This window comes from Archocentrus centrarchus, chromosome 15 (assembly GCF_007364275.1).
Source record: "Archocentrus centrarchus isolate MPI-CPG fArcCen1 chromosome 15, fArcCen1, whole genome shotgun sequence".
NCBI classification, from domain to species: Eukaryota; Metazoa; Chordata; class Actinopteri; order Cichliformes; family Cichlidae; genus Archocentrus; species Archocentrus centrarchus.
Window position 1 is genome coordinate 6,779,242 of NC_044360.1, and position 144,179 is coordinate 6,923,420.

Genomic DNA, 144,179 nt, shown 5'->3' on the forward strand with positions numbered 1-144,179 from the left:
GCTCTGAATAGCTTCCATTCAGAATATTCAGGCCTGTTGTGGAAGACAGAGTTGCTGGTTGATGGCTTTTTCAAAACAGCTCGGAATTAAAAAAAAAAAAAAAAAAAAAAAAAATCATAATTACCTCTAAGGCCCTGTGAAAGGTTTTCAATGACCCAAAGCACAATAACCTTTTATAGAGTCACTGTTCAAGCCAAGGGCAAGATGATTAGATAAAACCTGGCACTTCTGCTAAGCACAGGGTGCTATAATGGGCAGCCTGTTAAAACTACAATTAGGGAAATAAATGGCAGCTAATGAAGCCACAGTGGTACTTGAATACTGAATAATATACACAGAATTTTAAAGGTTAGCCAAGAGGTAATTATGGAGTTAGCAGGGTAGAACAACAATGTCCTCTATTGAATTATGTGCATTAAACAGCAAGAGCTTCTTCCAACCAATTGTGTTATGTAATATTTAGTGAAATACCCCTGAAATTCAGATGTGCAGGACTTATTTGAAGGTTATGTTGCTCCAGTATTGGCTAAATAACCTGGATCATAAATGCCAATGTACTTCCCCCAAGATTTAGATTCTGCTAATGAACTCCAGTTGTTAAATTATACAAGAATGAAAAAGAAACCAAAATCCTAGTAATAGGAGGATAATAACATTTTAATAAGTAATATTTTGCATTAAAGGGTTTTTATTTAGGAATATGCATCTGCTCTGGGACCTCCACTCTTCCACATGGATATGCTCCTCTCATACATTACAGGGCAGGCATCAGTGACAGCAGATGTGCTGCTGAGTGAAGTGAATCACAGCATAAAAAGGCAGAGCTGGGGAAAAGGTGGCCTGCAAGGCTGCATCAACTGCAAGCAGGCTAAAGAAGCTTAAAGAGCCCTATATTAACTGGATGCGTAGAGGGGAATGAGTAGAGAGATCAACTTGTGTGAGCTCATATTGGTTTGGCCTGCTGGGATTATGGCTGAGCTTAACTTTGTGGCCTGTCTGAACTGAACAGTTAAATAAAATCCCTGTCTTGACATGACAGCTAAGTTTCTGTCTTAAGCCAGTGTTTGCTTTTGGATCTGTCAAAGATAGCTTTTTTTTTTTTTTTTTTTTTTTTTCTACAAAACTTTGTGGTCAGTTTACTTTCATCAGAAAGAAGCGACAGTCTGTCACCTTCTGCATATAAAATAAAAATATCAACATATGCTGCATTATCTGGGTAATTTGTTTTTAACTTGATGTGCTTTCATAGCACTTTAATGTAAGTTTATATTTATAGTGACTATTTGACAGCAAACGATGCCAAAATGTGCTCATGCAGTAAACAGCAGGCGAAGTGCTGTCATTTCTGTTATTTCTGTAAACAAACCCAGCACTGTTCCCTCCAGGTCAACTATCTCTCTGTAACTTTATGCACCGCTAACTTAATTAAACAATAAGATGTTCTAGGAGAAATCAGTGTTTGTGCCAAAGCATCATTTTAATGAGGTAAGGCACTCTTTTTTTTTTTTACATATACAGCAGGTTTCCTAATTCCCTCCTGAGACTTGGAGATGGTGGTCCTTAGATGGAGTCTGTCTAAGCTGAGATGATGTGATTCTTTGATCAAGTTGGAGTCTGGGAGCTGGACATCAAATTGTTGCTGAGGTTGCTAAATGAGCGATTGTGCACCAACTCACTGTCAAGTTGAGTTTCACAGGTGCAATTAGTGCTAATAGGATCTGGGCACATTCTCTCTCTCTCACACACACACCTATATAACTGCTTTTACTACCTAACTACTACTAACATAGAAGAACATGAGGTCAAAAGCAAATTCCTGTCTCCCGATTTATTTTTTTTTGGTGTCCATTAAAATGTCTTGAGGGCAAAGGTTAATATTTGGGAATTAAAGTCTTTGTTTTGTAGGGCCTGGTAATGTGAGGAGCAGGGGCGTAGGAATGAGTTTACTATTGGGGGGACACATATCAGAAACCTGACAGATCCACGAATAGTCTGAGCAAAGCATAAAAAAAATGCTATTTGATCTTTAACTGTTATCTTTTTCAAATTTTCTTGGAAAAATAGTGTTGTGTACACCTATATTATTGCATGTATAATTTACATATGTATATGTTTTATAATCGTAAGACTTGGGCAAACTGGTTTGAGCACAGATAATTGTTACCAATTATGTAATTGTTACTGGTGCATGGATAAATGTTACAATGCATAGATAATTGTTACAAATGCACACATAAATGTTACCAGTGCACACACAAATGTTACCAATACATATTTAATTGTTACTAATGCATAGATAATTGTTACCAGTGTGCACATAAATGTTACCAATACATGGATAATTGTTACTAATGCATAAATAATTGTAACCAGTGCACACATAGATGTTACCAACACATAGATAATTGTTACAAATGCACACATAAATGTTACCAATACATAGATGATTGTTACAAATGCACACATAAATGTTACCAATACATAGATGATTGTTACAAATGCACACATAAATGTTGCCAGTGCACACACAAATGTTACCAATACATAGATAATTGTTAGCAATGCATTGATATTTATTACAGTACCAGTGCATTGTTACCAGTGCACAGATAAATGTTACCAGTGCATAAACAAATGTTGCTAGTGCACTAGCATGTTAAAAAAAAGTTTATTACAAATGTATGTGGGCTTGGGGCTAGGCAGCAACATATGCCGCCTATGCCTCGGATGGCTCTGTTCATGGCAACGTTCCGACAGTCCGTTTTACCTCATTCGAAAGAGTTTCTCACTCCTGCCGCTGTCTGCGCCTCCCAAACACTCAGAGCGTTCAGAGGGGGCGGGGGGAGCACAATGACATGACTCTATGTTGCGCCTTCAAAATAAAAGCACGCGAGTTAAAGATTTCAAAATCAAGTATTTTTCTCCTCCGAGGTGTAATATTTGGGTGGGACAAACGTGCCTGTCTCCAATATTGGGGGGGGACAGGTCCCCTCCGTCCCCCCCGGTTCCTACGCCTATGGTGAGAAGATTAATACGTGTAAAGCATTTTGGCTTGTGGCCTTCATCAGAATAGTCTCCTTTGTTTTATGCTATTGCTTCACTTTTGAGTTCTTCAGACTTCTTAGTCTCCTTCAAGCACCTTAGACATCCCTCATATCCCTGTGGTAATGTTTGAATCTGCAGTTAGTCAGCAGAGCGAAACAGCAGGCTCAACTCTGAGAAACAGTAACACATTTTTAATAAGTAATACTGGTCAATAAATCACTGGTTTCTTAATTGAGCCTGACAGGAGTTTTGTTTCAAGTCATTGTTTAGTTTCATTTAATCAGTTTTTACCATTTTCAGAAGATTTTTTTTGTCATCTGTTAACCCACTGAATTAATATTTATTCAAGAGTTAAAAAAAAGGGCACCATGGTTCTGTCTACGCATACTGTAACAGACAACTTAGCAAAGAACCAATTTTTTTTTATTGTATCTTTAGACAGCAGCCCCTCATAAAAACACATCATTTGTTCCCTTTTCTTTAGTGTTAACAGAAATTCCAAAGATAGTCCTTAAGAAATGGGGGGGTGGGGGTGGGGGTGGTCCAGGAAAGATCTGAGAGATCCACCAGGCCTTCATCTATTGTCATCTACTTCATCTCCATCTACTGTTTGCTGAAGATTAATCAGGAATGGTCTCAGTAGAAGGGTGGATGTCAAGAAGTCATTCTTGAGGAAGGGAAATAGGGGGAAAAGGGCTGAGGTAATTATAAATTATATAAGAACTTATGTAAAAAAAAAAAAAATCAGTGGCCATAGATGTTATGGAGTGATGAATTTGGAATTTTTGGTTTAAATTGTCATCAACATGCAAGGGGGAACTGAGTCTCTGCAGACACCTATAAAACACGGCGGAGGCTCTGTCATGATTTGGGGCTTCATTTCAGCCAGTGGTGAATTGGTGGAATTATGTACACAGAAATGTACCATCAGACTTTGATCCATGATGCAATACCATCTGGGAAGTGTCTGATTGGCAGCAGCTTCATTTTTCACCACGGCACTAATCCCAAACACACTGCCAGTGTTTTACTGCAGTAAAAGCATACATGGACTCCACAGAGCCCGGACCTCAACATTATTGAAGCACTGTGGGATCATCTTGAAAGAGAACAGAACAAAAGGCAGCCAACATCCAAAGAACATGGAATGTCCTTCAAGAAACCTGGAGAACGATTCCTGAAGACTACTAACTACTAAGAAATGACAAGAAAGCTGCCTATGAGAGTTCTGGCTGTGTTGAAAAATAAAGGCGGTCATACCAAATATTGACTTTAAAGCTGTTTTTGCCTTATATACTGTATTTCCATGTATGGTGCACATTTTAATAAATCTAGCCTCAAAACTTGGGCGAGCAAACATTATAAATGATGGAGCGCTTTCATGAGATTTCAAAGATCAGAAAAAAAAAAGCATAACACACAGGATGTTTTATTTCTAACAACAAAGAGACAGCCAGAGGATGAGCTTTCCTCCCAAACAGATGGCTCCTCTTCACACACTGCCAACCAGAGAGAAAAAAGATACAGATGAGGGCAAAGTGGAGAGAAAGCCAGGCCAAAGTGTCCAGCATCTAGGCTGACACTTGTGATGAGGATGTTTGTGGTTTTATGTTTTTAACTGTGTGGAAAAGTGAGTGCATATGTGTCACGCTGTTAATGTCTGAAATGTAAACTCAGAACCTGGTTCACAGCTGCCAGAAATGGTGTGCTGGAAACATGCAGCAGTGAAACCTTTTCTGTGCATATATAATTAAGTAGAATATTAAATATTGAGCATAATGAGGAAACCAAGCCAGAACTAAAACAAGTGTCTCTCTATTGGCAGTCCGGTTAGTTCAAGAATGCAGAGTACAACTCTGCACAATGCAAATTCAGGTTTTTTTACTAACTAATCATCCAGAGTGGGAGAGTTTTTCTATTTCTTGCTGATGTACAGCTGCCACCTCTAATATTTGTTCTGGTTTTGCCACATTGATTATTTTAAATAACTCTTTTGCTATTAGGTGCATTTAAAGTGGTTCATATTGGTATCATACTTTAAATAATTATTAGCATTTTAATTCACTCAGAACAGGTGAAATTAATTACATGTACTGTGAGGTCCACAATCTTTAATTGTTGTGCTTCCATACACCACCACATTTCAAATCAACCAATCAAGATTCAATTCAATTTTATTTATATAGCGCCAAATCACAACAGTCGCCTCAAGGCGCTTTATATTGTAAGGTAAAGACCCTATAATAATTACAGTGAAAACCCAACAGTCAAAACGACCCCCTATGAGCAAACACTTGGCGACATTGGGAAGGAAAAACTCCTTTTTAACAAGAAGACACTTCTGGCAGAACCGGGCTCAGGGAGGGGCAGTCAAATGGGGTGGGGTGGCTGTTGCTCAGGAGGTAGAGCAGGTCACCTACTAATCGGAAGGTTAGCAGTTCGATTCCTGGCTGCTCCGGGCTACATGCTTAAGTATCCTCGGGCAAGATACTGAACCCCAAGTTGCGCTCTGATGCAACCGTCGGAGTATGAACGCGTGTGAATGTTAGATAGTAAGCACTTAGCTCCAGAAGGAAGTGCTTGTATGAATGGGTGAATGTAAACATGTTATATAAGTGCTTTGAGTGCTCAGTCAGAGTAGAAAAGTGCTTTATAAGAACTAGTCCATTTATCATCTGCCGCGACAAGTTGGGGCTCAGGGTGAGACAGGACAAAAGACACACTGTGGACGAGAGCCAGAGATTAAGATGTGACTGAAGTGCCGATTTTCTGCTTTAATTCAAGGCGTTTCTTGTTGTCACCATATAAATAGCCTTAGTGTGCTGTTCTGCTCGAATTCCATGTTTTTCCTGGTATGTCCTGGTTTGGATTAGGCTTGGTTTGGTTTTTGTATCTTGTTTGGACAAATGGAAGTAAATGGATGGGTGCATTTAAAGTAGTGTTTGCTCAGAGTTTGTGTGGGTGCAGAATATCAGTCTGCAAGAAGTAATTTACAATAAATACATTTTTAAGGAGTTGTTTTTATTTGTCAGTAGTTTAATATTGCAATTAACTGTACAGGAACTATTGAAACCAACTTACTTTTGAACCTAATATGAAAGAAGTAAAATGGAGCATTGGTTATCAGATGATGGAAGTAATCTGTTAATGAAGAATCAACGTAAACAAGCAAACCGTGAGAAGATCAGCATTAATTATTGAAGAAGGAAAAAAGAGCCTAAACTTGTGTGATGATCACAGTTGGGTTGACTGCACACGATTTTCATATTTTGAAATGGACCACTGCAATCTGAAGTTTGGGCATGGCTGATTTAACAAATGGATCCACCTAAAGCTAAACTCTACAATAATGCATCCAAATTTATTTCTCACAGGTTTTCAGGTGATGTAATATTTAATTCAACGTGTAAATAAGAATCAGCACTGTTAATCAAAGTCGTTCACTCCTGTGACAAATTTGCCATTTATAGAGTGAGATTTGAACTGAATATATAATATTACACTAACACTAGCATTCCCAGGTACTACTCCGTTATCACCTCCAGTGGTGAAAAACAGACTTTTCTCCTTTTAACGCTGCACACACCAGCACACTGATAAGGTCCGACACAACAGATAGGGCCACACAGTTGGTAATCATGTGTTACTCTCACCGTGCAGTGCTGTTTATTCATCCAAGTTGACTCACAGATAGTATCACTGATGCACTGTTGACACTGTCCTGATACAAGTGGAGCCACAGCTGTTTTTTAATGAGGCAAAATAACACGTTCTTCTCACTGCATCCTTTTAGCGCTGACAGCAAAGTGTCTTCACAAATTTTCTACACAGTTTCATACCTCCTGCTGCTTGAGGTGTGTGTGTGTGTGTGTGTGTGTGTGTGTGTGTGTGTGTGTGTGTGTGTGTGTGTGTGTGTGTGTGTGTGTGTGTGTGTGTGTGTGTGTGTGTGTGTGTTTAAAAACAGAGCGATAAGCCAGCTAGCAGGAGGTACATTGAATGAAACAGTGAGACAGATGGAAAACAGAGAAAGCAGGACAGCGACAGAGAGGGTAAACACAACAAGATGCAGAGCATATGGAGAAGCAGGTGGAAAGACATCCCACTTAGCTCTGCTTCCACTCCTCAGTGGTATTTCATGCATTCATTCTTCTTAATGCCTCAATAGTTATCAAATCATTAATTAAACTGCATCAGATCTCCATAGCTCAGTGAGTATTGGAGGCAGAAGATATGAAAAACAACCACCTGCTCCCCACCCACAGAATAATTTCAGAAGTGGGATATGTTGTACCAAAAAGTGGGCAAAACAATTTAGTAGTTTGTGGCCTAAAAATTTTTTTCCCCAAAGTTTCTCTTAATTTACTGAAAGTCACTGAAAGTCTTCAGTTTTACTGTTATCTTGTCATTTGTGTTAGTAACGCAATCTGTGATTTCTGTTAATTTCATTATTCAGTTCAACTCTACAGCATTTGTTGTGCATTAAGTCTTCATGTACAAGTCATATTATTATTATTATGAAAATATATCTAGAAAACAATAAGATTAACTAACCTGCTTCACAAACAGAGAATAATGTTAAATGAGCAAATATAACTTGGGTGTTAGTAAGGGCAGTGAGCTACCCAACAAAACTGCAGCTATTAAGTAGAATGGAAAAAATAATAATGAAAAAGTAATCCAACTGACCTGTCTGCTTTATGTCATGTGCCCCTTGTCCTCAGATACCTTTCCCTCACTGGTCTGAAGTTCTTCTTCCTCTTGGACTTTAATGGCGGTTGCAAATCAACTTACAGGTGCATTACCGCCACCTACTGGACTGGAGTGTGGACAGGTTAATCGCAGGGAAGAAAACAACAAAAACTCTCTACAACAATCCAGTTACAATTATCAATTAGATTCAAAGATATTCAGATAATTGGGTACTTTTTGTGTTGCTGTGAACAAATTTCCCAGTCTAAAATTTAGCTTGCTGTCCTTAAGGCAGTGATTCTCAAATCCAGGCCTCATGGCCCAGCGTCCTGCAGGTTTTAGATGCGTCCCTGAGCCAACACAACTGGTGATGTTTTGAATGCTCTACTGCAGATTTGGAGGGCCTGCGCCTGTTCAAAGCAATACATCCATAATCTAGTCCTACTCTCATAAAAGCTCAATAAATAGCAGAGCTGTTTGCTCCCCATTTACGTCCTGACAGGCATTGCAACACATTATTGATCTTTTTTTTACATTTTTCTCTAACTGTGTTAATATGTTGACACCATGTTAGCTTTTCATCAAACACCCTGTGCAAGTGTGGGCATGAATGGTATTAACCAGTCTCTTCCAACAGTGGGCGTGCTCCCTGGAAACCCCGGGCAGGCACACCTGTCATCCATCTACAATCAAGCTCAGTATTTAAGCTTCTCTACTACTCATTGCTGGTTTGTTATCCTGCTCTAGTGATGGTGTTGTGTTATAATAAGTACTTGCTCAGTCTAAGTAATGTCCCTGTCTTCTTGAAACCCTGAGAACTAGGTTTTGGTTAAATGTCTTCCTGCATGCCTTCCAAATCCACCTGTGCCCCATTAAATTAACCCTTGCTCTACTGATATTAAAGTTCATTAAACTCTCTCTCCTGTGCCTGAATCCATTTAGATTACATGATAAATCAAGTCTCTAAAAAGAGCAGCTTTGGGTTGATGCATGTACTTCTGTGTGATTGCTCAAATTGTCCTAACCAAGCAGACAAAAAGTTTAATTTATGTTTGTATCACAGAAAGTTTGAGTATGCTATAATGTAACAATGGAAACGTATCAACACACAATGCATTTTCATTCCAGTCCTAAATGATAAGGCGGGAGTGCTGATGTTTTATAGCCTTTTATCTCTATTTTAGATTTGAAAATGCTTTCAATATAGATCTAAAGGATGATGAAAGTTCTGCAATATGCACTTGGGGAAAATCCAGTTAATTATTCAGCAGTGAGGACTCAAACCTTAAAGTCAACCAGATTCAGCTGGAGGCCAGTAGAGGACAGACAGGGCAGTGTAGGGGGTTTGCTGATCAGGGGGTCTTGGGCTTTCTTTTTTTTTTTTTTTTTTTTTTAGAAAGCATCTCCACTGTGTCCTTGAGCATGATGGTGAATTTCTTGCAGCAGCCGTGCTGCATCTGCCCCTGACCTTTACACTCCCTGGAGGAGGGCAAATCTAAAGCTAAATTCCCCACAGCGAGAAATCAAAGTACATTATGATTAAAACTATTTTATACAGCTTTTTGCCTTGCACCATTGAATGCGTGACTCCCATTACACTTGACCTCGGTGGCTCACATACCCTCCTGTCATTCATCTTGATGAGCTGTCTGCCTTGAAACAGCATCAGACTGAAGCTAAAATGACAAGCGTCTAGAGAAGCTGAAGAAAGCAGGCAGTGAACACGGACTCTGTAATTTCTTGGTTACACTATATTTGAACACCTCAATCCTGCAGTGAACATGTGCCTGTATAACATGCATGTGCTTGATGGTACCATGTGACTTATTAACCTTTATTACCTTAAAGTAAAGCAGATTCTGGTCAGATTGAAGCTGGTTCACAATTCTTTTAGGATTACATTGTTAAACCTTTTTACAGTATATGGATACAGAAACAGGCTAGCATCACAAATATCCCAAGGGGAGATACAGACACATACTGTTATAGACAATACATTAAATACACTCATTCAGTTTAACAGAGTAGTTGTGATTCTTCACAGTCCAACCACAGTTGGCTTATGCTGGCAATATTTCACTGAGCCAGTTTCTCAACTTCCATTTCATTGTCCGTTAAGGGAGCAATGCACAGGCTGTTCCAACTACTGATAGGTCTGAGATCACGTATGTATGAGGTGGTGATGACAGGTAAACTTCACAGTCCCAGATTTCTCTGGACAAACAAAAGAAACCAAATCACAACAAGCCAGGCAGACCGCACTGCTGGTTTGACAGAAAACTGTAATGTTTGTTTTTAAGATGTAATCACAGCTCTCGGATTGGCTTTGATTGTGCCGAGCAGTGAAAATGACACAGTTTCTGATTCCACAGTCATAAACAGAATACCAAATTGCAGCATGGAGCAGCTGCACTCTAAAAGTGATAAGGCTTTGAAGAACATTTAGAGGAGTTTTTTTTTTCTTCCCCGACCGCAGCGCTGAGGAAATCTCAGAAGCTTCCTTCAGAGGTTTTACTCTAACTGTGATCATAAGAGTTCACATATATTTTAGCTCTGCTCCTTTTGAAAAATTATTGATCACTCATGTTTTGGTATTTAACCTTACCATACCATACCATACCATCTTTATTTATAAAGCACTTTAAAACAACCACAGCTGACACAAAGTGCTGTACATTAAAACACAAATAAATAACAATTTAATAACTCTTTCAGGTTAAAAAAAAAAAAAAAAAAAAAAAAAACCTTGCATCACTGCCGATCATTTTCAAAATCGGTCCGCACTGCACTCGTTCCACATATTTTCCACTTTCTTTCTTTCTTTCTTTTCTTTCTTTCTTTTCTTTCTTTCTTCTTTCTTTCTTTCTTTCTTTCTTTCTTTTCTTTCTTTTCTTTCTTTCTTTTCTTTCTTTTCTTTCTTTCTTTTCTTTCTTTCTTTCTTTCTTTCTTTCTTTTCTTTCTTTCATTTCTTTCTTTCTTTTCTATCTTTCTTTTCTTTCTTTTCTTTCTTTTCTTTCTTTCTTTTCTTTCTTTCTTTCTTTTCTTTTTTCTTGTAATTATATTCTCCAGGTGAGCAATTTTAGAGAGGAAAAAAAGGTTTAAAAAAATCAACAAACATCTTTTATTTATATTACAAAGGCTCGGCAGTAATAAAAATAATTCATAATTTGTACTGGACCTTCAAAGAATCCCAGAAAAAGTACATTTTTTTTTTTTTTTTTTTTTTTAAGAGTGTGCAAGACCTTCTAAAACGAAGGACGACAAAAGGGAAAAATTGTTTTTTTAGAAACTTGGAGGAGATCCAAGCCTCCTTTTCCCATTTCCCTTATCAGTGTGTGCACACAACAAACTGAAATGCAACAAATGACAAATTTACAAAAGAACAGGAATGCATTAGACAGGCTTTTCACTGTGTGTCCCAAAGTGAATACAGTCCGTTCATCTCACTGGGTTTTGTCACCACTTCTTGATAATCATTTAATGGACATGAAGGAGCCAATTTCAGCAGTTTGTTGCTGATTTAACACTTTAATTTCAACCCTGTTTGGAGGTAATTTTCAGTGATTTGATTTTGTCTCTTCCCACGTCTTTCAAGTACATGCTAGCTTTTGGCAGAGACAAAATTTGCTAATAATCCCGCTGCTGAAAACAAGTGGAATGATTTCACAACACAAAACATGCACCCAGTTGTCTGACTTTGCACTGACTTACCATATTTTACATTACTAGACTTACTGTACATTTAACAATAACTCCTACCTGCCTAAACCCAACACTCACCATCACCATATACTTTATCTACCACCCTATACATTAGACCATGAGTAACAACTTGACAATACATGCACACACGCACGCACACGCACACACTATCCATAGAAGCCAAAACTATAACAGGTTGTAAGTTTTTTGTAAGGTTTTTTATTTCAGTGATGTAAAATTTGGCATTTTAACTTGGGAGTCTGTGGTGGTTGACTAGAACCAGTCTCAAGTGGCACCTACAGTAACTTTTGGCTTCATTTTTCAGCTCCAGAGGTGGCCGATTGATATACACATACAGTAGATTCATGCAAGGAGTGCAAATTTAATAGGTCTCTCTTAGGCCTCAATTATGCCTCTGCATACCATGTACAGTTTAGAGGGGATTTCCAGTTGTGCTTGCTGTTGTCACTCTCATGAACAGTGGCAGAAATTGATGCACTGATGGCGCGCACCAGGCTTTGGTGGCATTTTAGCTTTTTCTGCACTGCCAATTGCAACAACTTGAAAGTTGAGACAATCTGGAGCAAACTTTTTAAAAAAGAGGATTTTTCTGAGTGGCAGCACCTACTGTATCAATAAAGAAAGGACTGCTAAAGGGGTTAGGGTGTCACAAACAATATGGTGCTCATGAATTTAGCTTCACTGTGAAGCTCTATGTATAAAATTTCTCTTTAGCTGACAGCTGGTCGCTATTTTTCATCCCATGCTCTGATATATTTTAGAGCTCAGCAGTATCCTTCACTTTCATTCGTGGCCTCAAACATGAGCCTCAAAGTTGAGATTAGCTTCTCGTCACTCCAAGTTGTTGAATTTCACTGACTTTCAATGATCTCTGTTCATCACGTCACTGCTAGTCTCTCCCATGTCACATGTGCACATCCCCACCTCTCACCTGTATCCACCTAGCGTGCCACTAGCACTGTTTATTTTTTTCTTTCTGATTGCCAAGACTTGGTAGAACAATTAAAATAAATAAATAAGAATAATAATAAAATGAAATTCTGTGCTCTGATAGCAAAGGGTTCATCACCAATGTTCTGGACTAAAGTTTGGCTTTGCCAAGACTTGTTATTTTTGAAGCTTAAGGTAAACTCCTAACACCAGAACTCTTTAATAAAACAATCCAACCTGCAAAAACTCTGCAACAACGATTCAGCGTAGAGGTCACAGATGATGACACAGCAGTTAAACAAGTTAGTCTCACTTCAGCAAAAATGAAGCTTTTTTTTTCTTTTTTATTATTATCACTGCAAGCGTCTTTGCCCCCACAGACAAAAGGAAAAGTTTAGTTATCTGATTTATCATCCTCTTCCTCCAAACAGACAGATGGAGACAGAGGTAGAGGCAGGCGGCTAAAATTAATTTTAGCACAGATGAAAAATTGCCCACATGACGACCTTCAGTGCAACAGTGAGCAGTAGCACAACAAAGAGACAATGTGAAATACAAAACTGCCACATAAGTAAAACAACTGAAGAGTTTAAGGTGTGATTAAACAGTAGCAGAACCCAAATTGTGAATTTTCTCTTCAAAGAAAATAAGCTACAGGTGCTTTTCTGCTAATGTATCCTTTACTGTAATATCCACTGGTATTTGGAGTATAACACTGGATAACATGCATTTTAATATTGATACTGGGAAAATAATGCCTACTATATGAATATATAACAGTTATATAACCCACAACCTTTTACAGAACATGAAAATGTCTGAAATATTGTGCTTTTGACATTAAGCAAAACTTGCAGTTTTTATGTGTGTGATTTTTCACAGTCCAGGTCCAAGCTGGACAAAGCAGGCACTGTGGGGTTTTCCAACTGATCAGTCATACCTGCAATTTGTTCCTCCACATTTCTACTAATCAATAAATAATCAATGACAATCAATAAAATCTATGTTATATAGCAGGCAAGGGAGCAGGAAGTGATGCGCTCACACACTGCTTTTGGCCACTAGATAGGGGTTCGAGTCTTGTCTCTAGCAGTGTTAGCAGTGTGTTCTCCTCAGTATAAATGGCAGACAGGCTGCAGATCGGTGAATTTTTATTTACTCCTTTGGACATACACTGCATAAACTCAACACTGTGCACTTTGCTAAAGCTTCCTGATGGGTGCATCCAAACTCCCTACAAAGTCTTTTTCAGACAGTTCACAGGCCAGCGGCGGCTTCCTAGGCCTGGTGTGTGTGTGGCCTGCACGTATTGCAAAGTCACCTGGCACTGCTCCAAGGATCATTCTGACCCACCTCTCTTCCTGCAGCTGAACCAAACACCACACTGCCGCACTGACTTTAGCTTTCTCTTACAATCACATTTTGCTTTTGTTTTCATGTAAATAAAGTATTGTTAGGTTTAGGCACAACTGTTAATTGGCTAAAGGCAGGTAAACAACATAACCTACCTTTAGTTAAAATACAGTATGCTTCATTCTCTGCCTTTTCAAGGTGCCAAGTTTCATCATGTCTAAAGGTGCTAGAGGCAACCTGTCTAGTCATTATCTGTGGCAGGACAGTCTCTGTATTGCATTTTTAATTTTTTTTTTTTTATTTTAATGTAAAAAAAAGGGAAGCAGACATGAAGGTCTGGCTGTCACCACCTTGTATAGTCAGTGCAATGAACAGTTATTCATAACTGTGATAACTGATAACAGAAAATGTATACAGATGAATAATTAGGAAAACTAGTCAGACTTTCACAGTGCAATGATTAAAAACTGGTTCATTATTGTTTCCTCCGTTTTTCTTCTCTTGCATTTCGTCAGCCTCCTCCATTCTTCACTCTTTCCTTCTTACATCCCTCTATAGCAGATTACGTGCCATTGCAGTCTTAGATAAGTAATACCCCATTAGCCTTGTGAACTAGGAACCACTGATGCCCAAAAAAAAAGCTCCATTACTGTCTTGTAACGCCGTTAGGCTCTCCATTAATTTGTCACCTCCATACACTGCTGGTTTACCACAATAAACTGCCAGCAGCAGGCAGTTCAAGCAACCAAGTGATTAAATGTGCACAGATTCAGTGACTGATCAATTTTTTTAGATGAAGATGTATTCATAACACTTCACAAAGATATGTAAATTTTAGAAGATCAAGATGCAGAGTTACCTACTGAGATTGTCATTGGTTGACTGACAAGCAGCTTGAGGTTTGTTTAAGCAGAAGAAGCATTAATATAGGAGGCTGTGGGTGCAGTATGACACAATTATGTTTGCCTTACTGCTTAAGAAGAGCAATTCTTATGTAATGACATGACAGTAGCAAAAATAGATTTTTAATTACAAGCTTTTACTGAGCAAGAATAAATAAATTAGAAATTAGGATTTCTCGTAGAGTTAAATTTTATTGAATATTATTTGCTCAAACATCAAATAACAGCAACCTAACATTATTTAGATTGTATGAAAATATAAAGAGGGATGAAATAAAAGTATATTTGCCAAAAATTAATTAAAATAAAGAGTTTGGATTTTCTGCAATGTTGGTTTTAAAACAAGAACTAACTAAACATAAATATTCATTTCACTCTACACTTCCCCATTACAGAATTACAGTCATGCAAATATCACAAAAAGAAAGCCCCGCTGTACTTTATCTCCCGTAACAGTGAAAATCAGTTTACTCAGATTAACACAGCTCATGTCAGCAGGAGACTGTCTGAGAGGAAATTGGTGTTGGCAGTGACAGACAAAAAGGACGTCAGAGACACAGAGGAAGAGACGACAAAGGGCCGAGAGAGACAGCGAGAGAATCGTTAGCCTGGATATGAATGGTGAGTGGGTAGGAGACCAGAGGTTATCGCTGTCTCTTATAAATTCACCTGTTCCCGATCACAGCATCCTGAGCCAAGATGGAGAAATCTGCCGAGCAGTTTCAGCGAGATTTTTGTCGCCTACATAAATTTAGTGCGGCACTCGCAGAGAAATGAAATGGCAGCCAGATATGTGGGATATTTCCTTTATAGCGCTGCTGTGCCTGTCAGTGGGGGAAGAGAGAATTCAACTTTATGAAGAGATTACGCACAAAACAAACCCATTGCAGGGGTCAGAGGTCATCCGAATGACAGATTCACTGACTGAATGCTATTAACAGCAATCCAGGTCAGACAGAGTGATAAATCCTTAAACCAATTTCACTTTTTGTGGGATTTATTCTGTTTGCAGTGCATGTTTTGCTTTGCTGGAAATTTCCTTTTAGAATGAATAAAGGTAACGATAAAGATGATGCTTATGCTCTCATCAGAGTTACGCATTGAACCAAGGTCTTTACCTATCACCAAACCCTCTGACTCAACTCCGTATCACCTCAGCACCAGTTTTGGCTGTAAGACACTCATCTGACTGAATTATGACAGGTTAAATAAACGGTGAATGTAGCCTTAAAGGATACAGGCATATCTTCCTATCCGTAAGAAATGTGCTGGTTATGAAGTCGTTTGCATGCAACAAACAGTAGATGTGATAAGCCAGATAGCCATATTCTGAATTGATTTAAATTCATCACACTGTCGTAGATGTTGCATGGTTTTGTACGTCCTCGCTGCCCTGGCAGATTTACCCTCCAGCATTTATCCTGTTCTCGAGCTAGTAAAAACCGCACCCCCAAAGCGGTGTTTTCTTCCAGCTGAGCTGCTCCTGTCACTCACTGCAGATGGGTAAGCATTGCTTCGAAATCGTTAAGGCTCTGAGGTGTCTTGGCTCAAAGACTTGCAGCTAATATCACGCTTCACAAACCAGTCAATACCCGGCAGCTCCGTGAAAAAGCCCAGCCTCAACCTAAATGCCCCCAGAACACCAAAGGACATGCTTTCATTCACCCCACTGCTCAGTGAGGTCGGAGCCACCAAGAGCAAATCAGCTGTCATATGTCTGGGAAGTGTAAGGGTAGTCACTCAGACATTAATAAATATGAAAGTCAGTTTTTCGAGTCACAGCTCGCGTGATTAACTGCAGATTTCTGTTTGTTTGATGCCACAAGCTGTTGTTATCCACTTTACTGATTAATGATTACTTTATTTTTTTTAGTGATTGGCTGATTCAAAGTAGAAATGGTGGCGGGCGCGACAGACCCCGCCCGTGCAGACCTTTTGAACGATTTGAACGTTGTCAGTCTCATAAACATGTCACAAACATTGAATCACAGAGATAACTCACAGGTTTAAAAATCTGAAGTAAAATAACTTTCATTTTATGGTCATTTTAATTTTTTCTAAAAAGTTTTATCTCTTATAATGAGAAAATACGTGATTTGTCAGGTGGGTGATAATTGGGAAATTGAGTGATCAAATTGATAGAGAGTCATGTATTTGCATATCTCGATCATATAACAAGATAATGTTACATGTCCATGGAGAACAGTTATTACTGCAGCAAATGAGGAGTCTTTTTTTCAGCTGAGATCTGCCCAAAAATATCCGTTAAATGGAGTTTCATCCACCCATCCTGTTCAGGGTCACTGGAGCTGTCATAGGGCGAGAGGCAGGGTACACCCCATACAGGTCACCAGCCTGTCGCAGGGCCAACAGAGAGACACAGAAAACCATTCACACCTATGGGCAATTTAGAGTGACCAATTACCCAAGTAACTGCATGTCTTTGGCCTGTGGGAGGACACCCACGCAGACATGGGGAGAACATGCAGACTTCACACAGAGAGGCCCGGGCCATAGTGGCGTCGAACCCAGACCTTCTAGATGTCATTGTAGCTGTGAGGCAGCAGTGCTAACCACAATGCCACCATGCTGCCTAAATGGAGTTTACCTTGTTAAATTCAAGTAGCCTGCCAACCCGGAATCTGGCTCGGAGCCAAATGATGTTCAGTTTCACACTAGTTCTTGGCCCTCCACAACTGTGTACCGAATATCAGATGAAGCTGAACAATTTTGAGGGAGATAAGTTTGTTTTATTTTATTTTATTTATTTCGCCCTATGTGGAGTCTGGGGTATATTTGGCTGTTTATGACTATTTTTGATTTTACTTTTATATTTCACCTTAAAAATGGTTTGCCTTGCCAGTGCTAACAAGCACTTTCTGCAAGCGAATATCCCATTTTTACTGCTTCTTCCTGCACCAAATCTACATTACATGTGAGGAAAATATACAGGAAAAGCATAATGTAAATTAGTGATCATAACTGGTTTTGCTTGGTCTATCACTAATACAGTTTAAAAACTGGTACATAGTTTGAAGTTTTGACACAAGTGCTCTCACAGAGGCTGCGTACTGCTGCTATGCCATCTCAAATCAAAAGTGTCATTTGGACATGTTGGCACATCCATTGACTCCATCAGGCCAGAGAAAGGGATTTGCTGTCTATTTTTCTGGATTACTTTCTTTACCTTGACCCAGATATGGCAAAATTTTAATCAGGTGATATAGGGGTCATCTTTTGTTCAAATTTGGTATGAACTGGACAAACATACCAGAAACAATACCCTGTAATATTAATGTAATAAGGACCAGTTAACAAAAAGCCCAGTTTATCCAGTGAGCACACAGAAAAATGATAGAGATTTATAAAAAAGAATTTTGTGTAGCCCGAAGGATGAAAAGTAAACATTACTTGAGAGGTTTTGAACTGTCATTCACCAAGCAGAACTGGGAGAATATCACACACACACGCACGCACACACACAGACACACACACACACACACACACACACACACACACACACACACACACACACACACACACACACACACACACACACACACAGCAGTGACTACACATAGCCACTTTAGAATCATCACTTACTGCAGTTGTGGGTTACCAGAAGTTCAAACTGAAAAAAACTAATAAAAACTGAAATGTGCGTCAAAATTCAACTTAATGTGAAAGAGACAAAAACATCACATCAGTGACAATAACAGGACTAACAGAAACTAACAGGAGGTGAGTTTCAGTTTGCTGCTTCCAGCTGTTTGTAGCAGTCTTCTTTCTGAATTTATTACATTCCTGCAGGATCAGCTGGAGCATCTGTGAAGTAAGAGAGTCGTGCAGATTTATGAGTGTGCCGTTACAGTTATAGTAACATCATTAACTGTTCAGGGTCCATCATACAGACAGAGGAGAGCTTGGGCATGCTCTAACCACAACTGACATTTTTAGTTTTCTAGCATTACAAATAGTTTCTGGCTGTTACAAAGTGACTGTCCTCAGAATGAGTCCCGAGTTCCATCACAGGCGTCGAGACATTTTACCTCACCATCATTAAAGTCATGTATTAACATCAAAAATATTTTTCTGTCATGTCAAGTTTTTTTTTTTTTAATTTTCCGGTCTCACAGCAGGCTGCATGTTTGTAGCAGTTATTACATTACTGTGCACATTCTGACATTAAAGTATTCACCAAAATATGGCCATAAGTAACAATGAGCGCGCATTGTTAATTAGGTAAATTTCACCCAGAAGGCTCTGATGGGTTGTTTATTTGAGGTGATATAGGAATATCCTCCACCTGCTCCACTGTGGTGTCAAAATCATCTTTGACTTGTATTTGGTGCCGTGACAGTCATTAAATTAAACTGCAGTCATGAGTGATTGCTGGTGCATTATTATGTGGAAATTTAGAGTGGCTGATATTTTGGTAGGTTATATGGGGCAATAGCTGAGTCATGCAAGTGAATGTGGGGAAGGGATTGCCTTGAAAAAGTCATAGCCCTGAGGCCCTATTTCCCCTTGTAATACAACCTCTGTTTTCTCCATTTTTTATGTTGACTGAAACCTAAGCTACGGTGCTTGCATTATGCATGTACACAGTTTTCATGGTTGACATTGATTTTTTTTTTTTTTTCCAAAACAAGAGAGACAAGTACAAACTAGTCTCTTTCATCGATGTTTATTAAAATTATTCATGCATTAGCTGTTTGGAGGTCAGCTGAAATAAAATGAAAACAAACATTTCTCATGGTCAGTAATGAAAATAAAAGTTATGTCAATAATGGAAACACAGCAACTTCTGAGAAATTAGCCATAGCAGACAGCTGCAGTTTATGTGGAGGAATTGTGCGCATTTAATTGAAACTAATAATCAACTAAATAAACATGGCTCCTACCAAAGTGGATGTTTCTGCAAGAAAGTGCCCCTGGATGCCAAATAAATTACCCCTCATAAATTAGTCAGTATGTGTTTTCTTCTTCACTGATATTCAAGGTGGCGAAAGACTGAGCATTAGCAACTAACACCGTTCACTTTTCTAACAAGGTAACACCAGATCAGTGAATTTATTTCAGTTTCCTTTAACAACACAGCAAATGAAGGGGAAACAGACAGCAACAGCAGTTTAAATGCCTGCTATTTGATAGCTCTCATTTGACGTGACTCTCTAAAGCATCATGTTTTTACTGTGTTTATGTTTAAACAACAGCACTAAATACTAGTCTCAGCTCAGGAGAACAATCTGACCAGGAGTGGATTCAAATAGAGCAGCTTCATGTTTGTTAAATACTTCAGAAACTAACAAAATCTTTCTCAGTGGAAGTCATAGTTAATATCTCTTCTCAGTCTTTATGATACACAACTTTTTGAAAAGTACAAAAAACACACTGGCTTTTGTCTTTATTTCAGAGGGTACAAATGACTCATGATTCATGGGTATTTATTGGCTCCAGCTCTGGATGACAGTGATGTAAATGTGACAATCAGGTGGACATGCTAATTTGTTTCCCTTTTTTGCCTGGTATGCCATGAGTTTAAGTTGTTGCTGCTGCTGTTGATCATTTTTGTGGCTCTTTGTCATTTCAGCTGGAAATTCCATCTCTGTTCAAGCAGCCTCGTCTTCCCCATCTCTGTCATTGTGTTGAATTAGATAAGAGGCATATTTATAACAAATGTATATATTTTTCAATCACTGTAATTTTGATGTGGTTAAAAGAGGATTCTTACTCCAGGTGTCTGCATACAGATTAAACCAATAACAGTAAATGTGAGTATGTCTGACAAAAGCAAAATATCAGCTGGTTTTAATGAAAAAGGTGTCTGTAACCCAGATTGTGATTGTACCAACAACAGGGTAAACTTTTCAACCCACAGAATATTCCATTTCATCTTTAAATTGGATTCTGAGCAAATTCTTTTGATTTTTATTTTCCACATTTGAAAAACAGCCATGGAGGATTTTCAGTTTTGGCCAAAGCCAAAAGCCCTACATTGACAGCAGGTGTTGTGAATATAAAGTAGAGTGCGAGTGCATCAGTTATTGGTCGGCTTCATTTGGTATGCAAAAAATAAAGATGAGTTAGACAATGTTAGCCCTGGCAGGAGGCTGCAGAGGGGCTCAAGTATAGCTGCAAAGCAGAGTGGCAAAGTCAAGCCAAAACAAGCTCTAATTCACCAAAATAAAACCCACAATGTCAAAGCAACATCAATTATTTTCACTTAGTACAATTCAAAGGAATTTATCAGCTGTTTGAGTTACCACCAGGCAAGAGTGGGACAACCAGGGCAACTAAGGAGTGGCTCCGTAAGGAGCATTTCAAGGTGCTGGAGTGGCCTAGCCAGTCTCCAGACCTGAACCCAATAGAAAAGCCCAGCGACAGCCCCGAAACCTGAAAGATCTGGAGAAGAGCTCTATGGAGCGATGGGCCCTGCTGCAGTATGTGCAAACTTGGTCAAGAACTACAGGCAAACAAAGGTTTCTGTACCAAATATTAAGTTATGTTCTTCTATTGTATGAAATACTTATTTCATGCAATAAAATGCAAACTGATTATTTAAAAAATCATACAGTATGATTTTCTGGATCTTTTTGTTAGATTCTCTCTCACAGTTGAAGTGTACCTACGATAAAAATTATAGACCTCTCCATTCTTTGTAGGTGGAAAACTTGCAAAATCGGCAATGTATCAAATACTTATTTTCCCCACTGTAGGTGGACCATATTTAGACAAACTGTCCTGTCAGTAAAGGGGATTAAATATTTAAAGAGCTTACAGACGGCAATAAAAGAACACATTACAGATCTCTCTTTTAAAGCACATTTCAAACAATGGCTCAAACAAGCTCTGCAAACACTCTTAACTCAGCTTTGTATGATGTGTTGTAATTGTTTTTGTTTGTTTTGTTGTGTACCTTGTTTATTGAGTTTCATCTGCCCGAGGATTACAGATGTAAATGAACAGTTTTGCTACAATCTGACCTGTTTACATTTTGTATTTTTTTTTGTATTGATGTCCATTCACTATTTCTGTTAAATAAATAAAAAATAACACGCATGTCTTTGCATTGTTGGAGGAAGCTGGAGTACCGGGAGAGAACCTGTGCAGGCACAAGGAGAACATCTATACAGAAAGGCTCCCAGCTGTCCGCTGGATTCGAGCCCAGGACCTTCTTGCTGTGCACCACTGCATGTCTGCGCTGCCTGACAAAACATGTAATCATATTTTTAAAAGCCGCTGAAATGATGAGTACACCGGATGGCGTCCACATCAGTATTTACACAGCGAATCTGCCCATGACGCACAGAATTATTTGAAAATGCTGAGTAAATGTTATCCAGGAAAATATTTACAGTCAGCTTGGTCATGAACCTACAGAGCCACTGAGAGTCATCTCATGACTCTTACAAAAACTATGCAGAGTAGAAACTTTTTCACTTTTCAATTCAACCAAATATAAACACAAAAGTCAGAAATGAAGCCACAACAAGCACGCTGCATGTTGATTGTTGCTTGTACACCTCCAGGACAGTGAGACAGTCAGGGAAGATTGCTGCTAACCTCTCCCACCTTGGAAATAAACTTCTTGTGTCACTCCCCTCTGGTAGGAGGCACCCTCACATCACAAGAGCAGTGTTACCCATGTGTTACAATCACACACACTCAGGCTATAAACATTATACACACTGGAATCATTACCGACTACTTCTCACATCATGTTCTCACTCACATTTTGCACATCTCCCTGTTACAGTTCATAATCTTCACATATTTATTAATTTTCATCTAATCATGTGTGAGTAGTTATACATGCATATGCAGTTGTGGTCAGAAGTTCACATACACTCATCATTGGCATGAATGTGATGGTAATTGTGGGCTTTTAATGATTTCTTTAAACTGTTCTTTTTCCAGGATTGTACAGCACGCATCATTAATGACCTTAAAAACAAGAATTGGGTGCACAAGTTTGAATTTATTTTGTTTTTTATCTAATGCACACAGGGTATACATACAGGCTCAGATATATGCATACACCACCACTAATGTTTGGTTTAATGTCCCTAACAAGTTGCACCTCGATCAGAAGATTTTAGCAGCCCCAAATAAGCTTCTGACATAATTCTGGCTGGATGTTTGCCCACTCTTCTTGGCAGAATTGGTAGAGCTCATTTAAATTGGTTGGTTTCCTGGCACAGACCAGCATAGTCCACAAATTTTCATTAGGGTTGAGGTCGTGGCTTTGGGAAAGTCGTTCCAGAAGCTGAATGTTGGCCTGTTTTTGTCACGGACCTAAGTCTGAAGTCTAGTGTTTCTAGTTTAATGGATGTTTGAAAAGTAACTGTTCTCTTCTGTGAGCCCTGGTTTTGGTTTTTGTCCCTTCGTCCATTTAAGTATATTCAATTATGTTTTCAGTTTCTCGTTCTTAGTTTAGTTTAGTTTCTCCCCGTGTGTCTTGATTCTTTATGTTTATGTTGTGTTCCTCCGTGTGTCTTCCTTCCTGTGTCAAGTCTGTGTTTCTGTCGCTATGTTCGATAGTTTCCTGTTCTAATTTATTAGTCTTTGTCCCGGGTGCTTAGTGTTTAGTTTTACTTCCCTGTCTCGTCTGCTCTGATTACGTTCAGCTGTGCTCCCCACCTGCTGCCTGTTCCCTGATTATCTCTCTGTGTATATATTGTCTCTGTCTTCCTTTTGTCTTGTCAGAGTCTAGTTGTCTTTGTGGCAGTGTTTTTGTTCCTGTGTTCTCCGTGCTCCTCGTGTTCCCTAGTTTTCCTCAGTTTTTCTTTAGTTTTCTATCCTGCCTTGTTATTAGTTGTATTATCAGCCACAATAAAAGCTCACCTTTTATCAATTAACAACTGCCTGCTCCTGAGTCCTGCTTTTGGGTCCTCACCTCCACATACTCCACACGGTCTGCTCCCACGTGCAGTTTTATCTATTCCAGAACCAGTTTTGATGTGTGATTGAGGTCACTGTGCTACTGGAACACCCAACTGTGTCCAAGTTTCAATCATCCAGCTGTTGATTTAAAGTGAAGTTGAAGAATTTGGAGATAGTTCTCCTCCTCCATTATTCCATCCACTTTGTGCAATGTACCAGTACCACTGGCAGCAAAACAGCCCCAGAGCATGATGCTACCATCACCATGCTTGACAGTTGGTACAGAGTTCTCAGGTTTGAAAAGCTTCATCCTTACTCTTACTTGGCTCGGCCATGTGGGCAGCTGCAAATTTTGGTTGAGCTTGAAGGTGCCGATTTTGGAGCAGCAGCTTCTTTCTTGGTCGACACCCTCAGAGTCCATGATAATGTAAAACTTGCTTTACTGTGGACAGTGATGTTGGCCTTACAGCAGTTTCCAGTTCATGGCAGGCTTGGGCCTTAGTGGTTCCTAAATTGTTCCTGAACATCTTAACCAACTTTCTCTCATGTGAGGATAACAGTTTGGCTTGGCAAAGTGGTGACACATCTGAATAACCAATGTTAGAATCTGCAACCACAAACCCATATCATGACATTCATGCACATAATAATGAATGTAAACTTTTGACCACACTTGTATATTCTGTTTTTGTACCACTGTTTGCACACCACAAACACAAATTCCTCATTTGTGTAAAGATTTGGCAATAAATGTAAGTCTGATTGTGATTCATCTTTTCACTGACACACAAATACAGAGTGGGTTTCTCCTTCTCACGTTTGGAAACATTTAAAGCTAAAATTACACTTCAATAAGATGCAGGCAGCTTCAGCCCCGTATCTCTAGTTCCTCTGTCACAGTGCTTACTCATTCATATGCAGCCTGCCTCCCTGCTCCTGAAAAGCCTCTCTAACATTCCTGAGTGGCTGCATGGTAAGTCATCATGGCAGATAAAACAAGCACAGTGACGTGATCCGGGAATAGTTATGTTAACTGTGATAATGCCACAAAGACTGCCATATAATCTATTTCTTCATTCAGCAGAAGTGAGATATTTACACAGTATTCACATAAAAGTGTGAAAACCCAATTTGGACAGATAAATTACTTCTCACCTTTTCATTATGTGCTGGTTTCAAATGACTGATGACTGTGGAGCAATGTCAGTCTTTTCAAGTGGACAATAAAAAGTTTTTTTTTTTTTTTAGACAGGCGGTATTTTGTTAGGCCTGCTTTTCTTGTCTTTTTGTTTGAGTACAATGACTCGAGGTGGTGAGAAAAAAAACACCTGAGGTTTTCTATCAAAGTCTGAGATCATTGTCTCTCTGTCTCAGCAATTCCTTGCATTTGAGCTTATTTTTTTTATTGGTGTTTTGCCATATTGCTTCATGGATCTTTAGAAACACAATATTTACATCTGTTTATAATTAGTTAGGGTTTAGATGTGCCCAGAACTCTCATGAAGCATTTTAAAATGAAAATGTTTTTTCTACACTTTTTTTGTATGCCATTTAAAGCCCTTTGAATTCCACAGTGGTGGAAATAAAATAGAACAGAAGAAGTGAATTTTACTCCTAGATTTTGATTTGTACCTTCCTTGTGAGTAGAGGATAAATTGTTCTGGATGCTGGAGGGGTTGGGATTGCTGTACAGACAAAATACTTGCAAAGTGCAACTTCAGCCCAAATTAAAATTACATATTTTTGTGTGCTATGAAGCACACATTGCTGGTGGGGATTTATGCTGTCAAACCAAAGCCAGTACAGTGCTAAAATCTTTAGATGCCCTTACAAGAGGGCTTGAACTGTTCAGAGGTCATTGCTCTCCACTGACTACAGTGGATGTTAAAATACTTGGAAAATAACGCCATATCGTGGTTGAATAGTTTGTAAAATTTTTGTTAAATTGTGTGTTTAGTCGCTCACTGTGTTACTTTAGCGGGTTTGAGGTGACTGAATAACTGTGCAGGGGATCCCGTCCCTGACCACAGGACCTGAACTGCTGCATTACTCGATGACAGACTGTGAGCAGAAGCCTCGAGCCTAATGGGACCTGAGATGACTCTTTCTCAGATGTTGTTGGAATACAATAGCGTAGCCTGCGGTGGGTTTTCCACCAAGGGATTCAAACACACTAGAATTTCTTTAAGTCCTATTAATGACTAAAGTACCTTGCGCTGGTGCTGTGACATAATGAACACTCTCTCTCTCTCTCTCTCTCTCTCCCTCTCTCTCTCTCTCTCTCTCACTCTCTCTCCCTCACTTACTTCTTTCTCCTCACTCTGCAGAGTGCAGCCAAACACAGAGCAGCCTTGCTTCTGGTGCTATCTCTCTGGAGCCAGGTGGATGCTGGTGAGCACGTTGGACGCAGAAGCAAAAAAAATTCATCACGGATCCAGGGAGTGAGAGAGTGTGGAGGGCTGAAGTAAAGAGGAGAGGAGAGGCAGACTGTCTCCCTCCTTCACCGTGCTTTCGTTCAGCATCATTTCACTTCGTCATGGATCTCTGGAGTAAAAGAGTCCTGGGAATTAATGCACATGTCACTCTTATATTATTCAGCTTGTATGGGGCAGCGAAAGCCGGTGAGTAGAATGAGATGTCATCTTAAGTTGTTTTGTTTTTTTTAGTTTGCATTCATACAAGTAGCTGATTTGCTTTGGAGTTGGAGTTTCTGAGCTCAGAGGTATTTTGTATATTGACATGAAGACTAACTTTGCTGTTCTGCACACTTTGTAAAAAAAAAAAAAAAAGAAATCTGTATTTGCAAAAATGCACGCTAATCTTTAGATGATTTTTTTTTTCCTTCTTTTTTTTTTTTTAAAGGAGGCAGTGGGAACCAGTGTAGAAAGCATGGGAGTGGAAAAAGCGAATGAGAAACAATTTCTTCTTGTAAAGCTTTTTAAGAAGTTGCCCTTGAGCAAGGCACCTGCACAAGGGCTGCTGAAGCATGACTCCTGTGAATCAGGTGGAAAAAGAAAAAGATAAAATAAGGTTTTTGTACTTTAATAATTCAGAATGTATTTCTTCTCAGAGGCTTACATGCTGCCGTTAGACATCAAGATGCTCACAGTGTGATACAGAGAAAAAGGCACAAGCAGGAACAGTCTGCCTGTCTCTGAAAACGGACTTAAAATAAAAAAATCAGACTAAGCTTGTTAGATTTCTTTTGTTTTCTTCATCATTTTTGCGCTCATTGTGTTTCTCAAGTTCTTTTGTAGTAACATGTTGCTTTTGATTTATTTCTCTTTTTTGTTTTAAATTCCCTAGCTGTGCTTTTCTTCTAACTTTGAACTTTTTTAAAGGATAATTGGTGATGATTTGGCAAAGATAGAAGATCAACTGCATGCGTGAATCAAAGTAAGCCGCTCTTACAACAAATGAAAGAAATCCCAAAAAATACTTGTGTCACATAATCCCGTTACACCGCTGGGATCCAGATCACACGCTGTTTTGATGGAAAGGCTAACAGAGGGATCACTTTACATCTGAGCCATTTGCATGTGCCACACACTGGCGTATCAGTGACAAAGCTGCTAACACAGTGGAATGAAGTGGGTAAATTTCTCCTGTCATAGAGGTGATGCTGTATTAAACTGTATTTTGAGTCAACATGCCTGTACAAATAAGATTTATTAAGCTTTTTAGAAAACAGCATGGGCTTCATTCAGTGGAGGCAGAGCTGGGCAGGCAGATAAATGTAGATATTACCAGGTCAGGCTCATATTCCTCTAGACAGACAACAGCCGCTGGACACAGAGATGTGGTGATATTATGGGCTTTAAAAGAGTAAAATAAAAGAGATAAAGAGATTTCTTTGCCCTGGAGGAAATGGTTTGGACTCAGCAAAGTGCCTATCACAAACTATAACCAAAAGAAAAGAGAATCCAGCTGTCTCACTCAAATCAATAAGTTGTACTTGCAACCCATTTTGCCCTCTCAGAAAGCAAACATACAGTACATCATCCACTTAATAATCTCCAATGCCCAGACCTCTCTCCACATCTTATTTGACTTTGTGTTAGTGCTGAGCTGGTGCCATAGGCAAGGTCTGACTCAAGCTATTTGTCAGAGTGAACAAAGGAGGTAAAACCATCACAAGAGGGCAGATGCTTCTGTTTCTGCAGCTGGTCACGGTGACCCTGCCATCCACCCACTGCTTCTCCCAAAAATACTGAAGCCGCAATGTTCTTTTGGGAGCAGCAGCAGGTAGATGGCTGGACAAACATTTCTGTGACATGACAATTCAGCCTGTCATGACATGACATAACCAGTCTGTCAGGGGCAGACTGGTCAGACCACACTGGAAGCAATTCGTTGTGACATGGTGAAACGAGATAATGGAAAGTCAATAGTGTTCCACTACGGGCAAAAATCCCTGCTGGCAACACCAAGTGGGCAGGACCCGAGATAAACTCTTCTCAACTACCAATGAGAGCACAGGATAGAGTGACTGAAAAATGACAGGGTAGCATTAGAGGGTTACCCTAGTGACCAACTGTCAGCTTCAGTTTTGCTTATTTATTAACCCAAACGCTAATCACTATAGTTACTATGTCCTACAAAAATGGAGAGGATATTTTGAAAAATGCTGACAGCGGATATAAAAGATATTTAATGGGAATTTAATGAGAATTTAAAGAATTGTCCAGTTTCAACATTTTTAGGGTTTTGGGGCTGTGCACAGTGATGCATAATGATTGTACAATAAGAAACAAAGTTTGTGGTTCTTATGTCGTCTCTCTGGACCAAAGAACCACAAAGAACTTTTTTTTTTTTTCCCCAGTGTGACTCATTCAATTTGTGTTCACAGTCTGTTTGCAATCTGCTCCTGATGAACTAAAACAGCTGCTCAGCTGGTGCCTTTGACTGTACGATCATTCTGCAGATCAGGGAAAGCGCAGTTGCAGTTTTATGGGTGGGATTTGTCCGGGATCACCAAGCTACCTAATGAATTCGTGCTTGTGGAACAGCAACGTAAAGACAGCTGAATAAGAAGATGAAGCTGACATGGCTGATGCCTCCCTAACTGTTAACATCTTATCAGAATCACTCAGAGCCCGCACGCTGACTTGACTGTCCCCTCAGCCCCACCAAAAAAATGACAATACGGGTTGATTTTTGAACACAGATAAAATGACCTCTGGTTTGGATGATTAAAGGCCACTTACTGTAACTAAGTACCTGAAATTGACTTACTTAAACCCAGCTTTTTTTTTTTTTTTTTTTTTTTAAATAAAGGCTGTGTCTCCAAGAGTCATTGTGAAATAATAATAATACCTCCTCTGCCCTTTACATAAGAGCCATAGATTAAATTCACATTCAGCTTTCAATGACTGCTATTTGTGTGTCATTTAAAACAACAGTCAAGAGTGTTTCTTTTAACAGTGAACCTGCCAAGAGTGAATTTGTTACTTTAACAATGATGACAAAGATTAACCAACCTTAAAAATTGCTTTTGTAAAGCCAAACTGTGACCTCCCCCCCAAAAAATCAATTATATGTAACAAAACATAATCAAAACGTTTCTATAGTCTTGATGCATAATGTTATTATTTTAGCTGTGATCCAGCCACAAGTATGCTTTATTTATTTATTTCTCAGTCTTCCATAAAATTAAAAGATTAGGCTCTTTTTCAGCCACAGCATCCCTTTGTGATCCAGCACTTCAAAGACTCAGTTTTCCACTCCTGTGTGAACCTGGCACATCCAGCTGAATGCACAAAACTACTTATCTCCTCCAATTATCTACACAACGTTCTCCCAAATACACATGCTTCCCGACAACAAACATGGGCCGCTAATGATGAGGCAAAGTGCGCGCCCAGACTGCTGTGTCTGTTCACACAAAAAGGTGCAAGAGACATCTCGCTTTCCCTCTCTTTTTGTCTACTTGTCTCTCAAGTCCAACACGAGATCATTATCTCTTCACTCAGCTGATTTTGGACTCCGTGAAATGTGTGTTTCATCCGGAGCCGAATGACAGAAAATACCACTTCTCTCCCAGCCTGTGTCTGTGCGTAGGAGCACGTATGTGCTGATGTGTGAGATGTGTGCATCCTCTGACAAGAGAATGTGTGAACATGATGAAAGCAGAGCAAAGGAATGCTAATAAGAGCTGTGCCTGTGAATGCACACATGATGGCTTAAAAAATGTTTAAATAATGTATAAATCACCAGTCTTTCACACATACTAATCACCAATAAGAGACGTTCCTCAAACCGGGACTCAGGAGCTGCTGAGAAAGAAGCAGGGGGGATGTGTTGTCTTTTCTAAGTTCAGTTTCCCTTTCTTTCCTCAAAGCTTTTGGGAGGCGGGAAACCTTGGGTTATGATGGCTCAGTGATGATGCATACTGAGCCCTATATCTTGGTGTTTGGTTGTCCTACAAGAGACTAAATTATAGATAGAAGTTTGTATGATCTGACTCAGTTGTAACAGCATATATATTTTGGTAAAACACATTATGTTTACTACAATCCCCCCCCCCCCCCCCCCCCAAATTTCTGGTTTTGCAGTCTAGCACCTGCTTGTAGTGACTGCAGCATTGTTTTTTGTTTGTTCTTAATATTGCTGTTTATATTGATGTGTAGGCCCTTTGAGCAGTGGTTGAGGTTATGGAGAAAACACAATAACCCAAAAAAGTTGACAGTGACAGTGAAAAAAATATTGTTAAGGATACTGTGAATGGTTCAGCCTAATAAACATGAACATAATCAAAGGCATGCTTATATAAGACTCACATTAATCTCATGCAAGGATAAATTAAAAAAAAAAGCCAAAATAAACTTAAATATTTAGAGTTCAAACAATCATATGAAAGTGAAATTTTCCATGAAGAACAGAAGTATGTCAGACACCTTTATGTAGCCCAGAGAATTAGTTGCCACACAGGATGTAAAATCTGGGGTTCTTGCAGCACTTTGTCACAAATGACACATTTAATGACACAAACTTGCAATGCACATCTTAAACAGAGGACTGAACATATTTCTTGTTTGCTGCTATTTGTTTGCTGTGGCTAACCAAAAATTTTTGGCTACAGAACCATCCACAAAATATTACAAAGCATGCACATAGAAAAATAAAGTACCACAAAATATGGAAAAATACAGGTGATGGTGAAGGGTTTACAGACACTTAGATTTCACACAGAGTATCCATTTGGATACTCTGGGAACTGCACACATGAGGACGTGGCAATCTCTATCCTGTTCCCAACACTGGTCATTAAGACAACAGCTTCAAACAAATATACTCTCTTATTAAAATATGGACTGATAACTCCTTCAACATATTATTACAAGAGTATTTCAATATTTTACAAACTACTACTATAATTACCTATTACTTTGCACAGCAGTCTCATATCACTGTCCTCCATGCATCTCCATGTTTGGCCAAAAACAAACGCAAACCCAGTGCAAAGCATTAAATAGAGCACCATTCGGTCACTGCAAAAGAGGTTTTGAAAAAAACAACAAAAAAAAAAACAAGTGGCCCTCAAGTGGCCACAAAAGGAAGTGCAGTTTTGTCATATTGGCTTCATTTTTCAGCTCCACAGGTTGTCTCTTGGTCACAAGTAGATTAATGATGCATTCACTGATGGCATTTATGTACTGGCAAGCTATCTTGTAGTGCAATATTCAAATATGAAAAACTGATTTAACAGAGAAGTTTGCAGGGATATGCAGTGCGTTTTATTTAACACATTCTGGAAAATAAAATTCATCCTCTGCTCTCAGGAAGATTACATTTGGCTGAAAGTTGCATGAACTGAGGAAATCAGCACCTGCCACAAGCCAAATTCTGGTAAAATATTAAAGTAGTTAGGGCTGGGCCCTTTCTCTGTAGAGTGTGATGTTCTGCCTGTGCCTGTGTGGGATCTGTCCAGATACCACGACTTCTTCCCACAGTCCACAGACATGTTAGGTTAACTGGTGATGCGAAACTGGCTGTAGGTGTGAACATGAGCGTGAAAGGTTAACTCAAATTCAAAACTATGGATTTTGCCTGTGTTGTAAAATGATTAAGAGATTTAAAATGGGAATTTAATGATATGCCGGATATATGATTTTCCTTCTGGATTTGATATTCCAGGTATTAATGAGATTGGCCATTTGAGACAAAACATCAGATTTTTTTTTTTACTTTTGATTGTTTTGTCATAAACATAAACCTGCAAATCTAATTGAATTAGCAGGTGAGTGTCTTGCTTTTTTTTTTTTAAATTTTTTATGGCCTTCGATTGTGGTGGTAATGAATGATTCATGAGACACCAGTATGTGACAGCAGAGATGAGAAAAGTGAGCGGAACCTAAGGAGAACCCGTTGTCATATTTCTTCTTTAGTGTCATTTATGAAAATGTGTGTTCAGAGAAGGCGGACCATGAATGTGAGCTGATGAAGTCAAGGCTACATTACGGCAGCCATCAGCGCAAACTTGGAGCTGTCAGTCAGGAATCAGGATTTATTAACCCAGAGACAAGTAGTTAAGTGATAAAACTGACAGTGCCGTGCAGTCCATCCATCTGAGTTTGTGACACGCTGATATTTGCTCAAGGCCAGTGCCCCTGAATCTCTGGCTCCCTAAACACACACTCATTCATCACATGGTCTTGTCATCACTTTAGATCATATGTAGGTGGTCCAAGAACCTGTCAAACTCTGCTAAGATCATTGTGTTCGGTCACTGCATTGTAGTGGGGTTTTGGTTCGTTCTAGAAGAAAACTTCAATTTACTGACTGAAGATTTAAACCCTAGTGGTGGAAAACGTCCTTTCTGTAAAGGTTCACTTGAGCAAAGGTGAGAATTCTAACCTGGGGGGGGTCACAAGTTAGTGTACTTCTAGTGATGGTCGTAAGTCTGGATAAATGAGAGGTTTGTGTCAGGAAGGGCTTCCTGTGTCAAATTTATGCCAAATCAAATATGCAGATTTATCACTGGAAATAAGAAAGCAGCTGAAAGTATAGATATTTTTAAACTTTACCTTCACACTGAGAGTAAAACTTTCTTAAAACCGCTGATAATGATGATTCTTAACACAACTGAATGGCTGAATGTGCTCAGATGGCATGGGTGCATGGGTGGGGCAAAAACACTTAAGTTTAGTAGTAGTCCCCATGCTACATTTCACCTTCATGTACAGAATTCAGTCGTCAAATGTGATGCACATTATAGATAGGCTTTGTAAAGGAGTTGGGTTAACCCCAAGTTGCACCCTTACAATATGACCCCAAAACAAAACATTTTCAGCTTATTCTGTGAAAAATACTAGCTCATGTACTGTGTTACTCTTGTTAGCTGACAGACATGTTGTACTTACGTGTATTTCTTCATAAAAAATAGAACGAAGAACTCCTCAGTTACATAAAAGCCTTTCTACTGTACTTCTGGGCCATAATCTATTATTTATAATGTACTCTGTCATAATACTACTGCTTCTTAGTTTTAGTTAATAAACAAGTAGTATTCCTTCTGTGTTTGGTATTTATTCTGCACATACTGTATGTTGTTAACCTGTCATTTATTGCACCTGCCTTGACTGTAATGTATTAACTTCAGGTTGCTTTAATGGCTGAAAGCTATCTCTAACATATATATATTATGTAGATCAGGCACAATGGGGCGTATTCTTAATTCAGAAATAATTTAGCTTTGCCACATGGATGTTTTGTCATCTCCACATTCCTTTAGACTGCAAATCACCATCTGCAACCTACTGCACCCAGAGCTGCCACAAGGCATACCGTAATTAGATCAGACGCATCGTGGCAAATGTGAGAGCGGCTGAAATGCCAAGACTGAATCTGATATTGAACACCTCAAGATAAAGCTGAGTCAAAGCTAAAACTTTGAGATATAAGTGAAATATATATCTGACAAGCAATTTAATGATTCAGTAAATGAGGCTGGAGAAGTAGAGAAAGGTGAGAGTGCACCTGCAGATTACTTTGGAAATTTTCTCAGTTTTCACCTCAACAGCATCCCAGCAGCACAACACAACTGAGAAAACTCTACGTGTAACTGATGTTGCCCCAACTTATGAATAGGCTAAAACTGGTGCATTTTACATAATAATAATTAGCTGGTGACATATAAACATTCACAGTGATTAAAATCTAGACTCATTTGAATTGTTTTCGTCCTTCCCTCTCATGCATACTAATCCCATGTCTAGAAGTAAGCAGAGAATTGTTTGTAATAATCATAAAATCTGTCAGAGGTGCAGGCAGCCACGGCAGCAAATGCGCCTTTCCGCCATGAGATAATGAGTTACAAACATTGCTTTATTAAGAAATATACTGATCATATTTTTGGAGTAATTCAGTAACAGAATTCAGTTCTAGTTAAATGTGGAGAAAGTAAGATTTCCCAACAACATTAAAAAAAAAAATCTGTAAAAATTGATTTTTTCTTTATAACTAAAAGAATTTATAACAATTATTGTGGCACTGACATTGTGTCCTGTCATATTTTTGGGGCTTTGTTGCATAGTAACTTCTGGTTCCCGTGTTTACCTTTTCTGATATATCATTTTTGTTTTTAATTGCCTCTCTGCGTTTGTCTATATGTGCTTATAGTGTCAGTTCCAGTTCTAGTGTCAGTGTGTGTGTGTGTGTGAGTGTGTGTGTCACAGCCTATTTCATTTTGATGATATGGGTACACTCACTGGTGGCTTTATTTGGTACACCTGTTCACCTGTTCAGCTGCACCTGAATGCAAGTCTCTAATTAGCCAATCATATGACCATGTAGACATGATCAAGAAGACCTGCTGAAGTTCAAACCCAGCAGCAAAATGAGTGAAGAATGGTGATTTAAGTGACTTTGAATGTAGCATGGTTGTTGGTGCCAGGCAGGCTGGTCTGAGTATTCCAGACACTGCTGATCTACTGGGACTGTCAGCTAAGAACAGGAAACTGAGGCTACAATTTGCACAGGCTCCCTAAAGTTGATCCATTCAGTTTGCATCATGAACGTGCAGCTGACAAATCTGCAGTAACTGTGTGATGCTCTCTCATCAATATGGACCAAAATCTCTAAGTAATATTTGAATTGAATCTGTGCCACAAAGACTTAATAAAGTGGCTGGTGGGCGTATATTCTGAAGCTTTTCCTTGTGTGTCTTTTGTTGTTTTACTTCCTGCTTTTATCCTGCTCTATGATTGCTTTCTCTATCCTCAATTTCAGCTGTGTTCATATACACTGCTCACCAAATTAAGGGAACGCTTCAGACACTGGATCTTGATGAATGAAACGTTAAAGCTGAAAACCTCTAACGTGCACTGCGTGATTTGCTGAGAACAAATTGACAAGACAAAGGTTGGTGGAAAGCAGATCCTCAACCCTATGAGGACTGGATTCAAAATTCAAATATGAAATTTATAATTGCTCAAGTGTTCTCTTAATTCTTTAAGCAGTAGTTTTGCCCGTGTTTGTATGAATGGTCTCTGCGGAGTTTGCCTAAAGGTTACTAACTAATAAGCCATTCTAGCTTAAAAACACAGCAGGATTTGTGACTTCTGAAGAACATCAAAATGAAGATAGGATAGGATATACTTCATTTATCACAGATTTGGAAAATTCTTCAACATTATGAAGTTTTAAGTGTGTTTAAGTGTGTCTTGTCTCCTGTATCCTGTGTCAGCAGGCCTCTCTAAAAATGTGTTTGTGTGCCATGCTGAACCCCTGCCAACTGTAAAAGCGCTGATCATTAGTTTACCTGTGGACTGATCTACTTGTGAATTAATGCATCAGAAATCAATACAGTAAGACACAAGAAAGAAATGCTGATGAACAGTAGAGCAGTCAGCAGGTGATTTCGCTTTAGTCCTTGCGGCTGTAGCACGAAACCATAATGAGGTATGACCGCAGTGAAATGAGGCAGTTTGTGTAACTGACACATAACGTGGGACTTGTGCACAGAGTCTGTCTTTAAAGTGCAAATGTATAAAGATCAAATGGCTTCAGATGTATGGCAACAGCTTAAGTGATTTCCACACATTAATGCTGTGCAGTGTAAATTTATCTTCTGCTTTTGAATTTGCCTCCCAGTTATTTTCTGAGATGTGAAAGATGTTTTCTAAAAACTTGCAAAAGGACAATAAAAGTGTCCTGCCGTGACAAAAAAAAAATGTCACGTTCATGCATGTATCATTAACTAGTAGCTCCCAGTTATTCTAACAAATAATAGGTTTAATGTGATGAGCTGAATATTTCAAAAATGCTAAACAGGGCTCATCAACAAGCTCTGCCATCAATGCTCTGATGACTTTTTGTTGTTGTTGTTGTTTTTTTTTTTATTATTATGTTTCTTTTTATTTCTACTTCACATAACACGAGCAGTTGGAACTCAAATATTTTGTCCAATGGCACAATGACAGACTTTTCCCCCCACATGGTCAGCAATTAAAATCTGTGACTTTTTGCTCATGTGCCGTATTGTGTAACCGTTCCAGCACGGCAGCACCGGGGGTTTCAGTTTTTTCTCATTGCAGATGGGACGAAAGTTAAACCTGTACAATGGATTTGCAGCAGAGTACTGCTCTTCTGGTAATCAAAGGATTACAATAACCTGCGCATCTCAAATAAAGGTCTGTTTCTCGCTTGAAAGCATTTTAGTAATGTAGACAGCTCTTTTGACACGCTGCCAGAAGCTTATTGAATCTATAAATTTGGTCAAAAATATGCTTCACCAAGCTGCTACTTTTCTCAGTGCCCTTGGCCTAAATTACATGTGAGTGTGGCTGTAGTGACTGTACCTAGGACATGCATCAGTGAACATGAGATTTGCAGCAGCAGCATGAAGGACTCTTATCTGTCTTGTTGCCTAAATATTCCTGCAATGAGCACAGAGATACTTCTATAGCGTTAAAATTCTCCACCATACAAAGGGGTCAGGCCCTCCCACCGGGGGAGAAAGCTACAGTTTCTCCTCAGAGCAGAAGCCTAGTGGATTTTTTTCAATGTGTACCACATTTCTAGAGAGGACATGAACTTGCATTTTTATTTCCTTTTTCCTCCTTTAGTTTTTCTGGGATTTATTTGATCTGTAACCAAGAATTTCCAAACCCTGATATTTGCTTATTAAAGCAAAGAAATTTGTCTGTGAACTTTTTTTTTATCTGTTACTCTAATTACAGTTTAGCAAACAGTTTTTTTTGTTTTTTTTTACTTTTTGCTTTCAAAAGATTTACAACCATAAGCCACTTTATTAGGTACACATAGACAGTACCAGTGTGGACCCCTTTTTCCCTTCAGAACTGTTTTAATTTTTCATGGCATAGTTTCAAGAAGTTAGTCAGAAATATTAGTCAGAGACTTTTGTCCATGTTGAAAGGATGGCATCACACAGTTGCTGCAGATTTGTCAGCTGCACATCCATGATGCAGTCCTCCGGTCCCACCATTTCCCAAAGGTGCTCGATGGGATTGAGATCTGTTGACTGCAGAGACTACAGTATTTGAGTACAGTGAACTCATTGTCATGTTCAAGAAACCAGTTTGAGATGTTTTGGACTTTGTTACATGATGTGTTATCCTGCTGGAAGCAACAATCAGAAGATGGGTACACTGTAAGCTGTGGCATTAAAACAATGCCCAGCTGGTACCAAGGGTCCAAAGTTTTTTTTAATGAAAGAAATCCCCCACGCCATTACAGTAACAGTAGCAGCCTGAACCACTGATTCAAGGCAGGATGAATCCATGTTGGTTACACCAAATAGTGATCCTGCCATCTGAATATAAAATCGAGACTGAGCAGACTAGGCAACATTTTTCCTTTCTTCTGCTGTCCAATTTTGGTGAGCTCGTGCCAATTGTAGCCTCAGTTTCCTATTCTTAGCTGACAGGAGTAGCACCTGATATGGTCTTCTGCTGCTGTAGCCCAGCTGCTTCAAAGTTGTGCATATATGTTGTGCATACCTTGGTTGTAATGAGTGGTTACAGTATGTGAGCTACTTTCTGGCCATTTTCCTCTGACATTTCACCCAGAGTACTGCCTCTGACTGGATATTTTCTCTTTTTCAGACCATTCTCTGTAAACTTTAGAGATGGCTCTGTGGGAAAATCCCAGCAGTTTCTGAAATACTCACACCAGCCCGTCTAGCACCAACAACATTCAAAATCACTTAAATCACCTTTCGTCCCCATTTTGATGCTCTGTTTGAACTTCAGCAGCTGGTCTTGATCATGTCTACATGCCTACATATAATTAGCTGATCAGATATTTGCGTCAACAAGCAGTGATTGTATTTATGGAGACTAACACAGTCTAACACAATACACAGCCTCAAAAACAGCTCTACTTAACATCAGCATCAACAAGATGTTTCATTATTAATTATTTGAAAAAAATATCTATATTGTGTTTGATATGAACAGTGAACTGAGCTACTGACTGTCAGTTTCTGACTTGATATGCTTCAGTTTCAAACAATACCAGAATGCCAGGGGTGTTTATGACAGGCAGGACTGGAAACCTTTGTTTTTTTGTTTTTTTTGTTAGCATTCAGGCTGTGGATATGCTGATCCTCGCAGCTCAGTAGATATTCGATAGGCAAGCTCCATTCTCTAGCCAGAGACGCATGCTGGGAGGAAGGCAGACAGGTCAGAGCAGAAAACACGGATCTGCCCGATGAAATGCAGCTCCAATCTGCTACCTTTCTGCTGGCAAAAACATGAGGCATTGAAGCTGATCTTAAAGTGAAACATCACAGAAGAAGACGCACATAATTACAGAGGATCTCAGCATCTGCTGCATAATTATTACTAGCAGCAATAACATAGAGCTTTTCTTCTGTGTCTGTGCCTGTGCTTGTATTTGTGCTATCGTGAAAAAAAAAAAAAACTCACCCTGGAGACCCCAACCATAGCTGGAAAAACCACAAAGATGGTTTTAACTACTTCATCAGGTATTTGTAAGTCTGTCTCTGTCTGTGGACAGATTTGTCAGTGCAAGTAGTCCCTGAATGTTCAGGAATAAAAACATAAACATGGTAATGGGCAGTGCTGCCAGTGTGATTAAATATTATTAATAATATTATTGATGTTGTAGGGCTGTCTTGGTTGACATGCATCTGCAACACCGCATGGAGATCTGGGGTGGTGCCAGATTGGCAGACCGGGGTGGTGGTCCCCATCTTTAAGAAGGCAGACTGGAGGGTGTGCTTCAACTATCGGAGGATCACACTCCTCAGCTTCCCCGGTAAGGTCTATGCCAGGGTGCTGGAAAGGAGGGTTCATCCTTTAGTCAAACCTCAGATTCAAGAGGAACAGTGCATATTTTTGTCCTGGTCGTGGAACGCTGGACCAGCTTTTCACCCTCTCAAGGATATTCGACTGTGTGTGGGAGTTTGTCCATCCAGTTTACATGTGTTTTGTGGACTTGGAGAAAGCATTCGACTGCATCCCTCAGGGTGTGGGGGGGTGCTGCTGGAGTATGGGGTGTCTGGCCCGTTCTTGTAGGCCATTCGGTCCCTGTACAACCGCAGTGAGAGCTCGGTCCGTATTGCCAGCAAAAAGTTGGAGTCATTTCCTGTGGGTGTTGGACTCTGCCAGGGCTGCCCTTTGTCACCAATTCTGTTGATAATTTTTATGGACAGAATTTCTAGGCGTTGCCAAGTTTCGGAAGGCTTCTGCCTCGGTTTCCTCCAAATCTCATCTCTGCTTTTTGCTGATGGTGCGGTCCTGTTGGCTTTATCAGGTGGTGACCTCCAGCTCACAGTGGAACGGGTTGCAGGTGAGTGTGAAGCAGCCAGCCTCCAAACGGTAGCTGGCCTCCCTCTTAGAGATAGGGTGAGGAGTGCAGTCATTTGGAAAGGGTTAAGAGTAGAGCTGCTGTTCCTCTACATCGAAAGGAGCCAGTTGAGTATCTGACTAGGATGTCTTCTGGCTACCTCTTGGTGAGGTGTTCTCTGCATGTCCTTCCGGGAGGAGGCCCAAGGCAGGGTCTGCCTCGGTGTCCCCCCAGATGAGCTGGAGGAGGTGACTGGTGAGAGGGAGGTCTGGGCTCCTCTGCTTAGGCTGCTGCCCCAGTGACCTGGCCCTGGATAAGCGGAAGAAGATGGATGGATTGAATTAAATATTATTCCAAGAATTTTTTTTCTGCTTTTCCCTCGTTTAGCTCTGTATACCACTGACATCCCATGGTATAATCCATAATTTAGTTTGGAGTGCAACAAGAACTTGTAATCAAGCATGCTTACATTTACATGTAAGCATAAATTTACATCTATTTCAATGACATAGTAAAGTGGATGCTACATGGGGAGACAACCTGATGCCAGGATGCATGAGAGAATGTGTGTTAAGTTCATTTTGCTGGATAAATATTTATTCAACACATGGCTGTGCAGAGTACTGGGAGGGGTTTTCTATTTATACTGCTCTCAAAGTCACAAGAGTTTGAAATGTAAGAGCTGTCAAGACTAATGATTCACAATATCACTATTTAGGCTCAGGCCTGTCAAGCTAACACTCCATTAGTAACCCTAACACCCAGTCCTCTGAGCGCCTACACTGTGTTCCTAAACTACCTTAAAAATATGCCAAGCCTGGCAGCACAAATAAGAAAAAAAACTGTTAGGTGACCTGAAAATAACCAAAAAAGCAAAATGGAGCTAACAGAGTTAGAAAACACCAGAGAATTAAAGTCTTACTGCTTTAAAATAAAACTTGGCATCAGTTGAGTAGCTAGTAAATGTTCAGAGCCAGCATGATAAATTATGTAAAATTGTGTGCTTGCCTGGGCTTCTTCACAGCTAACAGTACAAGTGACTGGACCTGTAGTTCATGGTTTTCCAAATGCTGCACTAAAATTAGTTAACATTCAGTGATTTTTGAGTCAGAAGACATCTACAGGTGTGAATGTAAGTTTTTTTTAAAAGAAAAAGAAAACCCATAAAACATGATAGCCCCTAACACGATCAGAATTTATCAATATATTAAAACAATCAAAATATAATTTGGAAAGATCACAACCTCTACCCATCCACAGCTTTAACTCCATATATCTGTTTACAGGGATTTTATATATCTATAGACTGAAATTGAGATCACATTTTGGATCAGATTATTTATATATATATATTCAGTCCTTTTTGCAGTTTCATATAGCAGCATAACAAATGTTGCAAACACTGTCAAAACAGCTGCTGATTTCAATAGTTAGCAAACTGATCATCTCATAGCAGGTAAAACCAAATGAGAGAGAGAAAAAAATCAGATTCCAGATTTGTCAGTTAATGCAGGGATTGTTATATTACTGGCAATTACAGAATCCAAGGTCACTGGTGCCTGTTGTGTTAGTAATCCCCAGACTAGATGGTGGACACCAGAGATGAAAAGAGCCATCAAGCTGAAGAAGTAGTCCTACAAGCTTGGTTAACATGTGGGGCTCTAGAGGCAGCTGACAGCTAACAATAGGCCAATCAGAGTGAGGCCTTCACAGTAGCTAAAGCAAAAAACTCAGTTCAGTGAGGTCATGGAGCAAGACTTTCAGTCTCAAGGTACTTCGTGCAAACCATCAGGTGACCAAGGAATGGGAAGCAGCTTCCTGTTCACACTGTATACTGTGGGGACAGAGTGCTGCTGTCCTCAACTCAGGATACAGTCAACGGTGGAAAGAATACTTTGAGGATCTCCTCAATCCCACTCAGAGATGTTCTGTAGTGGAAGCAGAGTCTGGGTATGAAGGGGATGACTTACCCATCACTGTGGCTGAGGTCACTGAAGTAGTCAAAAAGCTGTGATGGATGAGATTTGCTCTGAGTTTCTTAAAGCTCTGGATATTGTAGAGCTGTCTTGATTGACATGTCTCTGCAGCATCACATGGAAGTTGAGGACAGTGCCTCTTGGTTGGCAGACCAGGATGGAGGTCCCCATTTTCAAGAAGAGGGACTGGAGGGTGTGCTCAGAGTCAAGGTCTTGAATTTCAACACGCAAAACTTGAAATGAAAAGAATAACTGCCCGCTGTGCATAAAATAAATAAGTACAAGGTCTCAAAGTTGTATTTAAAGTTCTCTTTAAATGGACGTGATAAATTTCAAATATATTTAAAGTCATAGTGACAATATTTAGGAATGGCAGAAATAGTTTTTATTTTAATGTTTCATAGGATTTCCATGAACATAATCACAGTTTTTGGAAGTTGGGTTTAAATATGCTTCTCAAAAAAAGTTCAGGAACACTTTTTATTAGCATCAAATCAGTTAAACATCTGGGATATTGATGTGGAGAAGCCAAGGAGAATGTTATGCTGCCTTTAACATTGTTCAGCATGACCAGTTTGGTGGTTGCTCCATGGAGGGACAGACTTTTACAGGCTAGGCAACGACACCCTGACTGCCGTTAGGTATCAGAATGAAATTCTCGGACCCGCTGTCAGATCCTACGCTGGTGCAGTGGGTCCTGGGTCACAAGCGTATGCAGACATCACGTATGGGGCTATCCAAACTAATGAATACCATTTTGATTTGATGAAATGAAGTTTCAGCAAAACGGACTAGCATCATTTTTTTCACTTAGATTTTTGGGTGTCTTTGAATTCATTTTTTACCTTGCTTTATATGCTCTCTTTTACTTGCTGGGGCTACAAACTGCTTGGTCAGTTTTAGGAAAAGATGATTTAGTTGGAAGTTGCCTATCGGTATCACTACTGCTGTTGCAAAGTGACACCAAAGGACACCTTGTACTTACACTCGGCTTTAACAACACCACAGAAATGAGAATGGACTGGATAAAATCTGCTTATTAATTTATGTCTTCAAATAATTTTAGACTTCCAAAGCCAGAAAAAAGTGTACATTATACTTCTCTCTAAATTAATTTTGAACAATGGCGTTCTGAGAAATCAAAATTTCTCTTTAGCTTTATATCAGATATGTTGTGTTAGATAATGTCCGGAAAAAGCACAATAAAAAGTGGAAGGTTATAAATAGTAACAAGTATCAATGCCCTGATATGCCTAAACATGTATTAGGTTTCAATCCTCTGTTTACACCCTCGTTTTTAAAGCCGAGTCTTTTCCACATACAGTGAAAAAGGATAAAGGAGGTAGCTGTCAGTTTCACCTCCCTAAGCTGATAATTAAAAAGATATACTAGACGAGATGGCACTTTCTTTGCAGTATAAAATTCTTTGTACCATGTTGTTTAAACCAATTAAAATTATGAAAGAGAAAGCAAAGTCAAACTTTCTGTGTAACTTCCACAAACAGGCAGAAATCCAATATCAAAACAGGGAGACCAAATCTGATTAAATCTTGACTAAACAAAGCTTAAGATGCTTCATTTATATAATCTCGCCGAGAGATATCTCTATCCCAGCTCTCTAAGATATTTGGCTCTCAGCCGCAAAGATCATCTAGCAGAAGGAGGATTTAGCTGAAGTCCAATCTTCAAGTCACTTTGGTGGATTACAAAACCTTTTAGTAAGTAAATTACTGTTTATGAGACATGAATGCACAGAAATCTGCACATCTCTTTGCAGCTTATAACTGACAAACTGTTCCCTTGAACTCGTGCTTGCAGTGGTTCACTGAAACAAATGTAAAAACTGAATATATTATTTGTGTTCATGTACTCCCCGGAGCCACTGGTAGAGTTTCTGTTTACATGCATGCTGCTGGGTCTGCAAGTTGAAATAAAGGTTAAGTTTCCTACTGTGTCACATTCAGCATCAATGTTATAGAGTGGATAAGAGTTAGACAGTATGAATAGTCTCACCTGACATCGCTGATCCGCTCCACCGCTGGCCATTGTGTTAAATGAATTTGTTTTGTCAGACAGTGAGAGCACAGAACAGCTTTAAAACCCAGTAATCATGAACATTAGGCTCTGTTATTGTTTTACAGTTTCAACATGCCTATATGTTCTTTTAAATTATATGCTCTTTTTGTCCTGTGATTCTCAGAGGTGTGTCACAGCCCGCTGGTATCCAACTTGCCGCCATCATTCTTCAGAAGCTCCTCACAGTTATCCAGCAGCCATGGACCCGGCTTTGCCAAGCTGAACCGGAGAGAAGGTAGGTGATGTAATTACTGCATTGGCTGAAATGTTTTTTGATCAATAAATCAAACTCCATTAGCTTTCCGCAATGACTCCCCTAAGTGTTGTACTTAGTGCACAAGGTAGGCATTACTTTTCATATTAACACTTAATCAAACAAGACCATGAAACCGTGCGATAATATGAAAGACTCTGCAGGTTTTAGTTACCTCATTCACTGTTTTGTTTCAGCAACCCATGCACAAGTCTCACTATAAAGAGGGAAAATCTAGAAGGAGCTGTAAATGGGAAGCAAGCTAAAGTAAAGTCCAGTGTTTCTCTATAGCACAGGTTCACAGACACTTTATATTAAAGGTAAAGATTCTCCCTGACACCTACAAAGCGAACTCCAATGATCTGAAGTTCCTCTGCGGATAAGCACATGTTGATGCTGGAGAGGAAGAGACCTCTGGAATAACCGGGCTCAAGGTGCAGCAGCCATCTGCCTCTCACAGACTGGGGGGTGATAACACTGAGTGATCACAAAAAAACAAGCCAAATTTAACACAAACTACAGGACAGAGTAGATGACATGCAGCAGTGGCAGATACTGCATGGAGTGTGTAAAAGAAGGCAGGGGTGGATAAGTGCTCATGGAAAGCCTCCCAGGAGTCTGAGTCTACAGCAGCATTATTAAGAGCTGATTCAGTATGGCCTGATCCAGCCCTAACTGTAAGCTTCATCAAAAAGTTTTAAATGTCATTTTAAAAGCAGAGAGGGTGTCTTTCTCCTGAACCCAAACTAGGAACTGGAAGGGTAGCCCAACAGCCAAAGGTTCAAACTTACTTTTGTAAAATATAAGCAACTGTAAATAGACCTGCAGTCTGAGAGTAAAGTGCTCTATTGGATTAATATGGTACTTCAAGAGTTTGTATATGAGGAGTAGGGCTTTATGTTAAATTTGGGATAAACAAAGAGCCATTGAAGAGAAGCTTATATATATATATATATATATATATATATATATATATATATATATATATATATATATATATATATATATATATATATAATGAGATATATATATATATATATATATCTCATTATTTAGCTGGAGTATAGAAGTCCATCAAAAGTCCAAAAAACACCCCCCCCCCCCCCCCCCCCCACACACACACACACACACACCCCCACCCAAGCTGGTGTTTATTTCTTCACAAGAAACTAAATTTTGTGCATGTCCTCTTTTTTTGGAAGTATTTACGGTCTTTCAGTGAAATGTTTCAAATGTGCCCAGTCTGTGCCTTCACTGGTCTAATATAAAGGAATCCTGTGCTTGCAAGACCTGTAAAATAGAAGGTCTGATCCTTTTAAATAGAACCAGCAGACTCATCCAGCCTTCTCCTTTTGGGTCAAAGATGTTGCATATTACTTAACGCTAATAATAATCAAATAAACATTTGAATGTTCCTGACACCTTTTCATATTTCTGTGACTTCCTGCCAGAACCCCACAATGAATAGAGTGGATTTATTTATTTACTTATTCATACTACTCTCTTTTCTAGCTTAAAAAATATGGTTATGTTTGCCAGAATTGAGAACTGGATACAAAATGTAACCAGCTATGGAAATTCTTTCTAATCTACCTAAGTCCCAACATAGAAATTGTCCTTTCTACTTTATCCTCTTCACATGTGCAGATTTTAGTGTAGATGTAGACTTACACATCTCTGTGCTTCTTGAATTCATAATGTCATCTGATAATGTCGTACTTCACCTGTGCATTGAGTGAATTTCCTGAACACATCCTGGTGGTAGCTGTCTGTAGCCCCTTAACTGGCAAGGGCCCGGTGACGGGCCGTTTGTAGTCCCTTTTATATGGCAGGCTAGACCCTCCCATTTTTATTGACACGTCATTCGGCCAATCATGTAACTGGCTGCACCAAATCACCTGACAAAGCTACGTGACGCCCTCTGAGTATTATTGGCTCTGGGAAACCCATTTCTTAACATGATTGGCCGAATGAGGTGTCAGTCAAAATGGGCGGGTCTAGCCTGCCATATAAATGCACTTCATTCGGCCGGCGGACCAGACGCAGCCAGTTAATAGGCTATGAAATGGGTTGTTCAGAGCCAATAATAACCAGAGGGTGTTATGTAGTTTTTGTCAGGTGATTTTTTTGCTGCCAGTTAAGGGGTTAAACCAGATTTATGCTCTTCAGAACCCCAGGATCCCGACATCTCATACTGATACACTGACATGATATTGTTTTAGATTGAGTTAAATTAAAAATGTTCATGACATCATACTTATAATCTCAGAGAGAATGGATGTTACTGCTCAAAGGAAACAGGCACACCATAAAGTTGGTTAAGTACATAAGCCACAATGCTACAATCCTTTAACTATTCCATCTTTTCCTCAGTTATACTCACAAGTATTCACATATAAAATTTAGAAGTGTAATATCAATAAATTATTGCTGCATCATTCTTTTTTTTCCCCCTTCTCATTCTTTTTCACTCTCCCGTGTTTTCCCTGAGCAGATAAAATAAGATGTAGCGGGAAGCTCTCCTTTATTTCTGTTCTGATGTTGCAGCAGCACGTCTCATGGCGCAGCACGCAGCATTAAAGGCAGGACTCAGCTGGAGTCACATCAATTGACACCTTACAATTTGACTGATAGGCAAAAAGAATATTTTGCAAATGCATTAGAAGATGAAGGACAACAGCTCAATGTGCTGATACAGGGCCTCTGGGAAACTTTTTGGTGCAGCCTTTTTGGTTGGTTTACACTCAAGCCAGAAATATAAATCAAAAAGAAGTGATGTCTTTGTCTTTGAGACAACTCAGGATGTGAATGATTTTCAGCACCTAAAAGACAGCAGGAAGTGCAGCCTGCAGGTTGCTGTTTCCTCAGTGTGTTTGATGGCAGAAGCTGTGAGCAAACACGCCCGCTGTGTTTCTTCACTTCTGTCAACCTTTTTCATTTGTTTAGGGATCTGAGTTTGATCTGCATAACAGAAGATCTGTTGCTTCTGAGGGAAGATTAAATACATCTGAACAACATCAGTCACCCCCCCCCCCCTCCTATTTTTTGCACAGCTGCAAAAAAATATCAGCAAAGAGAGAGAACATGGAATAAAACAAGATGGAAACTGAAGCTGAAGATGTGCATCAGATTTTGTGGAAACAAGAAACTAAAAATGCGAAATGACAACACATTTTACTCATACCCTGCCAGCATATTCACAAGGGCTCACCACAGCAGGTAGCTCCACATATTCAGCAGACTTTTACACTGGATACACTTCAATGCAACCCCCAAGAGACCTGTAGCTCCTCCTGGGATCAAACCAGGAATCTTTCACTTCTTAAGCAAATACATAAACCACTACACCCTGGGGCAAATATGGGCCTTAGTCATATCAATTGACATATGTGCATGTCACTGTGCACACAAGGATACAGCCGATTTGTATGCAAGGTGTACAATCTGTATTAAGCACGAGACAATCTAGAGACTGTGCCAGCAAACCTTCTGAGATGAGAGCTTTGACTGTTTCCTGATATGAAATCTTGCAAGCTCTACTGTTTAGTATCAGGGAGGGTTTAGCTTATTAGCACTTGTAATGCTATAATCACTAATCTCTTGTATGAACACCTTGCACCATTAAGGCTACAAAACCCTATTAGTTTTCTGTCCTGCATTTTACGTGAGTAAGAGTCTGATGCTGAATTCCTGTGGATTCCTTAATGGAGCTCATTTTGTTTTGAAAGGCTTAACACAAAATTTAGAAAGAATCCACAACTATTACCAAAATGCTAAATTGATTTAATAATCAGAACCGCTTTTATTTTAAAATCCCAACAAGTCTCCAAAGAAATCAGTGAATAAATTAGCAGCTCTTGTTCGTTTACGTCTCCTCCAGCTGCAGCTAACACTCCCCATACAGTCGTTCTCTAAGGAGGCACTTTATTCAAAGTTAATTTAGCAGCAAAATGAGCAGACTCATATGGAGCAACACACAGATCTGTTTAAGAGAAATGCCAAGCTAATTTAGCCTCCTCCAAGCACTCTGCAGCAGTCCTGTTGCACCGTTAACCAGTGCAATAACCCGTGAACAAGTATTGTTAGGTATGTAAATTTTGCTGGCCTTTTTTTTTTTTTTTTTTTTTTTTTTTATGAAAGCTATATTTAAACAACTGGGGATTATTTGACAAATAAACTGGCGCTACCATCTGTTGGAGTTTAAAATTTCTGACTTCTTTCTATTGGAAATATAATTTTTTGGAAAAGATGAGCTGAAGGAAATATGGCCTCATTTTGCCACAAAAACCCACCGCTACTGGAATAAATATTATAATCACAAAAAATTGTTTTAGCATTTAGAAAATGCCACTGCTTAACCTATTCAGTCTTGTAATTCTGTGCGAATTGCAGGCTAATCAAGAGTACATGAATTAAATGACGGTAAACGTGGGGGTGCATGGAAAACAGAGGTTGATGCTTTCTCATCCAAGAAGAAGAAAAGCATATATTAGCTTATCATAGGTCATAAGCTGTGAACTCAGAAGCAATGAAGTAATACTCGCTGTCGTTTTCATCCAAATAGCACCCCTGTGGAATAATGCTAACAGGCATCATTTTCTGCACCATTATGTCAGTTCCCATCAGGATATCAGTGGGTTTTTTTTTTTTTTCCCTTTCGGACACTGGCAAAATTAAAACTGTCACAAATATTAAACATAACTGCCACAGTCCTGGGTTCTTTAGTTTTTATTGAATTAGGATTCCTATTTAGATTTCATTATTATTTATTTTTTGCATTTATTTCCCTCTTCCATTTTCATTTCCCAAGTAGCACATCCTCGACTCCTCTCCTCGTGTCTTTGTCCCTCGCAACAGAGATACGAGCAGAGCAGGTGAGCAAGAGACACAAAGAGAAAGGAGTAACAAAACAAGACATCCTTCACCAGGAGCTGACGTTTCAAAGTGATGTCAGTTAAATACGACGTACGATGCAGCTGCATCAGAAAGAGTTTCGCTTATTGCCCAATAAGAAAAACTATTTGTGATCTCACATATAACGGGGCTCATGACATTTTTGATATTTAGAGCTACTTTTAACTAAATTCACAATATGGTGCAATGTGACAGGATATCATATATTTTTTCAATCACATACACAGAAACAACGAAGGGCAGTCAAAGCCCAGTTATCTGCTACGTATCATACAGATAAAAACAAGTAGCTCGCAGACTCTACTGCTCCTCATCTTTTGTTTATTCCAACCTTGCGTCACACCGTTTTCTTATGAAATTAAAAACACTTAAAGGATCCTTGATTGTAGCTCCTCACACAGCCTCCTTCCCCCTCTCTCCCCTAATCTTCTATGAGAGACATCCTTCAACACAGCTTGCTGACATTGAATTCTGGGTCACAGGCAGGGGGACAGAGGAGGAACAAGTCACTGAAATGAGAAAAGTCCCTTGTCTGTGGCTCCCTCTGTTTTGTCTGTGTTTGGCTCCTTTGTCCTCCTGGTTTCCACTTCCTTTGGAAGTTGCTCTGGGAGTTGTTCTTCCTTGTGTGTTGCCCGTGCCTCAATTTGGATTCCATGCTGTTTCCACCCATGTCTTATCTTTTCCTCTCCTTTGGGTTTGTCTGTCCTGCCTTAATTGTTTCCACCTGTACCTTGTGTCAACCTGTGTAGGCCTTCTCTGTACATGTAGCCTTGTCTTTTATCATTTGTTTGTTTTTAATGCTCACTTCCTTTTAGACTTTTTACATCATTTGCAGAGCCAGTAATTGGCTTGTGTTAAAAACATGCTCATGTGTCCTGCGTTTGGGTCTTTTCTCCTGCCACCACTCGACACAAACATGGTAATCTGAAGTGCTCACACTGAAAGCTTCAGTAGTTAAACACAGAGGTTGCAACAATATCCAAATGCAGGGAAGTTACCATGCCATTTTTATATAATTTTATTGAGCTGTGATATGCAAGATTTAAACAGATAAGTCCAAATGAAAAATCAATCAGCCGACTGCAGCTCTACTTTTTAATTTTTTTCTTAGGATATAATCAATCACATATCCACAAAAAAACAGTATCTTTTTGGTCCTTAATTAGATCTGTCCTATTTTTAATGGTGTTGCACTTGTACATCTTTCTCGCCCTGGTATAATTTACGCAGTGATGCTGACATGTTTGATGTCTTTTGTCATTTTTCTCACTGTCTGACATTTATTTTCCCCTTTTTCCTCACATAGCAGAATTAATGGGAAAAACAGACATTTCTTAGCTATATGAAGCTGTTTGTGAAGCTGTCAGTACTGTGGTGATCAGTACTGCCTCTGGACATGCTATCCAAGACATCTGAGCTACTTGCTGTAGAGACGGCATTCAATCATCTGTCTCTCTGGACAAGCATAGAGTCCAACTTTGAGGTTGGCTTTAAAATCCTAATGTCTGGTAGCACTGTAATTAAGAATAAAAGTTGGAAATCAAAATGATAATATCTGCTTTTGGGGGGAAATTGATTCTACTAATAACTATCAGATTCTGGCTCTAAAAAAGTTGGCTGTATGAAAGTAATATTACTGGATGTGCAAAGTCATTTAACTTTTTTCCACATGAAATTGGATTTGGGAGCCCTTTAATGTTCTTCTGTGAAACTTCTTGCTCCTTGAGAAGATACAAAGGATTAAGTGAGCAGAGCAGGAGTGATTTTCCTTTCATTTTTCCTTAAGTCTCAAACTCAAACTTTTAATTCTACTTATACCAGTTGACTCAGCTGGCATTAAACACAGACTCAAGAGGTTTTCATCAAACAAAAACAGACACTGCATCCATATATTTCTATTATCTCTGGCTGTCATTACAAAAACTATTGCACTGACAAAAGGCTGATACTGATGGTAGTTACAGTCGTAGCCCCTTAACTGGCAAGGGCCCGGTGACGGGCCGTTTGTAGTCCCTTTTATATGGCAGGCTAGACCCTCCCATTTTTATTGACACGTCATTCGGCCAATCATGTAACTGGCTGCACCAAATCACCTGACAAAGCTACGTGACGCCCTCTGAGTATTATTGGCTCTGGGAAACCCATTTCTTAACATTATTGGCCGAATGAGGTGTCAGTCAAAATGGGCGGGTCTAGCCTGCCATATAAATGCACTTCATTCGGCCCGCGGACCAGACGCAGCCGATTAATAGGCTATGAAATGGGTTTTTCAGAGCCAATAATAACCAGAAGGCGTTATGTAGTTTTTGTCAGGTGATTTTTTTGCTGCCAGTTAAGGGGTTTAATTTAACACTTGCTGCAGGCAAAAATTCAAGATTTGGAAGGTTCATTGTACAATCCACAATTTTCTATAGCATTGTAGCATCATATGCTGTTCATTTATTAGGCTCTACTGCAAAGACTGCCTGCTTACCTCTTACAGTGTCAGATCATAGAAGACTTTAGCATTAGCTGAGGCTCTTATTCTCTCTTATTGGGCAACTGTGGGGCTGACTCAAACTCCCTCCTCAGCTAACAGTTCTGATAAGATGTAGAGTTCATCAGCGGCTAGGTCAGGGAGCTCAGTCCAGCACAGGTCAGAAGAAGACAGGACGGCGGGGGCGTAGAGCATCTGTTTACAAACATCCCGGAGACAATTTGATAAGCAGCAGTCCAAGGCTGCCAGGGAGCCAAATTCCTGATTCTATGACTTGTTTTGGTACAGACTGTACTGATTAAATTGTTGACAGCCTTCAGTCTTACTGGCACCTCTCTGTGGCGAAAAATCCAATTCATCCGAATCTTCTTGGTTCGTTCCTTCGCCGTGCAGAAACAGATACATACATCTCCAAGATCTTACCCCTCAGAATCAGCTCCAGATATACAGAGTCTGAGTTTGAGTCTGTACCCTTCCCGCGTTCCCGTCATAAGCAGCCTTACCAAGGCCAGACAGCTGCCTAGACTTCCTGAATTGCAACGACAAACCAGGTATCTCCCGGTCCAATTCGGAGAAACCCCAGTGTCAATAAGCCAAATGTGTGTGTATTCCATTGACAGTACGGCCAGGCACGTCATCTTCTACACCACACAGGAATCCATAACGAAGCCACCCGGAATGTCAATTGATAAGAGGGAATAGGGTTCTCCTTCCCCCAATCTCCTCATGGTGAAAATTTGATCCAAACAATGGCGTTGAGAGACCAGCTGACCAGATCCATAATTATAAATTCCAGTTCGGAAGTTGTGTGAAGAGAGGCTCTAAAGCAGCAAGCAGCAAAGCAGGGGAAAAAGGAAGGGCTGGGGAGAGAAGAAAAGTGCGACCGTCTCCGCTGAGAGCTGTGTAAATACTTTGCTGCCTATAAATGGAATGAGCTCTAAACAAAACTATAACGCTAGATTCTCTGATTTCGCTGGAACCTTTTAAAAGGTTATATTTATGTTTACATTTATTTCTTAAGGTTACTATTATCCATTGCATGTGTTGTTCTTACTTTAGAATCAGGATTTGAGAATGATAATAATATGATAATCATCATCATTTTAGTCTCCTACTGACTGAATGAGAGATTTGCTTTCAGTCAGCCCCCAAAAAAACTGAACACAAGATGCGCCAACATCAGAATGAACTAAGGCTGATGGAAATTTTTAGTATAATAACACATTAATCTTTGTGAGGACCATTTCCTTTAACCTTCACAAGGTTATTTTGACATGTTTAATAATATTTTTTATAGTTTGCTTATAATTTCAGCCTGGCCTGGGATACAAGACTACCCTGATGCCACACACTTACTTACTGAGTTGCTGAAATCCCAAAAGGCAGTTTTTTTGTTTGTTTGTTTTTATGTTATGTGCAAAATGTATTATCTTGTGCGCACAAGGTAGATGCCTTGTGAGAACAAGTTATCATTTCCTTTTGCACACATCTGCATGCACAAGATAATTTTCTTGGTTTTAATTTGTATTAAATCATTTACTGTAAGATTATATCCGTCTCTACCAATTATATGGTTGTTGTTTTGCATCTGAAGTCATTAAAGATGCATATGAAGTTATAGTAAATTATCTTGTTGGCAAAATAAAACTTGTTTAGCTGCTTTCGCTGCATTGCACGGCGCCTGTAGTTGTTAGAGGTGCTAATTAATTTTCTGTGCCACATAAATAAATTGTGTGCGCAAGATAATAAGTTTTTCCTTCAAGATATTAAGTTGTTCACACAAAATAAAAAAATTAAACATGCATGCACGCTCGCACGCACACACACACACACACACACACACACACTGTGAATGCTGAAGGTGAGGGCAAATGGAAGTCCTTGGGATAAGCTACATAGATTGTTGGGGTTAAGTATTAAAATACAAATGGCTAAGGTCTGGCTAAAAACTTATTCAAGGAGATAAGATACACATATGTTGCTGCAGGGCTGCTGAGTCATCAAATAGAAGATTGTTGAAGGTTTTTTGATTTTTTTTTTTTGAACATTTTGTGCTGTTTATATCTATGTTTACTTTAGATATTGCTTTTTTCATTTACTCTAATGACAGGTTTGTCTTTTTGATATTAATTGCTTTCCCAATTATCCTTAGGGTACAAGAATAATTGTAGGCTACAGCAGCTGTCTGTAGAGGATGGGATCCTCCCATAGCTCTACCACTGTTTTGATAGTGCTGTTGCCAAGGTTGTCGTGGATTCATGGTGACAATCATGTCTATTCGTGTGTGTGTGTGTATATATATATATATATATATATATATATATATATATATATATATATATATATATATATATATATATATATATATATATATATATATAACTAGATGTCTGTGAAGATGGGAAACAATTCCAGTTTTTTTTTTTTTTGCTTCTGTATTTCTCTCATGAATTTTGATCTCTCCAATGGCAAAAAAAAAAAAAATACAGGCTTTAAATGTCACAATTTAGCTCATTAATAAATGGAAAAACATTTTTACATGTACAAAAACAACTACATACACTTTGGAAATTCTGTTATCATATAATGTCAGTTGAATGTGACTCAGGACTGCAAACAGAAAAGCACCTTTTGGTATTCAAATTATTCTGTCAAGGTGAGAGCTGTTTGTTTATCTTTCTGCTTGTTTGTCAGTAAAATTATGCAAGCAAACAAGTTATTTTTTAAGAAACTTAATGAGGCCAGGGCCAAATGGAGAAGCTTATAAAATGTTGCAGATTTTTATTGCTTTCTTTAAAATTTCCCGAGTCAGAGAAGGCATTTGACCTAGAAGGATGAGTTCTTTGATTCGGACTTGTCTTCACCTTATGGGCCTCTGCCATGCACTGAGATAATATAGAGCCAATGAGCTGATCACTGAATTAGTGTATACTTGAAGTGAAATGCCTTAGCTGCAGGTTTTCTTATGCACAGAAAATATCTTAAGCCAGAGATTAAATTCTTTAGACTATTCTAAATTAAACATTAAAGAAAGATGCCGATAAAGCATTAGCATTTCTATTAGAAAGAAAAAAGATTGTCTGGTGAAATTAGTTTAGCAAGGGACAACTAAAATGTGCCTGAATGCTTTTTGTTCCTATTAATGATGAAATAGTATTTAAAGGGCTCAGCAGATTTTTATTTTTTGTATAGCTGAGTGTTTCTCGATATGATATGGTTTAAGTGATTTTATTCTTCTTTGGTTTTCCTGCAGTCTCAGCTTTCTTGAGAAAATTTTAAATCAATTGAAGGTTTGCCCATTCTGCTGTTTTTTGAAGCACCAACAACATTTAGTGAGACATAAAAGTCAGCGGTTAACTTTTGGTTAATAAAGGTATTTTTCTTTCCCACCTCTCTCTGTCTCTGTCTCTCTCTGGTCAGGAGCTGGAGGTTGGTCTCCTCTGAGTTCAGACAGGTATCAGTGGTTGGAAGTCGACCTGGGTGGGCGGACACAAATCACTGCTGTTGCTACGCAAGGCCGCTATGGCAGTTCTGACTGGCAGACGGCCTACTTGCTTATGTTCAGCGACACTGGGCACAACTGGAAACAATATCGACAGGAAGGCAGTATAGAGGTGAGTTTGCTGTAATAAATCAGAAGCAAACCTGAGTCATCAGTGTTGGAGGAAAGTGAGGCTGAAGTGTGGCTAAAGACAACCAGCAGAGACAATGTAGGCTCTCACAGACGGATGGCATAACAACAATATCCTCACATTTTATATTTTGCGAGAGGTTAAAAAAAAACAGGATTGTATTTTGTTTTTATCTAATGTATTTCTTAGAATTTACACTTATGAGGAAATCAGGAGAAAGTGCCCCCCCCCCTCCCCCCATCCATTACCTTCTGCTTATCTGAAGTGGAGTTGCAGTGGCAGCAGGCTATGGCCAGCTGGACACACAAGGCTCTGCAAGATAAGTTAACTAATGTTAAACATCAAAGCAAACAAAAGAAATAATGTGATGTTAGTGGAAGTTACATTATTAAAGTGTCTCTTCCCCACAGCTGAGGCTAGACTCGCAGTATTTAATTATTTAGCATTTAATTTTTATCGGCTCCACTCACCACTTTCTTGCTTTTTTATCCTCTTCCTATTTTTTCTTCTCTTTCTTTATTCACTCCTAGAAGGATAACGCCTCTTCATTTCATCTCGAGGCTTTTTTTTTTTTTTTTTTTTTGCACTTGCAGCTGGGGAGAGTGGAGTCTGGCGCAGCCCCCTTAGGGAGGTCAGGTTTCTCCTACTGTCACCGCAAATGCTGCGCACAGCCACTGCTGTAGTTTCAAGTTTATCAGCCCCCTGGGGCTCCCCACTGGCCTGGGGCCCCAAGCAGTTGCCAGCCTTGCCTGGTGGCAAACGACGCCTCTGGGCAGATATGAGGCATCCTAATTAAATGTCTGAAACACCTCAGCTGGCTTCTCTTGACCTCCGACAAACAGGCACTAGAGAAGTTGCCCTGAAGCAGAAAAAAATAATATCAATATGCTGCCCTGTAGGCCCATCACCCACCGGGACAGTTCAGGAGAAATGTGGGACAACTGGCAGGCAAATGTGGGGACCTGGGATTACTGACACCCTGAGCTGCAGGCGGGTTTTTGGAATGTCGCTTTGAAATAAGTTGCTGATGGAAAACATAAAATATCAATTATTTATGTTATTTTAAAAAATTAATTTTTTAAGCTTTTTTTTTCTGGAAAAAAGAATATATAGATATACCCACCCCATTCTGAGTTGTACACTTTCACATACTTTACAATCGAAATGTATGTTTACCATTCCTTACAGATAAAGTGCCATGCTCTGGTCTCCTGTGTGCATAAATAGGAACGCACTGCCACTGCAGTGCACAGAGCTTACGCCTTATGTCAGAGACAAGGTGCTCAGTGACCTCACCAGATTTAGGAGGAGCTACTCTAAAAATTCCCCTGCAGCATCAATTTAAGCGATGGTACCATCTCCTCATTGGTTGACAAAGATCTGATGTTATTTTGTCTGTTCGACTGGTGGAGTTGAGGGTTGAGTGGTGTCAAAGTTTTATATATGTTGATGTTTCTTTTCAGCATGTTCCATCTCATTAAAAAAAAAAAGATACACCAACTTTTCCAGCTCAGTCAAAAACAGAAACATTTTATATTTCCAGTTTTTCTTCTAAAAGTTTTTTTTTTTAAACTCAAATGCCTAGAAACATCTCGAAGGAAACAGTGCCATGGCTGTGAAATTCAAGCAGCTAAATGAAATTCAGCAATTTATTCTTTCTTTCTTTTTCAAACTTGTGTTATTTTCTCCTGTAACTTCTGGTGTCTTCTTTGGAAAAACTCTGCGAGAGGCTGGCGACCTGTCCAGGGTGTACCCTGCTTCTTGGCTTATGGCAGCTGGGATAGGCACCAAATGTGCAAAACCCAAAGTAATTAGCATCTCATTTTCTGATAATTTTCTCCACACTCTGTGTTAACCACACACAGTGTAATGTAGCCAAATTTACCTTGCAGGAGCTGATTTAGAAAGAAAAGCATTTTCTTTGCTGAATAGCTCTATTTCAAAGATTAGGAGAGTTAAGACTTTCGCAGCAAGAGTAAAACTAATGTCAGCTTAATACTCCTTCTGAGGGAGAATAAAGACTTCACACAGCTTAAAAGCTTGTTGATTTCACACATAGCATAAGTCGGCATAAATCTGTAGCATGTCTCAGAAGTCCTTCCAAAGCTCTGCATATTAGTCAGCCTAGTTTATCACGGCTTTCAGGGTACAGAGTCGACTGCTGAGCAGCTTCATCAGTCACAATTCCTCCAGGGCCTCTTTTTCCTTTAAGCTTAGAGGACAGAGTTTGTGAGTCTGAGTGAAGCGCTCATTCTCTAATTTTCACTCTCATCTTCTCCTCTTTCATGCTTCACGTCAGCTGCAAAGGTATAAAAGAGCAGATGGTGTTGGGAATATACACTCTGCTAATCAAGAAATGCAAGATCCTTAAGTGTTAATAGAAGTAAATTCACTGGATTTGAATAACATCTCCCTATAGGACACTTGAAGACGTAAAATCTATTCATGCAGCGTCAGCTTGAAATGCAAATGTAGGCTTTTGTGCTAAAGAACATTCAGAGACAGTACTGTAAAATAGTAAAGCAGTGCAGTGTTGTTATTTTTTTGTTATTTTGTTGTGTTTTATTTTTTTCTCAGTATGTCATCAGGAATGAGATGTGAAACATTTTTCTGTCAATGTCAGTGGAGCTTCAAAGTTTAAAGTCAGAGAAATGTGTTATGGTCCATTCTCTCTCTTTCCTGGGTGTCCCACGTCTGCTGTGTTCAGCAGGGGTTAAAGTGGGCATCTAATGTGCAGATTAATGCATATTACTGGCAAATTAATTAATTTTTTGTGTGCTGCAGACTGATGGCACAGAGATACTTTCTCAGTAATAAGAAAACAATAACATGCCATAGCCCGCTCACACCTTCAACACATCCCTTCTTTCTTCTCATCCCTGTGATGTGTTCATGGTGCAGATGTAAAGTTTCGGTCACAGAATAAACAGTAACTTTTTTTATTCATTTATTTTTTTCTTAAGAGGGACGTAATTTCAAATGCAGCTATTCAAATAGCTCAACAAATATGACAAACATGTCTGTATGTACAAATTTATAAATGTATCTAGCAAATGCATGGTGAAATTTACAGTGGTGCACTATGTTGGAGTGGTACACGGCTGGCTGTGGTGTTCATGGTCAGTGTTAGGAAGTACATCAGGAGTAGCAGACGTCAATTCATATTTAATGAGATGATGCCCAATAGATTCACTAACTGAATTCTACCTTGGCCCGGGCCTAGCGCGAGGCCCGGGCCAAGGTGGAACTGGACCCAGACATCTAGATGTCATTCTAGCTGTGAGGCAGTGGTGCTAACCACCACACCACTATGCTGCTCTATCTAAACTAATGTAAAATTTTTGTTTAAGGCTTGTATCAGTGTATGTGCCTTAAACCCAAAGAGATTTTGGGACCACTGTTTTCGCAGGAAATAATTTCATACACTCTGGTATTTACCATAAACCTTGACATTAGCAGTTTGGTGTGTGCTGTGCTGTTTTTGGAGACAAATGTAACCATATATGGATGAGAGAGGGCTAAGTTAATGGCTAATACTTTCAAGCTTGGTTAGACTGCACGAACACTTAATAAGACACAAAGGAAATAGTACTTTTACTCACCTAAACAATTCTTTGCACTGTAAGACAAATTATTTGGATTTGTTACTTGCTTTAAAAATGCACAAAAATGCACCAACACCGCAAACATGGTCAAGAAGTTTGAATTTGAGCTGTCGCCACACTCTTGACACCTTCCTGTCACAGCCCAGAGGAGACTGAAAGGCTTGTTTAAATGCTTTGGAGCTGGGCGGATGCCCTCCATGTGAAGGACACTGCTCAATAAGCCATCCTTTAGTTTCTCACATAGAGGAAATTCTGCTATTTAGGTTGAGTTTACAGTATTTGCATATTAATTAAAAATAATGATCAGAATTGATACACAAAGTAAACTTTCAAGTGAAAACACTTTACATAAAAGAGACCAAGAGTGAAAAACACTGAGAAAAAGCAGAAGCACCTGTAATTTAAGGCCTAAAATTTTAAATGGAGCTTTCCTTATTAAAAGTATTTTTATTTATGTCCCTGTTGGGAGTTAGAAAGGAGAAAAAAAGAAAATCAGTAACACTAAAAGATTAAAACATACATAGACGTTTATAGGAATTTTGAAGCATCACATCAAGTCCAAGTTGAAGCCGAAAAGGTAAAACAAAACACAGACAGGCTGTGTTAGGATTGCAGAGGTTAATAAATGTTATTCTCCACGGACCAAGTGTTTACCAAAGCATTTAACACACATAAAACTACAACCACTGCTTCACAAATCTAATTTTCTACCTGATTGAGAAACCGTTCACCAGGAACGTGGCCGTATCTCAACAATATTCCCTCCATTAGGAGAAAAATCAAACACATCACTTCTCACAGACACCTTGGGGATAGCAGTTCAGCTTCAGTGAAAAGATGAAATGTTCACTTTTCGTAAGAAGTCTCACTATAATAAATGTCCCGAGGGGGAAATTTCAGTTATCTCTGTGTCGTGTCTCACAACCAAAAGATGAGCTGACTGATGCATGAATGCAAACCCACAAAACCAGCTAATTGTGATTTCATGCTGTTTTTGTTTATTTATTTTTTTAGGCATTTGCAGGAAACAGTAATGCAGACAGTGTGGTTCAGCACAAGCTGCAGCACCAAGTAATCGCTCGCTACGTCCGCCTGATTCCTCTGGACTGGAATCCAAATGGTCGGATTGGACTCAGACTGGAGACCTACGGATGTCCTTACAGTCAGTTTCATTTTTTTTCAGTACTTCCTCACATGTACAAGCATAAAATGAAAGCGTGACAGTAGATTAGCCACTCACTTTTGTTTTGTTTTTTTTTAATCATGGAAAGGGATGTAACGTTTTATATTTATGTCCCTATTTGAAGCATTTTTTTCTAGTTAAAGCACCAAACAGCCACTTACAGGAGCAGCTTGGCCATGGAAACCAATGACACGAAGCTCCCAGCTGATAGTTTTTGTGCTGATGTTAATGCCAAAGGAAGTTTGGAACTCGGTTTTGGAGGTGTTGGAGTCAGCAGAGTGTTTACATGGTGTGTGACTTTGTGGCTGAGTTTCTCTGGTTCATAATCACTTCCACTTTGTAATAATACCACTCACAGCTGATCATGGAAGAAGAGAGGGAAGAAACTTCACGACGTGACTTGGTGCAACAGTAGCAACCCAAAGGCAGACTGCCTGGACGGGTGCTTGATTTTATACAAATGTGGCAATGAGATTGAAAACACAAAGATTAAAAGTTGTGGCCCAATATTTTTTTTGTCTCTGTAGTGTATCTTAGGGACATCCTGAGGAAATTTCTTAAAATCCAGCACAAACGTTCACTTGGACTCAAAGAGCCATCTGGTACCACTTGGTTAAGAAAGCTTAAGGTCACTGTGACCTCTAGTCTGTGCATTATTGTGAAGACATCTCATCTCTGTAATCCATGGATATAACTTCATTATATTTGGCACAAATGTCCACTTGACCTCAGGGATGAACTGATTAAAAGTGACTTTACAAAATACAACAATTTTGTGAACATTTTTGTTCTTCAAAAGCACTTTCATTATCCAGTGCCATTAAAAATAAGAAACTTTTTTCACATTTATTGGTGACATGAATCTTAACTCCTCCATAAATATCCGATAAGCGTACAGAACAGTCAGGCAGCCTGACTGAAATGTGAAACTCTTCTGTGGCCTTGGCTTCTCCAATCTCATTGTACATCCTGCATAATGACAATAAAGGCATTCTATTCTATTCTATTCTATGAAGAACTTTGCTTTCCAAATCAACTTCTTTCCAAATAATAATAAGTATGATAGTAATTATTAAATCCTGTAGCTTTTTTTTCTCCGTTGGTTCATTTTCTTTTAAAGATGGAAATATTTCATGACAATTACAATTACTAAATTACAAAACACTTCTCAAAAGTCCTTCAGATTTCCAACCCCAAATGAGTTTATCCTCTAGAATCTCATAAGAATGAAAGCAAACAGATTATTATTTGATTCACCCTACGTAAATGCATCTTATCTACATTTATAATAAACTATTAAAAGTTTAAATTACACATTCCTATCTGTTTTTTAATCATATATGAATTAAGAAATTCAGTTAACTGAATTTAAAAACTAAATTCTAAATGAACTCTCGTGGCCTGCTCACAGTTATTCACAGCCCACACTGTATAAAAGAAAATTTATGTAAAGCATATAATATTTAGTCTTGGCAGACAACCCTTTAAACAGTTTCAAGGTAGATTTTTTTTCTGGTGCTTCCCGCCTTTCTGTCAGCTGTAGAAGTTCACATGCGCTGGATGCAATAACTGATGCGTCTCAGCTGACATTTCTAATTTGATGCTTCAATAGAGACACTGTAGGCCAGAGATTTGTGTTGTTAAGCAACACTTTCAACATTAGCGTGTGATTTTCTCCAGAGTGACATGAAAGCTGTGCTGTGGTCATTATTTGCTTTACACAGTTAAATAGTATTAGCTTCTCTTCTATTCTGAGATGGTTTTAATATTTTATACAGTACATATATAAAAGCTGCAGATGGAAGATGAAAAATCCATAATGTATGTTTTACAAAAATATTTGTAATATGTGGGGGATATCAGATGAGATTTGTACTTTTTAAATTAAATGTAAAGAGTTTTTTTTTCTTCAAAATTATTTGCAGTGCACTGACCAACAAAACAAAACTAATAACTACACAAAGTAAAGTAAACTGAGAAGAAGGCTGAATTCCTGTGAGTTCCTATTAAACTGGTACCCACTGCCTCAGACTGGAAGGCTCAAGCATCAGTGATTAAATCCAGATCATCATTTGGCCTGTCTGTAGAACATCAGTAAAATCAGTGGACTGAGGTGTTTGTGGAGACCTCAGAGGATACTTAAAGATAATAATCACCCAGCCAGAGCCTGCACCCTGCTGCCTCTGGAAAGCAGGGTTCCATAATTAAATCTTTAGTAATGTGCTTTTTGTTTTTTTGTTCTCTTTCCTTTTCTTTTTAAAGACTCTGACGTGCTGAGTTTCAATGGCCACAGCAGCCTTCTCTACAGATTGACTCCCAGGCCGAGGCAACTGTCCAGTGAGAGCATCAGTCTGAAGTTTAAAACCCTGAGGAACTCCGGGACACTGCTTCATGCAGAGGGACAGAACGGGCACAGCCTCACCTTGGAGTTAGAAAAAGGAAAACTTCTGCTGCTCATCAGAAAAGGTACAATCTGAGGTTTTTACACGTGCAATGTAGCAACTGCCTAAAACAACACTGTGGTTTCTGACACCAGTGCTGCTGTTTTACTGAAAAAACTGGGAGAACTTTCCTAACAAACATTTTGTTGATGTTTAGTTACAAAATGAAAGTTGTGTCAGTGTCAAAGACGCAGCATTTTCTGGTGGATATATTTCTTGAATGTTGTTGGACAGACTTGTGTATAACCATAATTTTACATCATCCTGTTAACTATTAGATAAAACAAGCTAATAATTCACACTTAAAAGAAGAAAAAAAGGGAACAGAGATTTCACCACAACAAAAAACTCAATTTGAAGGTCAGAGCTTCTCCCAGCGAGCTAACTGATGGATACAAAGTCAGAAAGGTAACAGAGAAAAGGTCACCATCCTACAAATTAGAATTTACACATACATAGAAATATGTAAATTGCATAACTATGTCGTTTATAGTAATATTTTGTGTACTCAGAGTCATTACTAACAAAATTAGCAGATGTTTAGTGCATTAATGTGAACAATATTTTTTCTTTGCAGTCTTGAAGTAAACATTTATTGTATGACTTTATCAGCGTCTCACATCACTGTGGAGGAATTTTGGCCGACTCTTCTTTACTATGTTGCTTCAGTTTGTGGGTGTTCATTTACACACACCTCTCTTAAGGTCACACCACAACATTTCAGTCAGGTTGAGGTCTGGACTTTGACTGGGCCATTGCAACACCTTGTTTCTTTTTATTTTCAGTCATTCTGTTGCAGACTTTCTGCTGTGCTTGGAATATTGACCTGTTGCATGACCCAGTTTCATCCAAGCTTCATGCTCTTCTCCAAAAGTATCGTCCATCTCCAAACTTAAACTTTATAGAGCATTTTACCTGCTAAAGAAGAGACCCCAAAAACAAACAACAACTAGAAGAGGCTGCGGTGAAAGCCTGGAAAAGCATCACAAAAGAAAGATGCAAAAGTTTAGTGATGTCAGTGGGTCACAGATTTGATGCAGTTATTGAAAGCAAAGGATTTGCAACTAAATATTAAGACCTGTTCACTTTATTTTAAGTTTATCTGTTCCAATACTGTTGCTAAGATGAAAAATGTGTGGGTTCAGACAAAAGATGGTATCTTCTGAATTGTGTATCAGATCCAGATTTAAATTCCTGAGATGTTGATCTTTTGGCTCATATTCATCTTTTAATGCCAAACTCAAATGTTTTCAGTCTACAGCAAAAATAAAGAGATTAGCCTCAGTTCCAATACTTTTGGAGGGGAGTTAGATAGATGACCTGTTTTTTGACTCTACTTGGGTATAAGGAGGAGTTTTAATGACTGAAAGATGTCCTGTGGGTGCAAAACAAGCCCAAATCACCACCCCTCCACCGCTGTGCTTCACAGTTGCTATGATGTCTGCTGTTATGGTGTGTTTGGGTTTATCCAAACATGGTGCTGTGCATTATGGCCAAAGATCTCCACTTTGGTTTTATCTGTCCAAAGGGTGTTGTTGTTTGTTCAGATGCAGCTTTGCAAACCTAACCTGTGTTGCTATTTTCCTTTTTTTTTTTTTTTTTTAGAGAGAGAGAAGAGGCCATCTCCTGGTACCTATTCCAAACAAGCCATACTTGTTCAGTCTTCTAATTGTGCTGTCATGAACTTTAACATTTAACATGTTAACATGTAGCTTTTGGGTTTTTCACAGTTTCTCTGAGGGTTGCACAGTCTGAGGTTTGGGATGAATTAGCTGGGGATTCCACTCCTGGGAAGATTGACCAGCAAACTGCCAGAACCTCTGTTTTTATAGAGGTGTTCACACCTGATCACTTAATCAAGTGGTTTTTGGCTGCTACTTACCCTCTTAATTTCTGTGGAAGCAACACATTTTCACAGGGACTTTTTTTTTTTTTTTGCCATCAAACTTCTGTTTTAAACAACTTTGCTGGGTTACTACATAATACTAAAAATGTTTAAAATATCGATTTTTAAAAGAAAACACAGAGAAAGAACAAACTGCCACAAGGTGACCTGTTTAATGGTTTAACTTAATGCTTTTTCCTTTGGTTTGCAAACTTGCCATCATTATTAATGCTACCCCAGGGATTTTATGGTGGAGAAGAACACATTTAGCTATGGTTTGTTCTTCTTCAGTTCATCACTGCAGGATGTGCTGAACTTACCATTACCACATGTAGTGCTGTAATATTTCATATAAGATCTTCCGCTTCATACTTTTGTGGATTTAATTAAATGTCTAACCTTTATTCTGCTGCTGCGTTTTGTTAAATTTATTTCACTAAAGGTATTTATTTTGCTTTTTTGTGGATAAAATGAAAATATAATAGACTATCCTGTCTCAGTGTGTCATTGTATGGAGAATGTTATTATTGTCACTCCCCAATCTCTGCTGAGCCTTGATAAATAAATATCTGTCTATATTCGATTGGCTAAATGACCTTTTAGGCATCGTTTCTCTCTGCTGTTTTACTTTTTGTCATTTCATTCTCTACTTCATTGGCTGCCATGGTTGGGTTCCTCACTGCCCCTTTGCCCTCTGCTCTCACTTTCTTCTTCTGCCTTAATAGTTCTGCATTTGTAATTTATCACCACCCTTTGAATATGTCATTCCAGTTCCCTACTTGCCTTTCTTTTTATGTTTTGTGTTGAAATGGAGTTATTTACCTTCCATTAACTGTGTGACTGTGCTTCTCTGTCTTATTCTCTTTCACCCTCTTTCCGCCTACTGTGCTTGCCCCCTTCTTCATATGTATTATCAGCCTGAAGGCAATACTTTAAGGCTGCATATGCACACATATCTTTGCACATTTATCTTGAATACAGTGCACTGGTTCATCACCTAAAGTTATAAATTTCTGTGAATTTTTTTTTAAGTTCCAGACCACAGGAGGTGCAGGGACAGAACACATTTCCAGTTGAAATACATTACTTTCAAAGTCACACTGACCCACGAGACCTGACTGACATGTCTAATTTGCAGCTGTACTAACACAAATTTCAGTGCCTGATTGTATTCCAGTGAACAAAAGAAAAAGAAAATCCTCAGCTTGAACATACAATTCAAGCCAGCACCAATATGTAGAAGGTTTATAAAAATCTGTGAAAATAGATTTTTTTTTTGGACATGCAAACTTGAATGCGGGGGGGGGGGGGGGGGGGGGGGGGGGGGGGGGCAGTTGTTGTCAGAAGCAACTCTCTGTGATTTGAGTTTGAAGTTTGGCTTGAATTTGGCCAGAGTTTGTTGCTGAATGTGTTTTCCCTGAAATATTAATGGATTTGGGTGCATGTTAGAGCTGATTCATAGAGATGTCATAGAGAGCATATGAATACACATCAGCATCCATCCTATGTTTGTCTGTTTGTTACAAGATGCTGAAAAGAATAAATGTAAAAAAAAAAAAAACAACATGAGGCTGTCTGAGATAATCAGTATGAAAAATTTCAAAAATCAAGTTAGAGCTGACTGACATGACAGAGCTTTATGAATACTGACCTCTTGATCATGACAGCCTTTGAATAGAGGGATTTTTTTTTTTTTTTTTTTATTCCAGCCTTCAGTTAATATGAAAAAGTGACAGGGCATTTTTCAAAATACTTCACAGGTAAAGAGAAGAAAGGGCAGTCTAACTTAACTTTGACACATGCTTGAAACAAGTATTTCTGGATGTCCCTTTTTTTTTTTGCACATATTCACAGAACTGCATGCAGAGAGTTGACTGTGCGGTGTCAGATAAGTTTTGTAGTTTTATTCACTCAGTAAAATTCTCTGTGATAATTTGACCCTTTATCATTCTGAGCCATTGTGCACTTCTTCCACAAAGTTTAACTTCCCAAATTACAATGAAGGTAATAACTTACTGATTTGGGCCTCTGCCAGCGTCAGATTGAGAGTTTTGTTTGCCCATCTTCACGTAGCAGCCTTCAGCAGTACTTAACAGGAGACGCTTAGCTCTGGAGCCATCCTAACTGTTTGAATAAATACACTGGCTTATTAAAATTCATGTGTTCTTTCCAGAAGCAACTCTTTTCATGGTTGCTATACATTCTTCAAACTGTCAGGGTCATACCTATTTAAGCTTGTAATTAAGCTCAGTTTTCTTTTCTTCTTATTTTATTTATTTTTTTGGCTTTTGATTATTTAGTGAAAGTAAATCTGCCAGCAGTCATTTTTCACTGACTTTGTGCCCTCTGGTCAAGCTTTTGTTAGATCAAGAATGGCGTCAGAGCTGCTTAAAAATGCAGCACCTTTTTCTTATAAAACAAAAAATCCGGCCTGTCAGGTATAAAGTATATATGCACAGTGCCAGTCAAAAGTTTGGACACAGTCAAGGTTTTTTCAGGCACAACAGAAGATGCAAAACAGTGCTCCAAAAGGGACCCCTTCCTGCCTGCCCAAGGGAGGGATCATGTCACAAAACCCATGACAGTATACCACAGCATACATATCAAGTTGTTGCACTGTGGCTTGCTGAAGTGTGACTGCTTTACTGCACAAAGAAAGAGCGTGAAGTTCATTTACTGAACATGTAGACACACATGACAAATCAAAATGACAAAATGAGGAGTCTAAAGTGGCACGTAGGAATGCCAAGTATGTCAGAAATGACTGGTTTCATTTTATTCCTAACAGGCAAGTTGGGAATTGTACCCATTATTATCAGCATTCCGAGCTTTTTATAGCATATGATGAATTATTGCAGGTGTAAAATATTTAAATATTTCCTGTCAGTTAGCCGCTGTTTTTCCGACCCTGCTGCTGGATGCAGGTGATGACTCACTCTGCCAACTCAGCTGTCACAGTGAATGGTGGGCTGCATGTCATGTTCAATACTGTCTTACAATATTGGCTTACCTTGTTATTCTTCTCTGCCTGTATTGACTCATACGAAGGTGTTGCAGGTTTACTCAGTCTTACAGGGTTGTAAATAAGCTGCTAAGCTTTCATCCAAGGAGCAACATGCTCATGTCAGACAGAGCTGACGGTGTTTAACGTTACAGCCCACAGCTGAATCATTCTAGCGGCACACAGGCTATGTTCGACTCACAATTACAAGCTGATTAGCTGTAAGCCCTGTGAGACTCAGATGGTCCTGCATCTGGAGCAGGCCCACATGTTTCTGGATTTAGTTACTATGTTTAGAAACTACTGACTGTACTCACTGATCTTCTGGATATGCCATCTTGCTCATTCTAACAACAAATGGGCCAATTTTGTTTCATAATTTGACAGCTCACATCCAGCAGTAGAATACTGGTATTGTAAATTCTTCCTTTCTTTACTTGCTATCTTTCAGCTTCCTTTCTTTCTTGGCTAGCCGTGCAAGCAGGCAGGTAGGCGTCTTTAAAAGTCTTCAAGAACATAATGTTCGAGGAACTTTTCCTCCCGCAGCAGCAGTTGTTGTGAGCAGGTTTTAGAAGTTGTTCATTATGCTTGTGTTGACTGATTGCACACACTGTCTCAATCAGTTAAGCTGAATAGAATAAAATGAAAATACTGAAACAATTACAGCAGTCTGTCATCTATCAGTGTCTTCCAACAAAATTAGATTTAGAGCTGCAGCAAAATGCTGAAATGCAGAAGTAGACGGCAGATTATGAGGTGGTATTGCCCTGGGTAGCTGTCTGGAATGATTTAATACAAGAACCTGCACTGTAAAAATGAAAACAGCTTTGAGGAACTTTTAACAGTAAAAGTAACGTGGAAAAAAAAAATCAATTTTTGAATTCTGAGGGCACACTAAAAATTGAAATGATGTCATAATGGAAATATTCCAACACTTATAGAACAAATATCCCTAAAAGGGATTTTCTAGACAGAAAAAAAAGGATATCAACAATAAAAACTACTAGAATTCAAAACTTCTTGCTTATCTTTATGACCTGTTCTGATAATTATATATACTATGGAGTTTTGTAGTAAACTAAAAGTATGTTTACATTCAGTGTTGTTGAGGTCTAATAAATGTGCCAAATGCATTTCCCTCCTCATAAAACATTTGGAAAGACAACTTTTTGCACATTTTGAATCCCAAACTGTTTAAATTCATGATTTTTTTTCCAGCCTGCCAATATTGCTGCAATATTGATGTGTGCCTGGGCACCTGTTACCAGCTGTTTAACACTGGAATAATGTGAAACCATGTTATTAAGGTGTATTGCATCACTGGCGTGTGCTTGCGTGAGAGGAGAATAATGTGGACCCGTGTGGCATGAGATATCATGTTTGTTTTATTAATATTTAACTGAAAGCACAATTCAGGATACAAACTCCTGATTCAACAGGAATCTGGCCTCCTGCCGCTGTAACCCACCTGCTTCAAGGGTTGACTTGCTGTGTGTTCAGAGATGATCGTCTGCATACCTCGGTTGTAACAAGTGGTTATTTGAGTTACTCTTACCTTCTTATCAGTTCAAAACAGTCTGGCCATTCTCGCCACTCTCTCCTCTGCTGCTCACTGGATATTTCCTCTTTTTCAAACATCTCTGGAAACCCTACAGAGAAAATCCCAGTTGATCAAAGTAGATTAAATAAAGGCTTCATTTAAATGACCATTTTCCCCCTCATTCTGATGCTCAGTTTGAGCATATTCACATGTTTACATGCATAGAGTTGCTGCCATGTGATTGGATATTTGCATTAACTAGCAGCTGAATGAGTGTATCTAACAAAGTGGCTCATGAGTGCATGTTTTAGCCAAAGCATGGCAGAAGTTATCAGTATAGAAAAAACTGTTGTCACTAGTCTACACTTTTCCTCAGTTTCCCTGTTTCACTCCATCTTTGTCTGGCGCAGACATCAGTCTGCTGATCAGTGATGACTACTTCCATCTCTTTCTCTGGTCTCTCCCTCTTTTGTGCCAACTATCTGTTTGACAGATCGATTGTGATTGATGACTGAACACAGTGAACTTGGCCCCAGTCTGTCTCGCTTTCTCATACACGCACTCTTTTTTTTTTTTTTTTCCCACACAGACAAAGTAGTCTCCGTTCAAACAATATCTAATTCATATTTAATGACAGAGTGCATTTAGCTCCCCCATCCCTCAACAGAAGTGCTTCACTCTGCTGACACTTTGGGGAGTAGAGAGAATCAGCAGCATTTCACTGGTCATTTTTTTTATGCCTATCTACCTCTGTTTCTCTTTTTCTCTACCCCATTTAGTGTTAATTACTGTATGTTTTGCCATCTGCCTTTTCTGGTTCGGTCTCAGATGTAGACCTAGACTTGGTTTTGTTTCCAAGATATAACCCCCAGCAGAAAACTGTGACACTATGGCACCACTTCAGAGACCTAGAAAACAGCAGGGAGTTCAAGTTGATGAGAAATTTGAAACTTTATTTCCAGAGAGGAGGAGGAGGAGAAGCGATAGTTCCTGCTGTGCTGTTAGAAATAAATATGTCAGAGTCAAATCCTTTCACTGCAGAAAACGTTTGGGGGAGAAAAAGATTTGAAATAAATAGTTTCTACATGGAAAAGATCCTGACAGCCTGCAGAAAGAAAAGGCAGTGAAATATAATATTTATCACCACCAGTAAAGAAAGAGGTTTAAGACTTTAAGCTTCTCTCATTTATCTGCTATTACTACATCATCATCTCACTCTTCATCTTCCTCCCACACTCCAGGAAGAAGTTTGTCTCCTGACAGCCGGCACCTTGTGACTCTGGGCAGCCTGCTAGATGACCAGCACTGGCACCACGTTGCAGTGGACCATCACAGCAGTCACCTCAACCTCACCGTGGACAAAAGCACACAGCTAGTGCAGATCTCACCGAGATTTGCACACTGGGATCATGACAGGGTGTGTATGCGTGTATAGGCTAAGAACTCATGAGTTTTGGTGTATTTTATTGCATCTGCTTGTTTGCATGCTGTGTCTCCTGTACAGATGATACTGGGAGCAGAGCAGAGCCTCAGCTCTCAGAGGTCATTCCATGGCTGTTTGGAAAACCCGGTTTACAATGGCCTGAACCTGGTGGACCTCGCTAAACAAAAAGACCAGCGGGTTACTGTGAAGGTAAACTTGCTCACGGTGTCCTATTGAAAAAATGTATTTTGTCTATGTTTCGCAATGTGTAGCAATAAGTCAGTGGAGAAATATTCACTTATAAGTAAAAGTCCTCCATTTAAATTTTAGAATAATAAATACTCACAACTAAATAAATAATTCCTAAAGGAACAGATGTAAAAAAATAATGTCAATTCATGTATTAAAATGTATGTGAAAATTTAAGAATAAATTTAGTATTATAAACGAGGGTTATTTAACTACACGACAGCTTAATCCATCTCTGACCTAAAATTACACTTAAATACTGCCTGTCAGGTGTCCATTATAATTAAAACGACACCTCACAAAAACATCTAGTGAAGTTAAATTCTCCTTTGTGATGGAGACATGGATAAAGGCTCGCAAAAGAGACCTCCATTTTCTCCCGTCCTGTGCTGCAGCCTCAAGCTGGCTCCATCATCTTGATGTCTGCCTGAAGGTCTCTATCGAAGGTGTTTCCTGGTTGGCCTTTCTTTCTCTTCCCTTGGCTGCATGTCAGGGTGCTGATTGCTGTTAAGAGTTTGTTGTTGCTCATCTTAGCTGGATCTATAGGATTCTCCTTATGCAGCTGCTGATGAATGTTTCGTTATTGGTGATCTATTGGTGATCTTTGTAATCCTCCATATTTCAGAACTATACAGCAGCTCTGATTTCACACTGTAAGATTCAGGCTCAAGTTTGTTGCAACAGCAGTCTGGTGTTGCAGATGTTTTTAAGCTGCGTGGCACTCCCACTTGGCTTCTTCATCGCTGTCATTGGTTGGTGTGTAGCACTGAATGACGTTTAGTTTAATTTTCTTTTTTTCAAGCTATGAAGGCTTCATGAGTATTTTTGGCCCATGGGGCTCCCGGCCTATAAGTGCTCTCTGTGCTGATCTTGAAAGCAGGAGTGTCTCTCCTTCTGTGTGGGGAGCATCTTCTTCTTTGTGTCCTGAATACAGCATCATCTCCTAACTTGTCCCAACAGAATGATCTTATATTTCTGTCTGCTGGTTTATGCATATTGACTGCAGCATGGGCACATAGTGTAGCTCCTTTTCCTCGTTGTGTTTAGAAAAGAGGAACAAGCTCTTTTTGAGGTGTTCTCATTCATTTTCTAGGATAGTGTGCTGTTTACACAAATCTCCAAGTATGTATAATGTGCGACGATAGATCATAATAAATAAATGCAGATGAATTTACCATCTATTAAAATGCCTACACACAAATTGTGTAGATACCATTTTAATGGATATTGAAATGATAAAGTAAGTAAACAAATATTTTCAGAAAAAAATATGTTTAAAGGACAATGCATAAGGGAACACAGTGGCATTTATATAGTGCTGTTCAAGTCTTTACTGACCACTTAAAGCACTTAAGTGGTCAGTAAACAACATATTTTATCACATGTATTTATAGAGCACTTTACTCTGCGCTCTGAGCATTTTATTTACCTTCCATGCACATCTATAGCCAATTTAAAATCGCCAATTAACCTCAGATGTCTTTGGACTGTGGGAGGAATGTTCGTGTATGTGTTTGTGCACATGAAAATGTGTGGCTTTTTTTTTTTTTTTTGGTTTTGTCTCAAGCTAATGTACAACAATACTGATCCTCTAAAGCTTTCACCTCTTCAGTCTGCTTTACTCTATATTGCTTTAACTACCCCACAAAGAGCTTTTAGATTTGATCAGATGTCAGTGTGCTCTGTGCTGGACTGAAAATAGAAACCTAGTATTCCCATTAGAGAACCTGGGAAAGAACGTATCACTTTTGCTGCCCCAATGGTGGATTTACTGCAATTACCACTTCTCAAAACTATAAGCCTGCTTCTCACTCTGTCTGTTTTTGCCTCTCCAAACTTCTGATCTCCAGTGTGACCTTAGAAAGCTTTTGGCTGACATTGGTCTTCACTGAGATCTGCCTGTGCTTATATTAAGCCAGGCCATAATCATTATGGTAATGCGCTTATGTTTTTTTTAAGGAGACTTGCAGATGACATCTTTGTGTGTCTGAGTGGCACCAGACAGCCTTGGAACTAATTCATATTCAGCCATTATTATTTTCTATACTCATTTCTCTCTCTTAATATCTTTTCCTCCCTCCTTTTCTCCATCTGTCTCAGGGCAACGTGACCTTTTCATGTTCTGAACCTGTTTTTGTTGCCACGACATTCACCGGCCCCCAGAGCTTCCTTCAGTTACCAAGAAGAATAGATCCGTCTTCACCGGGCATCTCGGTGGGGCTTCAGTTTCGAACGTGGAACAAGGCCGGGCTGCTCCTGACCTTTGATCTCCCAAATCAAGAAGGCACGGTTTGGCTTTACCTGAGCAAAGCCAGGCCACATTTACAGATCCACAAGTCTGGCAGGGCACCACTGGAGCTGAGCACAGGTCAGTCTGACATCTTACTATCAATTTAAACTCTTTGTCAGGGCAGGTATCTCCATACTCCATTACTAACTGAACCAATTTAAAGCAGAAATATGGACAAAGGAGCTTAAAGTTACAAATTCAGTGTCACAATTTTTCAGAAATTTATGAAGCAAAAATGCAGAAATAAAATTTGTATCTTGAGCCCAAAGTGTCTAGAGGGCAGAGAGCTGATCTATCATTCTGTGGATTTGGATTCAAATCCTTCTGTTGCCATCGATCTTTGTGAAGATTTCCTGAGCACGACACTGAATCCTCACCGGCTCCAGAAGGACTTTTTTTTATAGCCAAACTAAACTAAATAGTCTCTTGTGTAAAGTTGGCTGACTGCACAAATGTGAGAATAGCACGGGTGATTTTTAGGTGTTATGCCTCTTGCAAGTGCTATTCATGTGATACCCTTTGAACTGTGGAAGAGGATTTGAACTGTGGAAAGTCAGACTTTCTTAAACTATGAACAGTAATTTATTCTAATCTGTCCCTTTTGTGCCTTGAGGCTGTTTGCTGTGATTTGGTGCTATATATAAAATTTAATTGAAAATTGAACTGAATTACAAGAAACTGAGTATTTCAGGAATAAGAATGGATTTAAGAGACTGCTCTGTTTCAATGTGACATGAGAGAAAGACCAACATCTAAAAAAAAATAGCCTAACATTGTCCAGAGTTCTCATGTTGCCATAATATTCTATATACTAGTCAGTGTGTGTGTGTGTGTGTGTGTGTGTGTGTGTGTGTGTGTGTGTGTGTGTGTGTGTGTGTGTGTGTGTGTGTGTGTGTGTGTGTGTGTGTGTGTGTGTGTGTGTGTGTGTGTGTGTGTGTGTGCCCACCTCTTCAGGATCATCTCTGAATGATGGTCAGTGGCACTCTGTGGACCTGATCTCAGAACGAAGACGTCTGACCATCACGGTGGATGGCGATGAAGGAGCCACTGCTCACGCCAGTCCCTCGTTTCTTATTACCACGGGAGGTCCTCTTTTCTTTGGTGGTAAGCAAGAAATAAACAATAACGTGCATGCATTATTATTCATCTTTTTTTCTGTATTGTTTAGTGTTTAGTCTGACCTGTCAATCAGTCCAATCTGAATTCAGATTGGACTGATTGACAGTCCATGGCATTCATTGTGGATGCCATGGCTTCTCTTGTGTCTCATTTAGTGATTGATGTGTTCTCTCCTGTGCAGGTTGTCCTGCTGAAAGAAACAGTCAAGAGTGTTTGAACCCCTTCAAAGTTTTCCAGGGCTGCATGCGTCTGCTGACTGTGGACAACAAGCCGGTGGACCTGATCAAGGTGCAGCAGAGGCAGATGGGAAACTACAGTCACCTGCAGATTGATATGTGTGGCATCATTGACAGGTCAGACCCAAATGCACCATTTGTCACACTGATTAAAGTAAATGCTATGTGAGGGTGTTGGGTATTGCTTTTGTCTTCATTTATCCAGGAAAGGAACACATTATTCTGTGTAATACATGTTTGGTATTAACAGGCATTGTCAGAAAAGAGGATTCACTGGTGTTGAAATGTTCGATTTTGTTGTCACGCTTCCTTTTGTAAATCTTCTTAATCTCCCTCTGAAGCCTTTTTGTGAAATGGGGTCGCATGTGGATTATTAAGCAGCAGTGAATTGGATGCAAAAGCAATATGGCATCAATGTTTCCCAAAATGTTCTTTGGCTAAGAAAACAATCCCATTTTTTGTTTTCTTAAAGCACCATATGACATGTAGCTTGTTTCTGATGCGACTGTTATGAGGAAAATAAAACCAGGAGGCATTCACATACACACTGAAGCAGTCAGTGTTCAGCAGAGAGCTGAAGGAAACAAGCGCCGCGATGAAACTTGCTCATTGCTGCCTGTTCATTACTGGTCCTCCAGTGGTTATCTGCGCGCCTCTGCTCGGGTTCTGGTGCCTTGGTTTGTTTTGACAGTATAACATTTTATAAGGACACCAGAGCCATATATGCATACATGCTGGGGGCTGAAATGCTCTACGCTGAAAAATCCTTTATTACCTTCTGACAGAATCGATATTTCAGGCATTTCCATATCATCAAATAGTCAAGAAACTGTGGCCACTAATATGTCTCTCTTCTCTTTCCATACGGCAGAAAATGTCAAGTCAAGCTCCGCTGTGTGAGTTTAATGTTGTGCTGTGTGTGAGCAGTAACACATTGCTCTCAGAACATGACATTAGACCTTTTTCCAAATCATTAGAGCCCACTAGGAAATGGCACACATATTACCCACAGAGCAGCTTTTGTTTCAATAAAATGTCAACTTGAAAAATTGATTTACAGTTCTCCAACCCCTCACCTCCAACCCACAGTGCACTTTGCTGAAATAAGTGGTGCTTGACTGATCATATGTATACCAACTGTATTAGTGGACTCTCTGGCTTGATTGTGTAACTTATGGAAAAGAATACAAGATATGCACACAGATAGGTGAGTCAACAGGAAAAAAAAAAAATTATAATGCATGTATTTAAAAGCATTAAGTGGTGGTGGAAATACAAACTGCTGCCTCCATGCCAATGTACTTTGAGAAGAAAAGCAAAGAAATTGGCATTAAAAAACAAACTTTACCATCTGACAGGCCTGCTGAGTAAGTCTTTTTCTAACAGCAAATTTCCTCCTGACTAAAAGATTAAAAATACATGCTGCTCTCCCTCCCCTTCTCCTTCCCTCTCTGCAGTCACAATTTGCTGACCTCATTTCCCCTTCCAAATATATTTACCTACTCATTCACTATTCAGCCAACCTTCATTCCCTTTGTTGCTCGTTCCTCTTCTTCAATACACCCTTCAACCTTATTTCCCCTTTTTCTGGATTTCTCTGTTTCTTTCTCTATAGTTTCTTTCTTTCCTCTCATTATTTCTGATGTTCCAGTTTGTTTCTTTCACCCGTTTTCCGTGTTTTCCTTCTCACTGACTGTGAAGGAAAAAATGTAAATTAGCAGCAGCACAGTTTTCTCAGACTTGTTTTATGTGATTTTGATACAAATTCCTGTAAAAATGCAGGAATCTTTGTACAGTGATTCTTCACAAATAAAACTGAATACGGTAAATATGAGTCAGAAAATTATTATCAGCAAGCTTCCCTTTAACTCTGTATTTTTCACTTAGGTCAGACTTAAATCTAATGCCACTGCCTAATGGAACTGCCTTTGACTCATCTGAGCAAAAATCGTGATCCGTTACGTGTCACCGCTTTATTTAACACACGTATTAAAAGTAGGCTTAAAAATATTTCAGCACCTTGAGGTGGCATTTGCTCAGCTTACAGATGGTTCTGTTTGTGTTCTTAAATAGGACGTTTTCCCAGCATTTTATCTCCGGGGGTCTTACAGCCCAAGCAAGGCCTGCTGTGAATTTTCCTGTGTGGGTGTGTCCTGCTCGCCCTCCAGCCTTAGGTGTCACCTTCCTGTCCAGCTGATTCTACTCAGCAATTAGGCCACAGCAGCCTTTGTAGCTTGTGAGCTATGTGTGTTTGTAATGCTTATGTCATTTTGCATCTTTTAGTCTTTCTGACTTCCTGTTTTGTTCGGTGACCAACTTCCAGGTTTTGTTGTGTTCTTTGTTTTGAAGAAAATGGTGGCTTGTCCATCTCTTTTAGTTTAATTATCAATTCTTATTAAATTCTTGCCAGGCTGCCTTCTGTGTCTCTTCCCCCCCAATCTGGACTCTGTTACTTCCCCACATCCCCCCACAAGGGTTAGCTAGCAGTGGGCTTCCATGACCTAGACTCCTGCAGTGAATAATTTCACTGTGGTTGTTGAAGTGTTTTATTTATTTATTGGGAGAGGTGTGTTATGTGTGCCATACACACTAACATGCCTCTCTCTCTCTCCTCACATTACATACCAAACACAGCCTCTTAATTTAGCGGTCTATTTACAGTTTAAGTGGCACCACCCAGCTTATCAACCCCTCCACTTGTCATGGTGCTGGAGATAGTGACACACCAACCAACCATTTATGAAAATGATCAACTGTCACAACTAGTGGTCAGGAAAGCTAAGTGGACCCAAGAGCAGAGGCGGATGCGAAAACGTGAGTGACTCACAAACGATTTATTAGAAAAACAGTGGGAGATATGGTTAGCACTGGGGGTTTGCAGAGGAATCCGGCGTGGTGACTGGTTGTTGATGGCTTTCTCGGGACTCCGATTCCAGGGGGAATGGGAATTCTCACTAGGCAGAGGAGGAGATGGCTGGTAGTGAGTTTTCTGGAGATTGGCAGTGAATTGAAAGTTCCAAACAAAAAGAGTCAATCTTACTTGAGTCCGGGAATCGAGGAGTCCGGCAGGGGAGGCACGTAAGGGCAGTAGGGGTTTGGATGGTCCGTGGGGGGGCAGGCAGAAAGCAGTGAGTGTGGAAGGTGACCGGCACGTAGTGCCTGACGAGCGGATCCACAAGGGCAGGCAGGCTGAGGCAAGTTGAACCTTCCTAGAGACACAGAGACATAAATACCTGACGGGCAGTAAACACTATACACATCGTGAGTTGGCTGGAGGTCGTTACCACTGTGGTTGAATGACACTCTGGCGGAGACCAAGGGAAACACCTGGACCTTAAATGCAGGGCTAATCGCTGCACCACAGAAACCAGGTGCGCAGGATTACCCAGCTTAGACCTCAGGCTCAGGCCTTGAAGTAGCAACACACAGCACGACCTGCCCCCTGGAAGAAGGAAGAGAGAGAACCACCACAAGAAAACCCCTGCATCCTTACATCAACAGAACTAACAATGTGGCACACATATTATAAGTCTGTTTTCCATTTTCATAACCAGGTGATATGTTTTGAATTTTCAACAATCGGCTGTCAAACTCACAGCTGGTGCAGCTGCTGTCCAGGTGTCACCTCGCATGAAGAGCATAGGTTTATGTAAGCTCTCTAAATCAAATTTATGTGCTATATTAATGAATCAAAGCGTGCTTAAAGTTCACTATGGTTCAGTTTGCTTTACTAATGCCTTTAAGTTTATCACTTTTCACTTCAGGTCAGCTGGGGTCAGTGATGGAGTGAGTGAATTTTACCAAAATCCAATCCGAGGAGGAGGAATTGAGTTGGATCACTCTCCAGCTGGAAACATAAGAAAATAAGACATATTTCATTTTATAGGTTACAGGTTGTCTGTTAAGTTCCAACCTTTGTAATGACATATTTTTTTGTGGTGGTGGTTCTTGCTTATGTGACTTCCTTAAAACAACACATTAAGAACATGTTGGTGAGACCTAAGATGCACGTTTTGTAGTCCATCTTCTGAACATTGTAATTTCAATAAAACAGACATCAGCGTTCTCTGTGCATGGCGAGTCCTCTTTAGTTCTCTTTCACACCTTTTTCTAACTTCATGATGTTTTCCATTCAGGTTAACGGTAATCAGGAGGTCAGAGGTCATTTTATCGACTATTTGACCACACCTGTTGTGTTTTCCCCTTGTCTTCCTCATCCATTTAGATTCTTGTTTTGCTGCCCATTAGATTTTGTATTACAATCTGTGTTGGAATTGTTATAAATAAATAAATAATCATTACATATTACTCATTAATTTTCTTAAAAGTAATGCAGTACTTAATTACCTGCCAGAGAAAGTAATTTGTTACACTACTTGTTACATTATTTTTGCTTTACTCCGTAAGTAACCTGAAATGCATTGTCACATAATTATCATTTAACAATATAAGCCTTAGGCTGCAGTTCCACATACCAACACAACATAGATCTTTATTTTAGTGTTTACATGTGAACAGAAAGCCGACAACACAAAGTAAAGTTGAAAACCTGCCCAAAGAGACTTCAAATTGATCACCACAGTGATTGTACTGTAAAAACATGTACAGGTGGAAATGTCTTCCTCCTCATCACTGCCTTTGTTACCCGTTGAAGCTCAGGCTCTGGATGCTGGGCTGGCTGCCGGTCAGCATACGCTCAGCTTTGACATCACTCTGGATTCTTGGCTAGCTTTGTGTTAGCATGCTGTCTGTGCAGATGCTTGCCAAGAACCAAAGTTGTGTATCAGTTGTGAATCCGTGATTGTAGGGCAGGTGTGCAGGAAGAAAAAAAGCGTGTTTCTTTAATATTTTTTTCTCCCCTTCCTATCTGCCCAGTGTGCAGATAACCGAAGAACCTCTTTAATACGAGTAATGTAATTACTGAGTTTAGTACAGGAACACATTATATTACTGAAAAGTATAACGTGATTACACTAACGCGTTACCTTTTCCCTTCTTCGTCCTTTGGGTCTTTTCTCCACCGTATTCTGCCACCACCACTCCACCATTCAACCACCCAGCCGGCACTCAGAGGATATTTACTCATCATTCCCGAGTTTCATGTACTCATATTCTATATGGCAGAGTGCTGCATTAATTTATAGAGTAATAAACTGTTTAGAGTAGGCACATTTTAGAATAACAGTTTGCTGCTGGCAGATGTAGCTGCTGGTAGTTCACAGACATTTAACAGGGAAATTAGTTACAGTGTAAAAGTCATGAAGTTTTTGCTAGTTATCAGAAAAAAAATACCTTCATCCTATTATTTATTGATTCATTTATTTTATCTCTCTAGAGTTACTCTCTAGGCAATCCACATCTTAATTTTTAAATGTGCCCTATTTTCATCTCAAACATTAGTTAGGAAATCAGTGCTGTGTTTTTGCCTTCAATTAGCCTTTAATGTCTCTCAGACTGAGTAAACAAACTTTTGTAAGAAACTAGATGTTTGCATGCTCTCCTCCCCCTCTCACCACCAAACTGAGCATCAAGCGCTACCCACACCGTCCTCTCATGAGGATCGGGTATTTTAAAGCAATTACTTCACTGATGCAATAAACAGAAGACCAATTACACAGAACGATGTGTGTCATAAACTAGTTCCCCTGTGACGATGGGAAATGTTAGTGTGTATAAGGTTGATACTGAGATGTGTGCTTTCTGTCCTGTCTCTCTTTCAGATGCTCTCCCAGTCACTGTGAACATGGAGGCAGCTGCAGTCAGTCATGGAGCACCTTCCACTGTAACTGTTCTGCTACCGGCTACAGCGGAGCCACCTGCCACAGCTGTAAGGACACGATGCTTTTTTTGGTCGGAGTCATTCAAAGGTCACAGATCCGGAGCGTCTGCGCAGCTATGTTTGCATTCGTGTTTGCTTTAACTTCATTTCTCTTCAGACATTGTTGTGACAGAAGGTCAAGCAGAGATTAAACCTCTTTCCAGCAGTCATGATTGTGAGAACTCATGGGATAACCACTCAGCACAAAGACAGAGCGATTTAGAGGTTTAAAAAGACACACAAGAAATAATGAAAGAAATGAGACACAACTCTATGGCAAAGTAAACTCTTTATTAGCACTTAAACCGTGAAGCAGATTCTATGGAAAAGACGCAAAATGTGCTTTTCTTGAGCAAATTAATGAGATTTTAGTTTGCAAAAGCTTTTCTGAATATTTTCTTTGAAAGACTCGGTAATTTGCTGTTTTGACAATCATCTAACAAAACTGAAAATCACTGGATATTTTTACACACTTCAAACAAGACTGTGTAGCTTTTGTTCAGCAGTGGCAACAGCAGCCTCTGTAGCCGTAAGTGGTAATTACAAGATTCTAGTGCATTAACTTAAATGGTAAATGGACTGCTGCTTGTATAGAGCTTTTTATAGCTCTCTTTTAACTGGGCACTCAAAGCGCTTTTTACACCCAATTACTACATTCACCCATTCACACAGTGCTTTATTGTATGTTTTAAAGTGGTTTCAAGCAAGCACAAGACATCATTTTGATGGTAAATATTTTCCTCTGCTGCTGAACTATTTTTGTTAATCGAGGTGCACCAAAATACAACATTTAGAGTACATATCTTCAGCTTTTATTTATGTCCACTTTTTCATTAATTTCACCTGTATAAACAATATAAACTAAAACGTGACTGGTCAGTGGGGCATACAACTATTTGGCAATTATTTAGTTTTTTTTTGTTTTTTTTTTTATTGTTTGTAAGGTATGAAAAAGATATTGAACTACCCTGTGAACGACCATGACCGAGTACAGGTGGTGGCTTACGACACCAGCTGTCAGCCACCTAGAATGAGGTCTTAAGAGCCCTTCCCAGGCACCTCAACCCCCACTCACACGTTCCTTCAGGTGACCTCAATGGGTCACATGGCAGGATGGGGCAAGGTCATCTTGACCATGTCTCTATGGTTATGATGACCTGATATGTTTGCCTACATGTACTGAGTAGTTGTCATATGATTGAGTGATTCAACATTTGTGTTAACCAGCAATTATGCAGGTATACCTAATAAAGTGGCTTGTGATAGGGTGTATCTATTAAGGGGAAAATCCAGTGGAGTAGAGTTAGTCTGTCTGCATCAACATTATTTTAAAAAGTCTTAAGTTACCTGCCATCTGCTGAACCAGATCAGATGTTGAAAGAGAATCTAGAAGACCAACCACAGTGCAGCTGCATAGGCAAAAAAGTTAAGACATCATAAACTTGAATGGCTGCAGTGATGATGATGATGATAATCTGTCTCGCTCTCTCTCCTCAGCAATATACGAACAGTCCTGTGAGGCTTACAAACACAAAGGCAACATTTCGGGGTATTATTACATTGACGTGGACAGCAGCGGACCCGTCAAGCCACAGCTGTTATACTGCAACATGACAGGTAGCTGACACACACATCAAAACACACACACGTCAACATGCCTGGTGCCCACTCTCTTCCTCTCTCTTTCATCCTGTCTCTTTCTCTGCCTGTCAGTCCTGCAAAATAAAGCATACAAACACAGACACAACTGAAAACGAAAAATTAAAAATGCATGCTTTCCTTTATTCTTCTTTTGCTGTGGCAGAGGACAAGACATGGATGGTGATCCAGCACAACAACACAGACCTGACGAGAGTCCGGCCATCGCTAGAAATGAATCAACAATCAGCTCATTTTGAATATGCATCTGATGAGGAGCAGCTAGCAGCAATCATCAGCCTATCAGAGCACTGCGAACAGGAACTTGTTTACCACTGCAGGAAGTCACGCCTACTCAGCTCACCAGGTAAAGATCAACAGTGCTCTTTAACACAACATTTAAAGACTTGTTGTGATGCAGTGTTTTCAAATTCAAACAGGAAATTGAAGGAAGATGATGAGGTTGTTTGGAGGCAATCATGGGTTCATGAAAACAACCGTTAAGACTCTTGCATAGTGTATGTTGTGCAACACTGTGCATGGCAAGAGCTTTCTGTATTTATGATTGAAGATGTTATCAACAGAATGCCTGTTTTATGATCCACAATTAAAGTTAATTGAGTTTTACCTTTTGCAGCCAGCAATTATAAAAAATGGGACCTCTGATTGAATTTGCTGCCATGTAGATGCTAAGTAGTATAAAATCATTCCGTTTTGTGTGTCCTGATTACAAAAATGTGTTCAAAGCGTCTCATTATGGAAACTCAGCTCCCTTCTGGGGAATCTTTGCATCTTTGTCTTGCTCTCTGCTCAGTCCTGCTTTGGCCTAACTGCTGCAGATCTGCAGATCATCTCCCCAGCCTCCTCCATCATTAACACAAACATTTGTATTTGTTTATCTCATGTTCGTGCATTCAAATGTGAATCTCAGGCTGTGCTGTGGGTGGAGGGTGTAATCTGCGGGTCTGTCTGCTTGTTCGGATTTTTCCAGTGCATCAGTCACTTGATGTAAGTGATGTGTGTGTTTCAGAGGGCTCTCCACTCAGCTGGTGGGTAGGAGGCCCAGGTGTAGGACAAATGCACACTCACTGGGGCGGAGCTCCACCAGGCAGCCAGCAGTGTGCCTGCAGTCTGCAGGATAACTGTGTGGACTCCAAATATCACTGCAACTGTGATGCTGACGGCAATGAATGGTACTGCATTCACTGATCTTATAAAGACAACAATGTGACGTGTTCTGCTATGAAAATAGCTCATAACTGTACTGCATTTATAAGCAACCAAATAGAAGACCGAGCATGTATAGATTTTATGGGGTAAGCATCTAATATATTTATTTTTGTAAGAGGATATGCAGCTTTGGCATACTAATAATAATGAACTCAGATGAGTATTATTACTCATCTGAGTTCATTATGATTGGTCCCTCTTATCTCTGTTTATTGGGGGGTGGAAATAACGGTGAAGAATTATTTTCTTTGTTCTTTTCTCCTCCTATGACACTGATTATAATGATAAATAACATTCTTCTCATGCTTTGTCTTTACTAAGAATAGACACATCTTTCCTTCCTCCAGTTTGTGGCTTCTTTTCTAAAAGTCTGCGTCTTCCTTTTTCCCCCTCCTGTCCCCATTTGTCATTTTACTGTTTTCTAGGACTAATGATTCAGGCCTGCTGACGCATAAGGAGACACTCCCTGTTAGATCTCTGGTGCTGGGTGATATCCAGAGGCCTGGCTCAGAAAGCGCCTACAAGGTGGGACCTCTTCGTTGCCATGGAGACAGTAAGTTGAATTCAGCACCCCCAATGATATGTTTTGAAATGAGGCCCATGTGTCATGTCAGAATTGTAAACTCATTCATGAGACCTGCTTCAAATTTAATATTTCATGCATTTTGCAGAAAATGTCTGGAATGCTGCATTTTTTGACAAGGAGACGTCGTACCTCCACTTTCCCACATTACACGGAGAGCTGAGCGCAGACATCTCCTTCCTGTTTAAAACCACTTCATCATCTGGTGTCTTCCTGGAAAACCTGGGCATCAAAGACTTCATTCGAATTGAACTCAACTGTGAGTAAAACCTCTTTGGTGAGATGTCTAATCCAGAGTTCACTTAGATGTGAGTACAAACTGAGCAGGAAGGATCATCCTTGGAGTTAAAGTTTCATTTGGTTTTAACTCAGCCGGAGGTGATGGTGTCCATCAACCCTTCAAAAGAAATACTTTACAACAACACTGCCATTTATTTCTCCTCCTCTGGGAAATCACAGCATTGTTGTTTTTGCTGTTGTTGTTGCAGCCCACTGCTGTGCATTTCATTTATAACTACCAGAGCATGTAGCTCTCTCTGTCACTGGTGTTAAAACACTCCACAGCAGCACTGACTGAACTACCATGTCAAAGAAACAGTTTACTCATCTGCAGTCATTTATTTTTGGTGGTAGAGCTCTGTTCTGGGACCTCCCTGTTTTTCCGTGTCCAGGTATGGACATGGAAAAGCAGGAAAGTCCCAGACATCACGTCACATTGATCAAGTCTGGCATAGAGTGAAAAAGTGATGCTGGTGTGGAGATGGGGTAAAAAGTGGCTTGCAGATGTGCAGCATGGTCTGCATGTGATTTGTCAAAATGATGGACAGCGTATCATCTAGTTATCAGTTGATGTGGACCAGCCCTGAGGTCAGATGATCTGCAGCTATAATAATCAATAATCAGAAAGTTGCTGGAAGTATTCTTGGACAAGATAATGAACCCCTGGTGTATCCATCTTGTGTGCAGTGCCTTGAGTAGTCATTAAGACAACAAAGGAGCTGTGTAAACCTCCATCTACATTCTTCTACATATAAAGTCTTTCTACTTTTTACTATTCCAGCTGAGCTTGACTGAAATGTTCCAGTTCAGACGGTGAAGTGTGTGCTGCTGTTGCCGTCTTCTTTGAAGCCCTTTCTTGATGAAGAGCATCATTTCACTTGATTGCAAAAGAAAAACAATCTACCATTGTAGCTGGCCTTACCATAAAAAGGAGTGCATGCAGCTATTTAGGTTTAAGGCTGCAGTCAGCCATCAGATCTGACACTTGACCCAGTGCTGGCATTTTATATTTCAATATATGCAGTGTTCAGTTACAGTTTATTCCTTATTCTCTGCGCATTTTTTTTTTTTATCTATAGACAGTATTTTAGTTTTAATTTAGCTTCATCACATCACTAAGCATGCAAAGATGGTGAACTCATGCACCATGTCACACTGCACCAACAGAAAAACCTTTCTACATCTCATTTCCCTTCATCCTGAATGACTGCAGAAAACAGGAAGAAGCAGAGTTAGCATTCATCAGATAGAGATTTGGAATGCTGCACTTTGAACATCCAGAAAGGGGATCGATCGGCTCATAGAAGGTGGACAAGGAGCTTATCTGGCCAGGGGGATGATGACAGAATTGTGAACAAATTAAGTTTGGTAGCATTGGAAAAGGAGAAGTAAGGGAAAGAAGACACAAGAACACAGACTCCTTGCAAATAACTAAAAACTGGATTATGGAAATATTTTCTTTCCTACTTTGAACGTCTGCCTGAATTTCCTTGAAAGCAAATTCTGAGAAGAGTTTTAAAATGCCACATTTACAGCATATCACTCAGTCCACGTGTCAGATTAAAGGTAATAAGCTTTGTAAAACTTGACATTTTCAAAAATGGAATTAGATTAATAATAACTATAATAATTCTACTTCTATGAATACCATGAATTACTGCTACCTTTACTAACTTTTCCCCAAAAATCCAGCAATAAATTGACAGTGGGATATAAATCAGGTTGATACACTGACGTCAACAGCTTTCGATTAGCTGTTTTATCTGAAAACAGCCTCAAGTAGTTCTTTAACTTTGTGGCTAGTTGTCACAACTACAGTGCATCGTTTTTTCTTCCAAAGTTGTCAGCAGTTTTATGTGACATCCTCATGAGCTGCTTGGTGTCAGCTTGTGTTTGCATCACTTAGGTGATACGTTACTTCAGCCTGAAAATGTTTCTTCTCATCAAAGTTCCAGTGGTGCTCATGTGTCAGCTGCCTCTGTGCTTCATCTGCTTTCTTCCACAGATGGTGGAAGAAAGATCTTACAGAGAATGAGGACTTCAGAGCGAGCCTGGTGACAAGTAAAAGGGGAAAACAAGAGAGAGCTTAGCAAGATAAAAGATCCTTTGTAGTTTCGCTGTAAAACTACACAAAGTTTGTTCAAAACAAAGACGCGTACTTTACTCGTAATAATTTCTGACATGTAAACAGTGATGTGATCAGATTTTCCTATGCAAATTGGGCTGTGCGTTCTTTCTTTCTTCTTGTGGAAACATAAATATTTGACACAAAAGTGACAAATTAAAGAAAAAAACTAAACTTCTGACCCTGAGGGGCTGCAGTGGCTCTGCTATGATGTGGATGATATTTGGCTAGCATGGTTTGTGCCTACCTGTCTCCTGATAGTACAAATCAATACAAAGTGGCTTTAAGCTGATCACTTTTAACCTCCCTGAAACAGAGACACAAGGCAGACACTTGACACAAGGCAAGGCTGGTGACTGCTTGGGGCCCCAAGCCAGTATGGGGCCCCTTGGGGCTGGCAGACCGTAATCTACAGCAGTGGCAATTGGCAAAGTTTGCAATGACAGTAGGAGAGACCTGACTTGACCTGACCCCGTCTGACTCAACTCACTCCGGTTTCTGCTTAGCTCTGAGGGAGTGCAATCTTCGGGCCTGGAGTAGAAACCAAGGCCCCTGGCCAACATTCAAAATTTTTTGTTGATGCCAAAATATTTATAACATCATGAACACCGGTTGGATTGCCCCCCCTTCAAATGTTTGCCCAGGGCTCCAGTAGACTCCAGAATTGCCACTGAACACTGAGCGACTCCCTCCAGGATGAAAGTGCTCCCCATCCATGTGATGTGTTAGAAAAGGAACTGAATCATATGCTGTGGTCTTCGTATTTATCAGCTCTCAACCCAGCCGAAAGCCTATTTGAGTTTCTCCAGAGAATCAATACCAAGGTGCAGCAAAGGTCTTCTGTTGGCATGTAAAGGTTCAATACATTAATAGCATCCTTTCCTTTTTGGTTTTCCTACAACTTGTCACCCAGTTTTAATTAATTAGGAGTTTAATCATGCAAATAAACCATTGTATCCTTGCTTGAGCATATCCTTGTGTGTGAATACAGTACTAGCCAACAGCTGCCCTGTCTGCAGGGCAACAAGTACAAAACAGGCTGCAGGAAGGCATCAGAGACACAAAAGGAGCTTCTTAAATGTTCTAAAATAAGTCTTATTTTTCTTCCTGCTCTGATGCAGCCTCCAGTGAGGTCCTTTTCTCCTTTGACGTGGGTAATGGTCCATTGGAAGTTTCGGTGAAAGCTGGATTCCCACTGAATGACAACAGGTGGCATCGCATTCAAGCTGAGCGCAACGTTAAAGAGGCGTCGCTTCGCCTCGACGAGCTCCCTGCTGTCACGCAGGAGGCGCCTGCTGACGGGCCCATCCACCTGCAGCTGAACAGCCAGTTATTTTTAGGTGTGTGCAATTCAAAGCTGCTTTTTTTTTTTTTTTTTTTTTTTTTTAAGATCCTGAGAAAGCAATACAACACTCTGTTTCTTTCTCATCCAGTTATGAGCAGCAGTCCTGGTTATATTTTCAGTAACATTGCTTCCATTTCAGCCCAGGCTTGTTGTTGAAGTTGCTGGATGTTTTCTCCTTGTATTCCTTAAACCGTCTACAACATTCTGTTTCTGTTTTCGACTCTCTCTCTTTCTTTTCCCCACTTTGTCCCTCTTTTTCTTACAATACACAAAAATTGTCTCTGTGCTCATAGGGTACATTTTCATTGGTATTACATTCTTGTCACATAATCCAAATCTTCCACAAGTCCACAGTTCCCATCCAAGCTCCTAGCTTTAGTCTCATTATTGATCCACGTTAAAGCTGACAGATTTAAACAAGTTCACTGTATAGCGATCTTTGTTTCTAAGCCTTACTTCGATATAAGCTTAATAGACTTAGAGGAAATCCCCACAAAGTGACAGAAAAATCCTGGGGCAGTGCAGGAAAAATGCCATATTTTTAGTGGTCAGTTTCCTTGCAGTAACCTTGGTGGAGTGTTTGAACTCATTCCATTAGTTAAGGTAGTCGTTTCCTGACAGGTCCTGATGAAACTCTTGGCCCTGATATGAACCTCATCAACTCTGCAGCCATGGGAAACTGTTTATCTCATCATAACAGTCTTGAGATTGCCAGTTTGGCAGTCTGAGACAATTATAATGTTGCAGAACGTGAACTCTGAGGACAGCTGGAGGTTGTGATGCGAGAACTTAGAAAACAATAACTTTTTGAGTTTAAATTCTGCCCTAGAAGGGGGGGGGTAGTGTTCCTGTCACTGTCAGCCAAGCAGACAGGACAAGCAGACTGTCAGAGCGATTGGCAGCTCACTAACTTTCTAGATAACAACAATCAGCATGGTGCTGGGTGAGCAGAGACACAGCCACTGAAAAGTCAGTTTCTTGAATTTTTCACCTGCCAGTTTGGGTTTCACTGAGCTTCCTTTTAAAAATTCTTTATGAAGCTGGTGACAAGTCTTTTTCTCCTGGAGGTGCCGAATATTTTCTGCCATTAATAACAGAATCAGATCAGTCAGTTTTGCTCAAGAATTTGATAATACAGATTGTTTGTCATTCATACGTGTCTGAGTACATAAACCATAAAAAAATCACGTGTGCAATGTTTTTGATTAAGATCAATAACAGCTAGAAGGTAAAGCACTGCGAAAATTTCAAATCTGTCTCCCACGTCGCATCGTCCTGCAGCCATTCTTCTGTTTTCACTGTAAACGATGAATATGGAAGTAGAAAGCTGTTAAAATACAGATTTGTGATTCTCATAGTGTTCCAAATATAAAAGTGTTTCAGCTTTTTTTCACCTGTTCATCAGGTCAATCCCAGGGAACAAACTCAGGTGGCTGAAAATGCCCCGTAGATTTCCACAGTTAGAAAGGTGTTTGCTTTTTGCAGTGTAGATTATTGGCAATAGATGCACAAGCCTTCAAAAGCAGCACATCTCCGCATACCCAATAACAATATTTGCTAGATTTTTTTTAATAGTAACTGCTTCTCAGATGTGAGGATTTGCCACTTTCTGTGACATATGTCACTATATTTTAATATATTTTAACTATTCTCTATTTTTTTAAAAAACAAAACAGAAAAGACAAATTTGATTCCAGTATGTCCTGAATTTCGTGTGTGTATGTGTCTCCTCAGGAGGCACAGCTTCCAGGCAGAAGGGCTTTCGAGGTTGTATCCGCTCTCTGCAGCTGAATGGCATCACTCTGGACCTGGAGGAGAGAGCAAAGATCACCCCTGGGGTTCAGGCAGGATGTCCAGGCCACTGCAGCAGCTACGGCTCACTGTGCCAGAACCAGGGTCGCTGTGTGGAGAGACCCACCAGCTTCTCCTGCGACTGCAGCTCATCTGCTTACGCTGGACCTTTCTGCAACAAAGGTACAGAGATGTATGTTTGAGGTCTTCAAGCTCAGAAATAAATGATGACAAACAGAACCTTACTGTACTTTAATATTATCCCTCATGAGTTTGAATTTAGGCTGTAATAACGAATAGCAATAGGGCAGTTCTTGTAATTGCATTGTTTTTACATAACACATATAAATGTGTTTATATTTATTCTTTTTCTCTGCTTCAAAAATTGTATTATGTTATGCTGCTACACAGTGCATTAGCTTGCTACTTGTCATTGGGAAATTTGGATCCAAAGACAGAATTTTCCTAAATTTGTTCTTAGTTTTTGTTTTGTTTTCAATTCAGTGTGCCTCAGTAAACATAAATATCATAATGAGAAAACTAACAAGCTCACTTAATCTGCACACAACTTCCTCTATATGCATCAGAAGTCAGATAATCTAAATCAATACAGAAACCTGTCCTGTAAGTGTTTGCATCTTTTGAAGTTTTAAACCCAGTCAGCATCTTTTGAATAGCTGCTGACCTCCAATGTGGCCACCTTAATATGTGTTACAGTGCAACACCTGGAAGTGGTCTATTAATAAAACACACATAGTATGATAAATAAGCTGTACAGGGGCACACTCCACACAACACATTCTCCTAATGTGCAGCTACATACCATTTTAATCCTGTACAGAACTTGTTGAGATATGCTCTATATAATGATGCCAGTTATAGTCTTGTATGTCATATCTGTGGTTAGCTGTTTAAATCTTTCAAATTAATTTTGAGCTTGATGGAAAACAGTGGTCTGAGACCGAAGTGTGTCCAGTTATTTCAGTGCTTTCTTGTTGACTTTGAAATAGTAGTTTTGAAGATACACAGTCAGCTGTCATCATCAAAGCGACCTTGGTGTGTCAATTTATGATTGAATTGTTGGCATTCACATGCAGTCTGTGACTGACTTTGATAAACTGGCAAATTTCACAAATTTTTGGCCTTTTACGTGCACAGAAATTCACATTAAATGAAAATTCAAAACAATTACTTATAGTCAGACTCCAGCCTGAACTTAATAGAGCTGAAACTGAAATTCAGAAATTCCTCAACAAATAGTGACTTACATAGGCCCTTGGTAACCTTGGAGTTGGTTTTTTTTTTTTCATTTTATATAGAAGTGGAACCAGAATACAACCAGGTGAGTGTAGAACCCTGCTGGAAAGAGACTCGTCACAGACGAGTTGCACTCATCAGCACAACTGAGATGGATTACGACATGTTGGTAATCTGTCTGCATTCATAAATTAGACAGGAATGATATGCAAATCAGTCTGAGAGTAATTGCAATCAGTTTAAGTTGGACAGCAGTAGGAGACAGGTTGAATCCTACCAGGTGATCAACTTGCAATCTAAAGTGGTTGCCCAGAGGGTGAGGGCTTTGCATGCTCAACCTCTTATAACCATATGGTCACTGCAACTACTTGCATTCAGTGGGTGAATTTGAAAAAAATTCAAGTAAATTTTATTTATAAAGCCCCTTTCACAGACAAGGTCACAAAGTGCCTGACGCCAAGAGGAAAAAACTACTTAACAAAACAAACAATAAAACAGATACATGAATGGAACATATAGAAAATACAAGTTGCTCAGCTGCTGTTTCTAAAATCACTGCAATCATTTTATTTTTACTTTATTGTGATGTAGTGCGCTATCACTTTGTTTTCATTCTGAAAGGATGGACTAAGGTTTAAAGTCTTCGGTAAATCCTTTTTAAACTATGATGGAAAATGGATCGGTAGCATGGTTTCCACCAGCACACTACTGTTGCAGGTAGGTATATTTGATTTGGCTTAGGTTTTATGCCAGATGATACAATGCTTCTCAGTTATCTTGGCTTGGTGTTGGCACTAAGAATGCAAAAGCCTGTGCAACCCTGATGGCAGGTTTAAAGCCAGCCCAGACAGGAAGAGAAATGAAAATCCAAAAAGGAGGTTTATAGATGCGTAGCTGGCATAAGAGGAAGATCAGTTGTGCTGATCCCTAAAAGGAGGAAGAAAAAGAAGAAGATAGAAGAAGAAGACAATATTAAAATGGAAACCAGAAGCTGTGTGCAGATTTTCAACTGAACATTTCTGACACATGTCTCATTTTTTGGAAAACTGTCAGTAGAGAAACCCCTGCGGGGCTTCCTGATGAAGACATTCTGTCAAAACACTACTACATACAGGACCCACACTTTAAGTTATCAGAGAAATACTGAGTCATCACATCAGCACAGTAACGCAGCCTCCTGTGTATTTAGTTATTACTGCAACTGTGTTGCTTGTTGGAACTGTGCAGGTTTACTTACAGCAGAAATCAGAACTCTGACATCTGTCTGTGTTATAATTAGAGAGGCAGATTTTGCATTGTTTATTTTTTCCACCTGTCAGCTGGTTTCCTGCGGCTGCCTTTTCACCAGCTCACTAATTAGGTGTTGTCAGTGAAACAGAGGCACAGCACATTTAAATATTTGAATCATTAATATCGTCTCTAGCGAGATTAGTTGTCAGTGTGACGACATATTGTTTATGGCCATGCAACTCATACTACCATACAAGATCTGTGAAATGATGTGGCACAGTACAATACACATGAAATGGTAAAGGAACACTTGATGTGAGGAAAAACAGCTGTTTGCTAAACTTTTCTTTGCTCAAGTCTAATTTTACATAGCCAAATTTCTAAATTCACCCTCTGCATATTCAAAATATAACGAGTGCCACATCCTCTACATGACTGCTGTGACTTGTGTTTGTAATTAAATTTGTCTGTCTCCCTGCAGAGGTTTCAGCCAGCTTCAAGTCAGAAACATCAGTCAGCTATGCCTTCAAGGAGCAGATGGCGAATGAGCTGAACAGGAGCAGCAGCGCCTTCCCCTCCTCCATCTACTCTGACATGACCCTAAAAGCAGAAAATGTGTCCCTGAGCTTCAGGACAAGCCAGAGTCCTGCTCTCCTCCTGTACATCAGCTCCTTCCACAGAGAGTACTTGGCTGTGCTGCTAAGCAAGCCAGGTGAGCACTCAGATCCTCTTTGTATTTTTAATAAGGAAAGTTTTTTTCTTCTCTTGCATCAAACACTCTGAGCTGGCCTTTGTAAAATAACCATGACTTTTTGTTGCTCATATTTTTAAGCTGTAAAAATGGCATGGTTGCACTAGACCAAATATAAATACAGAAATATATAATTGTGCTTCCACCTTAATACTACTATCAGTGTCCTGGTGCAAAGTACTGTGCCAAGTATTTTCAATCAAACATAACAAAGGAAGTACTTGAACAGTTGAAAAACACCACAAACTACGTTCTTCAACAGCATTATGAAGCTGAGTTTTAGCATAAACTGAACATTACAACCCCCACTGATACAGGGTTTATTGCAGGACTGTGGCATTAGACTGTAATAGCTTTAGTTTGGTGTACCTAATTAACTTATACAGTCACTGGTCATTTCATTAGGTACATCTTTTGCTTCAGAGCTGCTTTAATTCTTCATAAATTCAGCAAAGTGTTGGAAAGATTCCTCGGAGATTCTGGTTCACGCTGACATGACGGCATCACACATTTGCTGCAGATTTGTCAGCTGCACATTCATGATATGAATTTCTCAGTCCACCACATCCCAAAGGTGCTCTATTGGATTGAGATCTGGTGACTGTGGAGGCCATTCGAGTACAGTGAACTCACTGTCATGTTCAAAAAAGCAGTTTGAAATTATTTCAGTTTTTGTGACATGGTGTGTTATCCTGCTGGAAGCATATGACTGTGATCATAAAGGGATGGACATGGTCTCCAACAATACTCAGGTAGGTAGTGGTCTTTAAGCTGTGCTCAGCTGGCATTAAGGGTCCAAAGTTTGCCTAGAAAAGACCCCCCACACATTACACCACCACTAATAACAACCTGAACTGTTGATATAAGGCAGGATGGATCCATGCTTTCACGTGTTTACCCGACCATCAGAAATTTAGACTCATCAGAACAGGCAACGTGGTGTGAAGTGTAGCCTCAGTTTCCTGTTCTTAGCTGATAAGAGTGGCACCTGGTGTGGTCTTCTAGTCTCTGCTGTAACTCAAACGCTTCATGGTTTGACATGTTGTGCACTGAGAGATGTTCTTCATATCTTGGTTTTAATGAGTGGTTATTTGAGTTACTGTTGCTTTAATATCAAAGCAGTCTGGCCATTCTCCTCTTTCCGCTGGCATTAACAGAGAAGTGTCGTTTACTGGATATTTTCTCGTTTTCTGACAATTCTCTGTAAACCCTAGAGATGGTTGTGGGGGAAAATCCTCATCAGTTTCTGAAAATGTCTCCCTGAGCTTCTTGACCAGCCCGAAATACTCAGAGCAGCCTGTCTGGCACCATCGGCCGTGCCATGTTCAAAGTCATTTAAATCGCCTTTCTTCCCCTTATTGTTGCTCAGTTTGAGCTTCAGCAGGTCATCCTGACCATGTCTACATACTTAAAAGGACTGAGTTGCTGACATGTGATTGGCTGACAAAATTTTTGCCTTAAACAGCAGTTGAACAGGTGTACCTAACAAAGTGAATATGAAATATTCTTAGAGTCTTATTAAAATATCATATTTGAATGGATTTTTAAAGCTGTTTGTTGCTCTTTTTATAACAGGCATCTGATATTGACTCACATCAAAGTCAGTCAACATTGAGGTTCTAATGTGTGCGAAGAATTCAGACAATAATGGGCTCATCCATAACTTCCGCCTCTTCTCCTAAATCAACCTTTGTCATCCTTCTTATTTTCTAATACTACAGTTCTTCCATTCACCTTGTTATTCCTCTCATTTGGTTCTCCTCTCCTCTGCTGCCATTCACTTCTTTGTTTTATGAACTTGTTGTCAGTTCAGCCAATAAGGAGACAAGAGGGGCCCATCTGAGTTGAAAAGGACAAAGAAGGCTGACAGAGCTGCTGAAAGCAGAATACCACCTAAATTAGGTGTAAATAGACTGTGAACAGGCTGCGTTAATAACCCAGGAGGAAGCTGATGGCCAGCAGGTCACATAGTTACCATGGCGATCAGGTACTCAACATGGCACTGCAATAAACTGAAGCACCCCATTAAAACTCTTGGACATGCTTTTTTTTTTCTGGTGAAAGAACAAGACTGTGAGCAGCTTGGTTGATGCGCTGCTGCTGCTGCTGTGTTGTTAGAGGTTGTCGCTGCACCTGTGTAACATTTTCATCTTTGTTGCAGCTTCAAGCAGGAAGAATATGTTTCAGTGAATAACTGAATAAAGGATAAGTCTGGTGAAATTCATTACTTAGACCCAGAGGTGGGAAGTAACGAAGTACAAATACTTCGTTACTGTACTTAAGTAGATTTTTCAGGTATCTGTACTTTACTTAAGTATCTATTTTTCTGACTACTTGTTACTTTTACTCCCTACATTTTTACACAAGTATCGGTACTTTCTACTTCTTACATTTTCAAACAGACTCGTTACTTTTTAACACGTCAGAGAGAAGTTTGCATTTCCGGTCAGTGCGCCGTCAAACATCAAACGATCTGAGCCTAAACAGAGGAATAATAACACATAAGAGACAATCGTACTGGTGTATCCTCCATCACCGGGGCTGATCTCGTACAAAGGGATTAAATACACAAACCCATATAATTAATGTATCATTTATAGCGCTATAATCGGGCCGGACCGAGTCCGTAAGTTGCGCTGCGGCACATAAACAGCTTAATTAGCGCTACTGAAGAGGAGCGAGCATGAAGGGAGTAACGTGTGTCAGGTAAATGCAACGTTTCTAAATGCTCAACAAATATCAGCAAACACACAAAGTGTGTGCAGTTTGTCACACAGTGTGTCTGCTAGCTAAAAGAAGAGCTGCTGTATTTCAGGGAGAGCAAAGAGAGAGAAGTTCACTCAGAGATGGAGAAAGAGGACAGGAGAGGAAGAAGAGAGGTTAGAATTAAAGGTAAGGACTGGAAAACAAACTGAAGTATGCTGACTTTGTGTAATTCAAAGATTGTATGAAAATACTGCAGTTTAGTGTGTAATAAATAGGTTAGCTTGTTGTACTGTATTTACAGTAAAGCTCTGTGTTGGTGCACAGTGTTTGTATTCATGGTCAGAGTTACAGGTTACATCAGTGCAGCAGAGATGAGTTTGAATCAAAGCTGCTGATGCTGAGATCACTGAATACAGCATTTCTTTAGGTGGAGGCACAGTCACCCTCTACTATGGAGGACACAGAGAACAGAGCTGTGTTTAAATTCCCTTTCACAGTTTGTGTCCTACATAACAGTTTCAAGCTGAGTGCATTCATTAGGATTAAAATTTAGATTGGAATAACATTTGTATTCTCATGTAATATTATTTTATGTTATTACAATAATATATAATGAGGTTCGGTTTGTTTTACACAAAAATAGCAGGTAGAAACATCCTCCAAAGAACTACTTTTACTTTCTTACTTTGAGTACATTTCAGAGCCTGTACTTTTTTACTTTTACTTAAGTAGAGAAGTTGAACCAGTACTTCGACTTTTACTAAAGTATTTTTTAACATAAGTACTTGTACTTCTACTTAAGTACAGAATGTCAGTACTTTTGCCACCTCTGCTTAGACCAAAACCAATAATTAACTGATCTGAAACCATGTTTTGGTCTGAGTAGCCAAAGCCTGACACTGATGTGCTCAGGCTCAGTAGAGTCTCCTTTTGTCTGCATGTTGAAATGTTCTTGGGTAAGATGCTATGCCTCAAATTGCCCCCGATGCATCTTTCAATTAGAGTGTATGTGTCATAAATAAACAATTTAAAGTGCATAGAATAAAGTGTGGTATGAAGGTGTGTAAAATGGTGTTTTAGTGTGAAAGTGTTTTGATTGGTTAGTCAGACTAAAAAGTACTACATCAATACCAGTTTATGTACCATTACAATTTATACCAGTCGGTTGAAGTATTTTGGGATCTTGCTCACAGGTGAGTGATGAGTGGGTGCTGCACTACTCTTTTGTGTAAAGAGAGCTGAGTGTGAAGTCGAAGCTGTTGATTTGCTGGCTGTGAGTACAGAGGGAAAGACTAAGATCACCGATAAAAATTATCGTCCCCTCTGATTTTTAGCGCTGTATGTTGAAACAGTCTACAGCTCAAACAATTCAATTCAATTAATTTCATTTATATAGTGCCAAATCACAGCAAACAGTCGCCTCAAGGCACTTTATATTGTAAGGTAAAGACCCTACAATAATTAAAGTGAAAACCCAACAATCAAAACGGCCCCCTATGAGCAAACACTGAGTGCAGAGTGGTCTATAAACACAGAGAGTGAAAAGACATAAGTTGAAAAAAAAAACAGTCAGTGCATCATGCAAACCCCCCAACAGCCTAGGTCTATTGCAGCATAACTAAGGGAGGGTTCAGGGTCACCTGATCCAGCTCTAACTGTAAGCTTTATCAAAATGGAAAGTTTTAAGCCTGATCTTAAAAATAGAGCTGGATCAGGTGACCCTGAACCCTCCCTTAGTTATGCTGCAATAGACCTAGGCTGTTGCAGCATAACTAAGGGAGGGTTCAGGGTCACCTGATCCAGCTCTATTTTCAGGGTCACCTGATCCAGCTCTAACTGTAAGCTTTATCAAAATGGAAAGTTTTAAGCCTGATCTTAAAAATAGAGAGGGTGTCTGTCTCCCAAATCCAAACTGGGAGCTTGTTGCACAAAAGAGGGGCCTGAAAGCTGAAGGCTCTGCCTCCCATTCTACTCTTAAGTATCCTAGGAAGTACAAGTAAGCCAGCAGTCTGAGAGCAAAGTTCTCTGTTGGCATGATATGGTACTATGAGTTCTTTAAGATAAGATGAGACCTGATTATTCAAATCCTTGTTTGTTAGAAGAAGAATTTTAAATTCTATTCTAGATTTAACACTGAGCCAATGAAGAGAAGCCAATATGGGAGAAATCTGCTCTCTCTTTCCAGCTCCTGTCAAAAGAAAGAGCAACAATCTGATAGTAATGAATTACAGTAGTCCAGCTTAGAAGTAATGAATGCATGAATTAGCTTTTCAGCATCATGCTGAGGCAGGATGTTTCTAATTTTAGCGATATTGCTACAGCAGGTCTTCTTGCAGTTGTAGTTGTAGTAGCAGTCCTACAGCTACTGGCTTTCATTTTCAGCACACTCCCAATCCTGTGTTAGTGGAAATTCAGTGGGTGGGCGGGATGATCTCATCCGTTCTGTTCCAAATTTTCATCAAGGAAATCTTCCTGTTATATGGCAACCACTTGCCTGACTTGTGCAGCTTCTTATTTCAGTGTGTTAAATTGCAGCAGTGCACATATGAAGGGCATCTCACACAGTTTGCTGGCTTTGCAGCTGCTGTGACAGGCTGATAGAGAGGAGAAGCTGCACTCCTGTGAAGTGAAGAGATTAACTCTAACCTGACCATCATTCAAAAGTCCAACATGCGCTCCGGTGATGCTATAAAACACATTGCAGAGTCGGGTCATTTTCGCATGTTTATTAACTCGCAAACTCTGAAAAGTAAATACAGCGGAGTTGTCTTGTTGCCTGTTCAGAGATTTGCAGATGAGGGTCACAGGAGCAACACGCTGCAGATGTCACTGCAGAAAGAAAAAGTACGTCATCAAAGCAGGTTGTTTGCTAAGTCTGATATGCAGAAACTACTGTAGCTGAGCATTTGTTATTTTTTTATATGTGTTATGTAAATCTGAAAAAAATCAATCTGCACAAAGGTTGTCTTTATAAGAATTTAATTTGCCTTTTAAAGGAGTCAAACAATAATACAGAGTACAGCAGTGGTCTGCATGGCTTTTGACAAAAAAAGGAAGCATGGAATAATTTATAGAAATACATTATCTACCTGTCATGGTCACAGAATATAGTCAGAAGATTCCATATTAAAGATAACTTGTGCAGTTGTTATGAGATACAAAACATCCATTTTAAACTGAAACATCTGATTCTTCATCATGCTCTGGATGATAAGTTGGGATCCAGTCAGGAGTGAAATATTAGTCAGGCTGTTGCCAGAAACAGATGTTCTCTTAGCAATGATCAATCAATCTTAGTAGGATTAGTCTAAGACACAGCGCTGCACAACAGAGACAAAGGGTTAAAATGAGAAACACAATGAACACGACATGATGAGACAGATGACATATTCAGCTCATGGTGGTGGTTGGGTTTGCTCACATGAGATCACATGAGATCGTCAAACAACAATACAGAGTGCAACAGCATAGGGGGTTGTAATGTTCCTCCATTGCTCGCCTACAGATGGTGCAAAATGCTGCTGCCCGATTTTTATCTGGGACAAAAAAGCACATCACCACCCCAATCTTGGCTTCTCTTCACTGGCTTCCAGTTCGATTTCAAATCCAGTTTAAAATTCTTTGGTTTGCTCTTAAATCCTTAAATCGTCATGCCCCTTTTTGTTTGTCTGAACTGCTGCTCCCTTATGCCCCATCTCGTTCCCTTAGGTCAGCAGACCAGATGCTGCTATGTGTTCCAAAGTCGCAACGCAAACTCAGAGGAGATCGAGCTTTTGCAGTTGCGGCTCCAAAATTATGGAACGAGTTGCTATTGTATGTAAGAGAGGCTCAATCACTTGCTGTTTTTAAATCTCGCTTAAAAGGAACTTTTTACTCCCTGGCCTTCGACCCAGTGTGAGACTGTGACTGTGGTGTTAAGTTAATTTTCTCTTTTGTAGTTCCTTATTTTTAAAACTTTTTGATACTTTAAGTATTTAAATTTTAATACTGTGTTTGTTACTGGTGTGTCTTTTATATTGTTCTGTTCTATGTCTGTGCTTCTTGCTGTGATTGATGTGTTGTACAGCACTTTGGCCAGCCCTGTTGTTGTTTTTAAGGTGCTTTATAAATAAATTGGTATGGTGTGGTGTGGTGTGGTGTGGTATAGAAACGTGTTATCTTCCCACCATGGTCACAGAATACAGTCAGAACATTCCATACAAAAGATAACTTGTGAAACAGCTTGTGAAAGTTGTCTTAGTAATTACTGTGGTCTGTTTTCTTGTACGCTAACAGCTGTGAGTGAAGACAGGTTTTTTTGTCATTGGAGACTGATACTGTCATTGACACTGAACATTTTAGAGCTGAAAGCATTGCATTCAGAAGCTACAGTACTGAATACAGGTTGAACGAGGTGGTATCATTAAGTAATTTACAGTAATTATCCTTTTTTTTTCTTGAATTAAAAGGTTAGAAGAAAGGGGCTTTTCTTTGGTGGCTGGCTGAAATTCCACATATAAACTATTCCCACCTTTACAGTTATAATTGCTGACAAACTAGTTGTTAAATCAGATACAAATACTCCACCACCATCAGACTGCTGAAGTGACGCATTAATGCCTTTATTTCATTGTGTTCATCTAATCACTGCAGCACTGAGCACATGTGGCTAATGACTGCATAAGAGTTAACAGGTGCACTTCTCCTGCCCTGAAATCCACGATTCATTGATGGGATGTTTTAGCTACCTGCGAGCAGTAAAAGTGAAATGGTGAATTTGAATGTCTGTAAACAGATTATTACAATTTAGACTCACCTAGTAAAGCCATGCAAATGCCTTTTCCTGCACTTAAACTGGTATTTTTGTGGTAACCGCGTGCATGCTTTAACCCAAGTGTACACAGAAGTATAAAGTTGAGGCTGATAAAATCGGAAAATAGTGAAAAATTAGGTGAGACAGAATTTTACAGAATTTGGAAACATCTGATTTGACAGAGTAAAATGCCATGTGCCAACACGGTGCAGAGCAGACACATAAACTCTACTCCCACAGAGACCATGGTTTTACATCCTCACTGTGTATGACTCTGGACACTGTGGTTACTCTGAAAAAGAAAGTGCTTGACTCCCTGGTATAACTCACAAATGTGCAGCTTAAAGCAGATAATCCATAAGATGCAAAGGAAATGGCATCTCACTAATTTAGTAGAACTTCATTAAGCCTAGAAAAAAAAGGTTTTTGCTTTATAAAAAAAAAAAAGTCCTCTGTAAATCTAGGACATCTTACTACTCATCATTAATTGAAGAAAATAAGAACAACCCCAGGTTTCTTTTCAGCACTGTAGCCAGGCTGACAAAGAGTCAGAGCTCTGTAGAGCCGAGTATTCCTTTCACTTTAACTAGTAACGACTTCATGAATTTCTTTACAAATAAAATTTTAGACAGAGAAAAAATTATTCATAACCATCTCAAAGATTTATCTTCATGTTCGGCTGCTTTCAGCACTGCTGGTATTTGTTTAGCCTCTCTCGCTCCAGTTGGTCTTTCAATAGCTGCTTAATCCAAATCATCAGCGTGTTTACTAGACCCCATTCCTACTAGACCGTTCAAAGAAGTCCTACCATTTATTAATGCTTCAATCTTAAAAATGATCAATCTGTTTATTAGTTGGCTATGTACCACAGGCTTTTAAGGTGGCAGTAATTAAACTGTTACCTAAAAAGCCATCACTGACCCAGCTGTCTTAGCTTATTATAGGCCAATCTCCAACCTTTCTTTTCTCTCAAAGATTCTTGAAAGAGTAGTTTTAAAACAGCTAACTGATCATCTGCAGAGGAACGGTTTATTTCAAGAGTTTCAGTCAGGTTTCAGAATTCATCACAGTACAGAAACAGCATTAGTGAAGGTTACAAATGATCTTCTTACAGCCTCTGACAGTGGACTCATCTCTGTTCTTGTCCTGTTGGACCTCAGTGCAGCTTTTGATACTGTTGACCGTAACATTTTATTACAGAGATTAGAGCACACTATAGGTATTAAAGGTACTGCACTGCAGTGGTTTGAATCATATTTATCTAATAGACTCCAATTTGTTCATGTGTCTCAATTTCACACATGAAACTGTGCTTCCTCTTTGCTGTTTTCATTGCTACTGTATGTCCAACATCATTTTTAATGTATATGCATTTTTTTATAGAGCGATGAGTCTCGCGGCTGAAGATAGGGAACATGCAGACAAGATTCATAAAAGATGACAACTCAATAAACCAAACAAAAAGATTGTGTATGCAAATTTCTACTTTTTTGACAAAGTATTTCTTGTGAATCTACACAGAATTTTATGTTTCTGGCACCCGGTCTCGTTAGCAAATGTTTAAGTTGGAAGGTTCAGCATCTCCAACTTTTCACCCCCTACAAGCTGACATCTTGCTGATAAACTCAAGCTCATCATTTGAGTCTGTCAGTTTGCCGATCACCTCTGCTGACTTGTTAATCGTGGTCATTACGGTGTGAACACACTTTACAACTGCCTCTGGCTCACTGCTGTTTCTTCACCTTTAATAAGCACAGTTGAAAAGGCAAACTGGTGTTAAAAGTATAAAATTGTTAAAAAAATAAAAATCATTAACAGGGATAAAAAATATAAATAGTGCATGATTTGAAACTTGGGACATTTTTCTTTTGCCTCCTGTTCTGTCTGCAGCTCTCACTTTGTCTCCTTTAACTCTGAATGAAACTCTCCTATCATTGTTACAGGGGCCTCAGCAGTATTATAAGAATTCAAAATTATTATTCAAGATGTGCTGATATGAATTAGACTAAAAAAGAAAATAATAAAAATCTATGTTGAAATATGCAGTGGATGAAGGAAAATATGCTTTCCAGAAAGGCCTGATTAGCAGTATATCTTCCTACCACCAGTTGTGGTCAGTCATTGTTCATTTAAAGTGGTGTAAGGAAACTGTGAACAACTTCTGTATATTCACATTGTTAGAGCGCGGCTCCATTTTCTAAATACTGAATTATTTTTGGGTTATTATTCAGTTGTTACCTTTGCAGATCCAGTTCTTTTGAATTAATATCTTCTTTAATATATTCATGGATGGATGGATGGATGGATGGATGGTCATGGTCAGCAACAATTTGCAGGTAGGCTGTGGTATTTCAGCTAAGTATACAGAGAAAATATCCCCCAAACCATTACACCACCACCCTCTACCTGGACCATTGATAAATAGGCTTTTATGTTTGCATCCAATTCTGACACAAACAACCATGCCACATTCAAAATCATTTAAACCACCTTTCTTCTGCATTCTCATGCTTGGTTCGAACATCAAAAGCTCAAGTTGACCATGTCTAAATTCAGTGAGCTGAATACGATTGGTTGATTACCGTATTTTCCGGAGTATAAGTCGCACTTTTTTTCATAGTTTGGCTGGGGGTGCGACCTATACTCCGGAGCGACGTATATGTGACATTTATAACACATGAACCAAAATACTCCAGCCACTTGACATCTCCGTGAACTGCAGCTTTAAGGCAGTCTTGCGTAACCTGTGGGCGCAGTGGATGATGGATGGAGAGCACAGCTTAACGGCAACTGGGAGAATGCGCCACCCAACTTTCCTGGAAGTCATTGGATGGATCAAGAAAACATGGGCTTCAGTGACAAACCATCCTGTTGGGATTCAGAAAGGCTGGAATAATTGGAACTGCAGCTGACGACGAGTCTGACTAACGTGACACAGAAGAGGAAGCGGCGCTTCGTCTACGGAGTGTACGGAATTGTTTAGAAGTGACACCGAGGATGAAGAATTCAATGGATTGATGGTTTGGTTAACTTGTTAGTATGTTCTTTATGCTATGGTTATCTGAATAACTTAATGTTACGTTAACATACTGTAGCGATTCTCTTAGAGAGCGTGTTGATGTTGTGGGATTTCGGACTGTTCGGGAGGTTCGTGAAGGCAGCATGGAGAGAGAGAAAAAGACCGAGAGCTTGCCTGTGTGTGTGTTGCTGTTCCGCTGTTGTAGTTGTGGTTGGCGTGGCTGTGGCCTACAGCAGCCGTTTTTCTGTTAATAAAGACGACCTTTGTTGTGAATATCGCGGACTTTGGAAGTGTGTTTACAACGTTACAATACCGAACACGTGTTCGTTGTGCGTCATGTAGCTGAATGTGCTACGTTAGCATAACGTAGGTGTAACCGTGTGCGTCCTGTTCTTTAATCCATTATTATTTTAAATTGCCGTTCAAGATGGAATTTGTGCTCTGAGTCTCGGATTCTATCAAACCCCCCCCCCCCCAAAAAGTGCGACTTATAGTCCAGTGCGACCTATATATGTTTTTTTCTTCTTTATTATGCATTTTTTGGCTGGTGCGACCTATACTCCGGAGCGACGTATAGTCCGAAAAATACGGTACATATTTGTGTTCACAGTTCCCTCACACGTACTCAGCCTGCTACAACTCCAAACAACGAGGTGTAGCAATATTGATTAACAGGAAGATAAACTTTAAAATTACAAACACTACAACAGATCCAAAAGGCAGATTTATAATACTTAATTTATCTATTCAGAATATAGATTTATGCATTGCTAGTATATACGGACCAAATGTTGATGACCCCCTCCTTCTTTCATGCTTTCTTCACTTCACTCTCTGATCACTCTGATACCACACTGGTAATAGGAGGAGACTTCAACCTGGTACTTAATCCAGATATTGACAGGCTCAATACAGCAGTGAGTCAAAGGAAGCAAACAACTAGTTGTTGGCAAAAAGACGAGGAGTCCCTCTCATGATAATACCACACTGCTGGCAAAATCAAGTGAAGAGTGAGTGACACAACCGAGTTATACATACTGCAGCTTGATGAGTGGTTGAGACCAAGTGTGTCAGCCCAGAGCTAAACATAGGATAAACAGTGTTGGGTCATGAATAAAACTGTTTACTGGCTGTAGACACCCCCCTGCTTCATAATTTGCATATAAATTTGCCATTTCCACCTCAAGTTATTGGACACGGCAATTGAGACATCATCAAGGAAGAAGTGCAATTTTCATTAACACAGAAGTGGAGAAAAGGAAATGTGAGTTTGTTCGTCTCGGTTCTGTAATCATGAATAGAAGAATAACTTTGGAAGCAAAAAAGTGATAGAGGATCAAAAAAATCAGCATCCTACAAATGAGAAACAAAAGTGTACCCACTGACACAAAGAGAGCACACCATTATATAAGCACAGCTACTAATAACAGCCACAGATAGCAACCATTAATAATTATTATAATAATGGGTATTAATTAACAGGCTTTATTTGCAATGAAGTTTGTGAAAGGTCTGTTTGTAAACAAAAGATTATACAATAATGAAAATCAATGCAAGCGGACATATGAATCTCATCTGTTTTGTTCTGCATTATTTTTCATCTTCTCTTCACTTTATAAAGCTCGGCTCTTGGAAATGAGGGTGCACATGGTCCAGAATATGCATTAGGTGCATGCAGTCCCACATAAATTAAAATAAACTGGTATGAAAGAATTCCAACACATAATTTGGTATTTATATATACTGATCAGGCATAACAGTTTGACCACCTGCTTAATATTGTGCGTAAATCCTTACGCTTGCCCATTTTTCCTGCTTTTAAAACATTAACTTTGAGGACAGAATGTACACTTGCTCCTTATTATATCCCACCCACAAGCAGGTGCCATGATGAAGAGATAATCAGTGTTATCCACTTCACCAGTCAGTAGTAATAATTTTATGCTTGATCAGTGTATAAATACCAGATTATTAGGAGAGAGCCAGACGTAATGAGTCCAGACAAAAGGCAGAAATGGCGGGGGACGAAGGCATGCTGACGATGAAAACGTTTTTTTTTTAATACAGAGAAAAATGTCTTTGCTCATATAAGATCATTTTAGACAAAATTTTCTGTAATTATAGGATCTCTATGTTGCATTCAGATATATTCAGTGCTGTTCTTCGTGCCACACAGGAATATAGAAGTGTATTGTTTTGTTGTTAACCACAGATAACCTGGAGGTGAGGTACAGACTGGACAGCAGCAAAGATGCAGAGATCCTGAGGAGCAAAGTGAAGAACCTCGCTGACCGACAGCTACATGTTGTTACCATCAGCAGACTGGCAGATGCTGTCTCTGTGCAGGTGCACACACGCAAACACAAACCTACATATGTACATACAAGACAGCACTTAGCACTTCTTAGTAATAAACCTTAAAGTCGGCCTCGTTGCTTAACGTCCCTTCTGTCCAGTGACCAGCAGAAGAAGCAGCAAACAGATGAAACACTCGCATACAATAAAGTCTGGCATACTGTGAAAGATATGGATGATAAACACATCCCAAAGTTCCTTTTCTGTACATTCAGGATCACAAATGGCATAGTACAACGATCACAGGTCTCTCCCCATTACACATCTAGTTTGTTTTGTATTGCTGGTATTTCAGGGTAAACTTGCGCAAAGCCATTTATATTGCATTCATAGCTGATACATTTAAAGCTCCAATTTAAGCTTTGGTTGGATGATTGGTTGTATATACTAAAGCACTCACCATCCATTCAAGTGGTGGGGCTTATTTAAAAGCCCATTTTGAAGGGAAACCTTTTATTTTCTTTCAGATTGACCAGAATGCCAAAGAGAGCTTCAACCTGACATCTGATGTAGAATTCAACAGGATAAGGTCACTAGTTCTTGGCAGAGTGCACGGTAAGTGAGACAGCAAGGCCTTTCAGGCTGAAGAGCACTCAGATTGGCTAATTTCAGAGATGTTCTGCCATATCAGACAATGAGGCTTTCAAAACTTTCATCATGATGGCTCCATCACTGGAGGGGGTGTTGTCTAGACTATATAGGATATATATGATGTGAGCATAGCTCTCATTTTTATTGCACAAAATGACAAGGACATATTGGTAAATTGAAAAGTGCATACAGGCCAGAACAGCTGCTAACATGACAGCAACTTTTTCCAAGAATTAAGAAAGACAACATGCTAACAACTAGACAGTATAAAAGGTAGGAGGAGCTACAATGACATCTCACACAGGTTTCTGAAGCCATGATATTATGACTGTAACTGCCATCCTCATCTTGGTTAAAAAAAATGGATGCGAAACCATGCGCGCATTGGCTAACGATTGTTCAATCACAAGTTCACAAAATAGACTTAATTTTATATTCAATGCGACCCAAAACAGGTGACCAAGCCCATAAACTCAGCAGGAAAATGTTTACAGAGGTCAAGACAGGAAGCTGTTTTCCCAGAGACGTCTACAAGAGAGATCCTCAAATTCAGGCCTCGGGGGCCGGTGTCCTGCAACTTTTAGATGTGTCTCTGCTTCAACACACCTGAGTCAAATAGAAGTCGTTAGCAGGACTCTGGAAAACTTGACTGCATACTAAGGAGGTAATTCCCCCGTTTGATTCAGGTGTGTTGGATCAGGGACACATTTAAAACCTGCAGGACACCGGCCCTCGAGGCCTGGATTTGAGGGTGTCTTTTGCAGCCACAGAAGCCAATCCAACTTTATTCATAAAGCACTTTCAAAAACAGCAACCACCGACCAAAGTGCTGAACATGGGAACAAAAACACACCAGAACAAGAGAATACACAATAAATGGAATCAAAATTACAACACAAAATAAAAGCATCAATAAAATACAAAAGTAGAATGATGATAAAGCTGAGTGTATGCTGACTCCACTTTAAAATAATATTCTTTCACCATCTCTGCTCTTGCATTCTTATTAAAAAAGTAATCTGGTCCTAATGATCACACCGTACTGTACATTTTATAAAACACCATGCTCTGTCTTTTCTCCATAGATTATGATGAGTTGGATCCAGACCTGGCTCGGCTTGGCTCTCTGGGTTTCACAGGCTGTCTATCTACTGTCCTCTTTAACTCCATCAGCCCTCTGAAAGCTGCTTTGCTCCACCCAAACACCAGTCCTGTTAGAGTAACTGGTCCACTGATCCAGTCTATTTGTGGCTCCATTTCAGCCAACTCCTCTCATGTAGCAGAAACCACACACCACCTATCAGGTCAGAGGGGTACTTTCTTGCTTTCTTTACTGGTATTATTACCATCATAGTTCATTTGCACTTTTCTACACTTTTTTTCTACACTACACATTTCAAGTGTCTCCAGTGCATTCTCATCCGGAGCCATCTAACACTGCCATTCTGTCAGATGATGCTGGCATTGCAGACAGATCAGCTGAAGGTATTCTTCGTTGGATGCCAAGAGATAGTGGTCCTCTTTAAACAGAGATAAATTAGGAGCTTGAAGTGGTGGTGGTCGTGAACAAATCCCACTGTCTCCAATACAGTTTTGTTCTGTCCTTCACGTGGCTCCAGGTCACACTGGGATCATTTCAGAAGCAGAGCATGTTGTCTGCATGGGGTCACTGCAGTTTGCAAAGTTGACTAGATTTTCTTTACTCTTCCTGTGTCTGACTTCCTGCTCCCCTTACCTGATTTGTTCAGCTTGACACAGCTTGCATGGAAAAATACAGCCGGCACTATTTGAAGTGACACAGAGTGGCAAGCCGGTGGCTTGCTTTGATATCACTTGCTGATTTCTTTCCTTTTCAGTTAATTTTGGCTTTTGTTTATACTCTGCGGCTTAGTCAAAAAGTAGTTAGGAAAAGGTTCTGGTTAAAATCCGCCTCTTTGCAGTAACCGTGCATGTTGCAAAGTGTCGCTTATCTTTGTGCGTTTGAATGTGGCGTCAGGAGATCATTTACAAGCATCCGTGTGCGACACTAATGCCGTGGCACAATGCCAAAGAACACCTTGTGTGTTTCTCTGAGAGAGCAGCAGTTTGGGGCTGGTGTCCCGTAGGCAAACAGATATAACTGACACCTAATACGCTGGTTATTTTAGACCACACATGTCTTAAAGCACCATGAATACATTTTGAAAATATAATGTTATGTCTCATTACTATTGCTATAGATCAAGATGTTGCACGTCTTATTTAATGAGTCATTCCTTCCTCATTGATGTTATATGCAGATTTGGAATCACGCACAGTTAATAGGTGAAGACAATCTAGTCATGGTGCAGTTTCTGCTGGATGATGGTTTTTCTGCATTATTCCTGCTGCCAGGACAGTGTCAAACATCAGTGTTTTTTTTGTCAGCCTCTGCAGATGTTCTTTTTACAATTGCAAATGCAAGTGTCATGGAGAGGCATTCATTGTAGTGACATTATTCTGGTGGTTTGCATAATTAGACCATCATCATGAATGCACTGTTTGGTTTCCCTCTGCTTATTCTCCCATTTAAAATAACCAGTGCTATACCTTAGAAACAAAGTTATGATGCTATACTTACAGCAGCTTAGCAAGTTTAAGTTCCTACACATTGATTTTAACAGTGGAGGAATAGCAGTCATACATGTCGTGTGTTTTTCTTGCAAAAGTAAATCTTGACAGGAAATTAAAACATACAGATTTGTAATAACCAGTGAATGTATAGTTACCTTGAGAAAGTAATCTGATTTCTGATTACTCCTTTAAAAAAGTAACTTAGTTACTTTACTGATTACTTAATTTTAAAAGTAACAAAGTGAGATTAGAAGTTACTCAGTCACATTCAACAGCTGCTGGTGCCAGAAAGTGATCATCTGCCAAAAGCTATTTTTGGTACTTGCCATAAAATTATTGGCTGTATTTACATATTTACGTGTGTGTGTGTGTGTGTGTGTGTGTGTGTGTGTGTGTGTGTGTGTGTGTGTGTGTGTGTGTGTGTGTGCGTATGTTTATAATACCTTGTGGGGACAATTTTCCTGACATATACTACGTTGTGGGGACCAATTGCTCCTTGTGGGGACTGGAACCTTGTCCCCACAAGGGGAAACCCTGTTTTTGGGTCAGGGGTCAGAGTTAGGGCTAAGGTATGAATTGAGTTTAGGTTAGGGTTAGGTATGTGATGGTTAGGGTTAGGAAAAGGGTAAAGGTAAGGTTTAGGCTGTAGAAATGAATGGAAGTCAATGGAAATTCCCCACAAAGATAGCAAAACACACATGTATATACATATATATATAATTTTCAGTGACTTATTAGACAAGAGAAAGCAACAAATGCTCTCATTTGATTAAAATGAAAATGAAACATGATTGCCACTTAAACATTATTTGTTGAAATAGTGAATTTGATTCTTATTCCTATAGTCTAGAAGTCAGTTTGTTCACAGCTTTCATGCTCGCAGCATTCAATAGTTCAGCATCAACTAAGGAGCATTTGGGAACATTTGAATCCGTAGCAGTGAGTGAGAATCAAGATTACAGCATGTCTCAGCACCTAAGAGAGAGTGATAACGCCGACCCCCTTGACTTGGGTGATCAGCCTGAAATCCCTCCTGAATGGGGTGATCTTCCAGAAATCCCACTTGACCCTGAAACCGACACCCATTACTGGGGTTTTCAGCTAGATATCCAACTTGGCACTGATGCTGACCCCCCCCCCCCCCCCCCCCCCCCCAACCCCACCCCCACCCCCCGGCTCAAGTGATCAGCCAGAAATCCTACTTGACACTGAATCCTTCAGAAGTGCATCTGATCACAGTATGCAGGAGGAGAAAAGTCATCTGCAGGAGAGAAACAGTGAGATGGAGGGCCAAAATGAGCCACCAGGAGAAATCTGCAGTGACCGTAAAATGAATACACAAGACAACGATATGTGCTGCAAGCTCCAAGTCGCAGAGAGAAGAAATCAAGAGCTGCAAGTAATGTTCAATGAAGCACTGCAAAGAAATGTACACATGCAAAGTAAAGGAAGAACGGGATGAGTTACGCACAGAATTAGAATCCAAACTCCAAGAAATGAAGAAAAAATGAATCCTTACGAGTCATGTTTAATAAAGCCATGAAAAGAAAGGCAGACATGCTGAAAGAGAAATTACAACAGGATGCGATACGCACAGAGTTCGAAACCAAGCTCCAAGGCTTACAGGGAAAGCTTGATGAAGCCCAGAAAAGAAATGCAGATGTACTTAAAGAACAAAAGGAAAAATCGCAGAGAGAGCTGCAAGTTGTTCTCGAAGATTTTGACAAGAGAAACACAAACTCAAAACTCGTAGAAAAAAGCAAAAAAAAAAAAATGGAAGAATACAAGAAAGATTTGGAGCAAATGTGTGCTGAGATGCAGGGTAGGATCCAACATATGGTGCAAAAAAATGCACAACTGCAAGATCTGTACAAGAATGTCCAGGACACAATGACTGAAACGCACGAGCAGAAGCAACAACAGGACAAAATGCATAAAGTCGTGCACTGTACACTTCAACAAGTGCAGAGGAGAAGTCAAGATTTACAAGACATGAATGTCCAAGTCCAGCAATGCAATAAAGATATGCATGAGGCACTGAAAGTACAGGAACAGAAATATAAAGAAATGAAAGAAAAACACCAAAAAATTGAAGAACTTGAGAAAAGGTACAAGAAACTTGAGGAGCAGAATCCTGAAAGCATCAATAACCTGCATAACATCATATTACAGCAGAAAGGTCTGCAAGAAGCTACCTGAAAAAGAAAAAGCACTTCAAGGTTATTCTGGAATAACTCTGCTGCTTCTTTAGCTCCACCAGGACAAAGCTAGCCTTGTCTTCCACCACCTTTAATCCATCTTCTTGACGTTCACCTCTCCTCTCTGCCTTTCTTTCCTCTAGCCATCTTCTGTATCCCTTTCTTCTCTCTCCCTCCTTTTTCTTTTCCTTTCACACCCCCCCCAACCAGTCTCGGCAGATAGCTGCCCCTCCCTGAGCCTGGTTCTGCCAGAGGTTTGTTCCTGTTTAAAGGGAGTTTTTCCTCTCCACCGTCGCCTAGTGCTTGCTCACAGGGAAGTGTTGGGGGGGGTTCTTTTTTTTCCTTTTTTTTCAATATTTTTTCTTTTTTCATTTTTTCTTTTCTTTTTTATTATTTCCCTCTTCTCTATCCCTTTCTTTTCACCCTTCTCTCTTTCCTTTAGACTCTCCCTTTTCCTTTACCTTATCATCCCCAACCTGCTGTGTGGGTTACCTTTGGACTAAAAGCCAATATACCAGAACATTAGTGGGGTTCGGTTAGTTGATTATTCTAAATTGCCTATAGGTGTGAATGTGAGTGTGAATGGTTCACATGGACCAGGGCTCTCTCAGACCTGTGACAGACTGGTGACCCGTCCAAGGTGCACCCCGCTTCTCACCCTGGCAGCTGCAATAGGTTCCAGGTGCCCTGCAACCCTGGAAGAAGGTCGAAGAAAATGGACGGATGGATGTCATTTATGCTTTGAATACAACTAATGATATGCAGTAAGCACACAGGAAACTAAAAATAATGAAATTCCTAATCTGTAAAAAAGTTGGCGTGGCTGTGGCTCAGGTGGTAGAGCAGGTCATCTACTAATCGGAAGGTTGGTGCTTTGATTCCTGGCTGCTCCAGTCTGCATGTCAAAGTATCCTTGGGCAAGATACTGATCCCAAGTTGCTCTCCGCTGCAACCGTCGAAGTATGAATGTGTGTGAATGTTTCATAGAAAGCACTTAGCCATAGAAAGAAATGCTTGTCTGAATGTGTGTGAATGGGTGAATGAGGTGTGTCGAATGAAGTGCTTTGAGGGCTCAAAGTAGAGTAGAAAAGTACTATATAAGAACCAGTCCATTTACTGCTAGAGGAGGTCGTGAACTCTACAGTTATTGAGTCAGTCAGTATTGTGACTTTTACACAATATGCACATCAGTGCTCTGCAACGTTACATGGTCTGCCACTTTGTTGCCGAGTTGCCGTGGTTCCTATGCAATAACACCAGTTGCAGTTGATTGTGGAATATCTAGTATCCTTGGGCAACATGCTGAAGCCCAAGTTGCACTCTGATCCAAAAGTTGGAGTATGAATGTGCGTGAATGTTAGACAGTAAGCACATAGCTGTAGAAGGAAGTGCTTTTATGAATGGGTGAATGCAAAACATGATGTATAAAGCACACTTTTCCACCGACTGGGTTCCGGTGCCAGTATTTGAACCATTCAGCAGTTTTTCCACCGCGAACGCACTCTGTGAAGTAAAACGTATTTCCATTAGTACCTACTCAGCACGACCTGACTCAACTTTGCATGGTTTGTAGGCATTTCCATTATTACCTGGTACCAGGTACTTTTTTAGTACCCACTCAGCCAGGGTTCCAAGTGATCCGAGGAGATCCGAAAATGTGACGCAGAAGAACAGCATGCCACTGCACCTCCTTCACCAGAATGAACCGTGCCATTTCTTAAAACCCAACAGCAAGAAACGGGAGGCACTCAAAGCACCGGTTGAATGCCCAGACCGAGAGTTTGCAGCAGTAGTTTTGCAACAAGAGAGCCATCTGAAATGTGCACACAGCATGCATATTTTAACCCTATACTGCCGGGCAATCGCCACTGAAGTACCCGTTACCTGCCCCTACTAGCCTTGAACAGCTGGTTAACACTGAGCACTGAGGCAGCCAATCAAAGGAACTTTGAATTACCGTAATTACCTGTTTGTGCTATTGAAAAATGCAAACGTTTCTGAAAGCTGCATGGGTGGAGCTTCGGGGGCCAGCCTGGCGGCATCCTGGGTTCGCTTTTGACTGTGGGGGGTGTCCACTCGCCCCCGCTTCAGAGGGTGGGTGGATGTGGATTTGTCAGTCTTTTTCTCTGTTTATTGGTGTATATGGGTGTGTGTGTGTGTGTCTGTGTGTGTGTGTTTGTGTGTGTGTGTGTGGTGTGTGTGTGTGTGTGCGTGTGCGTGTGTGTGTATGCATGCATATGTGTGTTTGTATTTGCCAGAAAACAATTGCTGTAAACGGCTGTAAATGACTTGTTGACCTATAATCTGTGAAACATGTGTCAAACATATCTCTCATGAATGATATCAGGTCATTTTGAGTGAGAAACAGCATTTCTATCACAAGGTAGCAGCTGCACTCAGTTTTTGGCGGTGACTTTTTTATTCATTTTTTTATCAAGGTCAAAACTGTCACTGACATCAAAAATGTCTTTTTAAACAGAAATCTGGCTCAGAAGGCTGCAGAAATTGCAACAAATATAACATCACAGTTCTATAAAGATATTTAAGTGGCCAAAAAGCACTTGATTGACTATAATGCAGGTTCAGTAACACAGACTCCTAAAGATTCTTGCAAAAATTTCTTCATTTTATATATAAGCCCTTCATAAATCATGTTGACTGCACACTATTTACCAATATAAGCAAAGACATAACACATAAAAGCACATAGAAACATCGGAATCACTTTATGGCAGACGATTACTTTTTGGCACTGCACCGGCACACCCCCAACCATGAAAGGAGGGCAAGTCAACTGTGTTGAAGGGCAGCATTTCCTCTATTACATACTGTCCAACCAACTTCTTCAGGTCTCCCCCGACTTACTGGTCTTCTACCAAAGTCCAGCTTTTGTTGTTTAGGTGCTGGGGGGCTCCTGCATTAGTTACAGCTCTCTGCTTCACACCACCTGGTGCGACTCCAAATGTTTCTCCAAATTTGATGTAGTGTTCTTGATGCTAGATAGCACTTTGTCACCAGCACAGAGTGCACAACTAACCTTGCTATTGTCATCTTTAGCTGACACAAACTCAAAATAGTGCCTGCATTTCCAGCTGGAAAACACGCATCTGTCCTCCCTCCATTGTTCACATTTGTGTCGCTGTGAGGTATCACTGTCCTCATGCTGAAAACGTGACTTTATTGTTACATCGGGCCATACGTCACTCCCTGAGATACAAGAAGAAAGCAAAAATATATCTTTTTACTAAGGAACATGACAAAAATAGTACCGCACGGTGACTTGGATAAGTAACTTTAATCTGATTACTGGACTGCAAATAGTAATGTGTTCGATTACTCGTTACCAAAAAAAGGAGTCAGATTAGAGTAACGCGTTACTAACTTGTTACTGACATCACTGGTAACAACATGATTTATTGTAGAGTATGGAGACTTCAGGCGGGTTTGTTGGAGCGAAGTGTCAGCCGTGATGAGTGCAGCATCCTCCACAAAGGTTAGATACCGAGTAGTAAACAGATGCTTCAGTATTTATAATGTTCTCTGACCACACAGCTTGGGAATTATGTTTCCCATCTGGCTCAAATAATTAATATTACTGAAGCTCATATCATAGGCAGTTCTGTGTGGGTGATACCTCTCAAACGTCATGATGAGACCTTTGGGTCACTAATGCTATTTTCCACTGGAGTAATGGCCAGAAAATGAGGCAATTAATTTAAAGTAGGCATGAGAGTTTCCTTTGTCATACCTAATCTGCTCTGACTGAAGGTACCACCATACATGATTCCTGTCTCCCCCACTGCATTGTCTCTTTTGAGCATCTCTCAGTTTCTTTTTTTCTCATCACTAATGACTCCCTTGCTTTCTTTTACTCTGATCTGGTCTCTGTGCTTCCTTTTATTGTCTTTTGTGTCATTCTTTCTATTCCCCCATGATCCTTTTGCAAATGCCTTCTTTTTTCCTTTCTTTTCCCCTGCACTTTATCTTCTATTTCTCTGTTCTGCAGGCCAATCTGGATCAGTGGGAACAGGTCAGCCTTTAGTGAATGCCATCAGGAGTGACTCAGCTCTCATTGGAGGTACTCTTGCAGCAACCTGTTTCAGTGTGGTCCTGCCATTATCATCAATCGATCACGAGACAGAAACCATGTAGAAAGCAAGCGGGGACAATGTGATCTCAAATCAGTTAATAGACAGTTTCAAACCTGTGCTCCTACCAGATCCTTTTTCTTTAATTGGATTCATTTATAAATTTATTTTTGATACACCTCAGTGCAGAGGAACTGGCAATGAAATGATGATTAAAATTGAACTGCATGCTGTGCAAACGAAAGCCCACAGCTGCCTCTCAAACAGCTTGACTGTGTCTGAATACACAAAGGAAAACACGGCTAATTAGAATACAAATTACTTTAGACTCCAAGTACAATTCCTGTCAGTTTTTGTTATTGCTAACATCAGTGTAGATACCTTTAAATAGGTCAAATTGTCCAGGGAGCCAGGAGAAAATGTGGAAGAGCCTGCACTGCTAATGATGGAGCAAAGCAATTTAATGTGTTTCTGTGTCTGTTGGGCTACTGACCAGTTCCTTTAAATAGGAGTTTTATTTCATAATGTTTAGTTTCCAATTTGGTTCTTCAGTGCTCATTTGTCCCATTTGAAAATAAGACGCAAAACACTCAAATGTAACCAATATAGTTTCCTGATTCTGTTTTCATTTTAGAACAATGACTGCTCGACTGCGAGTTTCCAGAGGCCGTCTGTCATGCCAGGAAGCTCCTGATTTGCATAAAGTAGCCTAAACTTCATGCAAATAAGCAGTCAGCAACTCAAAGTGTCAAAGGTCAAAATGCAATAGACAGTGAATGGAAAGTGTGAACACATACCATAAGACTACAACTGACTTTATGTAAATGTGTAAATGATTTAGAGAGTTACCATATGAAACAAAAACGGTTCCATTGTAAGTGGCAATTTAAAGATTTATGCAAATTTAGTGAAACTTCTCTTCAGCTTTTACAGTTAACAGGTGTTATCAGTTTGTGATCTATTTTTTTTCTTTTGATTAATTACATTTATGACATGTTTTTAGGCTCTGTTACTGGTACAGCTTATTAAACCGCTCTATATTTATACTGACATGTGATAAAATAATATTCTCACCTGCATCTTAAACATATGGCTTGGTGTTTCATTAAGGATTCATCTTCCCTCCTTTGTTTACACCATATGGTTCTTAAAGCTTCATACTTCTAACTTTAATAATCATGACACAGATTTCCTTTTGATGACTCTTTCATGTGGATTGTGTTCGTGCGTACCTCTAGGAGCACTGCACCAAAATGATGAATTACATAAGGAAAAACAAATTATGACACTTCTTGACCAGCCTTACAACTGGGCGGAATGTGCTGGGGCCTTATGTGGAAGTCTTGAAACATTTCTGTGTGAAACTTTGTTTTATTTCAGCAAAAGACAAAAACACACAGAGTGTCTCTGTTAACAGTTCAGGAAAAAATGCTGCTCTAATAAAGCTAAGCTTTTGGCTTGCTTTCTTTTCATTTTGATAGTTTGAAAATCTGCCCCATTCTGACCACTTAGCGGTCGTCAGGTGTGATTTTAGATTTTTATGGGCTGAGTCATCGAACTTTTTGATCGCATCCTGTAATGACATTCAGTTGCTTTATAAGTAGAATTTATAGACTGTAAATAAAATAAGGACACAGCCATGACATCACCCATATTAAAGCCTCAAGCTGAGCATTTTGGTCATCACCACCTTATTGTTTTGAAGCAAACCATAACAAGCAAGGGGTGGATCTGACTGAGAACCCAAGAACACTGCATTAGTGTGTTAACGATAGAACACAGAGACCATAAACTCACAGTGTGTTTACTGAGGATGTAGATCAATCAAGGCCTCAGTCACACAGGCCTAGAGACTGGTCTCTAGGCAACCTCCAGTCACTGGGGTAAAATGTGTATTCCCGAGTGGTTGCTGGCTTTCTCTGCATGAAATTGATCACAAACAGGGTGCAGCATCAAAAACCTCCTTGTGATTGCTTTGGTCACTAGCAGACTGCTGTTGTTCCACATGTGGAAGATGTCAACTCGTTTGCAAAGTCACTAACTAACCACTATAGTGAAGCTTGAAAAAGAAAGAATGCTGGTTTACTTCAGCATTGGCTTCATTTTCAGACCAAGAAGGTATGCCCACTGCATATCTGCAGTTTTTGGTAGAGTTCCCTAAGATAGACTCACATCATCTCTGCCGTGCTGTTGTAACTTTGTCCATTTGTCTACTTTGCAGGTGTGATAGCCATGCTGATCTTTGTGACCGTGACTGCATTAGCCATAATGGCTCGATTCCTCTACAGGAGGAAATGGACATGTCAGAGCCAGGCGGTAAAAACAGTAAAACCCGAAGACCCAGAGCTGCCATTCAGAAGCCGGATTGCTTCACAGAACGGTCCCACTGAGAACCAGAAGGAATATTTTATTTAGGTGACCGTTCAACTTGCTGCTGACCAGGCAGTGTTGGAGCTGAGGGGACAGACAGTGATAGAAATGCCTTGTCAAGCCTCAGTGCTTTACACAACAAACCGAGCCTGATTACTGGCTCAACAGGACAGGAAGACACAGACAGAAGCAGAAACTCATCTTCTTTTGTTTGTTTGGTTTTTGCTTCTACGTTTTTGTTTTTTAAACAGACTGTATAAAGATGCTGTCAATGCCGTCAGTGGAACAACTGTAAATAGAAAATGATGTAACGCTTAAAATTATGACTTTACATCAATCACTCTTTTCAGTCTTGTTGGAATGATTACAGAAAGAGATGAAATGAAACTAATTTATTAGTTCAGATATTATGTGGATAGTGAATGTTTGCTTTTTGATCTATTGAGCTTTGTTCATTTATTTTCATTTGATTTTTTTATGGTTTTCTGTGTTCTGCTGCTGACCCCCACCCACCCCCCCATGTTTTTATTTCTCTTTTTAAGTATCCTGTCATTGTTACATCAAACAAAGCATTACTTACCAATTTATTTTCTTCAATCTATCGGAGCGAAGGTGGAAAAAAATGCACACATTCTTCACTCAAGCAGAAGTACAGATACAGACAAGGTACTGATTCAGCTTCTTTACATGAATAAAAATTAAAAAGTACAGACTGTAGTATGTACTTGAAGTATAAATGTAAAAAGTAGCTCTTTGAAGGACATTTCTATTTTTGTGCAGAGATAACTGACTAATGTTTTCTGTCATGATATCATTTTTCTGTATCGCAAGCATGTCTCTGCTGTGTGCTTGTTTTCCCTGCATATGTTTTTTTCTTTTTTTCATCTCTCTGTCGTTTTACATCGTGCATGATAAGCAGTAGTGACGGATACACCACACTTCATTACTTCCCACCTTTGGTTCTGAGTAGTAAAGGTACAGGAGTGAACTACAAAGTATTCTACTTTTACTCCCCGATATCATTCCAGTTAAAACTTTTAATGTGAATTTAAATTTTTTTACCTGAAAAGCAGATAAGTATGAAATTGCATTTAAAAAAATGTATAAATCAGTGGAGACTGAAGGACTGTGTGAAAAATGGCTCATTAAGGTAATATTAATGTCTCCCCAACTTTTTACTGAGAACATTGCAACTTGTGTATTTCTGTGGTGTATTTTAAGCAAGGACTGGATTTCCTTTTTATTGTATTGTTTTCTTTCATCCCCACTATCTGATTTTATTATTCGATTAAGCAACGTCTTTGTGTGCAAGTTGAAATTCTTCATTTAAAAAAAAAAAAAAAAGTCATTAACACTCTGACAAACCTGAACTTTGCTTGGAAAGAAGTCCTGGATGTATGTTGCACTGATGGTACCAGATGCTTGAAGACAATGCAGTGCATGCTGGGAAACAACATACCTTTATCACTCTGCTGCACTACATAAGCATGCAGAAGGACCTGGATGTGGATACAATGAGCAATCACTGAACAGAAGACCAAATATAATGTTGGCAACCCACAGACTGAAGAGGACACTGGATCAGTTTCTACAATGTGAACTATTTACTGAATATTGTGTTTAATTGTTTTGAAGAGTTGGGGTGACAGGTTTGGTTCTCTTCTAGTAGCGCTTTACTTCTGAACTATTGCAGCACAATGCTTTTTAATCATACTGGAGGTATCCTGTGGTGTCAGTGAGCTTGAGTGACCTGCTGTTAGAGTTTAATTTGTACTATTTTAGTAACAAACACGGGTTTTTGTTCAGTGAAATGAAAATAAATGATCTTTTTCTGAAGTGGCTTTATCTTTCCTTTCACCTGAATTATAACCCTGCATTTTTATTGCATTATTAACCTTTTTGTTCTGTTACTGAAGCTGTAATCTTTTCATCACTGATTCCATTAACATGAGCACAGTCTCTGTGAAATGCTACAGAGTAGAGCTGAATCAATGGACATGAGCTTTGGAGCTTGATCAATGAGCAGCTTTTAGTGCTTGCAAGAAGGCCCATCAATTGAGATTTAGACAGCTAATGTCTGAATCAATTATTTCTCTGTTAAATTAAGTCAAAACAGCAAATTTAATTACCATAAATTTACATCTCTGAATGTTAGGCGCTATAAAAGTTGGGTGGGACTTTTCTTCGCCATGTGACATTTCTGATGGATATGAATATGCATCTGTCTGCAGAGAGGAGATAACTTCACCGCTTGCTGCTTCGTGATGCATTCAGGTGCAGGAGATGTCAGACTAATTTATGTCGATGTGCATCTAGCCTCTCTGCGAGCTGAAACAACAACACGTGGACACAAAGCTCTGACATGACTGCGCTTCCCACTACCGCTGTCCACCTACTTTGTATGCACACGCACACACACGACATGACGATTCAGGTGACAGCAGCTGTGCGGTTGTCAGCAGGTATTATTTACAGGGAGAGACACATCCGTGCCTCTAATAACACCTCATTAGGGAGAACAAGAAGAGGACTTGTTGTAATGACACATGCTGCGGCACCCAGAGGGAAACAAAACAGCTCGTGAGTCAAGATTAGTATCACTTATTTGAAGTAAAGCGAGTTTTCAACAAAGTGTTGATGTGTGACAATGCTGACATAAATATGATTGTTGAAATTTTATTCTATGATTATATAATGGGAGGCTGACACCAAAACTATGGGCTTCGCGTGGCTTGATAAATTGCTGTCTTCATAAGCCAATGAAACAGTTTGAATCGGATTTTCTAAGAAACAAAAATGTGGATCAACCATTATTGCACAAAAAGACTGTCTAAAAGCTTTAAGTTTGTTGTTTAAGCTTTAATTTAAACAGGAGAAAGTTCACAACCACCACTGTGATGCAGTCATCTCTCATTGGGGTTTTGAGGTTTTGTCATGTCAGCTAATGGGAAGGAAATCTGGCTTTGTTAAACTTGTTAGCAACATAAACTCAAAGTACTTAAAAAAAAAGGCATCATATTGCCTCTGCATGCATTATAATCATGAAAAAGAGGCCATCCACAATATGCATGCAGGCTTTTGATACTGTAAGATTCTGCTGTTGACACACTCAGGATCCTGCTGTGACTCGTGTCAGCTGGCCAGCGCTGTTAGAGAAACCTTGCTGACAACATGTAGCCCGCCTGTGTTCGCAGGCTGGCAGTGAAGTCGTCAGGGGTCATCAGCACGCAGGTCACAGGCGGGACTGCTCGGGCAAAGCAAACTGCGTGTGACGACTTTGTGGCTGAAGAAGTCAACAAGGACACGAAGAGACAGGGACCATGAGAATCACAACAGCCACTTTTAGTTTTTATCTTTGAGCAGCCAGAGAAAGACAAACCTGCACCACACCAGTGACCGCAGCAGGGCTGTGAATCTTTTCTGTTTCCTCATTTGGCTCTTTCTGACTTGTGTGATTGCAGCACCTGTGGGACAGATCATACACTAAGGTTCCCACTGGTGTCCATTCTTCATATTAGATACTGACAGCTATACTATCATCATGTGGCCACTTAAAAAGTGCATGTCAATTTAGCACACAAGGAAAAGTAAGTGATGAGTACACACTAATTTTTTTTTTTTTTGTTGGTTACTGCATCACAACCCTATCACTATCTTCACCTGCCATTTCACTTTTTTGCTGATATTTACAGTCCCGTATTTGCAGGTGGAGCCTTGCTGTAGAAAAATATTTGGGTGCAGCCGCCGTGATGTCACCCACTCATTTTTGAACTAGTACTTTGAAGCCTCTACTTTGCCATTAATCTGTTACCATGTTGGAGGCAAAACCTGGCAGTTTGTCTGCTATCAGGAAAGTAGATGGTTTTTCCAGACCACATGATGAAGTGTCCATTGGAAAGACAATAAATGCCAGACAGTCACTGATACAATGGGATGGATGAATGTGTGTATAATACAACTGAAGCAAGTGAGTTAAAAAAAAAAAAATCACCTTTTGTAGTGTTGTCATGAAGGCTTTAACTAGTTACAGAGGCCAAAGTGCTTCATAAATAAAGACGGTATGGTATATGTGTAAATTGTATTGCTAAAGTTAAGCATTTGAAGGAAGGACATGACTACCTGAAGCAGAAAGATTGTAATGTTTGGTGACTGGTCTGATTCAGGTGAAATATTGTAAAGTTAATCCTTCAAACTATCTTTTTTTTAAACCAGGCTACACATTTTTAGGCTGTAAAGATTTATTTTAACATGGGACGTGATGGGGACTGACTCACTTTTGAAGCCAGCGTTAAGTGGCCATTAGTGTAACCACTAGAACAGAATTTGCTTTGAGGGTGTTTGGCTGCTGCAGATGATGTTTGCTGCCTGTCTCATTTGGCTCTGTCACATTTTTTTTCCCTCAGTAGCTGATGGTTTTTATTGAGAGTTAATTTAAATGGCCCTTCTGAAAGACAAACAGTCTCCTCTGTGGTTTACAGAAATGGTCCCAAATGGCAACGAGTCTTTGGAGAATATCTCTGAGACTGATATTATGTTACTCAAAACATTGGATGCTTGGCTAAACTGAGATAAAACAGAGCTAGACTGAGAGGAAGGATGAATATAGCCCGGGCGGGGGGGTTAATCTGTGAGACTCTAATGGCAGCTCTAGAGGACAGCCTTTAATCGGAGTCTCTGAAGATATGAACAAGTCCATCTCTTTGTGAACGAAAGCACAAAAGATGCTTTTTAAACACAAAGTGGATTTAACCACATAAAAATATGTATTTATTAGAAACATTTGGTTTCACATGATTCCTATTTTCTTGCTGTAGTAGAATATTTTTCTATCCACTGAATATAAGTTTAGGATAATAGAAATACTTTAAGAGTGTTGCTTTTTAAAAATATGTGGGGTGTACAGTATCTTTCCTCTTGCATTTTTAGGTTTTAAATGCACAAAAGTACCATTTAAATTTGTTAATTGCATCAAGTTCTTTTTTTTTTTTTTTTTTACTTTGTCAGGAACCATTATTTTAAAAAAAAAAAATCAATTTCACCAAATTTTAAAATGCGCTGATGACAATTATGACCCTTGTGGTCTTAGGGTTGGTTTTGACCCAGTTATAATATAAGATTATGAGACAATAATCCAGATGGACATGGACAGACCAACCCAGTTTAGCTGGTGACTTGCAGAGAGCACATCTCCAGTTTGCAGCATTCCAAAATGAGAAGAAGGTTTACAATAAGCCAAGTTCTGCATCATGTCTTTACTGAAGATGAGGCAGAGGACACAGAGCAGCGTAGAGATACAGATGAGGCAGTTTCTGATGAGGAGGACGATATAGAGTATCAACCAGAGGACACAGACACATCTGATGAGTCTGATGAGGAAGTCACAAGTGCTGAAGCTGCACCCACTCCTGCTGAAACACACAAATCTGAAAGTGGTAACATCTCTATAAATATTTGTATATTGCTTGATTTACTTGACTCTCTCTTATTTGTCTTCATTTCCTTAAGTATAATGAGCTACATTCATTCACATTTCATTCCACTGTAGATGAAAACTTCCACAAAGATTACTGGGGCCTACAATTAGCCCACCTACAACGCAGGCGACATACAAATCCTCCAAACCTGTGTGGTTATCGCAATAAAAAATAGCAGCCTTTTCACAATGTATTATTTATTTTTAAAAGATGATTTATTGTTGTTACCAATGTTGAAATTATGCACTCACACTGTAAAATGTGTGTCATATATCAAGAAGCCGGTCGACTGGAAATATGGAATGGGGAATTCAGTCTGTGACGACCTGTGGACAGAGAGCTTCTCTCTTTTGCTCCATGCTTATAGACATTACAGTTGCCTTTATGTTGCCTTTATGTTATGTTACTTTATGTTACAAAGGTAAATCTCTTTTGGGCTCGTGGCCTGACTGAGGAGGATGGTGTGAGTTTATAGAATAAGCTTAAGATAAATATGCCACCTCTAACTGCAGCTGTTGTTCATGTTGCCGATCAAAACCTGGAATTATCTTATTGATATTGATTATTGCTACATGGTTTAATTTTGGCACTTATGTGTGTGTGTGTGTGTGTGTGTGTGTGTGTGTGTGTGTGTGTGTGTGTGTGTGTGTGTGTGTGTGTGTGTGTGTGTGTGTGTGTGTGTGTGAGAAAGAGAGAGAGAGACCATGTGAGATGCTGTGTTTGCTTTGGTATAATGGGGTGATCAGGGCCCACCTTGCCACCTGTGATCAGCAGTCTGGATAGAGCCCACCTAAATAGCCATTATTATTAGTATAATTGTGCTTTCCTGCTATCTTACCTTACCCAACACAAACTGTATGTTTTGCTTTGTTGCTGGAATTTGCATATATTCAGTTGGTGATGCAGAAAATGCATACTTTTTTTTCTGTTAGGTAATAATTAGCTGCCAGGTCTGGAATGACTAGATTCCAGTCTAGATGTTGGAATTGCATCTAAAAGAAGACAGATTAGAATATTGGCCAATCTGTTTGTGGGCTATTTATTGCCAAGAATATCCAATCAATAAAAAATAATTTCACTTTGATCTGGCAACAAACTAACATGATTTACATATCTCCTTTAATGGACTATGGCACACATCGCAAATAAACTGCAGTACTGAGGGCGTGTTGAGCGTCAATAAATATACTGACTCATGAATTCGTAACATTTTCTGCAGCATTATTCACTTGTCTTATTTGCAGCATCTGTTTTGCAGTGTTGTTTTCTTTAATTTTTTATATTCTTCCTATTCCTGTGATCATATCTGACTGGAGAAGGCGGCGCCCACTCAGTCAATTTTGTGAGGAGGTCGAGTCACATGGTGTGTCAAATATTTCCTTTTATGTAAACCTGGAACAGAAAGCCTGGCTTGAATAAAGTCAAGTCAAGTTTATTTATAAAGCACATTTAAAACAACGACGTTGACCAAAGTGCTGTACAAGATCTGTAACCCCAAGGACTATACTAAATAAAAATAAAAATATATAAATAAATAAATAAAATAATAAAATAAAAATAAATAAATAAAAACATTAAGAACAATAAATAACATAAGAAAATTAAAAATTAAAACGTTTAAAACAAGTACCATAAAATACCATAAAACAATCATCTAAAAGGAGGTAGCACTGCAGCCAAATGCCAAGGAAAAGAAATGTGTTTTTAATAGAGATTTAAATGTGTGTATTGTCTGAGCTGTGCGGATATGGAGAGGTAGATCGTTCCATAGCTTTGGTGCTGCTGCTGCAAAAGCTTGATCACCTCTCTGTTTTAGTCTAGTTTTAGGCCTCTGTAAGAGCAGCTGGTTCGATGACCTCAGAGCTCTTACAGGGGTGTGACAGTGAAGCAGCTCAGACAGATACAAAGGTGCCAGTCCGTTTAAGGCTTTAAAAGTAAGCAATAAAATCTTAAAATCGATTCTAAAACGGACAGGGAGCCAGTGAAGGGATGACAGGACTGGGGTAATGTGTTCATGCTTTTTTATACCAGTTAAAAGACGAGCTGCCGCATTCTGGACTACCTGCAGGCGGCGCACAGATGATTGATCTATGCCAAAGTACAGAGAATTACAGTAGTCCAGGCGGGAAGTAATAAAAGCATGAATAACTTTTTCCAGGTCCTGCTGCGGGAGATAAGGTTTTACCTTGGCAATAACTCTGAGTTGGTAAAAACTGATTTTGGTAACAGCACTTACTTGCTTCTCCATTTTAAAACTACTATCTAAAATGACACCCAGATTTTTCACAGCATCACGACAGTGAGGAGCCAAATGACTCGGAGTGCCAGAGGAGTAGCTTGAGGGGTCAAATTTACCAAAGCATATGACCTCGGTTTTGCTTTCATTAAGATTTAGGAAATAAAGTTGATAACTACTACTGTGATACTGTTACATGCTGTAGAGCTGTGTGGCTGTACGTGTGGTGCTGTCCTTTTTCCTTTCTCCTCCTCTCCCACTCTCTTTCTCTCTCAAGGACACAGGTGTCCCTCGTTTTCCACGGTCTGCACCTGGGCTCACTCAGCAATTAGGCCCAGCCATTATAAAAGCCAGTGTGTGCATGACCCAGTGGAGGGAATGATAAAGGGAGAGTGCTGGTGGTGGCGGCGGCGGCGGCTGGTTGAGAGCAGTGTGGCTTTGAGCAAGAGAGTTGTAGTTATTGTTTGAAGTCGTGTGAGCTTGTGGGTTGTAGAAGCAGATCCCTTGGCTGACTGTCTTTCTCTGGGTGTTCTGTTTGTGTTGGAACTTTTCCCCTCACTCTTTGTTTTGAGTTTTCTTGGTCCTACAGCGGTGCTGCTGTCTCCTTGTGTTGCTTTTGTTTTGTTTTGTTTTTTTAATAGCCGCATTGCCATCTTTTTTGAGATTCTTCCTTTTGTTTAATGAAAATCAGTATTTAACAGTTACTGCCTGTTTGGTGTCTTTGTCCCCCTTTTAATTATTGCTGCGCCCCACATTACCCCCAGACGTCCCTGTGGGGGTGTAACACACCAGTTATCTATGACCAACGTTTTAGCCAGCTAACTAGAGGCAAGCCTGGCTTTCTTCATTGTGAATATGATGACCTGTGACTTGAGACACAAACACCCATTTGTCATTTCATGAACATATGAACAATATCATCATGCATTTAGGAAAGAAACTAACTATATATGTGGCCTCATCACTGGATTCAGTCCAGATGGAGTAAAAAACTCTAGAGGGGAAATCAAACTACAGAAATCAAACATCTTTGCTGGCTGGGCTCCTGAAATCTTAAAGTAATGCATAATGCATCTGCGCTTAAACAGATCCATTTGCAAATGCATTATTCATATTCCCAAGGTAACCACAAACATTTTTAAAATAGCTCAGTCTTTGATTTCTTACTTGGGAAAAAAAGCCCCCTCGCCTCTCACTGGGTGAATACATTGGCCTTTTGCAGAGTTGTTGTGCGAGACGGGTCACGACTAATTAGCACTTTTTAAGATTCTGCTCACCTTTGTTCAAAGATGTCTTAAAATACATTTTCAGAGTTAAACGATGCTTGTTTCAAATGTCAGTCTGAAGTAAGTTAAACACTGACCCCGTACATTTTCTGTTATATTTGCCAAAACGTTCAAGTTTCTCCTTGGTCTGTTTTTGCTGAATACACATGTCAACTAATACTTGTAAATGTATCTTGACAACAGCGTGTTCAGAGCTGATCTCTTCCCGCAGTGCCTGTGGTCGTGTCTTTTCACCTTACCTATCATGATTTTTATCACTTCTTTCCACATGAGCAGACCCAGATGGGGCACCTCTGCACAAGCTTAATTCACTCATTACAAAACCATTTCACATGCTTTTATTGTAACACCAACTAATTGTGCTCTGTGCTTCCAGTGTGTCTCTATATATTGCATTTTCAGTCATGTACATATTCATTAAACACTGATGGGAGGTTCAGAGTGACAGGATGTTCTCAAGGGGACGCTCCACACACACACGGTGCTTTTCACTCTGCATATAATCGTCTTTGCGGCACCGTCTGTGTTCGAGTTACGCCTCTCCATCCATATTTATAACCATCCGTGAGAGAGCCAGGTTATGTGCTAAGTTTCCTGTCCTCTGCTGTGTAATTATTCAGTCTCGGTTGCTATAATACATCAGTAATGCTGTTTATGGCTCAAGGTCAGGGCCAAATGTCCAGAGAGATGGATTACTGTTTTCCAGAGTCTTGAACTCTGCAGGACAGTGACAGATTTCAACAAATCAAAAGACCTTTTTCTCCGAGTCGTTTTATTGACACCTCAAACTGCTGAAGGTAAAACAACCTAAAAGTTTTCCTGTGTGTGTGTGTGTGTGTGTGTGCGCACCCTCATCTACTGCTAAAAGGAATACTTCACCCTCCCCTTTTTTCCCCTAATCTGCTCCATCTAAATAATCAACCAGCTCTGCTGAGGTCTTTTGTCTTTGAGCTCACTATTTTAGTTTACATGTCAAATTTAAAGCATGAAACGCTAATCTTTGGCGAACCCATTCTGTGCAACCTGTTCTGAGTTGTAACAGGTTAGAGGTAGCCATAACTTACTCAGGACTTAGTGAAGAGCAAAAGACAAGCTGTGTCTCAAATTAACATAAGTGTACACCTTAAAGCAGGGCTCTTCAACTCCAGGCCTCGAGAGCCGCTGTCCTGCAGGTTTTAGATGTGTCTCTGCTTCAACACACCTGTGTCAAATATAGAAGTCATTAGCAGGACTCTGAAGAACTTGACTGCATACTGAGGAGGCAATTCAGCCATTTGATTCAGGTGTGTTGGATCAGGGACACATCTAAAACCTGCAGGACAGGACAGTAAGAGAAAGATGATGACACCAATACTAGGTAGCTAACAGGAAGAGAGTTAGCATAAAGTTGAGGTCTCGGCTGCTCGCAAATTGGGGTTGCTGCCTAAAATTTTTTACACTAGTTGTTGTCAAATTAAAATAAAGACAGACTTATCCCCTCCGTGTTTGCCTGTACTATTTTTGTAATATAAGAGAAAGTGAGCCACCATATCGTTTCAGTTTGAAATCTGGGTGCAGACAACACATTTGTCGACCAGCTGCAGCTCAGTGTTTGCAGTCTCAGCTCTTGGACAGGAAGAATATCTGTCAGTCATTTTTGTTGCTGTCTAGTGGCTCACCCAACAAGTATACAGTGATGTGTAGCATGACAATCCTGATAGGAAATACCACTCATATGGCCGTGTAGCATCAACCAGATACTTTTCTAATCATGATAGCTATTAAGTCCCCTAATGAAACAGGGTAAATAAATGAAGTGGGGAAGTGGGTGATGTAACCAAACTCAATAAGCTAAAGAGGACATGGTAATCTGCCTTTACAAGTCAGACCGGAAAGCAGGAAAAACATCAGTGTGCACCTCTGATTGAGGGAAGATTCATAATTTAGTCCATGTGTTATGAGTGTGTAGGGACTTGTTTGAGATTTCAAAATATACTCACCATCCACTTATTAGGTACACTTGTTCAACTACTCATTAAAGCAAATATATCAGCCAATGGCATGGCAGCAATTCAATGCATTTAGGCATGTGGGCATGGTGAACATTACCTGCTTAAAGCATCAGAATGGGGAAGAAAGGTGATTTAAGTGACTCTGACTGTGGCATGGTTGTTGGTGTCACGGTTTGGCAAGACGGACCCAAAAAGCAGACTGCAGCTGGCAGGTTTACAAGGTTTATTAAGGAATTGGAAAACACTCTGAAAAAGGGAACTGGTGACAGGGCGTTTTCTACACCACTGCCAGAGAGGAGACACACGGTTAGCCACTTTCCAAAAGGTGGAATCAGTTTACATAGTGAGGTTTGTGGAGTAGGAGTTGTCTTACTGGGGTTATGGCTTAGTAGAGGCTGGGGGAGAGGGGAGAGTCTGCAGGAGGCCGGTGGATTTCCTGAACAGAGCAGTGAAGGCAGGCAGATGGTGGACAGGCAGGTGAGCAAATGTCTTTCCTTTAACGGGTTACATACAGAGACTACACAACAAAGCAGGCAAGTTTGGCTGGAGGCTTTCATGAACAATGGGTAAATATATTTCTGAGCAGGTAGTGGTCAGGCAACTAGTGAAAATGAATAGAGTTTGAGTGGCCCAGGCGCCAACCATGGTGCAGATGGGCTACAGCAGCAGATGACCACTCCGAATGCCACTCCTGTCAGCTAAGAACAGGAAACAGGCTACAATTTGCACAGGGTCAACAAAACTGGAGAACAGAAGATTGGAAAACAGTGCCTATTCTAGTTGTTTATTTCTGCTGCAACATTTGGATGGTCAAAAATTGTTAAACAACATAAAAGCATGGATCCATCTTGCCTTACATCAACAATTCAGGCTGGGGGTGGAGGTGTAATGGTGTTGGGGGATATTTGGAACAGGAGATTCACATCACGGATGTGCAGCCGACAAATCTACAGCAACTGTGTGATGTTGTCATGTCGATGTGGACCAAAATCCCAGAGGAGTGTTTCTAGCACCTTGCTGAATCTGTGACAGTTCTGAATTAAAACGGGGGTCCAACCTGGTACTAGCAAGGTGTACCTAATAATAAAGTGTTGGTGAGGGTGTAAAGTTGTGACAGCATTATATTCAACATAAATTACTTGGCAGTTGGGTACATCTGCACCTTGTCTTAGTCTGCTTACTTAAAACAGCTTAGTGTGGGGAATTCCTTGTTGGAGGTGCTCTGAGGAGAAAATGATGTTTACTTGAAAGTTTTCATTGATTTTGTTGCTTATGTGCTATAGGTATGTGTTAAAGAGTCTCACAATTTAAGCCATGCTGTGGCTCTTTTTTTTTTTTTTTTTTTTTCTTTTTGTACTCTCTTTTTACCAAGCACAACTCAGGACTCAACAGGAATAACATGAGTGCCACAGATAATAGAAACATAAAAGTGATGCAGATCAAAGACAGAAAGTTGGTGGGTTTCCATGGAGGGTACTTTTTTTTTGTCAGCCAGTGGGTTAGTCATAGAGATGATGCTGTAAAGTTAGATTCAGAAAAGTCTGCTGCATCAAAAAACTTTATCAACTTCTCTGAAATGGATCATCTTTGCATTCTGTGAAATACACAAGTGTGCCAACACAGACATTGGCATCTAATAACATCTGCACATTTTATATCAAGTAATGACACCCATTTGCAGTACGCAATTAACTATGGCATAATTAAAAATTTCATGTACCATGCAAATCACACCAATATCCAGCTAATGGAAATAAATTTAATCAGGCTGCAAGATGCCATCTACACTCACAAGACCAGAGCATGATCACCCCACCCCCCATCTCATCATTGCTGAGGAAAATGACCTTTTCTGCACTGGAAATAAAATGCAACAGTTTCATTTTGGTCAGAAATGAGTTTGGAGCCATGTTCATTAATGAGTGTGTTAGACAAAAGAGGATGAACAGTAAACAGTGATCTGCCAGCTGAGTCAACAAACCACATTTTCACATTCTCTGCATTTGGCTCAAAGTACAAAAAAAATCATTTTCAGTTTCATAACTGAACAGTTATTATTTCTTCTTTTCTTCTGTGGAGGTTATTTTGTTAGCAGGACATCCCAAGTGTGAACATTTTAATTAAATCTAGTTGGAAAGTTTGGTGGTTCAGGGTGTGTGTGTGTGTGTGTGTGTGTGTGTGTGTGTGCGCGCGCGCACGCACACACACACACAAATTCAGGAAATATTTACTTGATTTCTGTAGAACTTTTTATTGAAATGAAAAAATGGGTATTATATAATTGTGTGTATTCTGATGCAAAATATCTGTGTCATGGCAACATTCAGCCCATTCTCATTCCTGGGGGGCGTCACTTAATGTCTATTTGTGAAAGCCGCTCACTCACACAGAAGATGTTCTTTAGAGTCGATGCCCTGATGCACCGAGCATTAATGAAGCACGTTCGTCAGTCCCACGTTGAGCAGGGTTACTCTTGTGAAGGGGTGTATTTGACCGTAAACTGTGATTGTTTCCTAAACCTAACCAAGGAATTTGAATGCCTAAAGTAGAAAAACAATTCCAGAAGTGGGGAACAGAAGCCAAATAAAGTAAAACAGGATGGGAATAAGCATCTCCTGGCAAAAAAAAAAAATGCCACTGCAACCCTTCCAATCTTCTGATGCAGACTTCATATCTCTAAAATGGTACTATTATACCTCAGCAGCCTGTATTGTTGTTTCCAGTTTGTCAGGGGGCCACCAAAGGGGGCCTTATTTGTAACAAGAAGACACAAACAGCATTATTTTGGTGCTTGAACAGCACCAGACAGAGGCTGCACAGCAAACTGGAGGGTATGAGGATGTCTACACAAAGCCACTTGTACACTGATCAAAACAGACTCTCATGATGCAAAGTGTAACACTGGCTTAAAGATGCAGGTTTAGGTGGTTGTTACACATGGCCTGTCTAAAAGCTTTGTTGCATGGATGAAGGATCCATATGCAAGAAGTCTTTCAACTAAAAAATGATCAATAAAAGCATTTCTGAAACAACATAGGAGAATTTCCACTTAGAAGGGTGAAGGCAGGTAGGCTGGAGGTGGCGCAAAGAAACATGACTTAAAGCTGACAGACTGAATGGAGTCCAAGTCTTTGCTTGAGTCTGTGACCAATTTGAAGTATCATTTACTTTTTTTTTTTCTCTCGCAGCTTAGCTAGGTACAACAGCTTCTTGGGTAAAGATTACAGGTAATGTTACCTCTCCTACAACTACTGCTAAAGGTGCAGAGCTTACTCAGAGAAAGGAACATCGCCTTCAGAGCTGGTGATGGGGCGCTTTACAGCGCTGCCAGAGCCAACCTGAAGAGGGGCATCAGGGAGGCCAAGGCTGTGTATAAGAGGAGGATTGAGGACTGTTTCCAGAGCCACGACTTCAGGCAGGTGTGGCAAGGGGTTCGGCATATTTTAAACTACAAACCCAGCCTGTTAGTTGATCAGCGTAACATCAATCTGGCAGAGGAGCTGAACAGCTTCTTTGCACGCTTTGAGGTACAGCAATCAGAGACAGCCATCCAACATCCCTCAGCAGGCAGCAGCAGCATCCTCAGGCTGCAAGAGCAAGAGGTGAGGCGTATGCTGGAAACTGTGAACCCCAGGAAAGCTGTGGGGCCCGATGGTGTCTCTGGACGGATACTGAAGGTCTGTGCGGCTCAGCTGGCTGGTATTTTTACCAGCATTTTTAACCAGTCCCTGAGCCAGGCTGCTGTCCCTTCCTGCCTGAAGTCCTCCATTATCGTCCCCATCCCCAAGAAGAACACTATCAGAGGTTTGAATGACTACAGGCCAGTAGCACTAACACCAATTGTTATGAAGTGCTTTGAAAAGCTTGTCCGGGCTCACGTCATCTCCAGTCTCTCTCCCAGACTAGACCCCCACCAGTTTGCCTACAGAGCCAACCGGTCCACAGAGGACGCCATTGCCACGGCCCTCCACTCTGCCTTCTCTCACCTGGAGCAGGGGGGGAACTACGCTCGGCTGCTCTTTGTGGACTTCAGCTCGGCGTTTAACACCATCCTTCCTGGCAGACTGGTGACTAAACTGTCAGATCTGGGGATACCACGCTCCACCTGTCTTTGGATCAAGGACTTCCTGACAGACCGTTCCCAGAGGGTAAGAGTAGGTCCCCACCTCTCTTCAGCCATCAGCCTCAGCACCGGCTCTCCACAGGGCTGTGTGCTGAGTCCCCTACTCTTCACCCTCTACACACATGACTGCACCTCCATACATGCCAGTAACTGCATCATTAAGTTTGCGGATGACACCACTGTGGTGGGGCTCATATCAGGCGGGGATGAGTCAGCATACCGGGACGAGGTGCAGCGGCTGTCAAGGTGGTGCAGTGAGAATAACTTGATCCTGAACACCACTAAGACAAAGGAGATGGTAGTAGACTTTAGGAGGACAACACATGTCATTCAACCTCTGTTCATCGAGGGGGATGAAGTGGAGCTGGTTTCAGATTTTAGGTTCCTGGGAGTACATCTGCAGGATGATTTGACCTGGAGTATCAATACGACCAGCATTTACAGGAAGGCCCAACAGAGACTGCATTTCCTGAGGGTTCTTAGGAGCAACTATCTGACCCAGAATCTGCTGGTGTCCTTCTACCGTTGCTGTGTAGAGAGCATCCTGACCTACTGTCTGTGCGTGTGGTTCAACAGCTGCACAGCAGCAGACAGGAAAACACTCCAGCGAATCATCAACACGGCTCAAAAGATCATAGGCTGTCCCCTGCCCTCCCTCCAGGAACTGTTCAATGCCCGCTGCCAGAGGAGGGCACAGAACATCCTCCAGGACCCCTCACACCCTGGACACTCCTTGTTTCAGCTACTGCCATCAGGCAGACGTTTCAGGACAATGAAGGCCAGAACAAACAGACTGAGGAACAGCTTTTATGCCAGGGCTATCATTGAACTGAACTCTGTGTGGTTTGGACAGTGATGTGGGGTGGTAGTGCTGACTGTGTGCGTGCGTTGGTGTGTGTATTGGGGCTAGATTCATCTTAATTTACTATTGTGCACTGTATTTTAGTAATCATTTTTATCACTCATATTTTTATTATTTTATTATTTATTGTCTGAGGCACCTAGAAAAGGAATGCATTTTAAATTTCGTTGTGCAACTTCTGTGTACAATGACAATAAAGATTCTGATTCTGATTCTGATTCTGATTCTGCTAACTGCGTAGTTACCTGCTATTAACTGCTGCAGACTAATACCATACTAGAATTCCACTCAAAAACTGGAGTAAAAATTCATGAAAGCTCTTTCCTGCACAGCAAGTTATTATACAGTACCTTTGGCAGATAATTCTATTTTAAAGTGCTTCAAAAACCACAGTGACTTGAATTAGTGGAGGTGAGGCCTAGCAGACAGCGATCAGCTCCTGCTGCACACACAACAATCAAAGCAGGAAAAAATTCACCCGCTATAGAGATGTTATATTAATAATCCACAGACTAAGAGGTTTTTTCATACTAAGGTGGAACTACAGTTCTCGGCACTTCTGCTTTGGCTTAATTTTTTAGCCCTGTTGTCAGGAACAGTGTCTTTCTAAGAAGAGCTGGAAATGAGGCCAGGCTGAGGTATCGGACTTCTCATCTGCCTCTTCCAAAGAAAGTAAAATATTGACATATTACATGTATATGAATTTCTTCTGACTACATACATGACTTCTGTTATAGTTCAGCAGGTGGACTGTAGAGCAGGGCACGGTGTAAGGTTATCAGTCTTTATTACAAAAACCCTCCAACAGATACTACAAGAATAAGCAAGGACAGGAGAAGGAGTCCAAAGAGGGCTTTCCAGGGAAAGGAAATGACACCTGGATATTGGACAGTATCCCATCAATACCTCTGTGGCTTGAAATTCACTTGAAAACTGCATAACCCCTCCCCACAAATCTCCACACGATGACCCATTACAACTCAAACGCCAACAGCTTTTGCATTTGGTGTTGCCTGAAACTTCAAATTGTTACCAGGCTCTTTAAATGTTGGCAGCCGTGGTGTGAAAGGATGCACTGGTATCATCTTATTTTGTATTTTTTCTGGTTCGAAAGGCTTTTAATATTCTGCAGCACAGCCTATGCGGTATGAATAATCTGCGGTCTTGTTTTTAACTGCGTGTAGGCTGGCAGAGTAACGTACCGAATCACTGCAGTGATGTTAAAGAATGAGCAGCTGTTCAGCTATCAGTATTTGAAATGTTGAGGTGTCTCTAAAACTCACTCAGCATTCAGTCTGTCGCTGCTCCCTGTGGACTGATGACTGAGAGCTTCCTACTTTGTCAAATCCTCAGACACTGTCAGCATACCACAGTCCACTCCCAGAGGCTCATGGGTAATCTTCAATCCATTGACTCTGTGTAAACACAAGTGCCATGATCTGACTTTTGATTTGTCAGCCTCACCAGCAAACATTTTCAACTTTGCTCCTGTCTTGTTTCTGCAACAGCTTGGCTTCTTCCTAATCAGCTTTGGTATTTTAAATATTCCAATCAAACACAGACTGGCTCTTGGTGAAGTAATTATGAGGCATACCGATGAAGAAAATGATAACTAAAGCTTCTGCTTGGACTTTATCCAGTTAGAGCTTCAGCTTTAACTGGATTTAAAAAAAAACAAAAAAAAAAAACAGTACAAATCAGCTCATTACCTGGATGCCTTCTAAATTCCAAATACTTCCTTTTGTAGGTTTGATAGATGAGTTGTATAAGTTCCTTCATATAGGACAGCACAACTTCATCTTCAGCAGGTCAAAATACATGCCAAAGCAGAGGGTTTGCAACAATGAAAAGTGTAGCCCTAAATTAAAAAAAAAAAAAACAACATGTTTTCATTACCCAGCTGTCACACCAACATCACAGACACTCGAAGAAAAAGACTTATTTTAAAACGAACTCTTGCAACAGAAATGAAGCACAATCACACTGCATCCACTTCAATTACAGCAGCACCAGGTGGCCTCCTCTCTGAATGTGCCAGCCTCCTAAACATGACAGCAGAATGAGGTTTAATAATAGATGCAGGCTTGCACTGCTGCTGCTGGAAACTCTACAGAGGAAAGGGTTAAAACATACAAAGAACTGGTCACATTACAATGAGGTTCCAAAATAAGTGGTTTCACATAGTTTAGCTTTGGTTAAGACTGACTCACAAACCCATGCCATTGGCCAATTCAGGAATTTAATTCCTACTTGGTACGAGGACACTGGTTGCTGATTTAAAACTACTTTTGTAAGGAATACAAGCTGCTGATGCATCTCTACTACACAACAGACTATGTACATACAAAGCAACCTGTGCATACAAATATATCCATGCTTTGCCAGGTGTGTGATTTTGAACATGAAACAGAAGCATGAATTGGAAATGTTCTATTTGCATAAGCAGATTTTTAGTTTAATATGGGTCTAGGGTTCGCTCAAAAAGGGAGGAAGCAGTTTACAGAGAGACTCACTTATACTAAATAATTTAAAGCAAAAACCTTAGTGCTTAGGCTTTCAGTCCAGGTGGGGAACACTCTACATTTAATGGTGTTTCAGGGAAAATACCAACCATACAGGGTTGATACCATTCTTGTTCTCGGCCCCACAAATCTTAGAAACATGGTGTCTAACCAGATACTTACTCTGGATGGCATTACTTTGGCCTCCAGTAACACTGTGAGAAATCTTGGAGTCATTTTTGACCAGGATATGTCCTTCAATGCACATATTAAACAAATATGCAGGACCGCTTTTTTGCATTTGCGCAATATTTCTAACATTAGAAACATCCTTTCTCAGAGTGATGCTGAAAAGCTCATTCATGCATTTATTACTTCTAGGGTGGACTATTGTAATTCATTATTATCAAGCTGTCCTAAAAGCTTCCTGAAAAGCCTTCAGCTGATCCAAAATGCTGCAGCTAGAGTACTGACAGGGACTAGAAAGAGAGAGCATATTTCTCCCATATTGGCTTCTCTTCATTGGCTCCCTGTTAAATCTAGAATAGAATTTAAAATTCTTCTCCTCACATACAAGGTCTTGAATAATCAGGCACCATCTTATCTCAAAGACCTCATAGTACCATATCACCCCAATAGAGCACTTCGCTCTCAGACTGCTGGCTTACTTGTGGTTCCTAGGATACTTAAGAGTAGAATGGGAGGCAGAGCCTTCAGCTTTCAGGCGCCTCTTCTGTGGAACCAGCTTCCAGCTTGGATTCGGGAGACAGACACCCTCTCTATTTTTAAGATTAGGCTCAAAACTTTCCTTTTGATAAAGCTTATAGTTAGAGCTGGATCAGGTGACCCTGAACCACCCCTTAGTTATGCTGCTATAGGCCTAGTCTGCTGGGGGGTTCACATAATGCACTGTTTCTTCTCATTCACCTTATTTACTTTGTTTACACTCCACTCTGCATTTAATCATTAATTGATATTAATCTCTGGCTCTCTTCCACAGCATGTCTTTCTCTCCCCTCAGCCCAACCGGTCGCGGCAGATGACTGCCCCTCCCTGAGCCGGGTTCTGCTGGAGGTTTCTTCCTGTTAAAAGGGAGTTTTTCCTTTCCACTGTCGCCAAGTGCTGTTCATATAGGGGGTCGTTTTGACTGTTGGGTTTTCTCTGTATTATTGTAGGGTCTTTACCCACAATACAAAGCGCCTTGAGGCGACAGTTTGTTGTGATTTGGCGCTATATAAATAAAATTGAATTGAATACAGGGTGGCAGGGATGATCTTTAAGCTCTTCAACTAACTGAAAAGCAAGAACTAAACTTAGATTTTTACACCATTCAAGGCTGTTTTCAGTAAGTGGAAGTAATTTTATTATGTTCTGCTTTTTTTTTTTTTTTCTTGCTCTGCTTTTTTATTTGCAGGCTTTCGTTTTGAAAATTGTGGCCTTTTATGCTATTAGATAGTTTTACTTCCTACCTGTATCTCCCCTGTGGTAAGGAGTTAGACCTGCACATGCCATCCTTTTAAAAAGGAGGGGAAAAGGGTGACAAGGACAAGAGAGGCAGCAGAACAGCAGAGCAAGGAGAAAGAACAGAGGAATGGAAAGAAAGCTGTGACCTTGGCAGGGAGGCTGTGGAGTTGTTGCTTCCTCTGGGCAGGTGTCTGGCATAGAGGAGGAGTTGAATCCAGGAATAACACAAAACTTGCAGCAAGAGAGTAAACTCAGTACCAGAAAGATTGAGTATACTCCCGCCATAATTGAATTTTGCTTTTCAAGACTGTTGTGCTCATGTATACTTTTTTTTTTATTCAGAAAGCCAGTTTTTGCTCGAGGAGCTTGTGCATTTTTTTTAAGGATTTTAGATGGTTTAGAGCTTTTAGGTATTTGTGTATATTGTATATTTTATTCTAAATTATTTTCTTAACTGTTACACTTGTCTGTTCTTTTTGGTTACTATGAATTTTAGCTGCTCTCCAACCAGTTTCCTCTGCTACACTGTTTTCTGCTCCACTCACACACCCCTACTGTTGATCACCACTCAAATTCCAGTTATGACCACATCAGTGGATGCACCTGCTGGATCTTTGACCCTTCAAGTATGAAGTCCCAGAGGATCAAATCTGGTGTCCATGTTAGTCTTTCCAGTGTGCTGGAAGCAGGTGCATGATGGCACACACCACAGTTCACCATGTATGCCCCAAATGGCTGTGGATTTTTGAAAATAGAAGCTAAATTATAAGCCTTGTCACCATTAAATGAGATTTCACCAGCAAAGGCCAAAACTTCAAACATGATGAGACAACATTTATTGATAGAGGAAGATGGATGAATGGTAAGCAACAACCCAGGCCTCATACTGCAGTTTGGGGTAGGCCTCACCAAAGATTAGCAGCGGCTCACAAGCAGGTAAGGGTTAAGGACAAAGTTAAGGTGTTATTTCTAGAATAATGTGACATTTATAGTTAAAACATGCTTGCCTATTTTTTTTCCAATTGCAACAATTTGGTGATACCAGACTGTGAAGAAAACAGTGAGCATCCTCTTAGCAGGGCTCATGACCTGATGTGTAACCTTCAGGATTGGACACTTCAGGTCCTTCTGGTAAAGAATGCAGTTTGGTTTTCAGGGGGTACCCGTCAATACTGTGCATGACCATGCACTTAGACTAATAATCAGTGATGGTATAGTTACCTTGAAAAAGTAGTCCGACTACTGATTACTGATTACTCCTTTAAAAAGTAACTTAGTTACTTTACTGATTACTTAATTTTAGAAGTAACTAAGTTAGATTACTAGTTACTTTATTAGTTACTTTCAACAGCTGCCGGTCTTGTGCCAAAAGTGATCGTCTGTCATAAAGTGATTCAGATGTTTCTATGTGCTTTTATGTGTAATGTCTTTGCTTATATTGCTAAACTGAGTGCAGTCAACATGATTTATGAGTGGCTTGGCCACTTCAAATATCTTTATATAACTGTGATGTTATATTTGTTGTGATTTCTGCAGCCTCTGAGCCAGATTTCTGTTTAAAAAGATATTTTTAATGTCAGACAGTTTTTACCTTGGAAAAAAAAAAAAACGAATATATAGAAATCACTTTGCCAAAAACTGAGTGGAGCATCTACCACTCAGTTTGAGTGGTCATGAATCACCTGATATCATTCATGAGAGATGTGTTTGATATATCCTTCACAGATTATAGGTCAACAAGTCATTTACAGCCGTTTAAATACAGGCAATGATTTTTATTTATTTATTTTTTTTGGCAAATACCGAAAATTGCTGTTTGGCAGACGATCACTTTTTGGCACAATACCAGCCTCTACTACATACTATAGTAGAGGGCTTTTCAACTTCTTCAGCTCTCCCCCACTTGGGTGCTGGGGGGCTCCTGCATTAGCTGCAGCTCTGCTTCGCCACTGTTGCGACTCGCTCTGTAAGTTTGACTGCGCCGTGACTCCAGATGTTACTTCATGTCTGACGTAGTGTTTTTGAAGCTAGATAGCACTTTGTCGCCAGCACAAAGTGCACAGCTAACCTTGATGTTGTCATCTTTAGCTGACACAGACTCACTATAGTGTCTGTATTTCAGCTGGAAAACGCGCATCTCTCTCCTCCCTCCATTGTTTACGTTTGTGTCGCTGTGCTGTTGTTGTCCTCATGCTGAAAACGGGACTTAACTGTCGCATCTGCCAGACGTCACTACCCGAGATGCAAGAAGAAAGCAAAAATATATCTTTGTACTGAGGAAAATGCAAAAAAGTAACGCACAGTGACTTGGATAAGCAACTTTAATCTGATTACTGGACTGCAAATAGTAACGCGTTAGATTACTCGTTACCGAGAAAAAGTAGTCAGATTAGAGTAACGCGTTACTAAGTAGCGCGTTACTGACATCACTGCTAATAATAACCTTAAAAATAATCTATGGTTACAGTAAATCAGAATGAAGTCAAGCTTTGTTGAAAAGAATAATATTAAAAGCAATCAATGACCTTATGCAAGTGCAAAGTATAAGGGCCAAACTTTTGTACTTTCTTTTGAATTTCTCAGATTTTAAAACCCACCTTCACAGAAACAGGAGACTTTCCATTTTCCTGAGCATGTCTACATCAGCTGCAGGAGTGTGGATTGTGTCACTTTGCTGTTTGGACTGCAAATGAATCTGAGCGGCCTAACCTGAACCCGTCAAATAATTTAGGGGCAAGAGCATCCATACAGAACGCAGCAATTATAAACAAATTAAAGCAAATATGAGCAGAAGTGAGCATAGTGAGCATCTCTGAGTCAATGGCAATTAACTTGACAACACTAAATTGGAGTTTAAAACAAACCCTGAGGAATTATGGCTAAAGGCATGATGGCTGCTATGTTTGATAATTTTTACAAAAGTTCTAGTGAAAGCCAATTAGGTGTTTCAACATGCAGGGAGTAAAGACTCACAACAAGATGTGCTCAGAAGCATCTAAAGGCTGCTGTTAGCAGTGCTGCAAAGTCTGTGTGACTCACATCCAACTCACAGAATTGATCGAGAAACTAATTCGATTAGCAAATTTGGCAGCTGAGGTCATCCATCAGGCGCGGGCACTGTTTCAGCTGGCTGCAGTGTCTTCACATCTTTCCTCCTTTTGGCATTCCTCCTCTTCCTGTGAGAGAACAGCGATCAAACACATTATGAATCCCTGATGATCCACACATGCTCAGCGCACACACGGGCACACAGTCACACACAGACTTTGGATGAGCTTCCAAGTCTCTGTAGCTGTTGTCACTTTGTTTTGATATTACCACTCACAGGTGTGTGCGTGCATGTGTGTGTGTGTGTGTGTGTGAGCAACTTGCAATGCAACAGTTCATTCATGCTTGAGAAGAAACTCAAGTAAAACCTATCTGGTACACGGTGAAACACTAAAAAACTCCTTTGCCTCAGTTTCAAGCATTAACATTTGCTTTCACTGTAATTGTAGGCAGTGCTCACCAAGTGGATTTAAACATCTGTACAGGTGTGTTATAGTAGATGTCAGTGCATCCATCCATGTTCTTAACAATTTATCCAGTTCAGCGCTGTGGGGGTCCTGGAGTCTGTAGGTACACCTTGGGCTGCTAGTTAGGAAAACACTAACCACTACACTAATGTGCCCTTATTATGGTACAACCCAGGAATGTTTGTCCCGTAAGCCTATGTGAGGAAAAATAATGCACTTATTGTCTGTGAGTAACAAACTTTGTATGCTTTGCAACAATTTTATATTTCATTGATTTGTGTACACACAACATCAAAGCTGACTGTTTGCATTTTGGTTATGAGTTTATATTGTTTATATTCTGATTTTTGGTAATAGACAAAGACTGAGATGTGCTTGCAAAGTATTTGGAACACTAATAAAGTAGGAGAGGGAAACAAACCTTTGTCATCGGTCTCATCATTTTCCTGTTCTTTTTTTCAGGAGAAAATATAATCTGTTGGAAGCCCACTCACTAGGGGACTGTGACAAAAGGACCAATTATTCTCCTGTGCATATCTTTAGAGAGTGGAAGGAAGCCAGTGGGTTCAAACCCAGGACCTTCTTGCTGTGAGGAAACAGTTTTCTGTTGTATTCCTCTACCAGTCAGTGAAGTTTTAGCTTACATTTCCATGTCTGGGCAGATTTGTAATAAATATTAGTGTCACCAAGTCTGGCTCCCTTCTAGTCTTGAGATGCGACACTGAATAATGGCCAGAAAAATGTTTTACAGAATATGTTTTAGGCTTGGTAAAGTGAAATGGCATTTATATAGTGTTTTTCTAGTCTTATTGATCACACAAAACACTTAAAACTGTGAGCCACATTTGCCTTTTTCATACGTATTCATTCGGCACTTTATTTGATGCATTTAAGTGCTTTATCTAACTTAAATTCAGAGCTTTTTGGCACATTTTGAATAACCTTTTAATCTATCCTGCACTTCTCTGGGGTGGGGGAGGAAGCTGGAGGAGCATGCAAACTCCCAGCCCACCCGGAGATTTAAAGAATTTAAAGATATTGCTGTGATTCAGCACTGCAACCATTGCACCATCGTGCCCAGAATGGCTCCTTGGCATTTTGGAATAAAATTTGTTATTGTGTTGCCATTTTATCCTTTTTTTTTTTTTATTGTTTTTGTATGTATATAAATTCTTGAATTTTGGACAAAAAATTTTTTTTTCTGAGGTTACAATTACCTTGATGTTTTCCCATTAAAATCTTATCAGCTCATCCTTGAGTGCAATTAAATGCATGTGCCGAATTTGTACCAGATGTACTGTAAGGAAATTCCCTTCAGGTGTTCCCGAGATGTTGTTTTTAGAAGAAACGTGAGGTCACAGAGACCTTAACCACTGACTCTAACTTCCAAAGTGTATAAAATATGTTCCAGACTCATAATATCACAGAGGTCTGATACAAACTGCATAAATCAGAGTAACAGGAGTCTGTTTCTTGTTTAAAACTGCTGCTATTCTCCACTAAAGCATTGCTGCTGGTCTCTGAACTGTAATCACTTCTTAACCTTCATTCTGCTGTCGATTCTTGGCAGCATTTGTGCTGGATCCTGACAGTATGTTGGCATGTTGATACACTTCTGCTGTTCGGGGAGGAGGAGGAGAGTGTGTTTTTAGTGCCAAAGGATGAAGAACAAATGGCAGTTGTCTTGCAAGGTGCAAAAAAGCAGCAAAGCCTTCATCTTCCTCCTCCTGTTGTTCATTATGTGGATTCTGACATTGTGTCTTGAGTGTTATTACCTCTGCCGAGGAGGTTATGTGTTTGTGTGCATGTGCGTGTGTGCGTGCCTGGTTTTCTGTCTGTAAACACAATAGCTTGAAAACTTTTGAATGAATTCTGATAAAACTTTATAGAGGTGTAGAGTGGGGTCGTGTTAATAATCCATTAAAATTTGGCTTGCATCTACCAAGATCTTCAAGGTCAGATTAACGATTTATTGGTTGAAAAGAGACAAAAAGCCTTATAACTCTGCATATAAATACCATACATATAAAGGTTTAAAATAACACGTTACATTGGGCCTCTGGCTTCTTCTTCAAGGTCAAATAAGGTTAAACTTTCATAAAGTGACATTTACTCTTTCAAACTTCTTTTTAGCATTTTGCCCTAACTGTTTATGTCAGTCATAATAAACTAAACCGAGATGGAGGTGAGAGGCTTTTTTTTTTTTTTTTTTTTTTTTTTTTTAAATCTGTGAAACTTGTTGCCTGTGTTCTTCCGCTTCGACCGATTCTGATTCTCCAGTTGTTGTGTTTACTATGTTAAAGCAGCAGCATCTTATTCATCCCATTCTTCAGCCTGGAGCTGTTCCTCCTGTGGGAATATTAGAATGTGAATGACTGATTAGTTTGCAGTAATGCAGACATGGGGAGTCTCTGTGGAAACAGATGATTTCCTCTATTTGTGAAACTTGGCAAGGCGAACGCAGCACTTTTTATAGTTTCTGTAGCTGTTAGTCGGGCTTATGTGAGCTTGTACTGCACACAAACATTCAGAGAAACATGCTGGATGAACACAAACAAAATACACATACTGAGAACATTTTTTTAATTACATCCCATTTTAAAATTGAATATTCAGAATAGTTAAACTGACCTCCAGTTTTTTCCTTTTCAGTGCTTTTTTGTTGCCTCATTATCTCATCACCATCTACAGTATAGCTACACATGCTTCTTTAACTACCAGTTCCATGTGTTTTTCCTTGTGCTCGTCATTCTTCTCTTTGCACCTTAGAGCTTCCTCATGTGCCAGCCTGCAACACATTGGTTGTCTCACCTCACCAGCACACTTACCTTTGTCAATCCAGTCTCTCTCCAAGCTCTTTTACCAGCCGCCCTCAGGCTCCAGTACTTCTAAGGCTCCCTGTTTGCAATGAAACATTTAAAACTGACTCCTGGTCTATTTGAGCTCACTTGATGCTGAAACCATAGCCAAAAGGTTGGCAATGAAGGCTATTTCTGCTGTTATTTTATGTATAACCTCTGGTTTGCAGTGGGTCTTGTCACTCATCCAGAGTGAGAGATCAATGCTGAATTAAGGAAAACCTAAAACTTGATTCTTATTCTAAGGGTATCTGATGGTTTCATTTGCTCTGAGGGGCATTTTGCTTGCATGGTCCACTTGTTCCCTTGGTGGGAAGGGTCACTGCTGATTGACACAAAGTCAATGATTCCTGTGCTGGAAAATGATTATGCTGATGGGAGTGGCTCCCCACAGAATATTGATGACCCACGAGGGGGGTCACTGAATGTTTTGATGAGTAGAAATGACCTGAAAATGGTGTGAATCTCAGCCTATAGGTGTCATGGTCCTTTGTTTGGACTTCCTGCTCATTTAATGTTCTCTGCTTAGTTCTTAGTTCATTTATTGGTTACATTTTTTATGTATGTTCATTAGTACTTTGAGTCTGAGTTATTAGTTCCAGTTTTTGGTTGTATTAGAGTTTAGTTGTTGCTTCAGCTGTTTCCTCCGTTCTAACCTTGACTGTCAGGTTCTCCAGTGTTCCAATAATTCATTTTCTGTCTTGCATTTGCATTTCACTTTATTTCTTGACATTGTCTTTATTAGTTTCGCCTTGGACTCCTTGCGTTCGGGTCCGTTTTTGTCTTGACAATGGCCAGATCTCAACACTGAACAGATCTCATTAAACACCTGTGGGTTATTTTGGGCACTAACGCCATAAATTCTCTTCTCAAAAATATTAAACTTTCAGCTGCATAATCTGAGAGCATTAAACTTATGTGATAATTATGCTGGTGCTGAGTGCGTTAGAAAGAAAATAAAGACATTGAAAACATGATTGGCACAACAAAAGTATTCCTGTCACAATGATGACAAATAAGAGCGACGTTGGGCTAATAACTAAGCTGCATGATCAAGTCTCACTAAAGTCTGGAAGAATGATATAATACCTAACGAGCACCGACTCTTCTGTGTGGATCTGACACATAAATTAATCCGAAACTGAATATGTTTCTGACAGCTGTGAAAGTCATGTTGGCGTTCCCTTTTTTCAGGATTTCTTAAAGGAAGCTGTGATGAGACGAACAGGACAGACAGTAAAGGTTGTCTACCTTGACAGCTCTCATCTCCCGCTCTCTGTCTGCCACTTTCTCTATTCTTGAATCTCTTTCTTGTTTCACCACAGAGAGTCCCTGCTGATGATTCAGCCTCTTGGTTCACTTTAATTTATCATCCCTTTATTCTACAACTGAGATCAAGCTACAATCCCCTGTTTGTTCTGTCCTGATAGTTTAAAAAAGTTAGTGTTTTGTGAGTACTGAGGTATCAATCCTGGAGTCCAATCTTCTCAGTACTGGGTTTAATTTAACT

General features: G+C 39.9%; 1 pseudogene; it reads left to right on the forward strand.

Moving 5' to 3' along the window:
• The first annotated feature begins 25,913 nt into the window (after window positions 1-25,913).
• On the forward strand, window positions 25,914-116,669 carry LOC115793078 (contactin-associated protein-like 4; annotated as a pseudogene).
• Window positions 116,670-144,179: the final 27,510 nt, after the last annotated feature.